This window comes from Mesoplodon mirus, assembly GCF_964341445.2.
Source record: "Mesoplodon mirus genome assembly, chromosome: 3".
NCBI lineage: Eukaryota > Metazoa > Chordata > Mammalia > Artiodactyla > Ziphiidae > Mesoplodon > Mesoplodon mirus.
In genome coordinates, this window is record NC_138978.1 from 108,785,921 (window position 1) to 108,930,099 (window position 144,179).

General features: G+C 43.8%; 3 protein-coding genes across 3 annotated transcripts; all 3 read right to left on the reverse strand.

The window, feature by feature from the left end:
* Positions 1 to 1,379: 1,379 nt before the first annotated feature.
* On the reverse strand, positions 1,380 to 64,302 carry CASQ2 (calsequestrin 2; the record flags this gene model as incomplete). Its single annotated transcript, XM_082615084.1, has 11 exons — positions 63,768 to 64,302; positions 41,836 to 41,920; positions 38,735 to 38,835; positions 37,153 to 37,264; positions 30,154 to 30,227; positions 23,610 to 23,740; positions 21,951 to 21,996; positions 15,395 to 15,449; positions 4,566 to 4,666; positions 2,565 to 2,639; positions 1,380 to 1,598 (listed from the first exon to the last, which is right to left on the reverse strand). The coding sequence occupies exons 1-11, from the start codon at positions 63,999 to 64,001 to the stop codon at positions 1,380 to 1,382; spliced, it is 1,233 nt and encodes a 410-aa protein (XP_082471210.1). The 5' UTR covers positions 64,002 to 64,302.
* Positions 64,303 to 81,518: 17,216 nt separating this feature from the next.
* LOC309800374 (NADH dehydrogenase [ubiquinone] 1 beta subcomplex subunit 3) lies at positions 81,519 to 82,025 on the reverse strand. Its single transcript, XM_082614458.1, has one exon. The coding sequence runs from the start codon at positions 81,913 to 81,915 to the stop codon at positions 81,619 to 81,621; it is 297 nt and encodes a 98-aa protein (XP_082470584.1). The 5' UTR covers positions 81,916 to 82,025; the 3' UTR covers positions 81,519 to 81,618.
* A 39,404-nt stretch (positions 82,026 to 121,429) lies between these two features.
* On the reverse strand, positions 121,430 to 121,837 carry NHLH2 (nescient helix-loop-helix 2; the record flags this gene model as incomplete). Its single annotated transcript, XM_082614585.1, has 1 exon — positions 121,430 to 121,837. The coding sequence occupies one exon, from the start codon at positions 121,835 to 121,837 to the stop codon at positions 121,430 to 121,432; it is 408 nt and encodes a 135-aa protein (XP_082470711.1).
* Positions 121,838 to 144,179: the final 22,342 nt, after the last annotated feature.

Below are 144,179 nucleotides of genomic sequence, written 5' to 3' on the forward strand. Positions count from 1 at the left end.
AGCTGATGGACATGGATGATAAACTGTCTTGGAAGAATGTTAGAGCTGAGTGATACTGTGGAAGACTAACATTTAAAGGACAGGCAGAGGAAGAGGGGCCAGAAAGGAAAACGAAGAAAGAATAGAGAGGAAGAACAGGAGTCCAGAGAGAATGAGCAGAAACAAAAAATCAGGAGAGGATGTTCAAGATAGTCTCAGTATTTTCAAAATATAACTTTAATGACAGAGTTAGGTAGCTACTATTCCATAAAGGATTGCCCTATTTTCAAAGAATTTGCAATGTCTTACACGTGTGTTAAAAGATTGAGAAAATAAATTAGAACATTATAATGCACACTTAACACTAAAACTACCGAGCACAATATAACTTTTAGATAGTTTGGAAGGCACTGAGGGATTTTTTTCAGTGCCTCAGGGTATCATTATGAACTCTAATTATTATTGTTCTGTTCAACTGTGGGAGCACTGATAGATGGAGAGTTAATTGCCCTCTGGATAAACCAACTTTGAATGGGAAGGCTGCCTAGGAGCAAAAGAGAGGGGGTATCAGGGTCCCAGCTCAGGCTAGGATGCCAGCTGACCCAATCAGAGACCTAAAGCCATCAGAAAGAATGAAAACAAACCCCTGTGTGTCTATGCGAGACACTCACCTAGAGGGAAGTTCAGAGAGCAAATCAACCTCCCATCCCAGTATCCTAATATACTAGAAATGATGGTGACATCAGTACACATGTTTTTCAAGACCTACCTCTCAATAGCCATCCAAAGGTTTGGATCTGAGTTCATAATGGTCAGACCTACACTTAAAATAAGTTTAATAGAACCATGAGAAGCTGATTTATAAACTTGTTTCCAAGCCTGAGCCTTCCCTAAGAGGGATCCTCTTGGCTTTAGGAGGGATCCTAACTGATGTTGTAGGCATGGGGGCTAAATGGATTGTGTGTCTTCCCCGGGCTCTGGTTATAAGGTCACACCATGCTTGTGAGTTAGCAAGCTGTGAATTCTGTTACTGCCATAGTCAAAGACAACAAGTAAATTTGAGTCAAGGTGTTAGGGGATTGCTCTCCCCAGACTGCCAGATTCGGGCACTGCCATGGCCACTGATGATCTGGCAAAGAACGAGAGTTTTTTCATGACAATCAAGACCGTCGACATGGGAAAAATTCCCCACTGTTCTTGCTGAGTGGGATTGCTGGATTTAGAAAGGCATTTGCTGAGTTGCACATCTCCTGATGAGAAGGAAGTGGGAAAAGAGATGTTGGAAAAGGGAAAGGAGCTGGCTGGACGTGGGCCAGGGCTGCTTGCTGCTACCTTGTGCTGTCTACATGGTGGTGGGTAGCTGTGCTTTTGTTTTCATGAAAATCATCTGGAGTTGGGGGCTAGTCATCATCGTCATTACTGTCATCATCATCCTCTTCGTCAGAATTGTCATTGTCATCATCATCATTGTCGTCGTCATCCTCTTCATCCTCTTCATCTTCGTTGTCATCATCCTCAGTGTTTATCTTCCCAGAAAGCACATCCTCAATCCAGTCTTCCAGCTCCTCAGCTGTGGGCAGGTCATCACCATCTGGAATCTCCATCCAGACACTGTCAGCCTGCAGCCAGAGACAGAATGAGTGAGTGCACGAAGGATCAGCAAGGCCAGGGGGTTCCAAGCAGCTGTGCTGAGTGGGCTCCAGGTCACTTACGCTTATCAGGAATATGTGCACACTGTTAAATGGAAATGCTTAGTTGCAGAATGGTGTGTGTAGTATCCTGTTTGTGCAACATAAAAGGAAAGGTGTATTCCATTGCATATATATATATTTTTTTCTATTGTATGTATATATAGCCAGTTAGCAATGTCCTTTTACCCTGTTGGTAGATGTTCAGTCACCTGGGAAATTCTACATTTCTTTATTTTGTAAACTACTTTTAAAATTAATAATAATAATAAAAAATAATAATTTAAAATTCTGCTTAAGTTAAAACATTTTAAAACAGAACAGTAGGATACAAGGTGAAAAGCAAAAGTATTTCTGGCTGCCCTAACCCCATCCCTAGTCTCATTGGTGGTAGTTTCATGGCTGTCCTACCAGAAGTTTCATATAGATCCTATATATCATATATATCCATATATTCATGAACACACACACACACACACACACACACAATGGTGATTGCCTCCATGGGCTTCTGGACCACAGCTGCCCCATCACCCATTGAGCAATAACAACTCCTGGTGTGGGTTCCCTTGTGTAAAGAGACCTTGTTGGGCTTTGGAAGAAAATACAGGATAGTTTACTTGTGTGGAAAGTTCTAAATAGTCAGTGAACCAGGTTAGGCTGGCTCCAAAAGCAAGGAAATGTGCCCATGGAAGAGAACCATGGAACAATAGTCTGGGACCGGCTCAGACTAGGACTGGGCCACACTAGCAAGTCTCCTGAGCTTTGGCAAGGCCAAGGGTCCTGCTCATTTCACACGGGGCCAGACTCCTATATGTGATCTCATAGTCTGGGCTGCATGGCAGAAACCAGCGCAGGCTGAGGGTATCCGAGCAAACTTTCATGAGGTATACTCACATCTGTAACATTCACCACTCCAATCTGTGGCTTGAATAGGTCAATCTTGAAAGTCTTTTCCCAATAAGCAACAAGCTGTAGCAACAAGAAATAAAATTAGACAGCAGGCAGAAGGCATTCCCTGTTAAAGCCACTTTTTGTGGCTGGACCCACCTGCCATCCCATCACAGTAATTAGGTCACCATTGGTTAAAGGTCTCCAAAACAGCTGTGGGCACTGAGGAAATTGAAGACTTGGCCCCAGCGTTCAGCACTTTAAATAAACATGAAAAAAAAAGTCATAACACAAACTGTGAAAGCATGTAATATAAAAGCTTCTACAGCTGTAAGGAAGAATATTACAGAGATAGTCCAAAGCTGATTCCCAAGTTACTTGTGGCTCTTTTACAGTTTATGTGTGGTGAAAGAGCCATTTCCCTCCACCTCTCTTGCAATGTCTCACTTAAAAGTCCCTTACTTTGCACCACTCTGCTCGTGAGATGCCCGGGAAAGCAGTGGTGTGCTGTAAGTGGGCACACGAGTAAGAAGAGGGCTTCTTCATTCAGCCAGACTTGGGTTCCATGAGGACTAATCTCTGACTAGGGCAGGACTAAAAATGTAAGGGGCCATGGGGCTAAGAAAATGGAGATATTCAGTGGTAGAAAGTCTCCCAAACATGGGACTTCCCTGGGGGTCCAGTGGTGAAGAATCCGCCTTCCAATGCAGGGGGCTCAGGTTCAATCCCTGGTCGGGGAACTAAGATCCCACATGCTGCAGGGCAACTGGGCCCTCGTGCCACAACTACTGAGCTCTCACGCCTCAACGAGAGAGCCCGCGTGCCGCAAAACTGCAGAGCCCTCGTGCTCTGGAGCCCGCGTGCCACAACTAGAGAGAGAAAAACCTGCACACCACAACTAGAGAGAAACTCGCTAGAGAAGAAGCCCGTGTGCCGCAACTGGAGAGAAGCCCGCACGCCGCAAGGAAAAGATCCTGCATGCCTCAGTGTAGATCCTGCGTGCCGCAACTAAGACCCAACACAGCCAAAAAAAAAAAAAAAAAAAAAGAAAGAAAGAAAGAAAAAAAAGTCTCCCAGACAATTATATGGTCTCATGGGGACTGGAAGAGTATATCTACCACTTACAGCTTTAACCTCTCCAGCTGTCATTCTTTTCACCTGTAAGATAGGGATTATAATAGTCTGTACTTCACAGGGTTGTTGAGAGGATGGGACGAGATGATGCATGGAAAGAATTTACCATCGTTCTAGGCAGATAGTATATTAGCTACCCTCACTATCATTACCACTGGGCTCATGTACTGTACAAATTCTGTTTATTCTCTTTAAAACAAAGCATAATCAAGGATTCCTGGCCATTGATCACTGACCCAGCAAGAGTTTGGGCTTTAAGGACCTGGGAGAACATGCTGAACAAGACAGGCAGGGTCTCTGCCCTCCCTGAGGGTTTTTTTTTCTTGGCTGCGAGGCTTGCAGGGTCTTAGTTCTCTCACCAGGGACTGAACCTGTGCACCCTGCAGAGGAAGTGCAGAGCCCTAACCGCTGGACTGCCAGGGAATTTCCAGCAGAGGTTGTTCTTAACTCTATGCAAAATGTTCATCTCTGAACATTTATTACTTAGTAACTCAGGTTGCCTCAGAGCGATGGTCCCCACCCAGAAAATGAAAGAGGTTATAGCAAGGGGTGGTGTGGTGGGGGGGTGATGGGGAGCTATGGAGCTGCTGGCAGAAGATTTTCACCCAACACCCTTGAGTGGGCCCTGCAGAAGGACTTCTGGCCTCTAGGGGGTGAGAATAATAAGTCTAACCATGTCAGGTAGGCACCAGGCCCTAAGTTTTATGTTGCCCCAGGGGCTAAGATCTCCCACAGTGTGTGGGGACAGCCACTGAGCTTCTGCAAGTGCCCCTCCTATTTCACATCCTCCTTCATGCATCCAGGTCTCACACTAAACACAAACATGAGGCTGTGAAGGTGGCCAAGGATGGGGCCCCAGTCTGAGCCACTCACCAGAGGAAAGTCATCTGGGTCGATCCATACAATGCTCAGGTCAGGGTTGTCCGTGTTGTCCCGAGCAACCTGCTTCAGGATCTCCAGGAACTCGTAGCCATCTGAAGCAGGATTCAAGAAGGTTGAGTAAGCCCTGTGCATATATGGCTTCTAATGTGGAGAGCAGAGTGCCGTTTTTCCACAAGTGTTTCTTAGACCATTTGGTGCATACCCTCAATTATAGGATTATTCTATAAAATGAGTCAGATGAGAACTCCAGCCACAAAGTAGTTTATTCAAAGGAAACAATAAACATTTTGAATAAAGAAATTGAAAGTTTCCCAGGGAAGTGTCTGGTTGTAACTGAAAGCTAAGTTCCATTTGCTAAATTGCATATGAAAATTGACCAGCCTTGCATCAGAAAGTGCAACCCCAGAACAGAGAAACTCCTGTCCGGTCCTCAGTACTCTGTGCCATCTCTTAAAACTGATAATTTATTGATACTATCCCTGAGGGTTCCCCATAGCATTTGCTCTATGGAGCAAGAACATTTAGCCTGGATCCTCAGTTTTCTACAAACTGGAGTTCCTATAACCTTCAGACTAAGTGGGCTTCTGACTGACAGTTGGTTTCAAAGCTTTGAGATAGTAAATAGGGTTCCCTCCCCTCGTCACCATTTCCCTGCATGCTCTGCCATCCCTTTATTCAATTCGAAGCATTCATTGCCCCCCAGGGGAGGGATGATTCATAAGAAAAGCAGAGACAAGCCTCAAAAGACCAACTCATAGCTTCAAGAGCACAGACAGCCTAAATCTTGAAGAAATGAGAAAGATGAACTTTATATCATAGACAAAAATTTTGGAAGAATGTTCAGTAAGAGAAAGGATAGCCTAAACCCTCAGCATCACTGCTCCACTCCCAGCTAGAAGCAAAGAGTTTGGATTCTGGCAAGTCCCTGAGAATAAGCTCTGTGCCTGTGTGTATGTGTTTGTGTGTACATGTGCACATGCTCGAAAGCAAGCCCATGTGTCCATGTAGAGAAACTCCACAGTTTCAGGGAGTCCCAGAGTATAGGGGATTCGTGCTTTGTTTTAAAACTCATGAAAATGGAAAGACCTCAGATTCTCTTGGCGAATCCTCTGGTGCAGGAGCACTAGGGCAGAGAAGAGTGTAAGGAGGCCCCACCGAGTTCTCTGTGGTTTTGAGGAACACGGACAAGGCTAGTGGAGGGGGCAGATCTGAAGATGTCCAGCGGTTGGGATGAAGGGGACCAGTGGTGACCCTGGCATAAAGCTAGAGTCCAGACAGAATGACGGACTTCTCTGCAGATGCCAGCATGGATAGGTGATGATGATAACTCTGACCAGATGCACACTTCACCCATCATACCTGAGAACCAGCAAGACACCAGATCCCGAGGGACGGTAGGTGGGGGAGGGGAGACCATTAATTGTCAGACCCAGTTTCCTCCATCCAGTAGTAAAATTTAGGTTCAGTTCTAGAAAATAAAGTTGTATCTCTTGCATAGATGGATTTGTGGCCTGAAATTTACCTTCTATATAAGCAACTAACTCACTCACTATTTAGAAATTCAGTACGACAACTGCTCTTTCTTTGTAAAAGTTTCCTTCTTTTGATGGGGGCCCCAGCCATTCTAAGCCCCTCTCTGTGGCCTCTGTTGGACACACCTCTCCTCTCTCCAGGCACCCTAGCCTTTGTTTGGCTACCTGGGGCCTCTTGGGAAAGGTTTTTCTCTGCACTTTCTCATACTTAACATATTCTAGGCAAAATGCACACTCTTCTTAGGAGCTCTGCTTTGAGTGGGTGTAGTCTCTTTAACTGTAGCTGAATCACACTAAAGATTCAGACTAGGCCCCCTCAGGCCTTGTTACCTGGAAGGCAGAGCTACCCTGCTAGTATAGAAGAGGGTCGTTATGGCCGGCAGCCCACTCCAGCAGAGATCCGGGTGACCTAGGTGATTTTTCCATCTATGCTCTGAACTATATGACAAATTTGATTGTAGGACAGACACTTGAGATGGATGGGGCCTTGTGTTTTAGTGCTCATTATCTATTACTGTAGGGGTTGGGGTGGAGATGGGGGTGGAGGTAGGGATATTCTTCTTGCTGCCTGATGTGTGGCTGAGAAAGTCAAGTCCCTCCAGAGTGCCACTGGCTGCTGCTACTTGGACACTATGGATCTTCCTTCTCTGGGTGTGTCGCCATGTCACAGGACAGGGACTATGGTGCCACCTGGGTTATCTGTGGATTTAAGTATCATTATACACAGACTGCAACAGGGGATTTCTCCTCAACAGCTTCAGTGACTGCTTTCAGCAGCCGAGAAGAGACGGATGGCAATAAATAAGGTGATGCTGCCAGTACTCTGGGAGAGGAGAATCACATGTGACAAATCGGAAATTCACAAAGAGGATGACATCCAACCACACAGACCCGAATTCAGGTAGAAAGTAAACGTGAAGTGCAAAAGACTAACTCACATAAAGGGAAGGCAGAAACTGTCTAGGCACAGTGTTGTAGAGGGAGAAGATCTGCACAGAAGCCAAACACACAAGATGGCGCTGTGGTTTTCTGACGGAAAAACCCACATAACGGGATTTGTGAATAAGAATGTACATACAGGGATCGTTTCTATGTTTTAGAGCAGGTTTGGAGATGAAAAGAGAAAGATTGAAGGAACAAAAACTGAGTCCTGCAAGAAACATCAAATGGATTGGAGTTTTCACATAAACAAGAGAAGTCAAAATTGTGGCTTAATGCCTGTTTTCAAGAATACAAAAAGTTTTTGTGAGGAGGATGCTCTTTGTGTCTATGGAGGAGCAAGGAAAGCTCAAAAAACGTGCCCAGAATAAATTAATAATTGAGTTGACAAAAGCTGGGGAAGTTTCTTCCGGAGTCAAGGGCAGCTTTTCGGTGCTCAGGATGATGGATTTTATAATGGGCATAATCCTTCTGCATCCCTGAATATTTCCAAGAACAGAACAGAACCTGTTCTTTAGGGAGGGAGCCCAGCATGATGTTCAAACACACGGGCACTTGGGGCAAACAGTCCAAATCCTGGGTCTGCCATTTAGAATGTGACTTAGGGCAAGTTATTTAATGTCTTGGTTTCTCAACTGTAAAATGGGGATGATAATAATAGTACCTATTTCATAGAATGACTGTTAGTTAAATGTGTTAGTGTCTCTATGGCACATAGTAAGGTTTAGCCATTATTCTTCTGAAATGCTCTGACATTCTTCTGCTTGAATACAAGGAACCTGGCCACTCATCTGTTCATTCAATGCATATGTCTTAAGTGCAATGATCTGGGCACAAGGGGGCGGTTAGACACAGTCGCGGCCCCGTGTGTCAGAGAAGACATACTCCCAGGCAGTTACGCCAGGAGGTGGTGTATCATGGAGCTATTCCTTCTGGCCCCTGTTGCTGACTCAGTGACTGAAATCTGCAGGGGTGGCTGTACCAGGTGGTATGACTATGAGAACCTCGCCTCAGTACATGGTTAAAGCACGGTTTAATTACTTTGTTTTAAAGTCATTAAGCTAATCTGGATTTTCCTGATCCAAGGCTCACAAGCCCCATACCGTTCCCCCCATTATTCCCCAGCCTTGAATATACACCTGTTGGAATGGATTCTCATTCATCTGGAAAAGCGGAATTAAGGCAGTCACACTGGCCTCACATGGATTCAGTCGCTAACATTTTAAGTTAGAAGTTCAGTTTCCTCTTAGGGACAGTAACTATTTCTTTGTAAAACAGGTGAGCTGGAAAAGGGACACATCTGCTGTGGACCCTCCCTTTTTGACCAGGAAGGCAGGTGTAGGAAGCCACATTTCGCTTTTGTAATTGAATGTGAAGCAGAAGACAGTTCACAGTTGCAATTATATGAATGAATGAATGAGTTTGAAATTAATGACTTTTATCAGTGATAAAAGTTTCCTTTATCAGTGATATACCCAGCTAAGAGGACTTTTAAGATTGTGGCCATGTAGCTCTCAAAAGGAATAGCCCATAATTTTTTTCAGAGGTAGGTTAAGAAAAAAGAGGAAATATTATTTTGAAATTTGTAGGCTAGCAGTTATTTCACCATTGAAACTAGAGGACGATTCTCTGCAGTCATTAGTTAGAGAAGCAGCCATTTTCAAAGCCAGAAGGGACTCCCAAACATCCCACAGATTCAGACAGCTGTATAGCCCCACCGAGAACATTTGTCTGTCTTCTCTCTTGAATGTTTCCAGGGCTGAGCCCCTTGGACCTCCCTAAAGGTCCACTATAGAGTCAATAACCCAGACAGACAAGAGTCGTTTTCTTGCATCCAGCTGAAATCTCCTTTTTTCTCAAGAAGTTCATCTCCCAACTTCTTCCTTTATGAACACAGGACATTGTTCTTTACATGCAGGAAGTCTGCGATCATGTAGCCCAACTTTGATTTTATGAGTATTTCTTGAGCATTTACTGGCTACTGGCTACTGAGTCCTTTTGTATTTAATCTTCACATCTAGTCCTGATGGAGGTTAGGAAGATGTTTTCATCTCCATTTTAAAGAGGATGAAGTTGAGACACAGGGAGAGTACTTGACTTGCCCAGCATCGCACGCCAGCAAGTGGCAGAGCTAGGATTCTAACTCAGGTCTTTGGTCTGCAGGTCGAGAGCCGTTTCCACAATCCATCTGTGGTCTCCACATGCCTACCAAAACTGCTGCATCTTCTTGCTCGAATTTGTGCTTGAGATCCCAGTGCCCAGTGTGAAAGCTTCAATGTGAAGGAAGCAAGGGCAGGGGCATGGGGAGACACCCGGGTGGAGAAGGGGGCTGGTGGCCGGCCCCTGCCCTCCCCCGGAGTAGTCAGGGTCCCTTCCCCTCCTTCTAACCTGCCGCTAAGCCACACACTCGCCAGCTACAGCCTGTTTGGTTGGCTGTCTCAGCGATTTCCCTGAGTGCGCCTGGAATCTCAGAGATGGCCCTAACTAAAGAAGAGGGGCCCGGTGATGTGAAAGCTGTGACTCTGTCCCTGCCACACGGGCCTGGACCCTGAGATCCCACGACCCAGGGTCGAGGGCTCAGGATGGGCCAGGTTTCCCACGGCAAGCCAGAGACCTCTGGGAATCACATCCTGTGGGAGGGGAAACCGGTGATTATGCTCTCCTCCTTCCCAGGCAGAGAGAGCCTGGTGGGAATGAGGCTGCACAAGCCCTGGGGGACCAGTTCCAGGCCAGTCGCAGCCATGTCAGGAGCCAAGGCCTGTCTGGCAGAGACACGTGTGTCTCAGACCAAGCAGTGGCCCCGAAGTAACAGGCCCAAGCCCTCAGCGTGCTGCCCACCAGGCTCTTACACCATCCTCTGGACCCAACCTCGGGGACTGGTGGTGTTCATTCCATAAAGGCACTGAAAGACCCTCCCTGCCGCCACACCATGTGCAGTTTTGGGAGTCGGGGTCTCACCCCTGGAGACAGGCCTAGGCTTGGGAAGCCGGGCTGTTTGGCCCGATCCTGTGGCTATTGCTTCTATAGCAGACGACACACATAAGCAGGCATCACGCAGCTTGGAAGTTGTGTCTGGGGTTTGAAGACCCTGCACGGGTCACTTAACCTCTCTGGGGCTTCCATCTCATCGTCTGAAGATGGAGAAAACAGCTCCCTTATTACCTTGGGGGCTCATTGATAATAATGATACCGCTGCGGGCTTCCCTGGTGGCACAGTGGTTGAGAGTCTGCCTGCCGATGCAGGGGACACGGGTTCGTGCCCCGGTCCGGGAGGATCCCACATGCCATGGAGCGGCTGGGCCCGTGAGCCATGGCCGCTGAGCCTGCGCGTCCGGAGCCTGTACTCCGCAACGGGAGAGGCCACAACAGTGAGAGGCCGGCGTACCACAAAAAAATAAATAAATAAATAAAAATGATACTGCTGTTACCATGTGTGGCATTTGCAGAAGAAACTGCAAAGATTTTCTGTCTTTCTTTCCCACTCCATCAACATTTAATTCATTTCAAATGTTAATGAGAGGGATTCATTTTTTCATCGGCAGGAATGTTCTGAGTGTCCACATGTATTAGACCCAGGGCCAGGTGCTGGGACACGAAGGTGTGGAGGGCAGTCACCTGAGAGGTCCCCTCACAGACAGGCCCACTCAGTAAGTGTGGAAGTCTCAGAAAGCTGCGGCATGGCATCTGAAGCTGGGCCGTTTGGGAGCCTAGGGAGGACAAGGTTGGGAGCACCTCCCAGACAAGGAGAGTCACCCAGGCACCTGTTAGGGTGAGACATCCACTTAGAACAGGGGGACATTGTGTGGGCCCCATGGTCCTGAGATGGCACCTGCGACATCAGAACACCCTGACACTCCTTACTACAGCCCTTCTTCTCTGCTGTGTCTCCTAGCTCTCAGGGCCCAGCATTGGTGGAAAAGTCCAGCGGTACAGCTTTGCAATACAGAGGAGCATAGGTGGTAGTTATAGAGCTTGGGCTTGGGGCTGGACTGCCTGGGCTGGGATCCCAGTTCTACCAGTGATTAGTCACATGACCTGGGGATGCTACTTAACTTCTCCATGCCTTTGTTTCCCTATCTGCATATCGGGGAAGATGATAGTGACAGTACCTACTGCATACAATAGGGCAGCTGTGAAGATTAAATGTGCTGATATTTAAGGGCCGGAACTACGTTTAGCATTTAGCAAGAACCAAATTTTAAATTTGACAAATCAAATTTAAATTTGGAAGCTCAGTTAAGCAGTTGCCTATTTGAGGCAACAGGTGTCAAAAACATTTTCCAAGAAACCGAGGCTGTTGAAACTCGGTTGGAACAAGGGCTTGGAGACTTTGATTCGGGGGCCCTCACTGGTTGTGTTCCACAGGCGCAGACGGCAGCCGGTTCGCGCATTTCCAGCTTGTTAGTGCTAATATTGCCAGTGCCCTTGGAGGATATCCATCCAGCATGCGCTCACGTAGAAACGCCACTTTGTGAACCGTTCCGACTGTTCTAAAGAAGACGTCAGCCTGATGCAGACACATCTGGGGGCGGCGGGGGAGACTAGTTCATTTTCAAACCTGTCAAACAGTAGCTCTGGCGGCATTCTGAGCGCAGGAGCTGAGAGGAGGCTGTGGAAGAGGAAGCCGGGCCGCACCACAGGGCACCGGGCAAGACCAGAGAGCTGGAAATGTCCTTCCCAGCCAGGCCCGCCTGCAGGGGCAACGGGGATGAGAGCTCACCGCAGAAGAGACCTAGCGATTACGCTCAGGGCCGGAGAGCAGACACTGCAATCCCTGAACACAGGCTCTCGGCTGCGAATGTCAGAACCGCTGTGAGAGTCCTTGGGAGACCCGAGTCACTCAGACCTTTGTTATTGCTGCTGCTGAAAAATCGTAGATTCCAAAATCGGAAACATCAGTGGGGAGGAAGTTTGACTTTTCTTCATTGATCGGGCGCTCAAGCTTCCAGATGGCTCCGCTCGCTCTCCTCACTCCCTCTTCTTTCTCCTGCTCTCTCGGCTCCCTCCGCCCCGATTCCTTGCAGCGGCTTTGCGCATGCCCAGAGCCTGCAGCTGGCTGGGGAGTCCTGGAGACGGTAGTGTGGTCAGATGGACAGTGACCAGAGGAGCCAACCAGAAATCTAAGCTCCTGTGTCCGCTGTGCCTCTAACCGTGTGATCTCAAGCGCGTCGTTGAACTTCTCTGGGTCTTTCAAATGTTGGAGGTGCAGGGGGTGGTAAAGGACAGCAGAGAGGAAGGAGGGCAGGCTAAATGGTCACCCAGACGTCCTCAGGGGTAGTACTCCGAAGGACCGGCAGACACAAGGCAGGGCCTTGTGGTTCAGGGTGCGGCTGGGGAGCCAGACAGCGCTGAGCTTAATTCCAGCTCCAGTGCTTCCCAGCCAGTCAGCTGCTCTGGGCCTCAGCTTCATCAGTTGTAAAGTGGGAATAAAAGTAGCACCTCCCACATGGGGTTGCTATGTCACCTAAGCATACAGCAAGTCACCATCATCATCACCTTCTTCCTCAGAATCATAATGAATTCAGAGGTCAAGAAAGCCTGATAGAATTTGAATCTTGGCTTGGATACATCGAGTGATTTGGGCAAGTCATTTAACCCTTAAGAATCACTTTTCTCATCTGATGCTGGGATGATAATTATTATGCATATATCACAGGGTGGCTTTAGGGACCAAATAGGACCACCTCCATAAAGCTCACAGCACAGTTCCTCCAGACTGTTAGCTCTTTAAGGAGAGCTGTATTATTTTCCTGGATGTATGACCCATTTTCTTTGGCGAGGGGTTTGGTTGGCGCAGTGGGCCACATGTAGCTTGTTAGCAAAAGCAAGGTATATGAGGAAGTACTGTCTGGGTAGGAATGAAATTCCTAGTCCTGCAGCCAGGCCCCTCTGGCTTGGTTACACATCAGTGACCTGAGAGTAATGACTGACTAGTCGCAGAGTCAGGGACTTTCACGGAAAAGCCTTTCCCTTTCCCAGCCCTGAGCAGGCCAGGCCCCCCGCCCCCGCTACCCCTCCCCCCCTCCCCCGCCACCCCCCCCAGGAAAGATGCTGTGAGCTCCTCCCCCTCCCCCCACCCCTAGCGCATTTCTTCCAGCTTCCCAGTAACAAGCCCCAGCTTGGGCTCCTTTGGGGCAAGACACAGCTTCGGGCCCAGGGGTGTTTGTGCAGGGAGGAGGTGGAAGTAGTTTCTGGAGCTTGATTCATTACAGCAGCAATCTCGGTCAAACAGGTTCTTGCAACCTCTCGGAGGCCTCTTTGTTCCATTGTTCCAGAAAGCCAGACAGGCCTCCCTGCAATCCTGGGAGGGGGAGGGGAGGGGGGAGAGAGGGCGGGGGAGGAAGCCCCCTGGAGTCTGGCCAGCAGGCTGCTGCTGATGGCGATCTCATCTCTGTTCACACAACACCAGGGATCCCATTCTGTTTGATTATAGCTTGTAAACCTTGGGCAACTGGCTTTCTTTGCTATTTTCTTCTCCAGGGGCTGAGGGGTGGCCAGAATCTGTGGAAAAAAGCTGGAAGCATACTGGTATTTTTTTTTTTTTGGATGCAGGCTAGATTTTCTTGAAGAGTTTTTCCAAATCTGCAAGTCAATGATAGGAAAGCTGGGATATCAATGGACATTCAAAAAATTAATGAAAAAAAGGGAGAAGGAAGCTTTCAGATAATTTCCAGCATACATTTGTTTTTCATACAATGGAATATTATTTGGCCCTAAAAAGGAATGAATTATTGATACATACTACATAGAGATGAATACTGAAAACATTATGCTGAGTGAAAGATGCCAAGCACAAAAGGCCACATATTACATGGTTCCATTTATATGAAATATCCAGAACAGTCAAATCCATAGAGACAGAAAGTACATTAAGTGGTTGCCAGGGGGCGGGGGAGAAGGGAATAGGAATGGCTGCTAATGGGTATGGGATTTTTCTGAGGTGATGAAAATGTTCTGGAATTAGAGAGTGGTGATGTTTGCACAATTTTCTGAACATACTGAAACTGCTGAATTGCACACTTTAAAAAGGTGAATCTTATGGTATGTGGATTATATCTCAATTTTAAAAATTGCATGATAAAACCTTTGGGTTTCAGCCTGTAAGAAACTATGGAGGCTGATAGTGTGTTACCAGAAAACAGAACAAAACCCAAAAAACTACTGGTCAGACAGTGAAGAATTGGGCTCAGTCTCAGTCAGTCATCTGCCTATCTAATCATCTGCCCGCAGGCATTTATTGAGCATTTACTATGTGTCAAGGCATGGGCAAGAACCAGGTATATATTGATGAATGAGACAATCTGTCCCTCCTTCATGGCCTCCCTCTAGCTCATTGTGCCCTCTTGGGCAGTTTGTTGAACTTCTCTGACCCTTTGTTTCCTCACCTGTCCCTATGAATGTATAAGAGGCTGAGGTCCTAGGAAAATACGACACAATTGTATCTTACCTGGAACAGTGGTTCCCAACCCCACGGTGCATCAGCACTTGCCTCAGAGCCCCGTGAACTGACAGGTGTCTGAAGGTCCTGTTTCAGTCAGCCCCAGGTGGCTTTGTGGCACTATCAGGTTGGGAATCCCTGCCCAGGCACCTCATAGTCCAAAGCCTGACTGCTTAGCCATCCTAAAGGAAGTTCCCTGCCTTCTCTGGTTGCATTCTGGATTGTCCCAGGTCTTCCAAAACACACTTCAGAATCACCACTTACACCTCCCTTTGGGGACCCTTTATTCACAGAGCACTGCTGAAGAGACCCGGCATTTTACCACCTGCAAAATTAATTTTTCCTGCACTTCACTTTCCACTGGCGTTAAAAAGAGTGAAACCAGGAAAAAGTTCCAAAATAAAACAAAATTACACATCCATTTATAGGGTCATTTTGTACTTTAGAAATAAGCTGCTAGTTCTGCCTAGTTCTCATTATTTGGGGGAATATTTTCTATGAAGTTTCCTAAGCACAGACAATATTTTTCAGACCAAAGGGTACATGATTGTTATTTTAAGGTAGGATTGTGATTCACATAGGCTAGGTCACAACATTGGTAAATGAACTTTAAATGTGAACAGATGTTTACACACACACACACATCCTTAAAGCTAGGACGTTTTAATATCCTCAACCTCAGTACTTGGTGCTTCTTCCTAGTTGGGCAGGTAGGCAGAATGAGGTTCAACGTTCTGTTAGCTGTGTGCACGTTGGAAAGTGGAGTCGTCCCTAACAGGTGACCACCAGGGGGCGCCCGATACCTTGTGGTTGCGGAAAAACTGGAAGTGACGGAAGACAGGGTGAGGGCTGACAAAGGTGAGAGGTCAGTCAGGCTTAAGGTGCACAGGAGCAGACAGGGGGCTTCCTACCTGGATCACTTCTCTCCGCAAAGGCCACAATGTGGATCCCGTTCAAATCATCTTCCTATGGGAGAAAAGAATCAAAGTTACTCCCCTGGGTAGAGAGGTACCAAGGACAGACTCAGAGGCTGGAATGGAAATGGGAGGTGGTGGAGGGGGGTGGACGCAGGGGCACAGAAGAGCCGAGCAGGGCATGCATTCAGGACAGGAATACTGATGAGCCCCTGGGAGGAATGTGTGGAGTTTGGTCAGTGGGTTTGCAAGACAGGAAAACACCAACTGCACACAGACATTAGCACTAAAGGGGCCTCACCCCGGTGGTCTGGTGGGTCCAGGAGAGCAGCAGTAAAAGGAAAAATGAGGAAGAATGTAAGTCTGGTTCATCAGGAGCTCTGAGGGCAACAAGCATTCTGGACACAGCTCAGTAAGTGCGCATGTCCGTCTGTGTTCTCAAGAATTCACCGCCAGCAAATATAATCGGCGATATACCAGATTATGGAAACTTCCGAATGCTGCTGACAGATCCTGAAGCTGTCCCCAAACAGGCAGCAGACAGGACTCTATGCGGTAAATTAGGATGTGGGTCTGTTTTGGTCACACGAGGATCATATGCAAGTGTAGTGCTTCCCTGCTAAGACATCTCTTATTGAAGAAGCAGAACCTGTGTGGTCAGTAGGGGATGCTTTGCTGACTGTGACCTCCAGGTTGTTTCCTTTGGGTCCTTTCTGCTCTGGACCCCAAGCTTGCCAAAGCAGGCTAGGCCTCTAAAACATGTCATGAAAGTGGGAGGCTACAGGGAGAGTCTGGAATTTGGAGTTAGGGAAGGTTGAGGGTGTGACAGTAAAAGTGTGTGTGGATGTGAAGGTTGGGACGAGGTAAAGAATCTAGAGAGAGTATTTCAAATCCATGGACAAGCAAGTGGCATTCCATGTTTCTATGTCCTGGGCAGAAAGGACCATATATATGTGCCTTGTGTCTCCTCTGCATTGATTATTCCTGCAGAAGGAGAAGCGGGAGCTTGGAGGGTCCCCTCTTTGGGAAATGTGATCCTCAGAAGACCTGGAGAGGAAGTTGTGTGAGAACGAGGCACCGGGGACAAATCCAAGTGGATATGATTATCACTGACACCAGCAGAGGGATTCACTGGATGCCCTGAATGTGTCATATCAGAATCATCCTAGGGAAAAAAAAAAAACTCCAGGCATCTCAACCCTCCCATGATCTCTGTTTCCATTTCAATTGATTTTAATGCTGGTGCAATCCTATCTAAATGCTAATTTTTTCCCCTTTGAGTTTGGAATGGACAAAAACCTCCAAATAGTCTAAGAGAGATTAAATGGAAAATATTATTATTAAAAACAAGAGAGTAGGCACTGCCATGGTCAGACTCTCTGGGGAATTGACTTTTACAGATAACGTGTGTGTGTGTGTGCATGCGTGTGCATGAGTGCAGGTTTATTACGCAAATCTGACAGCAACCAGAAGGAGAGTCTGAGTTTTCACTATTTTACATTTGCTATTATCTCCAGACAGAATATCCTGATCAGTTCTCATTAGGCTGCCCCGTGTCTCTGTCTCCTGCCATCAGTTGGAAGTAAGCAGTGTTAATTCTGTTCATTTCTGTGTGCCCTCCTTGAATGCATTTGGAAATTGGTTTTAGAATTAAGAATCCATATTCGTTTGCTAAGAGGCTGCTTATAATACGGCTGTCACTCCCCAGGCCTGAGGTTGTCCCTGGATGGAGAGCCATACGTAACCCAAAGAGAGAGCCTGTCTCTTTGTGGGTCTCAAAGATTCAGCCCACAAACCTGTATTGAACACCTGCAAAGAGGCAGGCGCTGCTCAGTGCCAGATGTTTTCAGTAATAAACTCACAGAGCAAGAATCCATGGACAAGCCCGTAAGTCAGGGTTACTCAATGAGAATCCAGTGTCCATGGGGGGAGGAAGAGCCGAGCTGACCATCCACGGGCCTGAGAACACCCCAGGGGCTTTCTCTGAACCCCACAGCCTTTGCTGCCCAGATCACCCATCCCGTTTAGTCATCGCCTTGCCTTGGAAATAAGCTTTTTTTTTTTTTTTTGCGGTACGCGGCCTCTCACTGTTTTGGCCTCTCCCGTTGCGGAGCACAGGCTCAGCGGCCATGGCTCATGGGCCCAGCCGCTCCGTGGCATGTGGGATCTTCCCGGACCGGGGCACGAACCCATGTCCCCTGCATCGGCAGGCGGACTCTCAACCACTGCGCCACCAGGGAAGCCCGGAAATAACCTTTTTAATTGCACAAATCTCTTCTCAACCAGATGGCAAGCTCTCTGAGGGAAGGCATTATGGCTTAAAATAATAATGATGATGAAAATGGAGACAATAATATTTGCCACCCTCTGTATCAGTACTTTGTAAATACATTGTTTCTAAATCTCAAATCAAAGTCTTATTCCTATTCAATGCTTCAAGAATTAAGTGACTTACCTTAAGGCATGAGATGGTACGTGACATAACTGGGATTCAAGCCAGTTCTGTCTGGCCCCAAAGCCCATGCTCTTTCTCACTGAAGGGGTCCAGAATAAGCCACTGTGGCATAAAAACTATTTTGGCTGAAGGCATTTGAATTCCTGAAATCTTTTATCTGCCTAAAAGTAGAGCCTCCCCAAAGAACTTGATATCACTCTAATTTTCTTTTCTCAGATAGACATTATCACAAAACTATCATATCTGCCATCTCTTCTCCTAAGGGCCCATTTATCTTTCCAAAAAGTCATTTCGTTCTCCCAGAAGTGCTCCTCTGCCCTTACCCCGCCCCATTCCCCATTAAGATGGTATATAAGCCCCTCCTTGAATCATGTTTGTGAACTCGCATGCATAAATAGCTAATTAAATCTGTTTTTTTTTTTTCTCTTGCCAATCTGTCTTTTGTCAGGTTAATTTGTAGGCCCTAAGAAATGAACCTAAGAGGGTAGAGGAAAGATTTTCCTTCCTGACGTTACAAACAACAGCAGAATGGGCTCCATAAATCTATTGTCTCTCCACAGGTTTTGCAGAAGATGTTGTGAACTCTGGTCAGTGGCTCTTACTTAAGTTGAAAGAGGCCAAGAAGGGGCTTTTATACAAAGTGTCTGAGCACTAGATCCCCCAAAGAAGTGGAAATTTGGGAGTTACTTTGGTGAATACCTTACTCTAGATTCCCTAGCACTTTGTATGTCCCTCTGTCATAGCAACAAGCATACTGGGCTGGTGTTGTATTATCGTGACTGTTTCATCTACTCAACCTTGGATTCCTAAGGACAGGACAGCAAGGCTTATTTTTATAACCTCTGTACTTAGCACAATGTAATAGGTTCTTCTTAATGTTTATTGACTTAAAAAAAAAGAATATAGTGATAAAAATCTTACATACCACTTGAAGAAAATTAGCAAATATTAGAGATACCAAGGAGAAATGAAACATCAATTACCCACCAATCAGATAAATTACCACTGTTCATATTTAACTCTGTTTCTTTCCAGTCTTGGTTGAATGTTTGCTCTCATGTTGAATGAAGAAATGCAAAGGAAAAAAAGAAGCAGTTAAAACTGTCAGACTCCCTAACTAAGGGGCAGTGAAGTGGTGCAGAGGCTCATCTGGAGGAGATCTCTGCCCCCCTCTGGGAACTACTTTCCTATTGCAACCAAGGGAAGATTCTTTTAGAAAGAACTGCTGACTCCCATTTCTGTGGGCTTTTGCTAAGGACTCTGGCTGACCACTTGCTAGGATGGAGAGCTGGTGGGAAGGTGGAGTCTCAAAGAGGAAGGACAGGTCAGCATTGGGTCTGGACCGCCCTGCTCTACCTTGACATTCTTTGAATATTCTAAATAAATAAATAAATAGCTGTCTGATTTTCACACAGCAAATATTACTAGGAATAATGTTTTTAGGAATAATAAGTTATGTGTCTTCTATGATTTGCTGCTTTAAAAACCTGTAGCGTTTGGGAGAGAAGAAGGTCAATAGTTGCTTTAGCTCTACTTAGTTTTACTATTTTATTTAAATATCTTGCAATGTCTAAGGAAGTGGGTATTGAAGATAAAGACTTTTAAGTTCATGAGCTGGTCACTTTCCCCAACATGTGGGGTTTAAGTTGCTATGGCCAAGTAGCCCTGGAAGATGCTGCTTTGGGGGTGGGCACATGTGGATGGGTTGGGGATAGGCAGAGGGGTTCCCCAAAGAGCCTTCTGACAGACTGATTTCTGTTCCTCCTTTTTCAGGATGTGAAGATAACCCTGGATGGCCTGTCTTGCCCTCCCTCCCTAGTTGGAGACTTGGATGAGGGGCTGACTAGGTCTGGCTAGGGCTTCTGGGGAATCATGTGGGTATTCCATGATGGGGTGTTGGAAAGGAGTAAACCAGTCTGGTTGCCCTTTTCTCTACCTGGTTAACTTCAATACACAGCCCTTTCCCAACTAGAAAACAATTGAGTATATAATAATGTGAGCCATCACTGTTATCTTATAGTATAGCAAAAGCTGTAACTTACTAAGTGAAAAGAAAGCAGAGAATGGGTTCCAGTGAAGCCAGGCAGTGAACTTTCTTTCTGAACATCTACCTCCGATATGGGAGAGAGAGCATTTCTTCAGGGCAGTGTGGAGGATTAGGGGTGTCTGTGATCAGAAGGAGGGGACAGGACATCTCCCGCTATGGTGTGGTGGTTTGGGGTGTGATACTGCTATGTCAGTGAGGAAAGGCGTGAGAGAAGGGTTCTACAATTTTGCAGTGTCTCCCTTCCAGGAGCCTAGAGACTTATCTTTTAAGAATGAACAAAATAAGAAGAAGAAGTAAAGATAAAGGCATAGCAGAACAGAACAGTAATAATCACTCTTGATTTAAAATGGTACCTTGTGTCATGAAAGAAAAAAACCATCACCCTCTTCCAGATTAAAGGCAACTGAAGAAACAACAACCAAACATAAGCCTGTGATCCAGGATTGGATCCTGGGCCAGGAAAAAACAAATGTTTTCTCTTGCTATGAAGGATATTAGTGACAACTGGTCAATTTAAACGTGGAATTGTATTAGTATTAATTTCCTGATTTTGATAAGCACACTATGATTATGTAAGAGAAAGTTCTTGTTTTTAGACAACTTCTGAAGTATATAGGAGCAAAGGGGAATTGGGTCTGCTACTTACTCTCAGACAGTTCAGGAAAAAATCTGTATATCTATCAAGAGAGTGTGTGATAAAGCAAAAGGAGTAAAATGTTAACATTTGGGGAATCTGGGTAAAGAGATCATGGAATTCTTTGCACTATTTTTTATAAGTCTGAAATTGTTTAAGGTGAAAAGTGAAACTTTTAAAAAGGAATATTATTTTCAAAGCACTGTTATATGCTTTTTTTTATTTTTAAATCTAATAATGAGACCTCCTAAAGGTTAAATTTTTGAAAGGTTTAAATGTTAGGAAAAAATGTTTCTATTGTGCTGTGTTGTTCTTCAATAGTCCACTCCTCTGGACCAGATCATTTGCCTTCGGTGTGAAATGTTTGTTCTACCTTCAGACATCCAAAGAAGTTACGTGCCAGTAAAACAGAAAGTGTCAAGTTACTCCACGGTTCTGTTCATCTGTCACTTTAGACTCTGAGTTAGAGAGTAAATATATGCCTCCATGTTAATCCCTTTCTGCTCCCTCCCCGCCAGAATGTTGCCTTATGGGGACATGGCCCACTCTAGGAGGTATACTGGAGAAATGAGATGTGGCTCCAGGTGGTCTAAATTTAAGTCCCAAGATCTAATGTTTATTAGCTATGTATCCATGAGTAATTAATTTAATCTGTATGATTGCCAGTTTCCCCAGGAAGCTAAAATAATACTTGTTCTATATCACTTTCTAGAACTGTTGAGAGATCCAAGTAAAAAGATGCATGAAATGCTTTGAAAAATGCTCCATAGACTTTGGTTGTTACTGTTTACAGAATTTTGTATAAAGCTGGGAGGTGGGGGGGGGAGTGTATCTCCAAGGCCCTCTTTCTAATGCAATTTGACCCACCTTACATCTTGTCCATGACACAGACCTAGGGGACAGTCTGACTCAGCATTTTCCAGTGCCTTGAGTTGACATTTACAAAAACAGCTACCATGCATTAATGGAGTACCCCCTATGTCTGGGTTCTTCACACCTTTCATCCTTATAAAAAGCCTGATTTTAGATATAGAAATTAAAGCTCAGAAAGGCCACGTGACTTGATCTAGGATGCAAAGCTACTAGGTGGCAGATTGTGGCTTGAGCTCAAGTCTGTATGTAACTCGTGGTCTGAGCTCCTCCTACCATGTGACCTTGGGTCTCTGGTGGCCAGTGAATGAAAGCCAGTAGAAACTCTAGGAAATGAACTCAGAGATAGAGTAATTTTGCCTACTGGCCAGCCCAGAAGAACTGGGTTGTAACTCAGTGTGATATTGTCCACATTTCAAATTCTCCACCATCCAGACATCCACTCCAGGCAAATAAGACTTGGTTTGAGTTTTGGAACTCAAAGGGGTATTCCTCCTGGGGAATATACCCATCTCTACAAAGCAGAATGAGTTTGCCACTTTCTTACCCATGTTTCAAACATATCTTCTGGGCGCAAGCGACGTAGAGTGGGTCTGAAAAAAAAAAAAGATGAGCTTTTTTGAGTAGGGACTACCTCGGCTGACACCAAAGCCTCAGCACAGTGAAACGTAGAATGAGATGTTGGTCCATTTTCAAGAGTGTCTACATACCTGTTTTCTCCCCTAAGGAGACAGAGCAGGTTGACCCTGTTGGGTCACACACAGAGCTGGGCCTAAAGCTCTCAGCCTTTTCATGGGCCCATTTGATCCAAGGATTATAAAATCTATTACAAATAATGGGTCAGAGGGCACGGAGTCAGCTCACTCCCAGGCCAAGAAGCCATTTCCCTCCTCACATACAGCTGCCACTCCTGAGAACCCAGAGCAGGCCCAGAATGAGGAGACCCAGGAGAGAAAACAGCCCAGAACTACAGTTGTTTTATCACCAGGGTCATCCATCAAAAGCCCTTTAGGGATGTTTGGAGGAGCAGGTTGGATCTATCTTTTGCTCATGGTTTCATTTCTTTTTGAATGTTGACAAATACTGTTAGACATGTTGATATTTGTTCCTCCAAGTGCTGCATCCCTGTAGGGACCAAGCTGACTGGGTGATGGAATCATGATGCTCCATGGTCAATGAACCTATGTGAGCATGTGGAGGGGAGGGCGGGTAGGTGAGAGGGTGAACCACCACCATATTCCATGTTCCAGTATTGTCCCTCCCTTAAGAGCTGGGGTCAGCAAACTACAGCTGGTGGGTCAAATCCAGACAATGGCTCCTGTTTTTTTTTTTTTTTTTTTTTTTTTTTTTTGCTGTACGCGGGCCTCTCACTGCTGTGGCCTCTCCCGTTGCGGAGCACAGGCTCCGGACGCACAGGCTCAGCGGCCATGGCTCACGGGCCCAGCCGCTCCGCGGCATATGGGATCCTCCCAGACCGGGGCACGAACCCGTATCCCCTGCATCGGCAGGCGGACTCTCAACCACTGCGCCACCAGGGAGGCCCCTGTTTTTATAAATAAATTTCTTTTGGGACAGAGCCACACCCATTTATTTACGTATGGCCTGTGACTGCTTGCACACTATAACGGCAGAATTGAGTATTTGCAACAGAGACCATCTGGCCCATAGAGCCTGAAATATTTATTATCTGGCCCTTTGTAGAAAAAGCTTGCTGATCCGTGCTAGAGCTGGTGGTATCAACTATTCCTCTCCCAGAAGTTCTATGCATAAAATGTTCATCCTTGACTAAGTTACTCAACTACCCTGAGCCTAATTCCTTGATCTGTAAAATTAGGATGATAATAATTACCCCATAATGTTGAAGAGTAGGTAAAATAGTTTCCAAAAGCACCTAGCATAGTACTTTAGGAGGCTGTCACTAAATCACTATCATTATCATTATCATTGTAGAATTTACTTACATTCCTCACTGCAGGGAGGTGGTCTAACCTTGTTTGCAAGTGTAGACCCATATTCAGAAAATATAGCAACATCCCTGCCACTGATCAATGACCAACAAAGCCACACTACTGAGTTCAGTTCTGCTTGGTTACTAACTCCAGGTTGTTGCCCTTGGGGGTCTGAAATTGTAGGACTGAGAGGCTTTTCTCCATCTCCCAGGCCCTGGATCCCCCCTGCCCCCACCCCTGCATGCCATCTGGGACACCTTTGGTGCTCCTTCACAAACTCCACAAGCTCCTCTTCTGTGTAGGGTTTGTCAGGGATGGCAATGGGCTCGTCCATAAATGGCTCATAGAAGTCAACCTCATTCATCTTCAAGGACAATTTCTTTGCAACCTGTAACAGTTAGAAGTAAGACAATAGTTTCCTTGAACACCAGTCTAGAGTAGCAATGGGTTGTCCAGCTACAAGTGTGTGTGTTCTCTGCAAAAGACATGAAAGTGTATGCATGGTTTTAACTTAAACATTGAAATGCTAGGAACTCATCACCTAACTCATCGATCCACCTGGCTGGACTGATCTACTTTTTTTTTTTTTTTTTTGCGGTACGCGGGCCTCTCACTCTTGTGGCCTCTCCCGCTGCAGAGCACAGGCTCTGGACGCGCAGGCTCAGCGGCCATGGCCCACGGGCCCAGCCGCTCCACGGCATGTGGAATCTTCCCAAACCGGGGCACGAACCCGTGTCCCCTGCATCAGCAGGCGGACTCTCAACCACTGCGCCACCAGGGAAGCCCTGAACCGATCTACTTTTGTGATCAAAGGACAGATAGACAAAAAACTTCTCTGGCAAATGAGATCCAATCAGGGCCAGAGAGCAGTCAGAATGAAAGGTGGGAAATTTAATTCCACCATCACCATCACTCTACTGTATTTGCCAGGGGCTGGAGGAGGAAGCAAATGTCAACAGATCATGTTCAGTGTCCTGGGATGTATGGATTTAATTGAATCCGTTTTGATAGAACAGGCAATTGACAAAAACCATTTAAAGCATACAGGTACTCAGATCAGAGGCCAACCCAGTAATCTGTCCTCGATCAGCTCATAAACCCTAATTGCTATTTTGGTTAAAGCATTGGCCCAAGGGTTGTCTCTCAGTCCTGGGCTTGTTTTATGGTTTCTCAGGCTCTGGGAACTGCCTGGTTAGTTACCTGTCAGAAGGTGACCCACCATCCTGGTTTGTCCAGAGTGGAGGGGTTTCCCAGGATTCAGACTTTCAGTGCTAACACTGGGATAGTACCCAGCCAGCTGGGATGAGTTGCTCATGCTGTACCAAATAAAAAGCATGGGGAGCCAGTCCATAGCCTGGGAGCCATCTGCGCTCTTCATTAACGTGGCTACGTGGTCTGGTCAGGGCAGAATGGTTGCTGTGTTCGCCTGCAGAGCTGCTGAACTCTCATCTCCTTTTGTGAAATGATTTGAGAGGCCTGGAATGTGCAATGCTCTGTAGAAAACCAAATGCCATTCTTTTCTAGTTCAAAGCCGTGGTCCAAGAAAGCACAGGGATGAACAGTGGTTCCCTTGAAAATAAAGAGGAATTGCCTAAGAGCTGACACCCTGTGGTGGTAACCAACAGTGTGGAGGCCCAGGGCAGCCGTGACTAATTGGTGAGGGGGAGGAACTGGGTGTTACATAAGCTATTACACAAGGAGGTCCATTCTGAGCACACACTGGTATCCCTATGGCTTTTGTCGTCAATTGCTATTCATCCAGGTCACTATATTCCAAAAGACATTTCTTAAGGACTTAAGGGAAAGAAATACCAACATCCTACTCAGAGCTAATGAAAACAAGCTGTGTTAAGAGCCGCAGTCAAAGAGATTTAATGGTCATGTTGATTTGGTTTTAAAGGACAAGAAGGTGTGGGGGTTTTTTCTTACTTTTTTCCCTCTTCAATGGGGTGGGGGTGAGGAGTGTGGTTGGAGGAAGGGAGGAAAGAGCAACTCTACAACCACCGTTTGGGTTTACACACAGTTCTTCACAAAGCTGGGCCCATCATAGAATGGGCTTGAAAATGACATTGGATTCTGGTTTTCTGAGTTCACTTACTACATATCTTAGGAACCAGGAAACTGTGTTTATATGAAGTAGGACGTGAGCAGATGAGCAAAAACAAATAATAGCAAACATATGGAGGGCTTACTATGTGCCAGGCACTGCTGCAAAGTGTTTTCAGTTGATTACTTTATGAATCCCCCCTTTGACTGTATGAGGTAAGAACTATTATTATACTTATTTTACAAATGACAGACCTGAGGCACAATTTGAGTATGCAATTTGTCAAGCAGAGTGTTCTCAACTAACAATTTGCCTCCGTTCCAACTTTCCTTTCATCTGAAAACTACCTTCTTCTTGACACTGTACAGAAAGGAATTTTTGTCCCTTTAAGTATTGCCTTGACACTGCGCATGTCACAGTGAGAGGTTTCCTTCTACCTCTTGTAACACGTTCTCATCAGTTCATCCCTAGCACAGTCTGCCAGAACGAAGGCTTCCTGAAGGTGAAAAGGAGCTCATCAGACCCTCCATTGAGGTAAGCAGTGGAGATGCACCTATGCACGTGAGTGTGCATGTGTATGTGTGTGTGTATGTTAGGGTCTGTAGTGTTAAGACCATGAATGTAAAGTTGGATTATGATGTTCGTAAATTTAAGTCTTTGGAACCCTGAGCAAAATTTTCCAGAGACCTGTTCACTATATCCCCATCACTACCATAGAATTTCCTCATTTCGAATCTCAGAGAATTCCTTTCTTCCATTCTTTTAATTGTATCTTGGATGGTAAAGACTGAAGGAGATTTGATTGATTGAGGCATTGATTCTTTCATTCCTTCAATAAATATTTAGTGGGGTCTACTATATCCAAGGTTCTGTTCTGGGAGGAGACCTGTTTCATGGATGGTAAGAATGGATTTTACTATTAAAAACTCAAGAGGTCCATATAATGAATTCTTTTGTACTTAAAAAAATAGTAGGAATGGAGTATGCCAAAGACAAGAAAGTTACAAAGTACAATTTTTTTGACAGTTTCATGTGTATGAATTTTGATAACAGATGTTTTTCTACAAGTTAGCAAGCCATTTTGGTTGTTGCAGATGAAAACAACTCAATGAATTTAGGTCTTCTCAACATCTGTCTCGCCCATCAACTTTGTTTAGAGAATCACAGCTTCTTTTGGACCAATATGGTTCAAAAAATGATTTTGCTTCTCACTGTTCACTCCAAGAAAAGAACAGGCCAGTGGGAGATAGCATGAGATGATTAGAACTGACATTTTTCAGGTTGTGAGGTGCCATAGAGTAGACACCATCCTTAGCCCTCTGACTCTTGCTCCACTTGCTTTAGGGAGGTTAGGCCCTTGTGTAGCTTGATGTAGGATCAAGATCCATAGATCAGTGCTGGTCCCAAACCTGTGTGCCAGGTAAAATCTCTCAGGGAGCTTTTAGAAATATGCATATTTCTGGGCCTGGTCACAATGCTAGAAAAATCAAAATTTCCAAGATGGGACTCAAGAATCCTTGCTTTTAAAAGCTCCTTGGGGCATACCAATATGGACAGTGGTTGGAAACTACTAAACTCCCAAATCTACATCAGCGACCCTGATATCTCATCCTCTTTGTAGTTCTCCAACTCATATAATATATTTATTGTATTATAATATATTTATTGGTTTAATATAATATATTTATAATTAATATAATATATTTATTTGTTTGTTTACTTACTTTCTGTCTTCCCATCTTTTCCTTTCCCAGACCTTCCCCACCAATCCCATACACTAAACTCTAAATTCTACAAAGATAGGAATCTGTTTTGCTCAACATTGTGTCCCTGGCATCTGGAAGAGTGCCTGGCACATAACAGGCACTCAATAAATGCTTGCTAAGTGAGTGAATGAATCAATAAATGAAAGATCCTTCCAGTTGAATGTCTTCCCAGCTTGTAGAGATTAGAGCTCGTCACCCCATCTTATGTTCCTATATATAGATTCTTCTTCCTAGATTTCCTAATGTTTTCAGTAGCTTTACAATCTTTGTTGTCTTGAAGCAGAGACTTGCGATCTTAAGTTATTTGTGTGTCTTCTCTCGTCTTTCTCTCCTTCGTGTCAACAGTGGCCAGGTCCTCTAGTCATCTCAACCTCTGCCAGTTAGTTTTTCATCTTTGGGACTGCATTAGGGCTTCCCGGGCCCTTGCCTCTCCTGACTTCAAACATCTATAAAGCACCTCCCCTTCCCCAGGTCCCTCTGGGATTCCCTAGGATGTGTCTCACAACCAGGTCCTTCCACCCACCTCTTCTCCTCTAGCACCCCCTGCTGGACACCACTGAGTCTTGGACTGGGGGCAGCCATGCCTTCTGGACCCCACCATTTCCCCCACTCCGCAACTGATGAGTGAAAGTTCTCAAGTCCCAAATGGCATGATTCGGTCCACTCAGTGAAACAGCTCTTCCTTCTGTGTTCTGTATAGAGGAAGAGAGTGCATCTTTCTCTTTACAAATGTTATAAAATCCCACGAGGCTATATGAACAAGGGCACTTATGGCTCTGTCTTACAGAGTTTTTAGCGAAGAGCCTTCTGAGTTTTTAATTATAGCCTGACCTCACCTTCTTCATGGGCCACAGATATGAAGCCATATGGTTGGGCTGGGAGGCACACCTAAAAACAGACACTACCCTGAACTCAGCATTGAACCACCCTTCTAAGAACTGAGGCTTTCTTGCTTGGCCTGGCTTGCCTGCCTGACTCTCTCTTTCCTCAGATGAGTTCTTACCCAGGAGCCACCTTATTCACTCCTGGCCCGTCATAACCAAACGCCAGCGATGAATTTACTTTAGGCTTCTCTGGACCTCCCCTTCTCTACTAATATCCCCTCCCAACCTCCATCCTCCTGGGCTTAGATGACTGCCTCTTCTTAACAATAGTACTGGCTAACATTTACTGAATGCTTACTATGTGCCAGCCGGCAGCTAATCATTTGACATGTAGTGTTTCTTTCTCTGGGGTGCAGTAGTACAGAGCAGTTGACTTTGAAGTCAGGCTGACCTACTCACTGTGTGATCCTGAGCAAATCACAAATCACTTCCTCTCTTGGTGCCTTGGTTTCAGCTTCTGTAGACTGAGAATCCTAATCCCTCTTATACAGGGGTGTTGAGAGGATTAAATGAGAAAACCTATGTAAAGCTCTTAGCACAAAGCCTGACACATAAAAAGTACTTAATAAATGATAGTTATTATTCCCTTTGATATTCTTGTTCAAGCTCTCTCCCAACTCTAATCCAAACAATTAGGGTAAACTTTCTTCAAGTTTAGATTACATTACTTAGATTATAGAGCTCTCTTCTGGATTATAGGCTTGTAGACTGGGGTCAGATCCATAGAAGTGGTTATGTCTGTATATTTAATGCAATCTCTTTTCACCATACTCCTTCCCTGCTCCAGCACCTACAGGCTTCCTCTTGTTTTTCACAGAAAACTTGAACTCCTCAAAGTATCAAGGCCCATGAGCACTGTTCATCCATGCCGTACTCCTCAGTAGGAGTAACTTTTACCTTTTTTACTTTCAACTTTTACCACTTGGATTTGATCAGGACTTAGTTTGTCCTAGATTTATTTGTTCTAGTAAACGTTGTGATTTAGGGCTTTAGTTGGGGTACGTATGTGTAGGAGGGTGTGGATGTAAGTTTGAATGTATGTGTACTGGGAGTGTTATATATGTGTGGGTGTGAGTGTGATTGTGTGAGGAGGTATGTGTTATGCTTGTATGTTGTGTGAGTGTGTGTACTGTGTGTGGTTATATGGGTGTTGTGTATGTGTGTTCTGTGTGTGTTGTGTGGATGTGAGTATGAATGTGGGTGTGTGGGTGTGCACCCTGAATCTCAAGGGCAGATACAGAGTCTTCTACTTAATGGTGTGGTACAGAAGAAATGGCATGAGTTTTAGGTAAAGATTGTCCTAAACTTTGATCTCAGCACTACTACTAATTCGCTGGAGACCCTGGATACTACTTAACCTTTCTCAATCTTTTTTCTCATCTGAGAAACAGGGTATTTTACTTTTCAGAGTTGTTTCGGAGTTGTTTAAAGGATTAGAAATAGTATAGATGCAATATATCAAATTGTGCCCAACACACAGAAAATACTCAATAAGTAGCCATTTTAGTAGTAACAGGAGCCAGAGTGGAGTACTCCAACCTTAGTAGACCCCAAATAAATTACCCATTGATTCAAGATCCCTCTATCTCTGCTGTTCTTTGGCTTAAAAAAGAACTTACCACATCCAGAAAATATAGATCCATTGAATTATAGACAAGTACATCAATAGCTTCTCCTGAGGATGAAAGTGCTTTCTGAAGCACCAGGGCTTCAGATGGTCAGTGCTCCTCCCCACTTCATCCCCCATCCTAACCCAGTAGAAGGGGAAGTATGCAACCCCAGGAAGGCAGAGGATGGCCCTAAACAAAAAGGAAGCAGTGATCAGTGCCCTGGCACACTCTGGGCTTACACACTTCCCATTCTTAGTGTTGAGGTAATAAAGAGTGGTTCATCTCTCTTTATTGGATGTTTTCAGAAATACCCTTATATAGCTTCTGAATTAATCATCTTCATACTCATCTTATTCACTGCCATATTTACTGCCATATTCCTAACACTTCTGGAGAAAGTGTTAATGGATAGAGGATGGTTAATGTGGCCAAAAGAAAAGTGGTGGGAAGTTCGATCTTTAAAGCGGTTAAAGTGGGGTTTCATAGGTACTTACCCCTTTGTCGAAAGTAGCAAAAAATTTGATGTACGGCTGGAAATGTTCAGCTGCCTCTTCAAAAGCCTTGTAATCTAAGAGGAAGAAGATAAAAGGGAGAGACATTTTCAAGATAAACACTGCATCAGAAATTTCTCTCTCTCTCTTTTTTTTTTTTTTTGCGGTACGGAGGCCTTTCACTGTTGTGGCCTCTCCCGTTGCGAAGCACAGGCTCCGGACGCGCAGGCTCAGCGGCCATGGCTCACGGGCCCAGCCACCCCGCAGCACGTGGGATCTTCCCGGACCGGGGCACGAACCCGTGTCCCCTGCATTGGCAGGCGGACTCCCAACCACTGCGCCACCAGGGAAGCCCTCTCTTTTTAACTAACGTAGAGAAAGTGGGAAACAAATTAATTCTGATTGGATAGTTATTTAGTAGCCATTATTTAGATAAACAATTACTTGATACTATTTTAAAACCCAAGGAATTTGGACTGACTGGCATTCTATCACCCAAAAGAGGAATTCTTTATCACACTTTTATGTGTTTTAGGAAATTGGGTGACAGAAAGGAGAAAACAGAGGAACCAAGAGAGGACGAGGGAGAGAAAAACCAAAAGAAATTTTTTCACTCAAACTCACTGCTAGTTACGTGTGCCCTCTAAAGAGTACTGCTGTATAAGTGAGCACAGAGTAAGAAGAAAACCCACTTAGTATGCAAAGCAACTTTATCAAAAAAAGCAACATCACAGAAGAATTTTAAACTTCTTAACAGGAGTACTTCTTTGGGTAACTCCTAGTTTTTCTTTCCCTCTTTTTAAGTTTTGTTTTTTCATTCTGATCTCCTGAGAGATGACTTAAAATTAACCAAGCCCAGGGACTTCCCTGGTGGTACAGTGGTAAAAACTCCATCTCGCAATGTAGGGGACATGGGTTCAATCCCTGGTCTGGGGACTAAGATCCCACATGACGCGGGGCAACTAAGCTCGCTCGCCACAACTACTGAGCTCACACACCTCAGCTAGAGACCTCATGCCCCAAACTACAGATCCCACGCGCTCTGGAACCCACACGCCGCAACTACAGAGCCCACACGACCTGGAGCCAGCGTGCCACAACTAGAGAAGAGAAAACCTGCACACCACAGCTAGAGAGAAGCCCGTGCACCACAACGAAGAGCCCGAGTGCCACAACAAAGAGCCCGAGTGCCACAACAAAGATCCTGCGTGCCGCAACTAAGATACGCTGCAGACAAAAAAAAAAAAAAAAAAAAAAATTAACCAAGCCCTTGCTTGATTCTGGCCCCAAACTTGAATCTAAACTGGTCAAGATAAGCATGAGACCACATGAGTGTGGCCATGCTGTGCCTCACTACACCTAGATAGTTATTGTTTGGTAAAGACATTCGTATTCCTGTCTGATATGTGAGGGTGATGGTAATGGTGTTGGTGGTGGTGGTGGTTCTACATAAAGGCTATAATCCTGAGAGTCAATGATCCTATGATTCATTCTTAACAAGATTTTTCCATTTCATGGAATTTCATATCTCTTAATCATCAGAGGCATAAGCTTTAGCTAGAATCCCAGGAGCAGGCAGAATTTTCTAATATTCAATGAAAAACATTCCAAGAATCATGCTGACTCAGGGGACACCAAGACGAGTAAGACAAGGACACTGATCTCAAAGCCTCACAGCCAAGGAGCGTTACGGGCCCTTAAAGAACCACAATGCAAGTGATAGCTGCTAGAATAGAGGAAAGCATAATAAGCACAGGCGAGACAGGGGTTGAAAAATTTACAAGAACACCTGTACAAACTGATACACGTTTACACAAACTCATTCCTCATAAAAGTAGTTGGGTCGTCAGAAAATATATCATAAAACCTGAGAGTTGGGATAGAGGATTAGGTGGAGGGGAAGAAGGTGGGTGAGAGATTTGGAGAATGAATAGAGAGAAAGTGGGAGAGTATAGAAAGTGGAGTGGTTATAGCCGTACCTAAGTTATTTACGTCTCTCTAAGGCAGCAGTGGGCTCCATCAGAATCCTCTGTCCCCTCTTCCCAGACCCCCTGTTCTGGGTGAACCTCTCCCCACCTCCATGAACCCCTATCCTCATAGAAAGAATGGCCCTGATCTGTGTCCAGAGATCTCTGTTCTTCACTTGAGGAGCCAATCTACATCCCTTTTAAGATGAAGAAGGGTAGAGAAAGGTAATTCGCCAAGTTGGTGCTTCAAACTGTGGTTGAGCCTTTAGCCTTGCCCAAACAACAGCTGTCTTCCAGGAAACCCAGTCCAGTCTTCTGCTCTATTTGATCTCCTGTGATTCCCTAGATTTTTCCTGCCCTCGCATCCTGTTTTTGTTTGTTTGTTAGTTTGTTTTTTGTTTTTGTTTTGTTTTGATTAATTTTTATTGGAGTATAGTTGCTTTACAATGTTGTGTTAGTTTCTGCTGTACAGCAAAATGAATCAGCTATACCTATACATATATCCCCTCTTTTTTGGATTTCCTTCCCATTTAGGTCACTACAGAGCATTGAATAGAGTGCCCTGTGCCATAGAGTAGGTTCTCGTCAGTTATCTATTTTATACATAGTAGTGTATATATGTCAGTTTCAATCTCCCAATTCATCCCACCACCCCACTTCCCTCCTGGTATTCATACGTCCATTCTCTACATCTGTGTCTCTATTTCTGCCTTGCAAATAAGTTCATCTGTATCATTTTTCTAGATTCCACATATAAGCGATATTATATGATATTTCCTCTTTCCCCTCTGGAATGGGCTCCTGAACATCCAGCCTTCAACCTCCAGCTTATTGCAGACGTGGCTTAGCATTTTCTCACCTTTCTTGCCCATCCCTCCGGGTTTTCCATACTAGGTATTGACCCTTTAGCTCCACATTTCCCCCAGTTTGGCATTCTTAACCATCAGCTGAGTTCCCCTAGGAAGTTCTTGTCATGCTCGCTCAATGTAGCATCCATAGCTACATACTCAAGATGGAGATGGACTTTCATGCCCAACCTCCCTGGAAGTTCTTCCAGGTCCTTTCTAATCTGGTACCAAATCTCTTAGGCATCCTTTTCTGCTAAGACTATTCCAGTCTACTTATGTTTTTAAATCCTTCCAGTTTCTCCACTGTCTCTCCATTGTTCTTGTTCTATAGAAAAGCTTGGGACCATTTGCAAAGCCAATGCCTTCTGTGCCATTAAACTTTCTTGACCAATCACCCTCAAACTACAGCAGAAATATAGGACTCTCAACAACTGCTTCCCTGGGTGTCTTATCCACTCCTAGCTTCCCCACCGACTGACCTTGGCCTCTTTTGAAAGGCAAGAAGAAACAGACAGAGAGAAGGGATGCCTAGTAGAACATCCTGATGCTTTCAGCCAGTGTGTGATGGCCACGGGTATGTTATAAGGAGCTTGATAGACATAAATTTTTTTGGTGATAAATCTTTCTAGATGTTTTCTACAGCCATTCAGATTTTACGGTAGTTAATATTATATTTGAAAACAATGGCTCCCTCTATAACTGTTCTGTTTCAGTAACAATTATTTTGTGCCTAAGACTAGCGAGCATCACAGCTAGAGAGAGGCTGCTCCCCTGTCTTCCCCACTGGATCTTCTCGGTGTGATTGTTACTTTAGTCCAAGTTTGTTTATCATCAGTGAAGTTTTTTTGGTTTGTGAGACTCTAAAATATTTAGTTTTTTTCTTTTGATTTAATTCACTGTAATGTTCATATTTTTCTACTAACACCAATGGAATGCATGATTGTTATCTGTTTATTAGGTTAGTAATCATCGTAATCAGTATTATCAACAAAATCTGGCACTAGGTATTCCTAAAGAGGACAAAACTGATTTTCTTAATTTTCTGAATTATTCAATTTATCCCTTCCTTCCTACCATCCTTTCTTCCTACCTTCCTTCTTTCTTTTTTCTAATGCCTGTAAATATTAACAATTAGCCAATCTAATTCTAGATGGAGTTTTCATAATGTATTATTGTTTGTCTTTGTAAATTAAAAATATTTCTTTCAAAAATAATAATTGGACATAATATAATTAACTGATTCATTAAAGAGGACTGTAGGCCTTTGGCTTCAGAACTGATGATGAGGCTATAATGACAAGAAGGTGTAAAGACTGTGTTGTCAAGTTCATTCTGAAAATCTTGAGATTCAAGCCATATTTATTCACAGAAATTCTTTGGTATATAAACTTTACCTATTGGTCTGAATTCCACATATCAGATTGTTATTAAAAAAGTGATCCCGATAACATCCAAATCTTGATAGCCCCTTCTCTTCTTAGCTCTAGGTGAAGAAATGGGTTCAGAAGACCTGTCTCTGCTGTTTCACACTAAAGCAGTCTAACTGTCCCAGGGGAATTTTACTAAGAGTTTATGAGCTAAGAGGTGAATTGAAAGAACTGAATTATGTTAAAAACTCTTCAAAGGATAAATTATTGTCTTCAAAACATGCCAGACCTTGCTGAGATCCTGAATGAAGTTAACTGAAAATTGCAAGGATCGTGTGAAATACACAGTGTACTGACAAAGTTTGTCAATTTAAAAGCAAAAATTTAACCTTAAAAAGGTTAAATCTTAAGAAAAAGGTGTAAGACCAGTAGAGCGATAATTGCATATTCCTAAGGAAATGCTTCATTATTATTTTGAAATATATAATATGAAAGAGCTCAGTTGGATTTGAAATCTATTCAAATGATCATAAGAAATATTAACACTACATTTGTCATTGAAAAGGAAAGTAATAGCTGTTAGATGGAAAGAATGCTCACATTCCTGAAGGACAATTTAGAGATTAGATTATCTAAATTCTGTTCAATGGCAAGAAAAGATGGTTCATCAATCAAAGAAAAAGCAGTGAATGTTGCCCTGTCATTTGCCACCATCCACATGTGCCAGCAAAGTCTCTGGTCAAGGGTGACTATCCAGAATTCAAAGAGATCATTTAAAACCTTGATCAGGAACTGTATGTTGCTATTTCAAGCATAAAACCTAATATCAAAAGCTATATTCTTAGAAACAAGCACAAGATTTTCATTCAAAATCTAAAAATATTTTACTTGGTAGTTTTATACAATGTAATATTTGATATCTTTCCTATTATTTTGTATATTATTATATTAAGAAGGTAAATTTTTTTTTTTTTTTTTTTTTTTTGCTAAGCCCAAGTAAATCTCTTCCAGTTTACCACTATGTGCCTTACAAATATGGTCACATTTCATGTGTGCCATGACCCGACAAAGCTGTGATGTCTTGAAAGTGCAGCCCAGTGGTTCAGTGTATGAGCATTAAAGTCAGATGTCTGGGGTGTAAACCTTGGCTCTACCATTTATTTGCTAGCTGTGTGATACTGGGTGAGTTCACTCAACCTTTCTGTTCCTTCATTTCCTCATCATTAAAATGCTGATAATGATGGTAACTGCCTTACAGGCTAGTTGTGAGAATGAAACTAAGGCGTCTACAGAAAGCTCCTTGCATGGGCCCTGGCGTAAGATATATGTTAGTTAAATGGAGCTATTATTGTTATTCATTTAGGGTGGGGGAAGGTATAAACTGGAAGATGTGTTTTGTTTTGTTTTGTGCCACACCGTGCGGCCTGTGGGATCTTAGTGCCCCCACCAGGGATCGAATCCTGGCCCTCGGCAGTGTGAACACAGAGTTCTAATCACTGAACCATCAGGGAATTCCCTGGAAGATGTGCTTCTTCTCCCAATCTTGGCCTTGTCTCCCTCCCTATATGCTATCCTGAGCTTAATGGAGGAAGAGAGAGAAACAGGATGGAAATGGATAGAAACAATTGAGGGGGTCGGGGAAGGCAGAAAAGGATTAAGGGAAATAGAAGGAAGTGAAATAAAAAGGAGAAAGTAGAAGGGGTCAGGAGAAGCACCCCGGAGTAGTCAGCATCTATATAGGAATGTGAAAATTGAAATAAAGTCACTTAAAGAACTTGGTTGAAACTCCCTGGCTAGGCTCCTTCCCGCAAACACACCCTTAAGGAGGGTGAATAGAGGCTTTTATGTAGCAAATGAGAAGACAGTTGGGTCATGAGAGAGAGAAAATAGGTGGGTTGTTGATGAGACGACTAAGGATGCCAGTTGGCCGATGGGGTACAGAAACGGCTTTACAAATAATTTCAAAATATTTTGAAGTTTCCAGAAATAGTCACGAGCAGCCCTTATTTGCACCTCCCACACGTACGAATGCTACCAGATTCTCTTTCATAGTTATGCCCACTCCTTCTAACACTGTCCCTCTCTCCAAGGCTCAGACACCAGAAAAAGCTTTAACTCATATAGGGCCCTTGTTGCAAAAGCAGTTTAAAAAAATGTCCTCAAGTAGTTGGCCTTCCTGGTTCCTTCTCTTCCTGACTCTTCCTGACTCCCACTCGCTACGCCACTCACCCCTGTGTGGGTTGTGGTGATGTCTGATATGTTCCTCTGCCCACCCCAAAGCTGGCCACAAAGCTTTCAAAGGGAGTGTACCACAGTGCGTGGCTGTGCTGTTGCAGGCAGCCTTGGTGGTCAGGGGGGTTGGCCAGCAGTCTTCCACATTGTGCTGTAGCTCCCAAGCCCATCCCTACCCAGATTTTCCTCTAATGCTGTCCAGGTAACTGAGAAGCTCTCCAACTGCTGACCACAGGAGCTGCCAATGTCAGAGAGACAGCCCACTCTCTGCCCCATCTGGGGAGAGAATCCCACGGGTTGGTGGGCAGGTGGAAAAGGTGGAGGAAGGGCTTTTCTCTCTCCTATCAAATACTCAGCCCCCTTCAAGGTCAGCGAACAAGGCCCAACTTTAATATTCTTTCAGCTCCCCTGCCTGTTTTGCATAATTTCTGCTCATTTGTCCCATTCCATAGGGTGCAGGGAAGATTCTGCCTTTATTCTACCCAGCACGTGATGTGCTAACGGCTCATCTTCTTTCTGGATAATCTAACACACCTTGTTGGGAAAAGAGCCTTTAGAGTGACAGGTTGGGGCTGACAGACAACTTACACTCTGAGTCCTCACTCTTGAAAAAGCCGATGAGTTTGATATGGTCCTCAATGCGCTCAAAGGCTTGGACTTCCAGTTTGCTGTTGATGATCTCCACTGGGTCTTCAATGAGCTGAAATGCCACACACATGACACAAAAGCTGTTCAAATAAGAGAACTTTTCCCTCCCCAGAGGGGAAATCAGGAACATGTATAGAGTGCTTTGGAGGGAAGTTGTGGACTAGGTCCTGGTGCTTCAATGTCCACCCCACCTTCCCCCGTGAGCACAGCTTTTTTCTTAGAGGAACTGACCTTACCTCAAGGGGTAGGCTGATCGGTCTGGGGGCAACTCCATTTCTCTTGCCGGTTATTGATTCAGGAATGGCATGTGACCCAATTCTGGCCAATGAATCTCCAGGGTAGATAAACCTGAAGGCCTGGGGAAAGTTCTACTTTCCTTTTAGGAGAGCAATGGGAGGCCGGATTTTTCCCCCCTCTCAGTGGATATGAATGAGGAAATGTGATATATCAGCTCCTGCTTCTGGCTATCTTATAACCAACTTGAGAACAGGCAGCCTGAGGACAAAGCCAACACACCGAAAAGAGCATTATCTGTGATTTACAGAGAAAAATGGAGCTACAGCCCTGACTGATCAAGCCTAAAATCTGCCCTCACCCTGGTCTTCCATTTGTGTGGGTCAATGACGCTGCTTATTCTTTAAGGTACTTGCATCTAAAAGCCCCCTCCTGGTTGACAGAGTCAGAGCAGGGCCATTGGGCCCACAGTTGTCCGGTTGCCTCCCTCAGCTTTTTTGAGGGCTTATAGGTATGGGTTAGCGAGAGGGCCAAGCAGAGCCTATGCGCACTTTTTTGTAGGAAGTAACCTTCAACTTACTTCCGACCCTCTCTCTGGGTTTCTGAGGCAGTGAGGAAAATGCAATAGGCCACTGTATTCTAGCTGGTAGATAAGGAATCACCATTATGGATGTTCTTTAACTGCACAGGCACCTGTATTCAAAAGAACTTGACTTCACAGCTGCTATTGAAAGTGTGAGTTTATCTATGGAAAAATATTTTTATAATGTTTGTTCCTCTGTTTGCCTGAGCACGTGGACCCCAGGGTGCTGGATCTCCATGGCTGAGAGGGAGTGTGATATTGGGTGTCTCATTAGCCTTGCCTATTTTCATCCTGCCTGAGGGGTCACTCAGCAGACTGTTACTCCTCTCCTGACCCCATCTCCCAGGGACTATCCAACTCTCTCTCCTACACTTTTCTTCAGAAGCCCTGAAACAAAGCCAAGGGGATTCTGGGGATGTTTGTGTATAATTGCTAAGAGAATTAACATCTTACTACTACACAGTCCCGATTTGTGACCCTCTGGTCGCTAATAAAATAGTTTCTGAGGTGAATGAAGGGCCAGCTTCCCAGTAGACATAGATATTGCCATGATATAGGCACGCTTTAGTTTTTTGTGAAGCTTGAGAAATCTTTCTTAGACCAGGTCATGTTATTCACCTTCTCTGTTCTTATTTTGGGCTTTTACTTCCCCCTGTATTTGAACCCAAACAGCGCCATGCAGGGCCACTGTGCATAAATGCTTACGTCCAAGAGAAACTCCACCAAGACATCAGCTGCAAACTCGCCATCAAACTCAATTGTGCGATCACCCTTAAGAACATACAGACTTCCTTCTTCATCAAAACCTAAAAAAAACAAAGAGTTCCCCAAATAAAGTCATTCCGATGTAGGAAGAGCCATCCTGTTGGCCACGGTCTGGCTCAGTGTCCCTGGGTGACATGGGGTCAGGCTCAGGGGAACTAGCATGAACCCTAGGATCAGTTCCCTTGCAGCCACACCTCTGAAGGGCTCCCAGAGTGGAAACTCAAAATGAAATAGTCAAGAACCGAAAATCTAATCTCCATTCCACCACTGCTTTAATTTTCCAAAAGTATTGCTGACCCCATTCTCCTTATCAAAAAGTTTTCATGCCCACTGCCTACCTGGCTTTTTAGTCTGGCATTCAAGCCCTTCCACAACCTAGTGCCAGCCCTATCCTTTACGTCCTCCCTTGGGTGGACCCATGCTCCCTTGAGAACTGCGCTCCTCATCCCTGTGCAACTCCCTTGGCTTTTTGCCCGAGAGCTGCTGTGAAAGGGGACATGAAGGAAAAATCACAGCGCATGATTCTCTGCACAGATGCTCTCCTTGGGCCTAGAGTGACCTTCACCACCACCACCCCTTGCCCCTCTCAGTCAACTCCTTTGGGTCTCAGCTTACGACCCATTTTTCCAGAGAAGGCCGCTCCGATCTCTCTTGCCATGATGGATCTGCTCTCAGCTCCATTTAGAGGTATTCACTATAACAGCGAGCCCTCTATAAGGGTAGGGCTGCTGTCCTCTTGGGATTCCAGCGTCTTGAATGGAGGCCTGACACACTGGGCTCCCCATAAATGTTTGCAGCCAGAATGAACAGCTTGCTTTTCTATTGTAGCTGAATTCTGCACCTCTTTTCCCAGTCTGCTGATAACGCTGCAAGGGCAGGTTCTGCATCTTCTTTCCTACCCTCCATCACTCTCAGCGTAATGCTGTGTACTTTCACAAATGCTTGCTGGAGAACTGCATTTCCCCCCAGGAATGCTAAATAGCTGAGGCTGGCCTTAAGTCCAACGGCATGGCATCCTTAATTCCTTAGATTAATTGTTTTCAAACTCTCGGATTAGCTGAAGGATGCCTTCTCCAGATGAACTCTTCTGCAGAATCTCTAGGAAAGGGAGGCTGGCCCACTGCCCACCGTGTCCCAGGGCACTTCTGAAGAACCCGTGGCACACCATGGAGCACCATTTGTAAATCTAAAGGAGCAATGGGCCAGGTATCCCTGAAGCAGGCAGTGACTGATCACAAAGGGTGCCATGGGGAACCTCAGCCAGTGTCCTGCTGTTAGATTTTTCTCTGAATGAAACCAGTTAGGAGGTTGTTGCACCAGTCCAGAGACAAAACTCAGGCACATGGAAATGGGGATGGAGATCAAGGAGCAGGTTCACAAAATACAACTGTCCTGTAAACTCTGAGGATCGAATAGTCAGAAAGAACCCGCCCCATTTCATTTAGAGGTTCATTTAGACATTTAAAGGTTCATTTAGACATTTAAACCCCCATCACATCCTCCATGGGGAGGATATGCACCAGTCCATTCTTATGAATATTTACCCAGCTTGTCCTCCCTAAATTTTTAGATTTCTGGAACTCTAGCATTTTCCTCTAACTAAATTTACTGGAAATTCTCCCAAATTCAACTTCTCATTAAAACAGTGGGAAGGGAGAAGACTAGGGTATCAAGAGGCGCTGGACAGAACTCATCAACTTGCTTTTGACTAGGGAAAGAGTTGAACATGCTTTGTTCCCCTGCTCAAGGGAAAAAAAACTTCTTAATTTGTCTCCAGGGAAAGAGATACCCCAGGCATTCTTAATAATTCATTATCATTTTACAGTCATGAGTTCTTCCTTGTAGTTAACCTAAATATTGTCTCTTACAATTTAAATCTTTCTTTAAAAAAAGCTATTCTTGAAAATAAAATAAAAAACAGTTGTTTGAAATTCTCTAAGATAATGCACTTTCGTGTGCCTGAAGGTATTTACTGAACCACCACTAATCTTTTTTATCCTGTGCTTACTACTCCAAATCCAATTAACCTTTCTTCAAAGGTCCTGTTTTATAACCTCCTGCTCTCTTTTAATAGCCACCCTTCACTGGTCATGCAGAAAAAGTGAAATGGGCAATACATGTCTGGGGGTGTTTGCAACCCAGCGGAGTAACCTATATTCTCTCTCCTTGGGATTAGAGGTGTAAGAATCTTAAAGCGCACTCGCACTTAACCATGACATATTGACACAAGAGATTACAACTTGCACTGTGCAGTCGCTTGCTTAACCATACCTCATCTAAATCCTCCCTTTCATCCTTGGTGACAATGCCCAGCTGGGCTTTGGACTTAAATTTAGAAACCACTGGGACCCTAGAGTCACTACTATTAATGACATTCTTTGTTGGCTGCCTCAGCCAAGAGGTCAGGAAATAATAGGTGTTGGAAAAAGAGATTTGATCTCCCTCAAAGAGATCACCATGTCAGTGAGATAGAGAGGTTAGCCTTTTTTTTTAAAATTGACATATAGTTGATTTACAATGTTGTGTTAGTTTCATATGTACAGCAAAGTGATTCAGTTATACATGCATATATATTTGTTTTTTTTAGATTCTTTTCCCATATAGGTTATTACAGAATATTGAGTATAGTTCCGTGTGCTATACAGTAGGTCCTTGTTGTTTATCTATTTTATGTATAGTAGTGTGTATATGTTACTTCCAAATTCCTAATTTATACTTCCCACCCGCCATCGAGAAGCTAGCTTTTTAACATGATCTAGAAGCTGGAAATAAAGGTTTGAATCTTTAGTGTCCATTTCTCCAGGAAGAAACCCTCTTCCTTGTACTGATACAAAGATATATTAGATGACTAATGTGAAATTATTTAATTCAGGCCTGTATTTACTTTTGTGAGGCTCTTCCCCAAGCCAAGACTAAGGTATGCAGGATCATCTTAAATTTACTTAAAAATAGTCTAGTGATCGTGCAAGAAAAAATGTACTTTTTTTTTTGCAAGACACATTTGTTTCTTCATGCTATATCTCAAAGAAAATCACACTTACCCAGTTTCTTGGCAAGCTTGGCTTCTTTCTTGGCATCCACCATCACAAAGCCTATATCTTTATGTTCCAGGACTTGGGCCACAAGCTGAAGGGAGAGGCAAGTAGGAGAGTAAATGAATCAAGATCAGAAAGACTGTAGAAAATACCACGGGATACTATTTTGATATGTTGACAAGAGGATTTTCCTCCATACTTCCTGTTACTCTGTGACCAGTTCAAGCAGCAATGTAAGGATGCTATGCTTATGCCCTCAGGAGAATGATGATTCAGTAGAATTCTGAGCAGGAAGGAGAGAAAAGTGTAAGGACCAGATCTAAGATATAAGATTTGGAAGACCTTGTCACACACCCTTCTCTGCCCTCAGGGTAGATAAAATTTGAATTGGGAGAGAGCAGGATCAGAAAGGAAGCAAAAAGTACTAGATACCCACAGATACCTAACATGGGGCCTGGAGCCCATCGCAGCTACCAAATGAACCTTGGATTCGGTGGGGTCATAAGAGATGCCAGATAGGCTGAGGGACCTTAGGAGAAAGGAGACCTGTGACCCCAGTACCCAAGATAATCCTCAAGTCCCTCCACCCCGTGGGCTTGAGGAGTAAGAATGCCCATTGAGTGTATCTGGTAAAAAGACCTGAGGCAGCCTCTGAAGTTTTCCTGCTTCCAGTTGAGAGGAAGAACTATCAGAGTACCTGGGTGGAAGTAGAGCCCCGAAGGTGAAGAGGATGCAACAGTGTCAGGTGGACAGATGACTGTAAACTACTCTGGGTGGACACCAGCCTAGATGATGACACCAAGCACAAGACTGGCATCATGTTAAGCTCCCTGAAACTTAGATATAAGGAAGTAGGGAGACCCGCAGTTGCCTGAGATCTAATTCCTGCCATCTGGCTGAATGGAAGCTTAAAATAGAATAGAGTGGAGAAGCTACCAAAAAGATCATGTAATACTAATATTACATTTCTTTATTTACAATTAAAAAAATAATTGTAGATTAACGTGCAGTTGTAAGAAATCATACAGAGAGATCCCTCCTACATTTTATCCAGTTTGCCCCAAAGTAACATCCTGGAAAACTATAAAACAATATCAAAACTGGAGATTGGCATTTATAAAGTAAAGATACAGAACATTTCCATAACCAAGAGGATCCCTCATGTTGTCCTTTTATAGTCACATCCACTTGCTTCCACCTTCATCCCTTCCCTAACCCTTAGCAACCACACCTTCATCTCTTCCCTCACCTTTGGCAACCACTAATCTGTTCCCCGTTTCTTTTCATTTCAAGAATGTTATATAAGTTGAATCATATAATATGTAACCTTTTGGGTTGGTCTTTTTTTACTCATCATATTTCTCTGGAGATTCATCCAGATTCTTGTGTATATTAATAGATCATTCTTTTGTATTACTGAGCAGTATTTCTGTGGTACAGAGGTACCACAGTTTCTTCAATTATTCACCCATTGGAGGACATCTGGGCTGTTTCAAGTTTTTGGCTATTATGAATAAAGCTGTTATAAACATTCATGTACAGGTTTTTGTGTGAAGGTTAGTATTAATTTCTTTACGATAAATACTCAGGAGTGAAGTTGCTGGGTTGTATCATAATTGCATAGTTTTTAAAGAAACTGCTGATTGTTTTCCTGAGTGGCTGTACCACTTTACATTCCCAACAGCAATGTAGTGATGAGAGATCCAGTTTTTCTGCATCCTTACCAACATTTGGTGTTGTCACTAATTTTTATTTTAGCTGTTCTAATAGATGTGTGGTGATATCTCATTACAGTTTTAATGCATTTCCCTAATGGCTAATGATGATGAACTTATTTACCATCGGTATGCTGTCTTCCATGAAATACCTGTTCACGTCTCTTGTCTATTTTCCAAATAGATTATTTTTGGTAGTTGAGTTTTGAGAGCTCTTTAAATATTAGTCCTTTGTTGGGTATGTGGTTTACAAATATTTTCTCCGACTCTGTAGCTTATCTTTCCATCCTCCTAATAGGGTCTTTCACAGAACAAAAGTTTTTAATTTCGATGAAGTCATATTTATCAGTTTTTCCATTTATGGATTGTGCTTTTGGTGTTAAGTCTAAGAACTCTTTGCCTAATCCTGTATCCTGAAATTTTTTTCTAATTTTTTCCTAAAAGTTTTAGAGTTGTTTTTTGTTTTTTTGTTTTGTTTTGTTTCCCATGGCTTTCAGGATCTTAGTTCCCTGACCAGGGATTGAACCTGGGCCATGGCAGTGAAAGTGCCAAGTCCTAACCACTAGCCTGCCAGGGAACTCCCTAAAAGTTTTAGAGTTTTAATTTTACATTTAAGTCCATGATCTACTTTGAGGGTTGTGTGTGTGCGTGCTTTTAACCAATGGATGTCCAACTATTCCAGCACCATTTGTTGAAAGGGCCATCTCCTGCTGTAACTTCTCTGAGGGTTTTCTTTGCCTATTCTTTCTTCCCTCCTTGACCTTCTCACATGCTCCCTGTCCTCTTTCTTCTTTCTTCCTCTCTAGCTCCTAATCACTCCTGTTCCTCTAAGGCTAAGGATATTGGGCGGAAGTGCAGACAGCTGCTCTGTGGAGTGCCTCTGGAGGAGCAGGGGGGGCGGGGTTCGGGACGACACAGATAACAAATGACCCCCTCAGGCGGTTTTCTCTTCTTTCTTAGATTTTGGCTGAGAGTAGGAAAGGCTTAGGATGAAAGATATCATCAGTGTTTAGATTATGACTCATCTTGAGCATCCCTGTAATGCTTAAACAGGTCTTTCTGCGAAGTCACTTGGCTTTAGTCTATTGCATTCAATTTATTAGACAAGGTTATTTTTGAATGAGTTTTCTGGTTTTCAGTGTAAGCCACTCTGTCCTATTTAGTGCTGTCAAAACATTAACTTAAATGCTCCCTTTCTATCATTAAAAATTAATGATGATGAGACCTGATGGCTTTGTGATATTAGTAAGTTTCCCAACTCCTAAAGCATGAGCCTCTAACAGTGGTTCTTAAACTTCTGTGTGCATAAGAATCACCTGGAGCACTGGTTAAAATGGGGCTTCCTGGGCTTCAGCACCAGAAAGTAGAGAATAGAGCTGGGGTGGAGCTCAAGTATCTACATTTTCATAAACCACATTACCAAGCCCCATGATTCTGACGCAGCAGATCCTGTACCACACTCTGGAAAACTGCTATAAATGCTTGTCAGTTCATCCAAAAGTGCTGTGGCATAATACTTTCCAGCTGTGACCCACGGGCCATGCTTAGCCCTGTTGGCCACTTCATCTTAAGTGTAGGAGAGAAATATTAATAATAGTAAGAATATTAGAGATTAACTGAGAATTAAACAGAGAATTTAACTCTGACCTCTCCTAGACATACATCACCACATTTTATTGGTTTCTTAGGTAGATGCCAATGTGTGCCTTTCCTAGGCTTGTAAAGCATGCCCTTCTCATTACCTTATTGATATTTATATGTGACATTTGAAGATATATGAGTGGAAGGTGCTAGCTCCGGCAAACTCAGTTCTGTTTTTCTGCTTTTCTGTTTAAGCACGGCCAATTATTGTCCTAGGCACAGATGGATAGACAGAGCTGGCAGTCACAGATGGTCCAGGAACCTGTGCTAGCTGAGACCTGCCCACCTTCTCCTTGGTACCCTTACACACAATCCCTGCAGTGCCCTGTCACTCTCACCTCCCACCGCGATTAGGCCCGAAGCCTGCCCACTTGAGCTCTGTCATCACTTCCATCAGCCCTAGCAAGCACCCTTCTTGGGCCTAGGCCAAGGGTGGCCAGGGCTGGCAGCCACCCAAGAGAGAGTAGTGAGATGGATGGGGGAGAAGGGCTGTGGCGAAAGACTGGGAACTTCTGGGCTGACTCCTAACATGACCATTCTCTCCAGGACCAAGAGCCCCTTCTGGGCTGATGGGGCTGGCCAGACACTGTCTGCCTCTCCCACTTGACTTCATCTCCACCTTTGCTCTGGTCCTAGATTTCCAGCTCATAGTTTCCATTCTCCATTCTCTTGCACCACAATCCCACTGGGCTCACTCCAGTTGCTGCCAGCCTGGCCTTGGCTGCAAAGCCCAGCTCCAGACTCATCTTTGACTCCAGCCTCCTTTTTGTGAATTCCAATAGCCCATTACAGGGATACAGCACTCTGGCACTTATTTTGCAATCATTAGGGTTCTGTATTGTGCATCTTTCCTCCCTAAGGAGAAAAAGCCCATTTTGTGCTTCTTTTGTATCTCATATAGTTCCTTAGAGACACTCAGCATACTTTGGATGAATGAATGGACTGGCCCAAGTACTTCAAAAGTTTAAGAGGCTTTTGAGCCAAAGGGCGAAGAGGAAATTGTCACCAATTACAGTGATTAAAATTTACAACCATGAGGAGGAGAAAAGATAGAGTCAATATGTTTCCTAAATTCCCAGAAAACTGGAATACTCTTTTCAGATTGGACTCGTTTTCTCCTGTTGACTTATAATCTTTCCCCTGCTGGTTTTGTCTGTTTGGTTGGTTGGTTGGTTGGTTGATTACTTCTTGGATGGTCTTGCCTCTTGTCCATCCTAGAGAATGGGGTTGTCTCATCAGTTGGTACATGCAGCCGCTGGGCATTGGTGCAGTGCTCATTCTTTCCAAGAACATTAGGATTTGCTTTGACCATTGCTGATTCTTTTGAGTACAAAAATAACTTTATATAAAAAAAGTTAAATAATATGCATAACTCAGTAGTAAAAATGTGGATATTCATAGTATGTCCTTTCTCTCTTTTTTTAATAAATTTATTTATTTTATTTATTTATTATTTTTTGGCTTCATTGGGTCTTCGTTGTTGTGCATGGGCTTTCTCTAGTTGCAGCGAGCAGGGACTACTCTCTGCTGCGGCTCATGGGCTTCTCATTGTGGTGGCTTCTCTTGTTGTGGAGCATGGGCTCTAGGCATGAGGGCTTCAGTAGTTGTGGCTTGTGGGCTCTAGGGTTCAGGCTTCAATAGTTGTGGAACCCAGACCTAGTTGCTCCGCGGCATGTGGGATCTTCCCAGACCAGGGCTCGAACCTGTGTCCCCTGTATTAGCAGGCGGATTCTTAACCACTGTGCCACCAGGGAAGTACCCTGTCCTTTCTCTTTTTAAATTTTGCATTGTATAGGTGTTTATTGTACCATTGTTACCTCTGTAATGATGTGATAGAAATAGATCTCAGCTTTAAATGAATACATGACCCAGGAATCCTAGTAGTTAAGAGTACACAGCTTGGCATTAGAGACCTGGATTCCTGACTTGGTCATAAGTGCTCACTCTGCTGTAAAATATGGACAATACCAATATCTATTTCATAAGGCTGTTTTGAAGAAGATTAAATGAGATCATGTGTAAAGTTCTTGACACAGTTTTTGGCATACAGTAAGTGCTTAATAAGTGTTATATTTTCTTCTTACTATTCTGACAGCTGGATAGGGTTCTGAACCTTGTACTAATTCAGAAATACCAAAGCCTAACATATTGGGATGGAAAAAGAACAATAATTATTAATTGAGGACCTACTGTGATCAAGGTTCCATGCTAAACAAAAGTGTAAGACACATTCCAGAGTCAAGGACCTTGTGATTTCATTAGGGAGGAAGCTAATGAAAACTTAGCTGATAAGTGTTAAAGGACTGAGGACAGAAAATAAGGGCTATGGAGACAGAGCAAGAGAGCTCATGGGCAGGAGGTCAAATCATACAGAGCTTCATAAGCTATGATAACGGGTATAGATTTAATTTCCATGCACTCAAGATGAAATCCAAAATCCCTAACATAGCCAACGAGGCCCTGCACGGTTTGGCCTGCCTGCCTCTCCAGCCTCATTTGGGGCCACTCTGCCTCTTCCTTAACACACTCATCTTCGGCTCCTCAAAACAGCAAATTCTTTCGTGAATCAGGAGATCTTTACACAGGATCATCTCGTTCAGCTCCCATTTCCTAGACCAAGACATGGGCCGCAGCTGCCCACAGGGATGCCTGGTTGTATTCACACAAAGACACTCAACAAGCTCTGCTTCTGTGCATGCCCTTCCCTCTTCCTAAAAGATCTTTCCCTCCACTCTTTGCCAACTCCTATTTCTCCTTGAAGCCTGCACATAAATGTCAGTTGCTCAAAAGGCATTTCCTGACTCCCAATCTAAATTGGGTGCCCTTTCTACACTTGTCCATAGTGCCCTGTGCTTTGCCTTCACAGCTCTTTCTCAGTTTGTAAGTACATGTTCACTTATACGATCATTTGTCTATCAGCTATCCACGTGCGAGCCTGTAAGCTCCATGTCCCTGTCTGCTTTTCTCCATACACTATCTCCAGCACCCAGTACAGTACCTGAGCAGAGGAGAGCTCAAAAATATTAGTTTATTAAATAAATGAATGGAAGAAAGAGGGGAGACCAGCTAGACCTTGAAAGAGGAGGAGTGCCTAGATAGGCAGAGGAGAGCAGCAAAGACATCCAAGGAAGAAAAAGCAGCATAAATAGGTGAAGGTTTGGAGGGGCAAATGCACAGTGTGAGTGTAAGAGAAGAGGCTTCTGTCCTCGAGCAGAGGGCTTCTCAGGGGAGCTGAAAGGCGTAGTGTATTTAAGGCATGTTAGAAAAAGAGCGCGTAGGACTTGGAATATTAGGACTAGCAGTTCTGATTTGGGAGATGTTTGAGTAGAAGAACAATATGGCTAATTTGAGTTCGGAGAGGGTTGATCTAAGGGCGTAGACCAGACAGATAGAAGCAAAGGTGACCAGTTGGGAGACTGAGTGGGAGAAGACTGGTCTCCAGCTAAGGCAGCACATGAAGTAACTTGTGAGGTAATGTTAGAGGTTGAGAATCATTCAGACCTGGTAACTATTTCATGACCTTGGAGAAGCTGGGGGGAACCAAGGAGAGAAGGAGGCAAGATGATTCCAGGGTCTCCAGCCAGGGAACAGAGTGAAGGGCAAACAGATGTCAGGAGGGCATGCCAGAACCACAAGCCAGCTTCTCAGCTTGGATTTAGATGCAATGAGTTCATGGCCATGGAAATCCAGCCAAGAGCTGGAGGTGCCAACCTGGAGCTTGGGGGAGAGGCCCTAAAGGCACTGTGCAAGTGAGGGGTGAAGGAGTGAGGAAAGTGTACGAGAAAACTACAGGGTCCAGGACTGGCCGCCTTGTAGGAGGTGAGAAAAGGAGGCTGTGCTGAGGCAGAGAGGTCTGTGGGAGAAGTAGGAGGCCAAGGAACACAGTCTCATGACTCCAAAGTCATGAGCAGCTTGAGAACGAGCAGGTGGTCAGATCAAGTGTTGCGGGGAGTCACAGAGTTGGGACCACTGTGAGGTCTCTCCTTTCAGGATAGTAAGACATGGGTGACCTTTAGCGAGGAGCTGGGACAGAAGCTAAAGCAGTGAGAGTGTGGCCGGAGAGTGGGTGGCAAGGACACATTAGAGCAGGTGTGGATCACTTGGTCAAAAAGTTTGCCACGAAGGGAAGGGGGTATGAACACAGCAGCGCCAGGGGACACATTCCCTTTGGCCTCAGAGGACAGGACATGCAAGATGCCCTCTCTGTCTATGTGTGTCCCTCCAAGTCCAGTCCCTTTGTGGGACATCTCAGCCCTAACCCAAGGACGGACAGGAAGAAAGATACATTTGTACCACTTCCCAAGAATGGTCTTCCTGGAGGAGAAAGACTGATTTGCTTCGTGGTCAGAGGAAGCTGGGGAGGCATGCGGTAGCAGAGACAAGGGAGTGTTTGCTTATTAAAGGGAGCTGAGGGAGGGTTACTTTCTGCAGGGTCAAGAATCTGAAAAAAATCAAGGGCTGAGAAATTTGGGGGAAAATGTCACAGACCTTTGCTCCAAGTGAATGTCCCTCAGGCCAGTCATTAAAAATACCCTGGCTGCAACCCTGCTCTTTCCATGTAAGCCAAGAGCCAAACGGCTCTTTTCACCCACTGTCCCTGATACCATCTGGCCACACGTCAAGCAATTCAACTACTGTTTGTGTCCTCCACTGAAACCGGAGAGCTGACGTTTATCTCCGGTAATCTGTCACTTTCCACCGCCCTCAGATGAGGCCCGGGCTATGTATAGCTGGGGGGTTGGCACATGATGTGTCCATGCAAGAGGCAGGCAAGGGAATGGAAGAGCTATTTTATGAGATTCAAGTGAACATTGGGGCCTCTTGGGGCTGGACTGGGAGGCTTCTAAAAGAGCCTTGAGGGAAAGGGAGGCTGTTGATTGTTTTTATTGGCACTTTTGGGCTATCACCTTGGCCAAGGCCAAGGAAAAGACCCAAAGGTCATTGCTATGTGTTCTTTCCACTCCACCACATTGAGAAGCAGTATAACAACAACAACAAAAATAGCGTCTAGGGCTTCCCTGGTGGCGCAGTGGTTGAGGGTCCGCCTGCCGATGCAGGGGACACGGGTTCGTGTCCCGGTCCAGGAAGATCCCACATGCCGCGGAGCGGCTGGGCCCGTGAGCCATGGCCGCTGAGCCTGCGCGTCCGGAGCCTGTGCTCCGCAACGGGAGAGGCCACAACAGTGAGAGGCCCGCGTACCGCAAAAAAAAAAAAAAAAAAAAAAATAGTGTCTATTGAGTGCTTGCTATATGCCAGATACTGCTCCAACACCTTACATGAATTATCTTATCGAATCTTCACAAAACCCACATGAAGTAGAAGTTTGAGATGAGGAAATAGAGGCACAGAGAGGTTAACCAGCTTGCCCAGAGCCACACAGCATTTAAGTGACACAGCTGGGATTCCAACCCTGACACTCTGGCTCCAGGGCCCAAGCTTTCATCCATTACATTACATTCCCTTCATCTGGGCCTCAGAGGGACCTGGGCCCAAATCCTGGCTCTGCCACTTATCAGGTATGAGACTCTGGGCAGGTCACAACTTCTCTGATTTCAATTTTCTAATCTGAAAATACAAGATCTAATTCTTGCAGGAGTAACATGTATGCAAGTGCTTATGAATGTTTGTTCCCTATAAATTCACTATAGGGCAACCTCATTACCCAAGCCGGTGATTCTTGAATCTGAGCCTGCGTCAGCATTACCTGGAGGGAAGCCTTGTAAAAACCCAGATTGCTGAGTCCAACCCAGAATTCCTAATTCGGCAGGCCTGGGATGGGACCTACAAGTGTGCATGTCTGACTAGGTCTCAGAAGATGCTCATGCTGCGGGTCCTGGGTCCACACACTGAGAACTACCACCTTACAACTGTCTCTAACATATAAACACAATCTCCCTGGGTAGCATTTTGTAATGTCCAAAATGACTGACTGAGGGAGGCTGTTCCTGGAGTCCAGGGTTTGCTTTTTTTGTTTTCTGTTGTTTGTACTAAAAATATTATAGCAATGGAATTTTGGGGGGAAAAATGGATTTGACTGACATGGGGGTGAGGCCATGCCCTTTTCCAATTTTTTCGCAGCAGAGTTCTGTTCCCAAGAGCCTGTGAAAATGCAGTCTGATAGCCCAAATGTCGACACCCCTTGGTAACCCCCTTCCTGGGAAGAGTCCCACACATTATCCACTGCATTCCTGCAGCCAGAGAGAGACTATCCCTTTTCTAACAAGACTTTCCATAGGTTGGTGCACTTCCTCAAAAAAAAGAAAATCAGGGCTTCCCTGGTGGCGCAGTGGTTGAGAGTCTGCCTGCCGATGCAGGGGACACGGGTTCGTGCCCCGGTCCGGGAAGATCCCACATGCCGCGGAGCGGCCGGGCCCGTGAGCCATGGCCTCTGAGCCTGCGCGTCCGGAGCCTGTGCTCCGCAATGGGAGAGGCCACAGCAGTGAGAGGCCCGCGTACCGCAAAAGAAAAAAAAAAAAAGAAAATCAGAGGGAAGGATGGAGGCTGCAGCTGGGAGAGCCTTTCTAACTGTAAAATGATGGCAGACAGGCCTCTTTGCTGCATCTCCCCCAAAGCGCACATTAAAAAGCAGAAGAGAAACCTGCTGCTGCTTGGCTGAACTTTACAAAATGTCTGACTAGTGTTTATTTTGATAACATCTGCTAATGATAACAAATGCCACGTATAACTAACCTGAGAGTTAGTTTTCAATGTACTTTCACATACACAATACATTCGAGAATAGTCCCTTCCTGAGCACCAGACATGGGCCGTTCACTTTACACACACCCCTCTTTTCTCTTCAGAAGAACCCTGGGACAAGGGGTTGGTGGTCTCTATTTTACAAAGGAAGGAGCTCAGCCTTGAGCAACTCAGTGACCTGCCAACTGTCTGGACAGTGTAAAGACTCAGACCCACGGGGTCTCCCTCCTAAGTGTGTGCTTCTTGCATTGCTGGGCATGGTGCTGGCTTCTGTTTATGGGTTGTATTCACTCTTTCCTTTGGGTTCAGGAAATGCTCTCAGTTCCTTCACAGGGAAGCTGGGTGTGTATGGCCAGGCTATGGAATGGCTTGGGGTGCTGAGCCAGGGCAGTGTAAGGTAGAGGCAGGTGAGCGTGTGAAAGAGTATCTGCTGGCCCGTCTCCCTGCCCAGCACACGGTAGATGGTGAGGAGAGCTCTGCCTGGCTTGGGGCACCGGGCAGCAGGCGGGCACTCCTGGAACAGGCTCTCTGGGCACTGAGAAGTGGCTCTGGCCTGCCCAGCCCATCGCACAGCAAGATGGTGCTCTGGCCATGTTCCTGCGTGTCTTTCCAGACAGAAATGGCTTATCTGGATCAAACCACATTCAGTCTACAGAAGAGGGAACCTCAGAGGCTTCATTGTACAGATGCAGTACTTTGTGGGGACTGGCTTTTTTAATGGAACAAGTCATTTTTTTTTTTTTTTTGCAATACATCCTATTTTCATTTTTTAAATTGAAATAGAATTGATTTACAGTGTTGTATTAGTTTCAGGTGTACAGTAAAGTGATTCAGTTGTACAGGTATATGATATATAATATATATAACATATATATATTATGTATATATATCCTTTTTCAGATTCTTTGGAACAAGTCATTTTAGATGCTAAGGCTGAGCTGATAATTATGCAAAAATACTCCACACCAACCAGTGAAGCTCAAACTGCAAGTGAATAGGGCTGTTGCTTTTTTTTTTTTTTTTGCGGTACGCGGAAAAAGGTACGCACAGTACCTCTCACTGTTGTGGCCTCTCCCGTTGCGGAGCACAGGCTCCGGACGCGCAGGCTCAGCGGCCCAGCTGATGTGGGATCTTCCCGGACCGGGGCACGAACCCGTGTCCCCTGCATCGGCAGGCAGACTCTCAACCACTGCGCCACCAGGGAAGCCCAGGGCTGCTGCTTTTAAAGAAAAATCTTGTGATTCTGAAACAGATTTTGTTTGTTTCTATTTTACTGCTTTACACTACAATTAGCCTTATAATACTTTTATCACAGTGACTTTTGCAGTCTCTCATATCTCCATTTAGAAATTTATAACTTTGGGAGGAGGTCTGCTTCAAGGATATGATGACTAGATATCCTATTTGGGCTTGAATATTATCGAGGGCTTTTGCGGGTGGGAGGAGTGAGAGAAGAAGGTTCCAATGGTCTAAAAGCTTCTGAATCAACACTGTATTTGCCATTTTGTAAAATCTCTATTTCCGTATTAATTTTGTGTATGGAAGAGAAAATTTAACTGTAATCAACTCAATCCACACTCTTACCATAGCACTTCTTGTCTTTTCACCATCTCACCCCAGGCTCTAGTTTTATTACTGAGAAGTGCAGAGCAAACACGCATCAAAAAGTTCAGTGGCACATGGGCTCTAAGGAGAAGTGCAACTTAAGAGTGAGCCTGGGCATTCATCTTCTGAGAGCACTGGCTCTACGCGAGGATTTAGTCTCAAAGCCAAACAAAAATAAGCCTGAGTTTTCCAAGTGCAGCAGGTGCGAGTTTGGAGAATCCCATCTTTGGGCAGTGAACAGTTGGAAGAAATACCTGAATCCTGTGTGTGTTGCGATTCTCTGCCCAGTGTTCCCACATCATCCCATCTGTGGATTCACTTGCCTCCAAAGATTTCATTTTGCCTTCCTCTCTTGAGGTTTGGAAATGCAACCACTGGGACATTTGCCAGTGCTAAATAGGTTTGAAGGCAGCATCAGCCTTAGAGAGCCCAGAGGTTTCTGCTCATACTGTGTATGTATTTTGGACTGAGAGTCCCACGGTTAAAAAAAAAAATCTGTTTTACCCATATTTCAGCAGGATTAAGCAGGGATGACAAACAGTTCCCTGAATCTGACAGATTCAGTTTAATTTTTCACATTTCCACTCAATTCTTTTTTAAAAACTGATTTAATTTTTAAAAGATATCAAGGAGGAATATATTTCCAATATAGGCAATGAATCTATAATTCCATGCTTTTTTCTTTTCTCTCCAGCCATCCTTCTACCCACCCACCCAACATTTATGAAATACCAAGTAGGTGGTGCTAAGCATTAGTCCCTCTACTCACACCAGTCACTTCAGCTCAACACATAGTCCAGTTGTGAAATTAAACACTGCTTAAGTGTGGGTGAAAATCCAGAATTCAAACTAGAGACACTTGTCCTTTTGTAAGTTGGCACTGCTTACAAACAGGAAGCGATCCAATTCAGCAATCCCAGCTCCTTGGTGTAGTGGAAGGAACATGATGTTTGGAAACAGGTAGATGTGGGTTCAAATCCTGCTTCATGCTGTGCCGTTTTATAGCTTTGTGACTTTGGGCAATTTCTACTCAACTCTATGGAATCATTTCTTTGTACATAATGTGAGAATACGTTGTAAGAATTCAACAGAATGACATATGCAAAGCACCCATATTGGACATGTTTTATGGTAAGTTCATAATAAGTGCCATTTCCATACCCCTCCATCCTCTTCTGTTCATTTAACATTCATTCAGCAAACACTGTTGAGAGCCCACTGAGACTCAGACACTGATCTAGGTGCTGGAGTACAGCAATGAAGAGAACAAAGTCCTTGTCTCTGTGGGTTTTACACTCTACAGCAGTGTAGAACAATATGCACTATGTCAGCCAAGGGCTATGGAGAAGAATAAAGTAAGGGTGAAGGGATAAGGGGGTGCTTGGAGAGTGTGATTTATATAGGTGGTCAAGATAACTTCTTTCATGAGATGACACTTAAGCATAGACCTAAAGGAAGTGAGTTCTCATCATCAACAAAAGAAGACCAACTCCTTAGTTACCAGGGACCATGTCATCTGCATTTTCTAAGTAAGCAGTGCATGAATATTTGACAAATAAATGAAAGAATGAATATTTCTATTTGGGTGTTCACAAGACCTAGTTCCAAGTTATAGAACACTCACCAGTTTTCTCTGAGCAGCTTTCCCATACTTTTCTGTTAAGCATGCTAACATGTTAGTATCTCATATTCATATAACCTCAGGGTTCTCAGATTTGTCATCTCTTTTGGAGAAAAGGGAAGTGTGCCATGGCAACCAAATAGTTGCTTTTCCTCCCCTTCTGAAGGTAAATCCTGGACCCTGACCTAAGATTCTTTAAGGCACCTTCTGATCTGGCCTTAGAAACCCCTGTAATTCCACTGAAAACCTCTCAAGGAGGGGGAGGCTTCCCATGGGCCCAGATCTTCCCTTTCTTAGGAGGTCCAAAGCATTAATCACGGACTGTGTGAGTGAGGGGACCATGGGAAAAGACTGGGAGACCTGGCAGAGTCCCTAGAGCAGACCTGAATCCCTGCAGCCCCCAAACCAACTTCACGTCTCAGCAGTTCTCCAAATCAGAGGAATGTTGACAGGTCCATTGTCATTCAGGAGAGTCAACAGACCAAAGGTCAAGCAGGTGCAACATGATTATGGTCATCTGGAAAATTTCTCCAACCCAACAGACCAGTATAGTGCTTTGCAAACTTTAACATGCCTATGAATCACCTGTGGATCCTGTTTAAATGTAACAAACACCTTGGTTATACCATTGCCACTGGTGTGGTTTGCCGTCCACATTTTGAGCATCAAGCCTCAAGTGGTCCACAAACTTGGCTGCACATTAGAATCACCCAAGGAGCTCTTAAAAACTGTAGCACCTGGATACCATCCCTTCCCCTATGACCAGTTAAACCAGTGCTGGTGGAGGGTGGGGTGGGAAAGACCCAGGCATAGGTGTTTCTTAAAACTCCATAGGTGAGTCCCACGTGCAGCCAAGGTTGAGAACTACTGCAACTGGCCAAGAACAGGGGCTACATTTCAAGTGACAGGTGAAGGGAATTAGCATTTGATAAGCACCAGCTGTATTTCAGGCACTCAGCAGTCTACATAGTTCCCAAATAGTAAACAATGTAACAAAGTAATAATACCTGACACTTGTACAGCTTCTTATAATCTTATGAGAAACTTTTATTCGCCTGTTTTCATTGAATTCTCTTAATTCACTGAGGTAGAAAGCACACAGTTGATTTTTTAGATGAGTAAACTGTGATGCATATTTGTGACATGCCCAGGACCAAATAGTAAATGAAAGAGAAATTCAGTTACTCTGACCCGCAGCTGTCTGTTTTGCCCAAGCACTGCGACCTCATCTGAAGTTGGATACACGAGGATGGCTGTGCACAAAAGTCATGTCGACGACCCTGGGCGTATGGCAGAGCCTAAAGTGGCTGCAGTCACCCCACCAAAGATTTCTCACTGATATATAGATTGATTAGGAAACTGAGACCTGAGTAGAGAAGGGAGCTCAGTCTGTTGTGGGCCTTGGCAGACTGAGAGCAGCAGCATTAGGACACTTAGCAGAACCCAGAAACCTGCATTGCACGGATTCAGATTCTTGGTTCTGCCATAGATGATGGAACCAGCCTCCTCCTCCCCTGTAGGGCCTAATGGATGATCTGTTCTGGAATCACCATCTAAAAAGTATTGGGAAATAACCTGCTTACCAGCCCTGGACAATCAGTCACAACAATAACCCTCCCTGCTGGTGGACAGGCCATTTCCAATAATTTTTAGGTAGTGATCTTGCCACTTGATACCCAAGAGGGCTTGGGAGAGAGCCCCTGGGCAGGTCATGTGTGGGGATGGCAGTGGCTTTTTTGTGGTGAGCGAAGTGGGACCTCCTTAAGCAGGAAGAGCAGAAGGCCCTGCAGAGGGGATCCTCTGGGGAAGCATCAGAGGGGATGCAGAGGGGAAGCAGCCTCGGACCTCCCGAGAAACAACAGGTGCAGCTGGTCAACCTGGCGGGCAACTACCGGGATGATGTGGCTATTTCTGTGCCAGGACCTCAGGTTGCCTGCCAGTCCCAGGGACCAGTCACCCTAAACAAATGAAGTGATATTTACTGTTCACAGTGTGGAAAGCATTGCTTGTTCACCATCTATTCAGTGACTCATTCATTCATGCTATGATTCCTGAGAGTCTCACTAAGAGCAAAAAATATTTGACGAATGAATATTTCTATTCAAGGATTCACAGTACGTATTTTCATGGTCTGAAACACTCACTAACTTGCCTGAGAAAAATTCCCTGTAGTTTTTCCTAATCCTGTAAATGTATATTGGTTACAGGTTGGTGTGTTTCGTTGCTCCCATAGGACATACATACACAGCGCACAGCCTCAGCTCTGGAGATGAATGTGATCAGAGTGCCCAGCGATACTGAGGCCTCCTTTCTCCTTTCCCTCTAGAGATGTTTAAGTGGCCATGAAATCATTTCTACGTAAGCATGAAGCTCACTAGGGAAAGTTTTCACCTTTTCCTTCCTTCTTTTTCAGGTTGGAATGCTGGTTTCCTAGAGGTGGAGTGGTGTAGAGGAAAGGAAATGGGCCTTGGACTGGGGGATAAGATCTGTGTGAAGGTAGGAGGGGAAGAGGAACAAGTAAATGGTTCCCCACACCTGGCCTAGGCATTTGGCAGGACCATGACACCGTTTCCAGCAAGCTCAGGAACTCACAATGTGGACACCATACTGCTGGGGTTCCTTCTGACATCAAGGCATCCTCTGTCACATGACCAGGTCATTCATTCAGTTGTGTTTTTGGCTCACAAGCAGTTTTTTTGTCCTTCTGCATAGGAACTTGATTCCATCTCTGGTTTTTTTTTCTTTTTTTTTTTTTAACATCACCCTTTACCAGGTTTGCTTTGAATTCAGTTGCCTTCAGGAAGCTTCCAATCTAGGGGGAGAACTCCAACATATGTCCCCAAGGAGAGAAAGAGTGAGTTAGAAGGAGCCTGAAGGAAATGGAAGAACTTCTTAAATGGAAGCAGGCTGCATTGTGACTGAAAATGTGGAAGGGGCCTAATTTAAGAACTGACGCTGATGATGTTGTTGAATCTATCAGACACAGGCTCCGTAAGCCCTGGTGATCAGAGGGAGAGGGTCTGTGATCAGGGAAAGTCACTCCACCTTTCTGGGCGTGGCTGGCTGTGAATAAGCAACATGGCATCACATCACCAATCCTGAGCTCTCTGAAAGTGGCCTGGGGTCCTCAGTCTCTAAAGTGATGGGTTAGGCTGGGCTGTATCTAAAATCCTGACTGAAAGGGGGTGAGGGCTGAAAGGAGTCAGCATTTATCCAGTACCTTCTGTGTGCCAGAAGCTGAGCTCTTGCCATCCTGCCTCACTGAATCCTCACGCCATCTCCAGCATCTCACATCATAAGTAAGGAGCCTGAACACAGACAGACTTCCTTGGGAATTAAACCCAGGTCTATCTGATTTGGAAGCTCATGTTAGAGCACACCACCTCTCAAGCATTCCAACCTGAGAGAGGTCAGTGATGTCGAATGTGGGAGGACTTTCTCTGGCAATATTTATAGAACATGATAGGCATAGCACTTGCACTGCAGTTTCAAGGCGAAGGTGGAAGCGAGCAACAAAGGAGCAAGGAAGAATTAGATTCAGTGCCCGTATCCTCCTCTTGTGTCTCTGAGTCCTGCAGTATTAACAGGATTCAGCCATTGTGGTATGACTACATTTGCTGACTTGGCCAAAGCTGAAGGAAATAGTATACAAAATTGCAACTCCCTTTATAATCTGAGTTGACACCTCAATAGAAAAAATGGGGAAAAGGCATAGAAAAATAAGAAAAAATGTAAATAGCAAATAATTTTATGAAAAATTCAGCCTAGGGCTTCCCTGGTGGCGCAGTGGTTGAGAGTCCGCCTGCCGATGCAGGGGACACGGGTTCGTGCCCCGGTCTGGGAAGATCCCACATGCCGCGGAGCGGCTGGGCCCGTGACCCATGGCCGCTGAGCCTGCGCATCCGGAGCCTGTGCTCCACGATGGGAGAGGCCACAACAGTGAGAGGCCCGCATACCGCAAAAAAAAAAAAAAAAAAAAAAAAAGAAAAGAATAATTCAGCCTAGCTAGAAATCAAAGAATGTCCATTAAAACAACAATAAAAATATAAATAGACAAAGGTTTTTAAAACCTGAAAATTGTGTCAGTATCCAAAAAGAGAGAAATTCTGTAATGGCCTATATGGGAAAAGAATCTAAAAAAGAGTGAATATATGTATATGTATAACTGATTCACTATGCTGTACACCTGAAACTAACACAACATTGTAAATCAACTATACTCCAATAAAAAAATTTTTTTTAATTAAAAGGAAAAAACCAGAGAAATTATCTTAAAAATATGTATGATCATACAATGGAATACTATGCCAGCATTAACATTATGTTTGTCAAGAATTTAAAGCTATTTAGTGACATAGGAACACTCACAATATACTGAAACGAAATAAGCAGGAAACAAAACTATAAAAATGGTATAACCCTAATTGGAAAACGTGATTTTATGCATAGAAAAAACTACTGGAAGGAACTCTATCAGAACATTAACCATGTTTAGCTCTGGGTGGCAGTTCTTATTGCCTGCTTTGTCTTTTCCACATAGTCTAACATATTCTTACACTAGTGTGTTGTTACTTTGTGGATGAAATGCCCAACCAAGAATCAGGATTACCAGCTGTGTAAGTCACAACACTGCAAGGCTGCATGTATGACATGAGAGGTTCAGAAAAATCTAGATGGTTCACAAGGTTCTTTTGAGCTCTAACACTTTGCTCATTTATTCAACAAGCATTTACAGAACATCTGTATAGAGCTACATACAATGCACCAACACTGCGGTCCCCCGGACTTAGACCCCAACCAAACGCAAAGCAAATTTTGAGTGTGATGCCTCCTGGTGCCATTTGACTTGTCCTTTTCCTGCCTAAGCTTTTAATGGCCTCATATTTTTCCCTTTCTCCTCTTCCCTTTATCAAACCCTGCTCTCAACACAAAACTCAAACTTGATCAGATGGAAGTGTAAATGGATAGCAATGTCTTAAATGACGGCTTCTCCCAGAGGGGCTTGACTAAGTAGGGATAAAAATTTTACCTAAAGGAACGAGGCCCTCGTGGCCAAATTTTAGGAAAAAGCTAGTGGGGTGGAAAAAGATTTGGGAGCTATCAGAACCTTAGCTCTTGCGGTTCCCTCCCCGACCCTCACTTATTTGTCTGGTAAATTCTACTCATTTTCACAAATCATCTCTTCCTTGTCATGCCTTCCACATCTCTCCCAGAGGGCAGGGTGCTTCCTCTTTCCTCTGCACTCCCAGAGGACCTTATGTTGCCCTACTATTACAGTGACCCCATTGCACTGTGGCTTTTCATTTGTATTGCACTGTAATTTCCACAGCAGGCTATGAGCCATCTGAGTGCCTCACGTTCCCGTGCACCCCGAGGCCCAACCTAGAGTAAGTGACAGATGTATGACCAAATGATCTGCATTTCAAGGCCCCAAGTCAGGCAGTGACCGCCTTACCCTGTGGATGGGGCTGTTTCTGGGTGTTTCAACGTCAGTCCTTACAGCAGCAGACAAAACACTGACCATAGTACCTTTGGATTTTTTTATCAGAATGGGATGGCCTTTATGTGACAAGTTATGAACTTCTAATTCCTAACCTTCTAACCCTTAGAAATTCCCCAGGGTTTTCAACCTGAGGATGGCAACTCATCACCGGAGAGGGAAATCATTTTAATAGGTTGGGATTAGTATTTTTTTAATGAAATACAATAGAAGAATAGAAAATAACCATAAAATAGAAGACAAAAGTATTTTAAATCCAAGTATTCCCCAAATAATAATGTGTTGTCCTATGAAACTTTTGTTTCACCTGTGTATGTGTCTGTACACATTAGGTCATAGTGAGTTATGATAAAAAAGATGGACAGCCACCTTCCCCGGGGGGGTGGTGGTGGAATGAATTGGGAGATTGGGATTGACATATATACACTAATATGTATAAAATAGATAACTAATAAGAACCAGCTGTATAAAAAGTAAATAAAATAAAATCCAAAAATACAAAAAGAAGAAAGAAAGCCACCTTCCCAAACTATTGGGAGGGAAGGAGCCCGCCCCTTCCTGTGCTGTCTGCCCAGGGCTGAGATTTCACTGTCTCCTTCCTTCCTTCTATCCCAAACAGACACAGCTCTGGGATGGGCAGGATATTTTCCTTAGTGTAGGTTTGGAGTCCAGGGAATTAAGAGGACAAAATAGGCTTTTCTGACCACAGAGAAAATTTAGAGGTTCACATCTCTTATCAGTCATGGGATTCCTGGAACCAGTTTTGTCCTGGATTCTGAGGAATAGTCTGCACCTGACAGGTATCTCAACAAAGGCCCACCCCTCCCCTCCCCGGCCCGCAGGGAGGGAGCCCTACCTCCCCCAGGGTTTGGATATTTGCATGAGCAGTGCCTCTGGGGCTCCGTGCCTCTCAGCTGATACAGATGATACAGCTGGCATCATCAGGCCCAGGCTCACAGGCTGAGTACTCTATTTAAGGAAGACTCTTGAAATAATACTGAACAGGGTATCCACCAACTCCTTGTACATTGTCTCATTTGATTCCAGTAGTAACGCAGTATAGGGGCTAAAACTGCCTTCACCTGCACGAGTAGAGTGATCTTGGGCAACTTAGCCTCTCTGTGCCTCAGTTTCCCCATCTGTAAAAGGGGGATAGTAACTGTATCTACATCAGAGAAGCACTGTAAAGATCAAACCAGCTACCACATACAATCCCTGCACACAGGAAGCATTCAATAAATGTTGATTATTATTATTTAATCATCTCATAAGCCTGTATGATAGTTATTTTTTTTCAGATTTATAGATAAGAAAATGAGGCTCAGAGAAATTAAGTAACCTGCCCTATGTCATATGTCCAGTAGAGGCAAAGCCAAAATATAAATCAGGAACTCCTGACTCCAAGTTCTGTGATCTCTTTCCCTTAGTGATTTAGGAGTCTGTGGGGCATCAGACTACCTCCTGTGCTGAATTTCCCCCTTGTCACTCTCTGCCGGGCACTCTTGAATCAAAGGTGGCTGGAAGGATGGTGAGTCCAGGGCAAAGCTCCTTCTCAGGATTTTCCTTGGCAGTACAGAATTCATCTTTGGGGGAGACAGATTCTTGGAGGAGTTTATGTGTGTGTGAGTGTGTGTGTGTGTGTGTGCATGTGTGTTAATATAACAGGGAATCAGAAATGGGGTCATTGCTTGCACTGGCATTCTTTTTGAGTTCTAGGCTAAGTGGACAGTGATGAGCATATATGGTAGAATCCTTATGCCTTCAATTCACTTTTCATAAATGTCTCTATAACCGAGTAGGGCAGTTTGAGATGGAGATAATCATGTGAGTGAGGATTTCATGGGCTGAGCAGCAGCTGTGCTGTATGTCCTGGTTTTCTGCAGCCTGTAATTTTCCCGTATATATAGTACAAAGACCTAATAACGGTCCCTGCTTTCTCCTCACTTGTAACCCACAGAGGTTTTTTGTCCACCAGAGCTCTCTGTAATGACCACACTGCCGTACATAAATCCTCTGAAAATAGATATGTGTATGATGATCGGGAGACACAGGATTCTGCAATACTTTTTTAATTATCAAAGATATTTTGATGTGTTTGGGGTGGTTTTCCTGGATTTTATTACAGCCAATTTTTCTTGAGAATTAAAATCCACGTGGGTTTTACATGGTAATTCTGTTCATCAGAGTCTTTGATTATAAAGTATGTCAGTTAGGTCTCAATAACACTGGAAAAAAAGAAAGAAAAAAAGGCATCTGATTGAGCTGAGCTTTCTGGATGGGCCGGTTAATAAACTGCTGTAGTTCTCCAGTAGTCCTTTTCACAGATTTGTGCCTGGGCTGAGCCGGACCTGGGGACTGATAAGGGATCTTGGTGCCTGTTAGAATTCTTGGCACTCACAGGTGTTCCTGAGTGTAAGCGATCTGAAACTGTCCAGGAGGAACTGTGGGACGAGTTCCTGGGGCACTCACACAGGATTAGAGAACGGGTCCCAGCGCCAGGTTTACGGACAGGCCATGTAATGCAGATTAAATAAGAACTGACTTCAGCATCTTCCCTGAACTCACACCAAGAACTTTCTGAGAAAAAGAAATATTCCCATTAATGAACGCGCAGCTAAAATCTTCCCACATCTACACTGTGCGATGCTGACTAAAACCGAGTCACAAGAGAGGCTCATCGTTTAGTGATATTCCCCGTCTGACCCACGAGGACAGGCAAGGTCAAATGACTCCTGCTTCATCAGGATCATGGGGAGACTTAACCGAACAAAGAGTAGGAAATTAGCATGCCGAATGAAACCTGCAAATAACCCTGAATTTCATTTCAGTCAGGCTTTTTAACAATAGCTTTAACATTCTCTGAGAAAAAGAGTAGCTGGAACTATTGCCCTTGAGAAATCAAGAGGACCATCAGATGACAGACTTTACAGACTATTATGCACCATGCAGCACATTCAATTGTCCCATCTTAAGAGTCTGGACCCACCCCTGTTTTTCACACATCCCAGCTTGGCAACAAGAATATCTTCAGATTTGCCCGAGACTGAAATGGGGCAAGACTTCAGGATATACTCTCAGCGCCCTCGGGTCCTCCCAGGCCGACCACTGGCCACCTCCCGCTCCCTTGGGCCACATGGCCTGGGGGCCCCCCACTCACCTCCAGCACGATTTCTTTCAGTTGGAACTGTTTCTGCGCGACTTTATCTGAAGACAAGGGCTCATGGTAGTAGAGGCAGAGCAAGTCGTATTTCTTCAAAACCTGCTTGAAGTTCTTCTCGGTTAGACTGACCACGCGGTCCCTGCCGTCATAGGTGGGGAAGTTCAGCCCCTCCTCTGCCCTGCAGGAGGACAGCAGGTAGACCGCCACCATAAACAGGTGGGTTCTCTTCATCTGGGCGAAGTTTTGTTTTTCTTTCCCAGAAACACCGTGTGTAGGAAAGAGGCTGGTGCCTTAGAGGACCTGCTGGGAGCAGTGGGGAGCAGAGAGGCCAATCTCGTCTCTCTCCTTGGCCCTTCCTGGGCCCGAGAACCCCCTCTTCACCTTCTCCGGCTGCTGACTGTAATCGTGGGCTTGGGGCGAAGCATGCAGAGGCTCACACCCATGCATGTGTAGAACCAGAGCCAGGCTAGGCGGCCCAGCCCCAGATACCTCGCATAGCTCTGCCCAGCCCCTGTCTCATCAGGAACTCCATTTTTAGGATGCAGTTGTTTCAGGCTAAAAATAAATCGTGCAATGAATTAAAAAGTTAGATATGGCGCTGTTGAGGGATTCGCTGATAGTTTGTCAGGCCGGTGGAGGGGGAGGTGGGAGGGAGACGGGGGAACGTGTGCACATGAAATAAGGAGGGCGGGAAGGTCAGAGGAGAGAAGTTCACTCAGAGGGAGGAGGGGAAAAGGAGAGGAGAGAGACGCGGCACTTGGATGTGCACAGGGCCACTCAGACGCCGTTGACTCGGTCTATTACCCCAGGGAACTATTTCAGTCTGTTCCTTCCAGGCAGGGTGCTCATCCCCTACCTACTCACTGCTGACCTGGGGACCAGCCGGACCCCCAGGTGGACTTGACGTTCTGCACCTGCCTTTCTCCTGGCTGGCCACTGCGCCATGTCCCCGTGGCTCTGTCAGTCACTGGGCGAGGGATGTAGGGTCACCCTTTCTCCACGGAAAGCGCTCCAGGAGCCCAGCCCACCCGGGGTCACAGTTCCTCTCCTGCCCCTGCTCACAGCCGAACGCTGCTGACACCAGGAGATCCTGCCCCATTATAAAATTAAATAAAATAAAAGTTCAACAGTCTTCCTCAGAAGCCCTCTTAGGCTTTTCGCTATCCTCCCCGTCATCTTTCTTTTTTAACATTAACCCCCAATGTATCGTTTTTGCCCTTTTCCTCTTCATTAGAGACAGACTGCTGTAGAGAGTGCAGGAGCCGGACAGATCCGAGTTCAAAGCCGTGCTCTGCTTCTTAATGGCTGAATAGACTTTGGAGGGTCACTCACCCTCTCTGATTCTCAATCTCCCCCCCACCGTCACGCCCACCATGTAAAATGGGGATAATTACGACTATATTGTAAGGCTTGGAACACAGAGATGGAAAGGCATGGTACAAAACAGTTACCCAAACACGGCAGCTACTATAGTTACTTCATTCTTCCTGGAGATGGTGGAACGTAGGTTATTATAATAATTACTTCTCAGTTTCTAATAGTAATGGTTTGTGAACCCTTTTCTCTCTGCCTTCTTGAATCCAGCAGGCAACTGGGGCAGACGTGATTAGGGCTCATTGCACAGGGGAGCTAACTGAGCTTCAGGGAGCTCAGCACCCTGTCAGAGATCGCATTATCAGCTGCTTGAGTGAGGGTTCAGCTCTGCCTTGGAGCCTGGTGCTCCTGGGTGCTTTCACTCTGATGGGGCAATTCCCCCACAGACACTTCTTTTCTTAAGTGGCTCCATCTTTTCTGGTCAAACAACAGTCCACACCTGTCTTTCCACTCTTTAGAGTAGTCTAATGGCTCTCATGATTTAGGCCAAATTTTTTTCTTCTTCTGGTAGGAAAATCAGCTTTGGAAATAGCAAGGACTCTGTCCCATACAAACTTTGCAGGGAACAGAAGGAAAAAAGAAGTTCAGTGGCCTACATGAGTGAAAGCAAGCCCCTCTACTGCAGCCAGAGGTCCTGGTGCTGACAGTCAGGCTGACGGGAGTTGTCTTCAGGACAGGTTCATGTCCAGGAAACCAGGACCTTGGGGAACCCCTCGCTGAAACCCATGACAGCATTCAGTTCTTTCTGATGGTGAATTCTCTAGGCTTTTAAAGATAGAGCCAAGAATAGCCATTCTAAGATGTGGTTAGCTTTTCAGGTCACTTGCAAGCGTGCAAGATCTCTGCTTTCTTTAGAAAATTTAAGGGGAAAATGATTTTTGAGTGAAACAATGTATGTCTTGTCTTTTCAAGGTCAGCTTCCCAAAACTGTTCCCAGTTGTCTCAATCTCATTGGCTTATCTTTATTTAGAATTTGCTCCACTTCTCTTAATATATGCTTTTTTTTTAAAATGTTACCAAAAAGCTGAGAGATGTTTAAAGTCAGTCTTTAAATTTCCCACTGACTTGCAACTGATGAAAAGTACCAGGGTAAAGGGATAATTTTTAAAAATTCAGTTTAGCCCTCAAGTCTGGCTTATGGCCAACTGTGTATTAACAGAAAAAAAGCTCCAGTGTGGAAAGTTCCTGTCCCTAAATCCTAGCTCAATTTGGGGCCTCAAAGCCCAGCCCTAAGGACGGCATGGCCACTCACACGTGTTGTGGTGATCAGGTTTCCCACACTGAGACGGGGGGCTGAAATGCGTGTCCCCCTCTTACTAAGGTTAGGTTTGCATGATCGACTTTTTATGTCCCAGCCATTTTTTTCTGACTGCTTTTTATTGTTTTTGTTTTTCTTTTGCCTTCTTGCTCACCAATCTTAATGTATTTATTTTGTAAACAAGGGATGCTTCTGACATGTCTGAGTCAAGTTGGCAGCTAGCAAATCAGCTTTTCATTCCAGTTTTAGCAGCTACCCAGGTCAAGGTGTCACCTACACATGCCTAGTTTATGTGACTGTGCTGAATTGTACGTGTGTCTTTATGTGCCATTAGCAGGTATTTTTTGTCTTTGTTTTTAAACAAGAAAGGATAAAACAAAGGAAACAAATCAATATAAATGTATGTTAACTATTGTCATGATATATGACATAGGCCCCTTGTTTTTGCTAACAATTTCCAGTCTCTCACTCCAAGTGGCCACTCCCTAGAATCCCATATTCTAACCTTCCCCTTTCATTTGTTTACCCTTGACGGGTGGCAGGACCATTTTGCATATATTATTTAACTGGATCTTCACAATAACTCGTTTTACAGATGAATCAGGATTTGAAGCCACGATCTTTCATTTATTTGTTAATTAAATACATTTTTATGGGACACCTTCTATGTACCAGACACTCTACTGGGTACTGGGGTTGGACACATTATTCATCTGAAGTCACTGAGTTTACATCCGAGAGGGGAGATGAGCAGTAAATAATCAATGTACTTAAGCAGTATATGTGTGTGCACCCGTGTAAAATAGGACTTCAAATAGAGGCACGTGATCTAAAGAGCAGTTGAGAAGGACAAGGGAGAGCCTGCGACAGTGGGTGGGAGGTGGCCCTTTTGGACCGGGGATGAAGGAAGGCATCTTCAGGGAGGGAACCTAGGAGCAGCAGGGAGGGCAGGTGTGAGGCAGAGAGCATGCTTCTTCCAGGGAGAAGAGGTAGGTGCCTCCGCACTGAGACCTACGGGGATTCCACCACTAGGGGGCGTTGCATCCACCTCCGATGGAAGCATCAGTTTTCTCCCTCAGACTTTTTTGTCTGTTAATAAGACATATGGGCTCACACCTACATGGGTGGGTCCACAGGGTAGGGAACCTATCTGAACGACTCGGAGGCAGCTCAGAGAGAGCTGTGACCCGGAAGCCAGGACACCTGGATCCTGGGCTGGTCTGACACAGCTCAAGCCAGCTGTGTGACCTTGGTGAGTCTCCTCACCTCTCGGCCCTCACATTTCTAATTGGTGGAAAAGAGGGTCAGATTCACTGGTCTCCCATGGCCGCTTTCTGGCTCTAAACTTCTAGAGTTTGTTCTGCCCATAGAATATTTTCTTTCCCAGGACAGGCCCTGGCACAGGCCACAGGTTTGAGGAAGTTCGTTGACTGTTACCTGCGGAAGAGGGTTTCATGGGCGTGACTCTCACAAGTCCAAGCTTGCCTCCTCCAAGGCAGAGGTCTAGGACTTCACTGCCTCCAAAAGCCCCTTCTTTGGCTAAAATACTCCACCCAGTGGACAAAGCGGAGTATGGCATCTTTCTTTCTTTGAGCCCATGCCTCCCATTCCGCTGCGCAATGGGCCAGGGGAGTCAGCATGCTGGCCTGGAAGAGAAAGTCCCAGAAATGCCTGGGTCTACAGCCAGATGCTCGAGGCTTCCTCTGGTCAAATCAGAACAGTCCTGTCAGCAACCCCAAGGCCTTCCTTTTCCTCTTGACTCTATCAGGCAGCCCCAGGAGCCTTCCCTGGTCCCCAGCACCAGAAAACTCCTAAATAGAGCCGAGCAGAGAAAGATCAATGCTAGGTTTAAAAAGAGCTAGGTTGTAAAACCGTCCAGATCTTAACGAATGTCACTTCTCCCTCAGGGAGGCCCTCAGGGTAGACTAGGAGCTGACATTCACTCCCCTTAGGTACCAACCATACTTCTCCTTGGGAACATCCCTCCCATTGGGGATTCTTTTTTCCCCAGCTAGACTGAGCCTTATAGGAGCTGGGACAGCATCTGTGCAAAGTATTCCTTGAACCGGCCTTGCCAATAGTAGTTCTCATTAAATATTTGTTCAATAAATGTGAAGCACTAACTTTGTACCAGGTCTTATTTTAAGTACTTTACAAAATTTAACTTATTCTTCTTAAAAACCCAGGAGGTTGACAGTTTTAGTATTCCCAGATGGGTAAGCAGAGGTACAGAGAGGTTAACTAACTTGCACAGGGCCACGTGGCTAGTAATAGCAGAGCTGGGGTTTAAACCCAGAAGGTGGACTCTGTGCTTTGTTTCTGTTTTCTCTACCACTTGCAACCACAGCTAGATGCCTCTCACAGGGGGCTCATGAAGTCACTTGGACAAGCCAGAAATTGCTTCAGAACAATAGATGGCTGCCCACAATGTGAGACTGCTCATTTGTGGACATGTTCTGGGTTTTGGCCCTGTACTGAGTCACCTTCTGTGCTTTCTGCGTGTATAAGAGGAAAAGCAAGAAGGGAACTAATGTTTTCAGTGCTTGCTATGAGCCGGTCATTGGGCTCATTACATTTTATACATCATCTCATTTAAAATTCTATCAAGCTAAGTATTATTCCTTCCATTTGACAGATGAGGAGACTGGAATTCAAGATCAAGTACTCTACCAAATTAATACAGCTGATAAGTAACAGAGACTGGATTTGGACCCTGTTCTGTCTGGCTTGTCATGATCCCAGGCTATTCTGCATAAGGAGGGGGACCCTTCTCTGTCTCCTTCAGGGAAAAACAAACATAGAAAAACGTAGAGAAAATTTAAAGGACAAGAAAATAAAAAGAAACCAGCTTTTTTTTTTTTTACAAGAGAGAAAAGAGAAACAATTGGAAAAAAGAGAAGAAAGAAAGAAAATGAGAAATTTAGTTCAGAAAAAAATGTACATGAGAGCAGATAAAAGGAAAGCTTAAGGTTTATTTGTCCTGGAACTACAAGGAAATATAGACTTCTCAGGGAAAGCAGTAAAAGAACAGAAAACCAAAACCAAAACCCAAAATCACCTGGTTATAGAGGTTACTTCAGTGTCCAAATGAAGATTGTGATGGGCAGAATACTGCCCCCTCGATCCACTCCCCAAGATGTCCAGGTCCTCACATTTCCATGTGAACTTCAGAATCAGGTCATCAAGTTAAAAAAAAAAAAGCCCATTGAGATTTTGGTCGTGTTTAATATGTAAACCAATTTGGGGAGAATTGACATCTTTACAAAATTGAGCTTTCTCAAGCATCAAACGGCATACCTCTCCATAGATTTATGTCTTTTTTGATTTCTTCTGGCAGTGTTTTGTAGTTTTCAGTATCCAGATCTCATAATATCTTTTGTCAGATTTATCTGATACCATTTCATTTTTTAAATTAATTAATTAATTAATTTGTTTGTTTGTTTATTTTTGGCTGTGTTGGGTCTTCGTTTCTGTGCGAGGGCTTTCTCCAGTTGCAGTGAGCGAGGGCCACTCCTCATCGCAGTGCACGGGCCTCTCACTGTCGCGGCCTCTACCGTTGCGGAGCACAGGCTCCAGACGCGCAGGCTCAGTAGTTGTGGCTCACGGGCTTAGTTGTTCCGCGGCATGTGGGATCTTCCCAGACCAGGGCTCGAACCCATGTCCCCTGCATTGGCAGGCGGCTTCTTAACCACTGCGCCACCAGGGAAGCACCATTTCATATTTTTGATGGTACTAAAATGATAGGTTTTTTAGTTTTTGATTTCCATTTGTTTGTTAATAGTGGATAGAGATACAACTGATTGTTATATGTTGATCTTATATCCTGTAAACTTCCTAAATGCACTTATTCTAGAAGATTTTTGGAGATTCCACTGGATTTTCTACATAGGTACTTATGTCATCTGCAAACAAAGATCAAAGATTTTCTTTCTTCATTTGAAATTAGGACACCTTTTGTTTCTTTCGCTTGCCTTACTGCACTGACTAGGACCTCCTGCACATTGTTGATGGTCGTGGGAAGGGTGGACATCCTTGCCTTGTCTCTGATCTTAGGAGAGAAGGATTCAGGCTTTCACTACTAAGTATGATAGTAGCTGTAGGTTTTTTATGGATGCCCTTTATGAGGTTGAGGAAAGTTCACTTCCTTTCCTAGTTGGCTGAGAATTTTGATCAGAAATGGGTATTGAATTTACTTTTTTTTTTTTTTTTTTTTTTTGGTACGTGGGCCTCTCACTGCTGTGGCCTCTCCCGTTGTGGAGCACAGGCTCTGGACGCGCAAGCTCAGCGGCCATGGCTCACGGGCCCAGCCGCTCCGCGGCATGTGGGATCCTCCTGGATCGGGGCACGAACCCGTATCCCCTGCATCGGCAGGTGGACTCTCAACCACTGTGCCACCAGGGAAGCCCTTTTTTTTTTGAATTTACTTTTGAGAATGGGTGTTGAAAATACTTTTTCTACATCTATTGAGATGACCATATGGTTTCTCTTTTTACTTTGTTGATTTGGTGAATTACCAGATTGAGTGACTTATTAACTTTTGAAAGGTTATTCAACTTTGGATTTCTAAGATAAAGTGCATTTGGTCATGATATGTTATCCTTTTCATAAATTTTGGATTAAATTTACTAAAATTTTGTTTAAAATTTTTGTACCTTTGTTCATGAAAGATATTGGTCTGTAGTGCCTTGTGAAGCTCCAGATTGCCATCCGGTATTTTCTTCCACCCAGAGGACTTGCTTTAACATTGCTTGTGGTGCAGGTCTGTTGACGATTCTTGTAGCTTTTGTTTGTCTTAAAATGTTTTCATTTTGCTTTTGTTTTTGAAAAATATTTTCACTGGATAAAAGTTCCAGGCTAACAGTTTTTTTTTTTTTTCTCTTAAAGTCGTAGTTCTACTGTCATCTTGCTTGCATTGTTCCTTACAAGCAATTGCTGTCATCCTTATCTTTGTTCCATTGTATATAAATATTCTTTTTCCCTGTGGTTGAATAAAAAATATTTTCTTTTTATTCATAAATTTTTTAGCAATCTGATTTTTAGCCTTGGTTTAGTGTCTTGGTTTTCTTCATGTTTCTTGTGCTTGGGGTTTGTTGTGCTCCTTGGAACTACGGGTTTATAGTTTTCATTAAATTTGTTAAATGTTTGACCATTATTTTTTCAAATGTTTTTTCTGTCTCCTCTCCCTCTTAAGAACTCCAACTACACATATAATGAGTCACTTGGGGTTGCCTCACAGCTCACTGATGCTCTTTTCATTTTCTAAAATTCTTTTTCCCTCTCTGTGTTTCATTTTGGATAGGTTCTATTGCTAAGTTTTCAGGTTCACTAGTTTTTTCTTCTTCAACATACAATCTTTTGTTAATCCCAGCCAGTGTATTTTTCATCTCAGACATTATAGTTTTTATCTCTAAAAGCCTGATTAGGTCTTTCTATATCTTCCTTGAATTAAGTTTTTGAAGATATGGAATATAATTATAATAACTATCTTAAGATCCTTGTCTGCTAATTCTAACATCTGTGTCGATTCTGGGTCAGCTTCAATTATTATTATTCTTGTCATTATGGGTCATATTTTCTTGTTTCTTTGAATGCTTGATAATATTTGATTGGCTGCCAGACTTTGTGAATTATTTTTAAAATTTTTATAAATCTTCATTTATAAATAAAGTGCTTTATTTTTAAATTTCGTATAAGTCTTCTTCAACTTTGTTCTGTGATGAAGTTAATTTTTTGGAAACAGTTTAATCCATTCTGGTCTTAATTTTAAGATTTTTTTTTTTTTTTTTTTTTGGCAGGACCAGAGCAGCAACTAGCCTAAGACTAATTATTCTCCATTGCTGAGACAAGACTCTTCTGAGCAGTCCACCCAGTGTCCCATGAATTATGAGGTTTTTCAGGCCAGCTGGTGGAAACAGGCCCTCTTAGTGGCTCTATATGAGCAAAGAATACCCTTGTGCAGCTCTCTACTCTGGTTCTATGGCCTGTGAACTTTAGCTCTTTGGTCTCCCTAGACCCTCAGCTCCTTCTGCTCAACACAGGGACTCTGTCTTGGTTACCACTTTCTGTTCTACTACCTAGAGGCTCTCTCCAGGCAGTATGCTGGGGCAACTGTAGGGCTTAAATCATTTGTTTTCTCTCTCTCAGGGATCATGCTCTTTTGCTGCCTAATGTGCAGTGTCTTAAAAACTGTTATTTCAAATGTTTTTCTGAGATTTTTTTGGTTGTTTCAGATGGGAGAGTATTGGCTAGAAGCAGAAATCTTTGAAAATTGAAATTTAGCTATTTATCTACAAGCAAAACTAGACAACAACTGCTTTTATGATAATGATGTGGGTCATTCTTGTAGATTGCACTTATCTCAACAAATTAATTTTTATAATTTTTTAGTTTATTTCTAAAGAATTATAAAAGCTAAAGTTATAGCAGTGAGATTATGCTAGGATGCAAGTAACAAAAAGCCCATGCGAGCTGGCTTAGCTTGTATTACTGGAGGCAGGGAAGCCTGTAGGGTTGGTTTGATTCATCTGCTTGACAGTGTCATGAGGATCTTTTCTGGTTTCATCTCTCTGCTCTGCCGTCTCTTGTCTTAAATCCTCATCATATAATTGGCTGTGCCTGGTTGTTGATAGCTGACTGCAAACCACTCTTGGGCTTCATGCTTTCTCTTCCACTTCCAGGACGACAGTGTGGGTATTTTTCCCAGAAACCACCAGCAACCTTCTTTAGTCTCCTGAGCTAAAAGTAGGTCACATGCCCACCTCTGAAAACTAGAGCCCAGGGGGTTCACTTACAGTGAATCACTGGGACACTGGTGGGGTCAGCTTCCCTCAAAGCCCTGGGCTGCCAGGAAGGGGTGGGATACCCAAACAACACTCAATGTCAGAAGAATGAGGGGAAGCAATCACAGTGTCCACCTGGGTGGGCAACAGGCTATTTGTAAGTACTTTGGAACAAATAATACAGCATAGGTATGAGTAGTCTATTCCTAATAAATAAAAACCCTAATTCCTTATAATTATGATAGTATTTTTTGGATTCCAACTTTAGAAATTTTGGATATGTCTGGATATGTAAATTAGGATTTGGGTCAGGTAAATTATTGGGGAGTTATATATATAGATCACCTCCAGATGCATTCACAGAATTAATGAATACTTATATGCTTCCTCTTAATGTGTTTCAGAACCAATGTCCCTTGTATTTCTTGTCTTTGTACAATAGTGCATTATAGGCACAAATTTGAAGGCGATGACTAAGAATAAAGATTATTGAAAGCTCTGCAATAGCCAAGACCACGGTGGCAGCTGAGGGATACTCTGAGTGCCTGAGTCAGGAGCTGGTTTATCTGACCCCGCTAAGGGGCATGTACACTGATATTTAATTGGAGGCTCCCAAGCAGTTTTATTTTAGGTGGCAAGATTTTAAGTTAGTATTTTAGGTACTTAAAAGAGCAAAATTGAAAAAGCAGTCTTAATGCCATCATATCATGAACACTTCGAAGAGTGTCATAGCCCCCAGCTGAGAAATGCTAGCATAGGTCATCTCTAGGGCTCACCACATGCCAAGTGCTGTGGGAGCACTTTACACGTAACTGCAAATATATAGTCTCAGATACCCTGTGAGGTTGTCCCTGTGGTTATCCACAGTTTACAGATAAAGAAACTGAGGCACAAAGCGATGAAAGTCCCTTGCCCAATGTCACCCAACAATAAGTGGTGAAGCTGGGAGCGGAGCAGCTGCAGTTCTTGCTGTAGAGTATGTATAATTAACCACTACACTGTAAGCCTCTGTGAAGTGCTTGGGGCAAATTTTTATACAAATAATGGCTATTGGCTTCACAGCTATAAGTAAACCAACATAAGAGGTCCCTGTATTTCACACCAAGCTCTTGTCTCAGGAAATAGTATTGCAAGCGCTAGCAGTTCTTCTGAGGCTTAAGTCCAGACGGCCTGATCAGTGATTCTCAGCCAAAGATGATTTGAAGACCCAGGAGACATTTGGCAATGCCAGGGAACATTTTCAGTTGTCACTACTCTGGCGGAGGGGTTTGGGGTCTTACTGGTACCTAGTGGCTAGAAGCCAGTGGTGCACTAAACTTTCAATGCACAAGACATCTCCTCACAACAAGGAATTGTCTGATCCCCAAATGCCACTAGTGTTGAGGTGGAACCTGACACAGAGACCACGATGGGCTGGTTGACAGTCTCCTCTGCGGACCCTCCCTAGCGTTTTGATCTTTGTGACTTGAGCAGCAATGAACTTAACCCTGCGCACAGGACCTGAAGAGGATGTGACACCCTCATTCCTTGTTTGTGCAAGAGCACTGGCTTTGCCTGCATCTCTAGCCCCGGCTGTAGAGTTTGTTGCTCTTTACAGCTCTGTCTCTTTGCCTCATGGGCCACAGGATAGGTTTCGATTGGGAAGGACATTCTATTCTTAGCTGTTCCAAGATGAGTCATCACAGCCTACGTGATTCTTTTACTCTTCCCGGGGTTATCCTTTAATATGGTCCTCTGATTACTCTTTCTGCCTGTCCTGTTTGCTGAGTCCTGTGATGGTAGCTACCCACTGCCTGCAACACCCTGATCATCCATCCTCAACACATGACCAGCCTGATGGAGTGGAGGTACTCAAGGTCCTGTGGGATTGTGTCCTGGGGCAGAGTTCTCAGGCTTAACGAGGCATGGACACATGACCAGACTGGGGCAGGGGTAGATCAGTGACACCCTGAGACGTGGGGGCTTTACAGCAGGGATGACCCCCTCTAGACCATCATGTCAGCAATGTTCCAGGAATAGCTACCCTATCTGGCAATGGGTGGTCTGGGTTTGTGACATCCAGAAACATTCCTTTGCCACTCCTTCCAAGGGCAGAAGGACGACTAATCCTCCCTCTGACTCATACCTAAAACCAGCTTCCAAACTGGTGAGGTTGTACAGCTTGACAGGGGCCCCCTGGCCACAAATAATCTCCTCCACCTGTTTGCTGCCCCAACTAAGTCCTACACATTCATTTATTATTATCGCTTACTCCAATTTTACAGATGAGGATCCTTAAACTCGGAGAAATTAAGTGACTTTCCTGAGGTGACACAACTAATGAGCTAGATGATCCATAGGTATATATGTCAGACTCCCTACTCTTCGCTAGGTTATTCCAAGGGGCATTCTGGCTGGAGTGAAGGTTGTATGCAGCCTTCATGAGCAATAATGCTGTCAACAGACATGGGACCCAGACTGAGCAAAGCTGTGAATGTCAAGTGCAGTGGACGTCTGCTCTTTTTCTTGTCCCTTCCTCTTTCCCCCTTCTTCTCATAACAGCCTTCCATTGGACCCAGCCACGTGGCTACAGCGGATTCTGCCCACCACAAAGCATACTCTACTCTTCTGTCCACAGAAATAGGTCCCAAGGAGCACTGGTAAACTTCACTTGCCTGGCTGGGCATGAAGACATGCCTGAAACCTGGTGCATAGAGCCCTGCCTTGGTGGTCAGAATGACTAGTGATACTTATGGAGGCTTGCCTTGCTGATGGCAAGTCAACTGGAAGCATTTTGGTCCAGAATGGAAACACACTGTATCCAGCATGCTGGAGTCTGACACATCATGCACACTGCAAGGATCTGTTTTCTTATAAAATCAAACCATAGAACCCTCCAAGGGGTAAGCAGAGAAGAAGGCTGAGGGGAGGGGCTGTGAACAAGAATTGTCAGAAACAGTTCCCCTGAGTTTCACCTCCCGCTTGGGATTTTCACCACAGGGGACATCAGTTTCCATTTAAACTCAGGCTCGAGGGTGGACAAAATTGTTTCCCCTGGTTCTTCACAGCACAGCTGAGACAATCTGACATTTTCAAAAAGAATTTAACTAAATACTAAGGGAGAACAAAAAGGAAATAATAGCAGATAATACAAATAGAGAGCTTCCAGAGCACAAGTTTTCTAATCCTAATATAACCAAACACTGGCCTTAAGGATGGGGTAATAATTTGGATTATTGTTCAGAAAATATTCATTCCCTACACCCTCTCACTGTGGATGGAATATACATCCTGTCCCATTGATATTGACCTTGGCCACGTGGCTTTCTTTGACCACTGAAATGTTAACAGATGCAACATGAGCAGAGGCCTTAAATGTGCTGGCATGGCTGATTTTTGCATCCAGTGATCAGCCACAAGAAGAACATGCCTTGGGTAGCATTGCCTCTTCAGCCTGGACCCTAGAATGACACATGGAATAGACCTGAACCCCTCCTGAAGCCAGGAGCCTTGCCTAGCTGACCCACAGCAGAGCCTCTCAGGCAGCCCATTCTAGATCAGCCGAACTGCAGAAAAACTGCAGACCATGAGCACAAGCATAAATTTGGGTGTGGTGACTCACTGAGTGCTGGACTGACTTGTTTTTCAGCAGCATCGTGACGAATGCTGACTGATACAGACGATCCAATGTCACAGGTCCTGTTGAAATCCCTCCCTTAGAGCAAGTCCTGCCCATTGTACTGTCTGCTACCCAAGAGCTGTATCAGGACATCTTGACCTTGTTCCTGTTAGACAGACACCTGAGTGAAACACAGGACCTGCCTTCCAGCCCCTGCAGAGGGGGAAGTTTACCACCTTACTCAGGAAGAACCCCTGCCTCATCACCTCACTTCTCAGTGGAAAGCAGCCTTCCTTGCCTTGCAGACAGCCTTGGTTGTATACTGTAGACCTATAGCATAAAATGTGTGAACCAGACAATAACTGATGCAGTGAATACCTGCGACTGAAGAAGCTTTTTTGGCCCGTGCTGCTCCAGCAGGAATGCTCACCCTTCCCTCCCTCAGGGAGTTAATGTCACTTGTCCTTCAGCTCTTAACTCAGTTGCCACTTTCTCAGTGGCCTTCACCAATGAGTCAAGTCCCCCACTAGCCACTCCCATAGTTCTTTGCTCCTTCAGAGCACTTAGAGGTGCAGTTTCACATTTGATTTGTTTAATGTCTATTTGTCCCCCAGACTGTAAGCTTCATGAAGCCAATGGTAGGTTTCTGGTTGTTTTCTTTTCACCACTGCATGCTCTGTGCCCAGCATGTACCTGGCACGCAGAGCCTTAGTAAATATCAGTTGAATAGAGCAGGCTCTTGTTTCTCCCAACCCTCAGAAGTGCCCCTTTCCTAGGTAATTATTTGATTTCCTGGGCTTTTTTTCCTTTCTCTTGCACTTTTTTTTTTTTTTTTTGCGGTACGCGGGCCTCTCACTACCGTGGCCTCTCCCGTTGCAGAGCACAGGCTCCGGACGCGCAGGCTTAGCGGCCATGGCTCACGGGCCCAGCCGCTCCACGGCACGTGGGATCCTCCCAGACCGGGGCACGAACCCATGTCCCCTGCATCGGCAGGCAGACTCTCAACCACTGGGCCACCAGGGAAGCCCTCTCTCGCACTTTTTAATCCCACAGCTCATGAACTCGTATGGTTCTGACCGTAATTACAAGGTCCCTTCCGGTCCCTCAAGGTCACACATGCAGGAACAGAAATGGAATCTTCTCTCACAAAAAGTTCTCATCATCTGCATGGAAGTGAGGGCACCTGCCTCTCAGTTTATAAAGAGGGAAACTGAGGCACATTGTCCCAGTGAGTTTACTTGGCCAACATTGGCAAGTGTTAGAGCTGTTGACAGGAAATTGGTTCTGCCCTTTTGTTGTCACCGTGGTCATACATTGTTTTCCTCATCTAATGATGACTTTGGCACCAAATACCTTTGATCTGAAACTCCTGATCCTCGTTAAGCAGCCCCGGCTTTAGAGGGTCTGCAGGCGAGTAGGGACGGATTGGGAGCCGTCCACTGGCCAGGTGTTTGGTAACAGCTGCCACTTCCCTTCCTTTGTTTTTCCACCATCGCTGGTTTTAACCCTCATCAAGAAGGCCACTTTGTCTGGGACAGGGAGGTAACTTCGTCTCGCGTCTGTTTGGCAGCTCCTTGATTACCAGCTGAGCCTGATTACACAGTCTGTGTGCCTGTCCCAGGACAGACATGCCACGGCCGCGCTGGAGGATGGAGGCAGCTCCAACTGTGAAATTGCATCTTGGAGTCTCACTTCCAACACTTCTCTGGGGCTAACCCAGATCCCGTTCCAGGGGACAAAGGGCTCTCTGGTTCCACAGTTAATTTCAAAGCTACCTGCGCTGGCTTTCTCTCTCCAGCAGGAGGTCCTAGTGGCTTAGACCAGGCTATCCTCTCTCTGCAGACCTCAGATCTGCCCCTTTCCTAGGCAATCCCTGGACTTCCGGTGGGGGGGTGGGGCAGGGTGTGTGTGTGTGTGTGTGTGTGTGTGTGTGTGTGTGTCTTACGTACTTTCGTGAGAACAGCCTCCCATTCGTGAATTTAACAAGCTTGACCACACTCATAAACGATGATTGAGGACTTCTGTGCCAGGAAGTGAAGGTGTAGGTTGAGTAAGACACGGTTCTGACCCCAGGATCTTTCACAGTGGTGATGCAGACAGATATGTAGTGTGGGGAGTTGTAGTCGTGGGAGCCCAGGAGAAGAGATTCCTTTTCTCAGAGAACGACAGAACAGAGTAGATCTGGGAAGCCTTCATGGAAGATGTGCCATCTTGATTGGGCCTTAAAGAGTAACTGAGATTTTTTTTCCAAATAAGGAAGTGATGGAAGGACAGAGGGAACATTGTGAGTAACACAGAGGCATGAAAACTCGAGGTGTGTGAGGTGGGGAAACAGCATGGGTAGGTAACCCGACCGTGGTGAGTGGAGAAAGGGCAGCAATCAGATGTGCCTGGAAGACACACTAGGAGGGGACTGGGGAAGGAGAAGGGTGAAAATAAGGCTGGAAAATAGGGCTGGGATCAGAGGTGAAGGATGTTATATGATAAGCTAGTCCACTGTGAGGAAGGCAGTCACCAACGTCAGCACCCTTTGGAACATGGAGCAGATCATCAAGCTTCTATAAGAAAATATCACTTTTATATGATAGATCAAATATTTCTCCTGGATATATCAATTTCTGATAGATAAAGTACATGTCATAGATAAACCAAAGAAGATAACTTTTAATTTTTTTATAATTTTATTGAAGTATAGTTGATATAGATAAACCAAGGAAGATAAGTTTTAACTTTTTTATAATTTTTTTTTTTTTTTTTTTTTGCAGTACGTGGGCGTCACACTGTTGTGGCCTCTCCCATTGCGGAGCACAGGCTCCAGACGCGCAGGCTTAGCGGCCATGGCTCACGGGCCCAGCCGCTCTGCGGCATGTGGGATCTTCCTGGACCGGGGCATGAACCCGTGTCCCCTGCATTGGCAGGCGGACTCTCAACCACTGCGCCACCAGGGAAGCCCAATTTTTGAAATAATTTTATTGAAGTATAGTTGATTTACAACGTTGTGTTTAATTTCTGTTGTATAGCGAAGTGACTCAGTTATACATATATATATTCTTTTTCATATTCTTTTCCATTATGGTTGATCACAGGATACTCAATATAGTTCCCTGTGCTACACAGTAGGACCTTGTTGTTTATCCATCTTATATATAATAGTTTGCATCTGCCAATCCCAAACTCCCAATCCTCCCCTCCCCCACCTCCCTCCCCCTTGGCAACCACAATTGTGTTCCCTGTATCTGCGAGTCTGTTTTTGTTTTGTAGATATGTTCATTTGTGTTTTATTTTAGATTCCACATATAAGTGATATCATATGGTGTTTGACTTTCTCTGTCTGGCTTACTTCACTCAGTATGACAATCTCTAGGTCCATCCATGTGGCTGCACATGGCATTATTTTGTTCTTTTTAATGGCTGAATAATATTCCATTGTATATATGTACCACATCTTTTATCCAAGGAAGATAACTTTTAAAAGATCCTTTTATAAAATGGGATTAAGGCTGGATTGAGAATAATTGTCAAATGGAAATTTGGGCCTGGCATCACTGAGCACATATGACGCACCAGGTACGATGTACGCACTTGATATACGTTTACCTCACTTAACCCTCAGAACAACACTACAAGGCAGATGTTATTACCATCCCCATTTGGTAGCTGAAAGTGCCTAAAACAATGGGCATTTCTGAATCATGTAATTTGAAGCCAATCGGTCTGATTCCTGGGGTTGTGTGGTAACCTATACACTATTTGGGAGATAGTCAGAATCCTAGGCCAATGAATGCTAATTTTCTCCAGGCAGTGGGGAGCCACAGAGGGTTCGAAGCAATAGGGAAGTCGTATCAGTGAATGATGACTTCTCTGTTGAGTGAATAAGGAAGGCCAAATAAATACTTGCAGAAGTTTCAGGGGCAGCTGTTCAAACTATGAGTGGGCCATTGGAAAGGGGAGCCAGACTGGTGGGTAAGGCTCTTCCTAAGAAAGACTTTGTGCTATGCTAGCTGTGCCCCTAAGGAGCCAAGCTGCACAGAGTGACAGGCTCTGAGGACAAGGGGCTGTCTCTGCACATCAAAGAATGGCACGGACTTGATGGCATACTGATCTTTTCGATCATCCATATGCCTTAAAACACCCCTCAGCAGGAGCACCTGCAATTAAGAAGGCAGAGATCCTAACTTAAATTCCCTTTGTCTTCTTATGATTAAATTCAGCACTCTAAAGACAATCTCATAGACCTTTGCCTTGCCCGTCCAAACTCCTAAAATGATGGATATGTTCCCTGACAAGCAGGGATGGCTTGTGTTAACGACCGTTGCCAGGACGCTTTCAGGATTCCTGCAGCCTGAGATGCCTTTCACCTACTGCATTGGAGTTCCTGCCCTCGGATTCACCATTTCACTGCTTTCCAGCCTTCTTTGTCCTTTTCTAACCACCTTTCCAAATGAACCTCTGAATTGCATCCCTGCTCTTCCTGGGGTCTGCAAATCCTCCGTAATGAGTAGCCATCTGTGGATTTCATTTTTATGCAGTCTCCCCTCCCCCTTCAGGTTGGTAATAAAAATATTAAACAGGACTAAACCCAGTGCTGACCCCTGCAGTGCCCTGCTAGACAACCCCCCTTGGGATTGGCTGCCTTTTATCACTGGCCTTTTTTTCCTGCAGTTGTTTGGCCAATTTATTTATTTATTTATTTATTTTTTTACTGGTACATGTTCTCTTTATTAAATCTTACTAGTATTCTTTAAGGAACAAACACACAGATGAGTAGGCTACGGTGAAGAAATCTTCTTTTTATAAGAGAGTTAAGAAGACATTAAAAGATAATTCCAGGTATTATCTTCAGTGATGCTTCTTATCTTTTTTCTGGGACTCCAGGTAATATTCAGCCCCTACAGCTACCACAAATGCAGCAAATCCCCATTTGAATCCTTTTAATAATGCACCAACAAAGGAAACATTATTTGCAAAGCCACCCGTGTATCTCCAAGCTTCATTGCGGCACCACGGATCCCTTAGCCCTCGTGCAGCCAGCTTCTTCTGGACAGTTTCTAATGGTGTCCCTTCTATACTCCATTGTTTATAATCTGGAAGTTCCATTTTACTATGACCATGTTCATGTCCATGTCCATGGGCCATGTTGCTTTGTTACGTGCTTTCTTCAGATGATTCTTTAAAAATGCGGTGTTACTGTGGTTAATACATATGGATCACGTGAACTTTTTCTGACAGCAATCTGACCTCTCAGGACACTCTGTTTGGCCAATTTATAGTCATCTACCTCAGTCCTCAGCCTAGTCAATTTAAACCGATTTTGAAAATAAAAATGTTGAAAGATATCCCAAAATTTTCTAAAGTCCAAATCTGTGTTTTTTTCCTGTACAGCAGGAAATAATTATGGTATATAACAGAGTCCTTTTTTTCCTAACAAGATATTAAATATCAACATATTTTGATGTGATCTAGAGAGTTGATTAAATGTTTTATTTTCAACAGGTTCTTTGCAATCCTGTGTTCATGAGCTAACAATTGCTAATAAAGAGTAAAAGTTTCACTCAGTTTCTCACTCAGGCTTGGACCATTTTATGCTCCAGTTTTTTCTGATATTAAAAAAAAAAGAAAACTGACAAATTTGTGTTTATAACAAACTCCAAGGAAGTATTTAATAGACCTACAAAGGATTGTTTACCGCCTAGAAATGCTTTTGTCTTTTGACACAAATATTCCTCTATGTTTGGGGATCCCACCTAGAGAGATGCCATAGTGATCTTTTTTTTTTTTAAGTGATGGCTTTTATGTATTTTTTTCTTTTTTAACATCTTTATTAGAGTATAATTGCTTTACAATGGTGTATCAGTTTCTGCTTTATAACAAAGTGAATCAGTTATACATATACATATGTCCCCATATCTCTTCCCTCTTGCATCTCCCCCCCTCCCCCCCTCCCTATCCCACCCCTCTAGGTGGTCACAAAGCACCGAGCTGATCTCCCTGTGCTGTGCGGCTGCTTCCCACTAGCTATCTATTTTACGTTTGGTAGTGTATATATGTCCATGCCCCTCTCTCACTTCGTCCCAGCTTAAGATCTATTTTTTTAAATAGATTTTTAAAATCCTTTTAAAAATAGACTTTAGGGCTTCCCTGGTGGCGCAGTGGTTGAGAATCTGCCTGCCAATGCAGGGGACACGGGTTTGAGCCCTGGTCTGGGAAGATCCCACATACCACGGAGCAACTAGGCCCGTGCGCCACAGCTACTGAGCCTGCGCGTCTGGAGCCTGTGCGTCTAGAGCCTGTGCTCCGCAACAAGAGAAGGCCACGACAGTGAGAGGCCCGCGCACCGCGATGAAGAGTGGCCCCCACTCGCCGCAACTAGAGAAAGCCCTAGCACAGAAACGAAGACCCAACACAGCCAAAAATAAATAAATAAATAAATAAATTTATATATAAAAGAAAATAGACTTTATTTTTTAGAGCAGTTTGACGTTCACATCAAAATAGAGTGGAAGGTCCAGAGATTTCCCATGTATCCTCTGCCCCCCCATAACCTCCCCCCCGCATCAACATCCCCCACCAGAGAGGTACATTTCTTATAATCCATGAATCTACATTGACACATCATTACCACCCAAACTCCGTAGTTTACATTAGGGTTCACTCTTGGTGGTGTGCCTTCTATGGGTTTTGACAAATGTATAATGACATGTATCCACCATTATGATATCACACAGAATAGTTTCACTGCCCTAAAAATCCTCTGTGCTCTGCCTATTCATCTATCCTTCCCCCAATGCCCCAGCACCCACTTATCCTTTTACAGTCTCCATAGTTTTATCCATTGCATTTTTATTCTGCATATACCATGCTTTTAGAAGTCCTAGAAGAATAAAAGTAGCATCTCACTGCTCTGGGACTGCATTCTGAGTGTATGAATGTGTTATGAAATTTGAATTCATCTGTTCCTGGACAGATTTTTTTTTCCTTGCCCTCCCGAGATGTGGCGCTTATGGAGTCAAAAGCTCAGGTGGTAGCATCTGGCCATGAGAAGACATCTTTTCAGGCTCTGTTTATCTTTGCCTCAGTACCCTCATCATAGTAATGAGGATGGACAGAGATTTAAAAGTAAATATGATCTAACAAATAGGCCAGACCGCTTCCTCATCCAGCATCCAGAACAAAAGATAGCACTTCTCAGAATTTGCTCACCAAGGGGGAAACAACCTCATCTAGTTCTGTAATACCTTTCACTTTCCCTCTCTCTCTCTCTCTCTCTCTCTCTCTCTCTCTCTCTATATATATATATATATATATATATATGTGTGTGTGTGTGTGTGTGTGTAAAATGTATATATATATATATATATATATATATATATATATGTCTTATGTTTTTATAAGGACTCAAAGGGAAAGCCTTCAATATTTGGACCATATTTTTAAATTTTTTGTGACACTTTTCTTGGCCAGGAGTGCTTTAACAAACAAAACCATCCAAACTGGAAACCTTAATAATATTTTTTTACATTACAACTGAACAAACAGCATGAAATAGTAAGAATCCCCCTATTCTCAATATATTTTAACTCTATTGTATAAAGAGAAGATATGACAAAAGGGAAAAGAATTTTATAGTTCACAGAATACCTTTATCTATCATCACAAATGTTATTTCTATTCTTAAGATGTCATTATACATGATAAAGGAATTTATGAAAATAATATATTCTATATAGCATATATAGTAAATTGATTTATTCTGTACACGTAATATTTGCTTGTGTTGTATATTACATAGGCGCATATTTTTGCAAATGTATTTAGAAAAACATATATAAATATAATTTCACTGGTGAGCTGTCTCATTGAAATGGTGATGTGGTCCTGGCCTGGCTTTCTTTGTATTACACTACATCAGGTCTCAATGGCAATGGAGTGGGAGCTGTCCTGTTTCTGACTCCCAGAAGGCCAGGTTTGTGTTTGTGTATGGGGAGAGTTAATGAGAACAGAATGGCTTTCTTTCCCTCGCTTCCCCAATCCCATCTGTTCAAACAAAAGGCTGAAAGGGAAAGAGAACTGAGACCCTGCTGGTCAAGGGGGGAGGAATAATAACACATATCCTTGGGCAACATTTCAGCACATGCAACCCTTTTATACTGGGCTAGAGCTTTTATTCAGACAAAAGGAAGGCCAATGTAGGTTCCATTAAAAAAATCATTATTAAAAAAAATACATTAGGCCCAAAGACTAGTGTTTTGTTTTTTTCCAATGACTGCATTTGTAAGTCTAGATTAAAAAATGGAAAACATGTAAGGGGCTAAAAGCAATTTGGCTGTAGTGAAATCTGCTGAGTAACCCACCTGTGTAGGGAGTTGTAGAAGAACAGTTTTCACTTACTTTGCATCAAGTTCAAGGTCCTAGTAATTAATATGATCATAAAAGGAGTAAAAGAAGGCACTTCCCACTCTTCCTAAAGAGAGTCTATGAAAATATTGGAATTTCCAGTGGTGGACAAGAAAACAGATTGCCCTCTGCCCTTCAGATCAATAGCTTGTCAACAGAAGCCTGGAAAGCATCTCTCCGGAAGGTCTAAGAACTTTCCCCAGAACAGTTCATTGAGGTTGACTGGCTCCTAGAGATGGCTCCTTGAATACCAATGGGACATCCTCAAGGGATTATTCTACAAGGTTTCCTGATGCTCTGATACATCAGAAAGACTTACTGGATATTGCTCCACTAACTCCAGGCCTGAGCTATTGGATGTTCTTAACCACAGTGGGGAAAGTGAATTTGCTATCAAACAATTAATTTCCTTTTATCGGTATTACTAATCTTATGTCTTAATAAATGATTCATCACAATAGCCGTGTTGCCATCATGTACAGACAGCCTGATCATTCTTTTGAAATTGTGTAAAATGAAGTCTGTCTTCTCCTCTTGAGTGAACTCTGATGCTTTCACTCCTGTGACAAGGAAAATAAGAAAGGGAAGGAGAGAGTCACAGAGATCACCAAGGCTGTTTAGGTCACTATATATTTAAGAAAGAAAGGAGACCACATCTTCAAACTATTTTCCAAAGGATGAAAAAGAGAAAGGAAGTGGAAATTAAAAAGAAAATGTGAGTGTTAAGAAATGTCATTTTAGAATCTCCTGGGAATTGTGAATGTCTGAGGAAACTTCATAAGGAAATGCTATTAGAGATCCCTAGGACACACAGAGGTGTGGAGAGCTAATTCACCCCCTTGAAGGTCCATCAGCGTGAAAGGCAAATCAGACCTAAAATCTAAGGAGGCACAGACTCTGAAAACAAGAGACATTTCCTGAGAGGGGAGCCTTGAAGTTTAGTAAGGCACAAGTTTTACAAATCTTGATCATCTTGGTAGCAATATTTTCTCATAAGTGTTCCTTTTCATCACGTAGTCAACATTCAATTATTCATGTAAATAGAAAGGAAAGCAGGGAAAAGACAGTCCAGAGTGGTGATTGATCAAAACTGTATTATCTGGCTTTCACCTACATCATATTGTTCTTTTTTACAATGCATTTTCTTTCCTCATTATTTATTTTCACTTGGGCTAATTTTAAAATGAGTTTTTATTCCCTAGGTACCTCGGTCAGTGTTGGCCCAGAATAAAAAACACACCTCTGATAATCCACAGAGAATGTAATCCACAGCATTAATAACTGGTGAGCTGAATGCATTTGCCTACTCCATCTCCCTCCTCTATCCCTAAAGGAAAAGAGGAATATAATTATACCTACTTTACAGAACAGATGAGTTCTTAAAGGCTTGGCTACAAATGTAAATTTTTGGTGAACAGAATTCTGTTTTGCCATGGTTTTCTATCTGAAAACTAAAGTTCTGCACCAGATGAAAAGCCTTGCTCTGGGGGATAATAGAAACCATACTTAAAAGATAATAAAGCTGTTGAAGATCATGCATTTAAAGGAAAGTTGATCAAGGCTGATTGTTGGGTGACTATCATTATACTGTCCCTACTAAGTCACAAGAGACAAGTATACTGTGGTAGTTATGACAAGAGATCCCCTGCCCCATCTCCCAACCATAAAATTTCAGACACCTTTAAGGAATGTTTTGTTGGTTTTTGCCATTGTTTTGTGTAAGAAGGTAGTCATATAAGTAAATTGGATCCCTTCTCTCTGCCGTCATTGGCAAGATGTATATATGTTTGAAAGAGTTGCTGTCTTCTGACCATTTGACTTAAATGCCCGTGTATCAGTACATTCCATAATCGTTCATTGTGAGAGACTGAACAGAGGCTGCAGGTGATTTGGAAAGGCTGGTACCCAGTTGCATGTACGGGAGTGGAGGCTGTGGTCTGCCAGGTTTGGGGCTTGGGTATTTATCCTGAGGGTGACGAGGAGGTGCTGGAGGTGGGAAACAGGGAGGACCCGAGTGGATCACTGCGACAGTAGTGCTTATAGTCTGTATCTGATTTAACCAAACTCTTCGTCACTAGATGAATGAGTGGCATTAAGAGATTCCTGCATAGAAACAGCAGACCAAAGCAGACAGGAGAAGGGCAAGGTCACTCCTCTAGTCTTGAACTTTCTGTCAGCCACATTATGGGGTAAAAGCAAAAACAACATAATTAGCTCTGACAAAAAGCCCCCAAATTAGAAATTATCAAGACTCTTGAAAGAGCAAATTTGTAACACTAACCACAGGGTACAATTATGGTGTATATTGTCTGTTCAAAAAATGAGGTGTCATTTCAGCCATGTCTGCCATGAAAATCTAGAGGGAAGTCAAAAGGTATGAACTTCCAGTTATAGAATAAGTCAGTCCTGGGGATGTGATGTACTGCATGGTGACTATGGTTAATAATACTGTATTGTATGCTTGAAAGTTGCTAAGAGAATAGATCTTAAAATGTCTCATCACAAGAGAAAAAATATTGTAACTGTGTGTGGTGATGGATGTTAACTAGACTTATTGTGGTGATCATTTTGCAGTATATACAAATATCAAATTATTATGTTGTACACCTGTACACCTGATTTTTATTTGTATTTTTATGTATGTGGAAGTTTCATTCATTTCTTGGTCTTGGAGAACTGGCCCTCTATAGGGGATGTCCTATGTATCCCAGCAGTATGCTTCCCTCTTGTCACTCACAGCCCAGAGACCAGCCAGCCCCAGGGTAGGTTTGACCTACGTTTGCAGACTGTTCTACAGGCTGCAGGACTGTAGTTTTCTTGCTTCTGGTGTCTGCCCCCTGGTGGGTGAGGTTGGTCTAGAGGCCTGTACAGGCTTCTTGGTGGGAGGGACTGGTGCCTGCCTACTTGTGGGTGGGGCTGGGTCTTGGCCCTCTGGTGGGCAAGGCCATGTCAAGGGGCAAGTCTAGAGGTGGCTGTAGGCTCAGGAAGTCTTTAAGCAGCCTGTCTACTGATGGGTGGGGCTGTGTTCCCGCCCTGTTGGTAGTTTGGCCTGAGGCACCTCAGCGCTGGACCCCACTGGCTGTTGGGTGGGGTCAGATCTCGGTGCAAAGGACCCAAGCAAGATGTCTGCTCCAACCAGAGTTCAAGTACATGAACACTCCCCTATATTTCTGCCACCAGCATTTATGACCCCAGAGAGAACCACAGCTGCCCCCTGCCTCCTCAGAAGACCCTCCAAGACCAGCAATAGGTCTGCCCCAGGCTCCTTTTGTTGCTTTTGTCCTGGGTCTTCGTGTGCAGGACAACCTGTGTGTGTTCTCCAAGAATGGAGTCTCTGTTTTCCCCAGTCCTGTGGGGCTCCTGCAATCAAGCCCCACTGGCCTTCAAAGCCAAATGCTCTGGGGCTCCTCCTCCCGAAGCCAAACTGCCAGGCTGGGTAGTCTGACGTGGGGCTCAGAACTCTCCTGTGGGAGAACTTCTGTGATATAAATCTTCTCCAGGTTATGGGTCACCCACCCCAGAGGCTATGGGATTTGATTATATTGCGAGTGCTCCCTTCCTACCCTCTCTTGGTGGTTTCTTCTTTGTCTTTGGATGTAGAATCTGCATAATCAAAATTGTTTGAAAACCTCTAATTTAGGAGATTGAAGGTAAATAAAACAACCTGTGTTTGCATATCATGGCAGGCACTCAACATATTTTAGTTTCTTGATCCTTCCTCATTTGCTTTCAGATTAGCAGATGGGTAAATACCTTGTAAAAGCAGTGTTACACTAGGACTACTCACCTTAATTCATCTTGTTCCTCTATATTTCGATAGTATATTATGCCTCTGGTACCATATTTCCCACATTTTTTTTCGCATTCAAGTTATGTATGTAGATGTCATATAAGACCTACTCAGCTCTGTATACGCAGCAGCTAGCAGGATGCTTTGTACCTAGTGGGTACCCCCTTCCCCAAATATTGAATGGAATGGACTTGCCAAAGTATTAGGACCTTTCCTCCAGGGGTAGAAGGTGGTAGTAGGAGAGCTGACTGAGGAGGAGGGGAAGGGAGAAAGAGCATGCTATTCCTCACACCAACAGCTCTCCCTAGCTTGTTCTGCTCATCTTCCAAGCCAACTGGGAGGGCCATAATAGTAAGTGAGGAAGTTGACTAGGCCCTTAATCCAAAGGACAGTAAATATCTACCTCCCACCTTTGACACAGGTACCAGTGTGTCTGATCCCATGGCTCATGGTGAATGGAAATAGCTCCAGACTGGCAGTCATGATGTGGTCAGTCACTGGTGAATATAATCTTTGGCCAACTAACTCTTGGTTTCCTCATCTAAAAGGGGTAGAGTTGTTCAAGTAAGGTCTTAGGTGCCCTGCAGCTCAGAAAGGTTGTGATTCTCAAAACCCCTGAGGTATGGTTCTGTGTGGGTGGTCATGATGGAGAAGCAAAGGTAGTGGTCCTGATTAATGGTCTGGATATGGCACTGTCTTCCAGGCTTGTGGTTTAATGAAAACCATTGAATATATAGATTATTCCCCAGTGCCTAGCATAGTATCTGGCCCAACATAAGTGCTCAGAATATTTGTTGAGTACAGTATAATAAAGAATACAGCTGGCCTTTATTTTTGGTTCCTGCCACAGAGTTGCAAAACTTCTTGGAATTTTCTGAGTGATAGTAATGTATTTTTTTAGCATAAGAGCCCCTTTTGACCATAACTGAATTTATGCTAATGAGGTGACTTTTGATGGGACCTTAAATAGTTTAAAGGCAGAGACTGGTCATGTAAGAAAGACCAACCATGTGATTATAATGAGAGGGTTAGAACTTTCAGCCCCACCCCTGATCTCTGGGAAGGGGAGGGGAGCTGTAGATTGAGTTCAGTCATGTGGCCAATGATTCTTTTAAAATTTTATTGAAGTATAGTTGATTTACCATGTTGTGTTTAATTTCTGCTGTACAGCAAAGTGACTCAGTCATATATATATATATATATATATATATATATATATATATATATATGACTTTTCCATTATGGTTTATTACAGGATACTGAATACAGTTCCCTGTGCTATACAGTAGGACCTTGTTGTTTATCCTATATATAATAGTTTGAATCTGCTAATCCCCAATTTCCAGTTCTTCCCTCCCCCAACCCCTCCCTTGGCAAAAAAAGTCTGTTCTCTATGTCTGTGAGTCTGTTTTTGTTTTGTAAATATGTTCAGTTGTGTCATATTTTAGATTCCACACATAAGTGATATCATATGGTATTTGTCTTTCTCTTCCTGACTTACTTGGCTTAGTACGATAATTTCTAATTCCATCCATGCTGCTGCAAATGGCATTATTTCATTCTTTTTAATGGCTGAGTAATATCCCATTGTATATATATTGTATGTACCACATCTTCTTTATCCACATGGCCAATGATTTAATCAGTCATGCCCATATAATGAAACCCAGCAATCAGGAGAGCTTCCTGGTTGGTGAAGAGCTTGATGTGCTGGGAGGGTGACACACCAGAGAAGGCAAGGAATCTCTGTGCCTTTCTCCCCAAGACTTTGCCCTATGTGTCTCTTCTATTAGGCAGTTCCTGAGTTGTAGCCTTTAGTCACTCTAGTGAATTATCAAACCTGAAGGAGGGTCATGGAAACGCCCTAATTTGTAGCCAAGTCAGACAGAAATGCAGGTATCCTGAGAAAACCACTTGCAACTGGTGTCTGAAGTAAGGGCAGTCTTGGGAACCTTGCCCCTTATCTTGTGGGATCTGACACTAACTTCAGGGTCCTTAACTTGTGGGGTCTGTGCTTACTCTGGGTAGTTAGTATCAGAATTGAATTGAACTATAGGACACCTAGTTGGTGTCAGAGAATTGGTGTTGGAACATAAGTACTTGCGTAGGTAAAAATAAATAACATTAATGAACCCTTGCTCTGTTCCAGGCACTGTTCTGAGAGCTCATCTAATCCTCACAAAAAAACTGTGAGGTAGAAGTCATTATCATCCCCACTTTCTATGCAGGAAACTGAGGCATAGAGAGGCTAAGTAATTTCAACATTACACAGCTGGTAGATAGCAAAATTGAGATTTAAACCCAAGCAATGTGGCTTCAGAACCCCCATCCTAAACCACTACCTCCATGCAGTCCCGCTGTTCAGCTCTGTCTTCCTGACCCCAGCGCAGCTGAAGCAACGCTAAAAGAGTCAGACTTGAAGATGCTGGGCGAACCTGATGGCAAACATTCAGAAATATGGGAAGGATTTCTTTTAAGACACTTCATAAAAGAAGCTGTGATACGGTTGCCAGTTCTTGGAGAACTGAAAGGATGCCACGTGCCTCATCTCAACTTGGATATGAAGTGTGAAATTCCTCAGACCCTATTAACCAAAGCAATCTCCAGAATCAATATTCATTAAACAGCCATGTGCATGAACAAAAGTTAATCACAAAGAAGACATAGATGCTGCTCCCAAGTTGACTCTGTCCAAAAGGATAGATAACACTAATGGAGATAAACCTTTCTTCCTGTCTTGGGAAAAGAGAGGGTAGAAGAGAGTCCCACTTATCTGAATGGATTTGAAGCACTCCACAGCTGCCCCTGTGCCCTCCTCATATCTCTTCATATGTAAAGTATTTTCTATTTGAAGGACAGAGCAAGACTAGATTAATAGCTGGACTGGTGACCCTTATCTGTAAAGGGCCTTGGCCTCTCATAAAAATACTTAATAGAGTTCTTTCCCTTTAATTGCATGCCACAATCTTTGGGGGCCCATCCATCTCTATGGATGCTCCAGGCAGTAGCCTCCTTTTATAATGTGACTCTGCCTGAGTGTGGAATCAGCTGATGAGGCCAGGGGTCTCAAGGCAGTACACCATCTGGTCAAGGTCATGGGTGGCACATTACCAATTAGAAAGCATGGCAGGGAGGATGTTGTGTGGCTGGGGGCCAGGAATAGATGGTGGATCAGCCATTAGTAAAGGAACCAGTGTAGGTGTTGCAGCAGATTAATACACAAATCTTTGCTCTCAGGGGATCCTGCATGAAATCTTATATTTGGTCACTCGGAGCCTTCAGAGTGGATAATGAAGCAACTTCATTAAAAAATGAGCATGCACTTAGAGCAGTGGGTCTCAAACTTTAACATTCATTTGAGTCACCTGGGGATCTTGTTAAAAGGCTCTTTCTGATTCAGTGGGTCGGAAGTGGGTCTGAGATTCCGCATTTACAATAACCCAGAAGATGCTAATGCCGCTGGGTAATGGACCACTCTTTCAATAGCAAGGTCTCAGAACATATCCTACCTGAATTCTCTGCTTCCCCTCCAGAAGACTTCCCTGCAATTTTCTACATCGTTGGAATCTGGTTCCAATAGTCAGGCCTTCTACTCAACACCTTAATTAAATGAGGTTTCTCTTGTATGTTAATAGTGAACAAGAAAGACCTGTCTCTAAACTTTCTTTTTTCTTTTTCTTTTCACTTACCTTTTAATTGTGCAAGTAATTCTATTTTGGACAACTCAGATCTGTGAGCTCCTCCTTGTCTATCTCTAACATAAGGACTCTTAAGATTAACATAACCACAATACCATTATTATTCTCAAAAAATTTAATAATTCTTTAATATCATATAATATCTAGTTCATGTTCAATTTCATATAATTATCCCCAAGATGTCTTTTCATAGTTGGTTTGTTTGAATCAAGATCTAAGTCAGGGGTTTCCCTGGTGGCACAGTGGTTGAGAGTCTGCCTGCCAATGCAGGGGACACAGGTTTGTGCCCCGGTCCGGGAGGATCCCACATGCCGCGGAGACGCTGGGCCTGTGAGCCATGGCCGCTGAGCCTGCGCGTCCGGAGCCTGTGCTCCGCAACAGGAGAGGCCACAACAGTGAGAGGCCCACGTACCGCAAGAAAAAAAAAAGATCTAGATCTAAGTCAGGTCTACAAATTATATTTGGTTGGTTTGTGTCTTAATGTGTTAAATCTCTTTTTATCTCTAACAGCTCCTCTTTTTTTGTTTTGTTTTGTTTTGTTTTTTGCTATTTCATTCCAATTATTTGTTTAAGAAACTAGGTTATTTGTTCTGTAGAATTTCCCTCATTCTGAATTTGTCTGATTGCATCCTCTTGGTGTCATTTACCATGTTCCTGTAACCTCTATATTTCCTGTAAATAGGTAGTTATATCCAGAGACTTGACTAGATTCAGTACCCTTTTTTTGTTTGTTTGTTAAGTAATAATCCTTAAGTGGTGCTATGTACTTCCTAGTCTCTCACATTGGGAGGAACATAGGACTGGATGTTCCACTTTTAGAGATGTTAGGATTCATCCTTGTGTTCAGATGTTAACCTGAGCCACCTATTACAAAGCCCTTCATCATCCTTTGGTTTCCAGTTTTAGCCATCATTGATAATCCCTGTTGGCACTCTTGAAAGTGTTCCTGTAGCACTCTGTGCTTCCCTATCCCACCACTTTGTTCATCAATTTTCCCTACTTTATGGTGAATTTCCTCAAGGCAGGATCACACCTCTCTTTGGCACCTAAGCCAGTACCCGGCATAGAGTTAATACCCAGTAAATAGTTATTGAATGAGTGAATTCTGCTGCTAACATCTCTTGAGATCAGTGGATGCCCACCAGGGATTGGTTCTTCGGTCACGTTCTTCGTGGAGGTGTCCAGGACTTTTAAAGGCCTGGCAATATAGAAGGAATTCCTTCTAGAAATTCAACCACTATTAGGCTTGGCGCCACCTCAGAGACAGGTATTTAAGACACGACTGGGGTTCCCAGGCCCCATGGTGCCATGGAGGAGGTAAGGAGAGAAAAAGGAAGAGCCTTTCTCAGTCTCTGAGTCAAGGAACAGATCTCTCGGGGTCAGATACATGGTCACAGGCAGAGAATGACTGAGGGGACAGAAGTTCCTGCTTTGGAGGGAAGCAAGGAATACTCCAGGCAACAATTTCCTATATGCCTCTTTGCCTCCTTTGAACCCCAATAACCTATTTCTGAGTGGAGGGATCACTAACGTTTGCACTGAACTTTGTTCCCCTTCTTCCAGGATGTCTTTGAATTTAACAGCCCTCGAGTGGAACAGTGCTTCCAAACTGCTCCACTTGTGGGATGGTACATGACCTTTGAGCTTCTTCAGTGTATTTGTGACAGGAAATAGAATGTGGTGGGTTGCTTCAATATCCTAGCACAAGGGGCAAGATCTTAGTTTGGGGAGACTGAAGGATTAATAACAACATGTCCAGTAGGGGGAGCCCTTACCAATGAAGATGCCGATGGTATTTTGGAATAAGGAGGAAAGGCTAAAGGGAGGTACTTGCTGAGGTTCTGAAGACACCCCTTAAAAGAAATATGTAAAATTAAAAGGGAACTGCTAACTTTCCAGGTTCCAAATGGTAACAACCTCATTCTCTCCCCTACTCCCTCTGCTAATGTGAGTTTACACACGGACACGCAGTGTTCGTTAAAACACTGGTTCAACTGGGGATGATTTTGTGCCCCAGGAGACATTTATCAATGTCTGGAGATATTTTTGGTGATCAAGACTGTGGAATTGCTACTTGTATCTAACGACTCCAGGCTAGGGATGCCACTAACCATTCTACACTGCACAGGACAGTCCCCACATCAAAGAATTGTCTGGCCGAAAATGTCAATAGGGCTGAGGTTAAAAAACCCTACCTTCCCATTGTAAAGCAATTATACTCCAATAAAGATGTAAGAAAAAAAAAACCTTACCTTCAAACAATCTTTTGTCCCTTCACCAGTTATAGTCACATTCAATTGCACAAACTCTGAGACACTACAGTTTAATGTCTTCCACCTGAATTCCTAAAATCCACTCTCACGTTACTTGGACTCTCCCTTCAGATTTATCCAAGGAACAGTTCTGTAATATTCTTCAAAATCAGAGGTCCCAAATTCATTTCTCTTTTACTAGCCAAATCTCTGCCATTTCCCCATTCAAGTACCCTATTCCATTTATGTGTGTGTTGTTTTTTAAGCTTTGCTTTTCATACCTCATATTGTTTTAGGAAAGATAATACAGAAATATATAGAACAACCAATGAAACAAACGAAAACATCTCTAGTTAAAATATTTATTTTTCCTGAATACTTCCCTACACTCCCTATTTCGGAGTTAAGGAAGGTTCCCCCCCACCCACCCACCGCCAAGATCCAATTAACCAGAGCACTTTTGGGGGCACACTGCAATCAAAATTAAGAGATTGATGCTTGACAGAAAAGGCTAGGAGGTTTTAACCTTTGCTGAGTTTGAAAATGGAAAGCTATGGCATCTCTGTCATCAATGAGTTTCCTTAAATATTTTGATGAAGGTGGTAGAAAACCCAAATGATAGAGTTGGAGAGTTACAGAAACTCTCAAGTCCTAGCTCTTTTCCTGCAAAATAAAGGGTTGTCTCCAGGACCCCTTCCAGCTACAGACTTAGAGTCAGTGCCCACTCTTAGGAACAAGGGGCTAGATTGAAAGTCTTTCTGGAACTAGTCAGAGGAGCTAGAAGTTAAGTGGGCAAGGCAAGTTGGGCTGCAAAGAGGAAGATGTTTCAGTGAAGCTGTCTCATCCCCTCATACCTTTCACTGGGAGTATTATGATCTCCTTAAATCATCCTCCTCCTCAGCATCCTCACCATCACCATAAGCCAAGTGCTAATGCTTTACCTGCTAATCTGCAATCCTCAAAATAATTTTCTAAAGACCATAGAATATAAGCAATTTTCTCAAGGATGGGAAGGATGTATACATATTTGTATCTGAGGAAGGGAGTTTGGGATGAGAGTAAAATGGAGAGAGGACTTCTGAAGGAGCAAAACCTGGTCTCAAGTTCTTGAGTGCCCAACGAGACAGACCAGCCATCACTCACCGAAGACGGACAAGCTCAGCCTCACCATCTGATGAGGTCCATATTAGTAAATGCAACGTGGTAAGATCCCAACCTTTTGTATTTTTTCCCTGTCCCCCCTTAGAACTGTAAGCTGTCTAGATGGCCAGCTTTCTCAATCTGTGGATGAAAGTAAAATTATATTACTAACAACCAGTAGAAGCTTTTATTTTTGTCCCCACTAACACCCACCTGCCTCACCTCTTCAATTCCTTCTCTCTCCTACCCCCATAATTTGGATAGTCCCAGAAGAGGTGTCACTCATGAGCTCACAAACCACTACATGGTACCTGTCATCTTCTTCCTCTTGAGGAATCATGAAGCTTCAAGGAATGGCAATATTGACACTTCAGATGATGTCCTCCCTTTTTTAGGAAGGCAGGATCCATTCCAGGATGCTCCTAGTCACCACCAGTCCTTAAAGTGGCAGAGCTGTGCTGAATTTTATGGAAAAGTTGGGGGGAAGTCTTTTCCTCATCTCTGTGCGGATCTGTGCAGCTGCCCCTCAAAGCTTTGCCCAGAACTCTACAAAAGACATTCAGGAAAACAGCCTCTGCTTCAGAGGCTACTAATTGGCCAAGAACACACATGCGCACACCCGTGCACACACACAGGCTCACATAAACAAGCAACAGAAGAGTTGAAATCTCTGTTTAGAAAATTTTTTTTCCCAAAATAAGTAGGGTCTGCAGAGAGGCAACTTTGCCTAAAACCGAGATAACTTTCGTCCAATGGCTTACAATTGTTTTCTCCCAGCTATGGTGTCTCAAGCATCCCACTTCACAACTATGGGCCCTGCTTTTTACTTACATATTTAAATTTCTATTCCAAGAGTTTTCCCAGATTAAAAGAATAGTACCTCTACCTCTTACAAGACGTAAATATCTTGCAACTTTTGAATCATAGTTTTAAAAGCTATGTATCCTTCCCGTGAAGGTCCCCAAATGATTAGGGCAAAGCTTCAGTCAGAATTCAGGTTCAAATGTCTTTGGGTTTCTTCTTGCTTCAGCACATGACCTGGAAATCACTTCTTCCCAAGGAAATGGCAGTGGGAGGGGAGGTGGTAGCAGAAGGCATAGTTCCCTCTTCTATATTCTTCTCTAGAGATACAGATCCCTTCCCTGCTCAGGGATCCTGGTCATATGTGGAATGTTAGACTTGAAGGGACTTCAACAGCCTGCAGTAGATGCAGCAAATTGCCTGACTCAGCTTCCATCCTCACCTCCTAGTATGCTTCCTGTAGGTGCTGGAAAGTTCAGCATTTCATTTCCCAAGCTTTCCTTGCAACTAGGGTCTTGCATGTAATTTAGGTTCTGCCACTTACCTGCATAAGCAGGATTCACATCATGGAAGTGAGGCCGGGGCTGTCTTCTTGCTCCACTGGCTGTTACTGCTGCGGAGCAAGGTCAAGGACATAGGCATGTCCTGCAGCAGTGTCAGTTTCTAGTTTCCTGGTGCCTAGAGGCAGTTGTGGTGGAGGTGGCAGAGGCCATGGATGCTTGGTTAGCAGGCACGGCAGTGTGGACTTGAGCTCAACGGTTCCAGGGCTGACTTTCTGGAGCCCAGCCTAGAATCCACTCCTCTGGCTCTTCCAATAACTTTGCCCTATCTCATTTCCTGTATTAAGTTCCTTTCTGCTTAAAACACCAGATTTCTGTTTCCTGCTTTGAACCCTGCCTCATACAAAGTCATAAACAGATGAAGAACCTCTGTCTTGCTTTCCACTGATCTAAGCACAGAAGTGAGGGCCCCAGTGTAACAGAGAGTGGGAAATAATAAACAGGAAACGAAGCCAGGGTGTGTCAGGGCCTGGGGAGACCTCAGGGCTGCTTTACAAAGATGTACTAGAATATGTTCTTAAAGCTCATTAGTTTAACTGAAATATTACAAAAAGTTTCTAGTTCCTAGGCTTGGAGTTGAAAACAAGGATGAGCTTGAACTGCAAATTAAGCAGAAATACCTGTTCATCTAAAAGTCCTTTTCCAGATAAATGTGAAGAGGAGGTGGGTACTGTTCATTAATTCTCTCTCGTGTTCTATAAATAAACTGACGAAGTGGTAAAAGTTGTGCACAAAAAGCTTGTATTCACACAAAATCACACCTCACATTTCCTGGGTGTAGCTCATATACCCATTGCTGAGAAGTTTGATTTCCCTGTTGTGTTACAGCATGTTGTTTGAATAACCTATACATTTACAGCCAGCCCAGCGATGCATTGAGTTTCTAGGGCATACTGTAGATGCTCACATCTGTTGTTCAGGGTAAATAATGTTTTACAGGATCTGGAAATTGCCTACAGTTATGGGTACAATTTTGCTACAACTATCTGGCAAAAGAAACAAGCTGGAAGGGTGGAGGGAGGACATTAGGCTTTTTGGAAAAGCTGAAAACGAAAAGGTAACGTTCTCTGTTGGATAATAGAGGTCAGAATCAAAGCAGGACCAAGAGGCCACTGGGAGAACAGCAGAGTAACCTTGGATTTAGGATAAACTGGAAAATAGCCTCTGGTGTTCTGGGCATTCCTGCCCACCTGTTCTGTGTAGCACACACAGTGTCCCACTTAGGTCGTTTGCACAGGACTTGACCCTCATGATGCCTTACTCTGGGCTGAAATTCCACGTTTGGGCTGCGTGCTTTCCCAGCTGTCCCAGCTGCTGTCCCCCTAGGGTGGAGTGCGTCAGAGGTCCCCCAAGACCACCCTCAGGCTGGATGATTCATTAGAGGAACTCGCAGGACTCAGGAAAGCTTTTATACCCATGGTTAGAGTTTATGACAGCAAAAGGATACAGATTAAAATCAGCAAAGGGAAAAAGCACATGGGGCAAAGTCCAGGAGAAACCAGATGCAAGCTTCCAGCTGTCCCCTCCCAGCAGAGCGATGGGGACATGCTGAATTCTCCTGGTAGCAGTATGTGAGAACACATACAACGTATTGCCAACAGAGGAAGCTCACCCAAGCCTTGATGTCCAGGGGTTTTTGGGGGTTTTTTTGTTTTTTTTTTTTTGTGATACGCGGGCCTCTCACTGTTGTGGCCTCTCCCATTGCAGAGCACAGGCTCCGGACGTGCAGGCTCAGCGGCCATGGCTCACAGGCCCAGCCGCTCTGCGGCAAGTGGGATCTTCCCAGACCGGGGCATGAACCCGTGTCCCTTGCATCGGCAGGCGGACTCTCAACCACTGCACCACCAGGGAAACCCGATGTCCAGGGTTTTTACTGAGGGGTCTGTCATGTAGTCATGCCGTGCTGTGTGGCTGACCTTAGCTACCCGGACTCCAGCCCCCAGAGCAAAACAGGTGTTCACCAGGAATTATACTGTTTGCATAAACTATCTGATCAAACTGGTAACACCTGGCCCAAGGCCTCAGCCCTACAAAAACACGTTTATTAGGCAGACTATTCCAGGCACTCAGAGCTCATCACCCAGGGGCTGGCCAAGGGCCATTCCTGAAATCAGGTTTTTTTCTTGGAAATGTGCAGGGTTTGAGAAACCCAGACCTTCTGAGCTACCCCTTTCCTGCATGGGGAGGGCACACCCTTCTTGGTCAGTGGCTGCAGGACTGAAGCCTTGTTCCATGGAGTCTCAGCGCCCCCAGTAGCTGTGCTTGGTAACCACAGGCATCCAATCAGGCCGCCTGCACTGGGCATAAGGATGGATCAGCATGCAAATGACCCGTGCAGAGCTGGGGAGTGTGGGAAGCCTGCTGAAGGATGGAGCTGAGGCCATGAGTCATCCTCAGGGAGGCTCGGCCCTTTGTTTCCGCCTAGCACCTGCCCATTTTACCCTTAAACATTTCTCGGATCTCCCCTCTCCTCTGCATCTCTGTCCTCCCTCACCTGGACCATCGCAACAGCTTTCTCCCTCATCTCCTGGCCTCCTGTCTCTTCCCCACTGTAGCCCGAATGAGCTTTATTGAAAGTAATTTGGCCCTTCAGTAGCTCCGTATGGCCTGCAGGGTGAAATTCAGACTCAGGGACTCTGAATGGAACATCCTCTTGCCCCTCGTCCAGCCTCCTGCCTCCTCTGCCTTTCATCCTTGCCTTTGGTTCTCAGCACAGAGCTCATTGTTGTTTCTCATCTGGTCTGTGCATTTGCACCAGCACCGCTTTCTGGTTCACGGATCTCTTCTCACTTCCCCACCTCAGCGTGACCACCCCCTACTCCTTCTGGATTGAGCCCAGGTATCACCTCGAAAAGTCTTCTCCAGTTTCCTCTTCACCCAGCAAGCCAGGTTAGCTGCCTGCTCTCCTCTGTGTGTTATAATTAGCTGTTCACTTGTCTGCCTCCATGCTGAAACTGTACCTAAGATGGGACTCAAACCCACAGTCTTCCAACTGAAACAGCACAACTCATCTCGGGACTTAATGAAGCTTCGGTTCTTTATATCTCAGTGCAGAAGGAATTAAGCGAGAGGCAAAATGATAGGTAAGAAGCAGATTTATTAATAACCTTTGTAAGAGGTTGCAGGAAAATGGGGCGCCAGAGGACAGTCATGTCCCAGGTCTTGAATGAGTCCCTGGGACGGGCTGCCAAGTGAGGGTCCTTGGCTTCATGCAGGAGAGAATGCAAGGGTCAGCCATAGGAAAGTGAAAGTAGACATACTCATTCCATGGACAGAATGCAACCCACCTCAGAAGGCAAGAGCTGCCCTGAAATATGGGGGTGGTTAGCTTTTATAGGCTGGGTAATTCCATAGGCTAATGAGTGGGAGGATTATTGCAACTATTTCCGGCGAAAGGGAGGGGATTTCCAGGAACTGGGCCACCGCCCACCTTTTGGCCTTTTATGGTCCCCTCAAAACTGTCATGGCACCTGTGGGTGTGTCATGTAGCATGTGCTAATTTATTGCAGTGAGTGTTATAATGACGCTCAAGGTCTACTGGAAGTTGAATCTTCCGCTACCTCGGGCCTAATCAGTTCTAACTAGTTTATGTCATATCCTCAATGGCCATGTCGTTCTTTCAAAGGTTGTCCTTTGCCCCCTTCCCTCCTGTCTCCACGTCTAGACTGTTCTCATTAAGGGCAGAGATGATCTCTTATTAGTTTTTTATCTTAAATACCTAGTGCAGTGCCAACCATATTATATTGTAGGTGCTCAGTAATTGCTTAGGGTTTGAATAAATTAATGAATTAATGAACTCATTTGTTAATGAATAAATTAATCCATGTATGAATAGACATGAGAATGAGCCCAACTTGAGGCAGACTTGTCTTGCTTTCTTTTTGAGAAGTCTATCTTCCCCTCGGCAGTTTCATGCACCAGTCAGAAGCACAGACTCTGAGTGTGTGTCTTAGTTCTTCCCCTTAGTAGCTATGTGAGCTCAGACGAGTTACCTGATGTCTCTGAATCTCAGGTTCCTTATAGTAAATCAGGGACCATCACAGGGTTGATATTAACATTAAATGACATGAGGTCCATGAAGTGCCTGGCACAGGGCCTGCCACATAGTGCTTCGTGTAGGGAAGTGCTTTCATTACTCCTGATCTATTTGCCTCTGCATCCTACCTGGTCTTCCAGCTGGACAGCTGGAAAAACCCTCATGGCTGTAACTCCCCTGAATCTCCAATTCTTACAGTCAGCGGATGGCAGAATGCCCCATCCTCCTGAGACTGGCATTCGGGTGGGAGGGAGGGGACCTAAATGCCAAGCCAGGGGTCTGCTGATTACTTGGAGGCTTTCCTTCTCCATCTCCTAGGCACTTGCCCTCCTTGATTCCAGGAGCAAATTGGCCACCAGGTCCTCTGGTTCTACCCTCTCAGAATTCTAACTCCAGTTGTTATGTTGCTGCTAGCAGACTCTAGATTCCAGGCCCTTATCCCTGGACCCTAAGCCGCTGAAGTCACGTCCTCTCCTACTCTCTCTCCCCTAACCATCTGCCTCTGGTCCATCCTCAAACTACTGTGTGAGTTCACCATGCTCAGGGGTCATTATGAAGGTTAAGTGAGTGAATGCCTGTGAAGCGCTTAGCACGATGCCTGGATCACAGTGAGGACTCACTCCATAAATGGTCCATGCTGTCAGATTTGATAATGTCATTCCTCTACTTAGAAACTTTCACTTGGTTCCCCACGGTTTACAGAATGAAGTTCAAATTTCTGAGCACAGCATTCAAGACCCTCAATGGTCAGAACTCCATGGACCCTGAACTTTTTCAGCTTTGTCCTTGTCCTATGGCATTCCTCCTCCTTGGAATGCATTTTTCCATTCTGCCTGTTGCAACCTGCCCACTGAGGCCCAGTGTATATACAATGTCCATGAAGCATTTCCTGATTCACTTAGTTGTAATTAATCACCTTTTCTCTTGGGCTCCCATAGGATTTAATTTATATTTCCACCCTACCCACTTTTGCCCTATGTTTGTGTTAGTAAATTCTGTTATCAGACTTCTTTCAACTAGAGAACGAACCTGAAGTCCAAAAAAATGTTTGAATTGTTGAATACAGGGGATGTTGGCAACCAGTGATAGAAACTATGTGGGTGAGGCAGACCCAGCCTGCACAACAGAACTGCAAGAAAGGCTGTTGGAGTTGAATTTGATGGCGAAGGCGTGCGAGGACAGTAGGCCGAGGGAAGCTCATCCGTGTCAGGGCAGCCAAGCTGGGCTTCCAGGCACCAGAGAGATCTGGTATCAGTGGGCCAGGGAAGATGTCTGCTCTCCAGAGAGGAGGTGGACTTTATCTGAGTGGAGACTGATTGAAGATTAACTGTCTCCACAGCCTCAGGGGCCAAGCTGCCTGAGAGACACCAGCAAAACGGAGGTAGTTTATAACCGCAGCTCCACCCCTCACCAGTAATGAGCTGAGCACAGGCTCCAACTCTATGCATTGTCCCAAGTCAGGTGAAGGAGAGGGTTAGAGAGAGGAGACCCCTAACTATGCACCCAGTGTGAGAGGGAATGTGATCCCTCCTGCACGTGGCTTTGAGGGGAGCCCAGTCCTTTGAGCCTGTGATGGACAAGAGAGGGTGGGCCTTGGGGCAAAGGAAAACATGTTCCCCAACTCATGTTCTGTCACAACTCCTTCCCAGACACAAAACTGCCCTACTGTTCCTTCACTCCTGGCCTTTTCCCTCCCTTTCTCTTGTCAATTCTTTTTCTCTTCTTCATTCCTGCCCATATCGGAGTCACCTTGGGTCACCTTGTCCTTAGTAACTGTGTCAATGCCCAGACCATCAGCTTCCTTGTTTCAGGCTAATGTTTACAAACAATTTATTTTCCTAGCGTAAGTATGTGATAATCCCCAATGAAAAGTATCAGGAAAGTCACGTAACATGGGATGTTTTCCATCACACAGGATTTGGGAATGAAGGATTTGGGACTTGACTGTCCTTGTGCTGACCCTTTCTATACTCTCCCACCATGGTTGGGCTGGACATGCAAAATGTACCATCATATAACTTTGGCTTTGAACAAACTCCATAGGAAATTATCATTCTGATTTATTTAATTAGGCTTTGGTGGACAACTTTCTTGGAAAGCTTACACCTAAGGTGCTCCGTGAGGCCCAGAGGTAAGAGGCTGGAGACTACAAGGGGGCTTGTCATTGCCAAATTTTTCTCTGTTCTTGGTAGAGGGTTGTCCTGCAGCGCTCTCCAGGTTTCATTGCTTTTATTCCATGATTACCAAGGACTCTTTCAGATCATAATTCCCTTGGCCTTGTAGGCTCACCACAGAAAGATGATGTGGTGGGCAGCAGCCTTGAGAATACAGTCTGCTAATAATCATACTTCTCATGGTAAAGTTAACACTTGGGATGTGACCTGGGAAAGAAGGGGGGAAATGATATAAGACTGGAGACAGCACTACATACTCTGTCTTGTGTTCCCTGGCTCCGACTCTCTCCCCACCAGTCCATGTATTTTTATCTAATAAATGAATAAATGGACAGCACTAAAAGGTAAAAATAAAAGACATAAAAGAGTAACCCTTGGCCAGACGGGAGCAGCTGAGAGAGGGGAGAAGCTTGGCTGCAGAGTCATGGAAGGATGTAGGGGCTGGTTGTGTGGTTGAGCCTGAGGCTTTTCAAAGCCCTCACTGAGGGAGCCTTGTCCTTTTACTCCATCATTTACTTTCCCAAATTACTGCCTGTGACTGTAGACTGAACTCAGCAAACTCACTTCAGTAATTTACAGCCTACTTACTTTTCCCTAGTATGCATGAGGAATCAAATCAACTCCTGGAACTTAATAAAAAGAAAAGAAGTCGCTCTTGGGGCACAGGGATCAGATGCGAAAGACAGAAAGATAGCTATCATCTAGTTCTTATTTCCCCACCCCTGGTCCTGGCGTGCTCCCCCTAGGGTTGGGGATTATCTCACATGAACTGGTGAGCAACTTCCCATCTCTGCTGGTCAGGGAGAAAACCTCCAAAATAAGGTGGGATCTATAGGTGTCCAACTGATGAAAAGAAGGCAACGTAAGTGTTACCAACCCAAGTTTGAGAACAGGGCCCAAAGCTGTAAGGGTGTTCTACTTTCCGAACCGTCCATTACATAACCACATTCCCATGGTCTGACTCCCCAAAGGCTATTATATCAGAAGTGTGAGGCTGATCTTTAATTGGCTATTGTCTGCTAATATCCAGGCAGAAATCTAATTACTATTGACTCAACTACTTTCTCCTACTTAGGGAAATGTTCATAAATCACAATATTTTATTTACAGTCGATCAATATAAAGCCATCTTTTAATCTGTGTTACATTAAAATTAGTCTTAAAAATTTACCTAAGCAAATAGTTACGGAAGTAAATGATCCAAAAATGAAATGCCACAAGCCCTTACCCCTCTGCGCAAGTCTGCTTTCCAGAAGCAACCTCTTTTAATGGTAATTGTTTTTTCTCTCTCTCTTTTTTTTTTTTTTTTTTTGTGGTACGCAGGCCTCTCACTGTTGTGGCCTCTCCCGTTGCGGAGCACAGGCTCCAGATGCGCAGGCTCAGCGGCCATGGCTCACGGGCCCAGCTGCTCCGCGGCACGTGGGATCCTCCCAGACCAGGGCATGAAGCCGTGTCCCCTGCATCGGCAGGCGGACTCTCAACCACTGCGCCACCAGGGAAGCCCATGGTAATTGTTTTTAATTCTTATGGTGGTTCCTTCCATACCTCTAAATCATCGGATTATCAGTTAGACATTCCCTGTTAACTCCATTTAAGGTGAGCAACACTTTATACACCTTTCTCCACCCTTCTTCATTCCCACAACATAGTAAAATAACTATTTTTTAATTTCTATAACTTCAGCAAAAATATGTAAACCCCTCTTTCTTGTTTTATCAACCTTGATTTCTTAATCTGTAAGTTAAGGATAGTAAAAGCCCTACACTTCTTTCCACCTCCCCTTCTCTCCTACAAGTACAATCAGCTATGCTTTTTCTTTTACATTTCCAAGGTTGATAACATCTGTTTTGTAAGTATCATTAAGCCTGCCATAATTTGTCTATAGCTTTATTCTATAAGTTAAAGATCAATAAACAAAAGAGATTTGAATCAATGAAAAAATACACTTTTTAAAAAAATTCCATCTGCTTTTTTATTTTTTTGTGGTACGCGGGCCTCTCACTGCTGTGGCCTCTCCCGTCGCGGAGCACAGGCTCCGGACGCGCAGGCTCAGCGGCCATGGCTCACGGGCCCAGCCGCTCCGTGGCATGTGGGATCTTCTCGGACCGGGGCACAAACCCGTGTCCCCTGCATCGGCAGGCGGACTCTCAACCACTGCGCCACCAGGGAAGCCCTATTTTTATATTTTTTAATATGGCTACTAGAGAATTTTAAATTACATATGTAGCTCATATTTGTGGTCTGTGTTATATTTATTTTTTTTTGAATTTTTGAACTTTATTTTATTTATTTTTCTATACAGCAGGTTCTTATTAGTTATCTATTTTATACACATCAGTGTATACATGTCAGTCCCAATCTCCCAATTCATCCCACCACCACCACCACCCCCTTTCCCTTCTTGGTGTCCATACGCTGGTTCTTTACATCTGTGTCTCTATTTCTGCCCTGCAAACCTGTTCATCTGTACCATTTTTCTAGGTTCCACGTACATACATTAATATACGATATTTGTTTTTCTCTTTCTGACTTACTTCACTCTGTATAACAGTCTCTAGATCCATCCACGTCTCTACAAATGACCCAATTTTGTTCCTTTTTATGGCTGAGTAATATTCCATTGTATATATGTACCACATCTTCTTCATCCATTCGTCTGTCGATGGGCACTTAGGTTGCTTCCATGACCTGGCTATTGTAAATAGTGCTGCAATGAACACTGGGGTGTGTGTGTCTTTTTGAATCATGGTTTTCTCTGGGTATATGCCCAGTAGTGGGATTGCTGGGTCATATGGTAATTCTAAAATACGCTTTCCTGAATAGGAAGATTCAACATAAAAAAAGGTCTTCTCTTCCTAAATTAGTTTATAAATTTAATGTAATACAATAAAAATACTATCGGACCTTTTTTTTTTCTGGGCTAGATAAGTTGATTATAAAGCCCATTTGGAAAACAAAAAACAAGCAAGAATAGCTAGAAAAACTCTGAGAAGAAGAGCAGTGGGGCTGGGTTGAGGGCCAAGATCTACCAGGTATTAAAAGAACCTTACAAAGCTTTGTAAACCATAATGAAAACAAGATGGTATTTGTCCATGAATAGACAGAACAATGGAAAAAGATCTTATAAAATCCAGAAATATTCAACTGCATATGGAAATTTAGTATATGATTAAGGAGAAATTCTGTTATTAGGAGGATGCACATTTAGGATCATGTCTTCTTGGTGAATTGACCTTATTATATGAATTACCCTCTTTACCTCTGGTAATACTTCTTGTCTTAAATTCTACTCTGTCTGTTAATAATATAGCCACATCAGATTTCTTATTATTACTATTTGCATAGTATACCTTTTTCCATCCTTGTGCTTTTAACCTATTGGAACTTTGAATTTAAAGTGAATCTCTCTTTGATCTTGTCATTATTTGCCCTAGGAGAATGTTGGAATGGACTGTAATTTCAGGTACTTTTGGTTCACGTTTGGATTCTACTCTGATAAGTTTCCAGAATCCAATCACTCTCAGAATGCATATAACTAAATGATATCTCTGCTTACTAGCCCCTCCTCCACTGGAAAAACTTGGGTAAAAATCCCACTTCCAGGCATCTGCCCTTCACATACACTGGCAAAAATATCAAGGACAGATGCTCAAGATTATATATTGCAGTGCTATTTATAATAGTAAAAGACTAAAAACAACCCTAATGTTCATCAATAGGGAACTGGTACCTCTACACAACAGAGTATAGTGTGGCTACAAAAAAGGAAATACCTAGGAGTGGAATGATTAGGTTGTAATATAAGTGTATGTTTAACTTTTGAAGAAATCCACAAAATATGTTCACACAAATACTGGCACATGAATGTTCATAGCAGCTTTATGTGGAATAGCTCCAACCTGAAGATAACCCAAATATCCACAAGTAGGTGAATGAGTAAATATTGTGGTTTATCCATTTAATGGAACACTACTCAGCAATAAAAAGGAACAAACTACTGATACATGCAACAACATGGATGAATCTTAAAATTATTGTGCAGAGTGAAGGAAGCCAGTGAAAAAGGAATACAGATGATATGATTACATTTATGTAAAATTCTGGAAGATGAAATCGAATCTATAGTGACAGAAAAATTGGAAATTGGCTGAGGACAAGGGTGGATGGAGGAATGAATTATAAAGAGGCACAAGGAAACTTCTGGGAGTAGTAGATGTGTTTGTTGTCTTGGTTGTGGTGTATACACATGTCAAAATGGATAAAATTTTACACTTTAAACATTTGTAGTTTATTATCTTTATATTACACCCTTAAAGTATTTTTTAAAGACATGTGACTATGTCTACATGTTCTTATGGAGTGATTTCTAGGATATATTAAATGAAAACACAATATGAAAAGAAGTACATATAACATGCCACTATTTAAGAAATTGAAAGATATGATATCTCTCTATCCATATTTTGCTTATATGTATATTTTTTTCTTATATAAAAAAGAGAAGGATAAACCATAAAAACAAGTTTTCTGTAGGGAGAGGGAGGAAATATAGTGGAGGCAATGATGGGAATATAAAGTTGATTCTTTAAATATACCTAATTCTGGGCTTCCCTGGTGGCACAGTGGTTAAGAATCCACCTGCCAATGCAGGAGATGTGGGTTCGATCCCTGGTCCGGGAAGATCCCATATGCCGCAGAGCAACTGGGCCCATTGTGCCACAACTACTGAGCTTGCACTCTACAGCCCTCAAGCCACAACTACTGAGCCCACATGCCACAGCTACTGAAGCCCGCGTGCCTAGAGCCTGTGCTCAGCAACAACAGAAGCCACTGAAATGAGGACCCATGCACCACAATGAAGAGTAGCCCCTGCTCTCCACAGCTAGAGAAAACCCGCGTACAGCAACGAAGACCCAACGCAGCCCAAAATAAATAAATAAAATAAATAAATTTACTTTAAAAAATATATATATATATATACACCTAATTCTATAGATATGGTTTTTGAAACATGTACATAGCCTGCATAATTCTAAAACAAAATTAAATTTAAAGAAGCAATTCTGGAAAATTGAAAGCAAAATGAAATAAATGATTCCCAACTATAAATCCAGTTGGGGGTGTTACCATACAGAGAGAAACTATTTCAAGTAATTTTAAAATACAATAAATATGACTATGTATCTCTAGTGGTATATAACCTAAGAGAAAAAGAATTACCAGAGGGGAGTCTTTGAAACCATCTTTGCAGTTATCTATTCACTTTCTGAATCCTTCTCTTTACCCATTTAATGACTTTCAAATGTAAGAGGCTAAAGCATCACCTGTGCCCCGATCCCTTTAATTTTATGCAGGAACTCCACGTATATTGGGGACACATTTTGGTTTCTTCTGGCTGCACCATTCACTCTGGCATGGGCCAGAAAGATGAGCGGCAGGTTTGGAAGCCTGATGGATCCCCACTCAAATCTCACTTCCTGCTCTGGGAAGAGAGTAGAACTCCAGGCAGCATTGTTAGATCTACAGTTCAGATCAGCATACTTTGCCTCTTAATCTTCTTCTTGAAACTGATTTTCTTTAACCTTTCTTTAATCTTTCCCGATTTGGATCCCAGGATGTGGCTTCCTCCTTTTTTTTGTTCACACTGTGGGCTTGGCCAGGCTGCACTTCTCTTCATGTTTATCAACAGCTGAGAATATCATTACCTGTGCTGATACAGTCGATACCGGTACTAATGGGCAAGACTTCTGGATTAGTGTTTGTATTGCAGGGGGAGGGGAGGGGAGAGGGCCACGAAGACACTAAGTTGCTGCACACTGCTGCGTTTGGGTGATAAGCCTGGGTGGGGTGGGGCAAGTGGTGGAAGAGAAGGGTTTCCAAACAGCAGCCTTTTACATACACCACCTTGAGATTATTTCCTCCTTTTATAATCATAATTATTATGTGAATGTTTTCACGTGTTAACTGTGCCTTTCCTCCAAGGAGCTGGAGACTGGCCCCTTCTGCAAAACCCATGGTGCTTTGCTTCCAGAGGCCATCTCCTAGTGTCACCATCTCTTTGAGGGGCACACCTCCAAGAGATACAGATCATCCAATAGAAGAGAAAACCTGATAAAAATTCCCCTGTCCTTTGTACTAGAAAATAATTTTAGCATCACACTCTGTCCATCTGGACATCATTAATATTGTCAACCACTCCCTTCAGTAGCTTTTAATGTCTAAATAATTACTCCCTGTGGCCAGAATCCGACATGATGTCACTCCCCTCCTGATTTGCATTTCATAGATAACAGACAGCTTGGGAATTACAGGAGGCTTTGTGAGCTGTTCTGAAAGCCTAACACTCCCACCATCACCTCAATCACATCACGTCCCCTCCTCTAAATCTGTCACCCAACCACGCAACCTTCCCCCAGTCAATTACCCTTTTCCTGCCGTTACACCATCACTGGTTCTCTCTATACCAAGCTCATCATCCTGATTGATAACTGGAAACAGAGTTGACTAATCGGGACATTTCAACGCTTTGCTTGATGCGGGCATCCTTGCCTTTTCATTCCTGTGTGTGAGAACACCTCCTCCCAATACATTCATCACTTTTTCACTTGGTAGTTGCCCCTCTTTTCAGACACACAGCCACCCACCCAGGGAGAGCCTAATGTCTGGGCACAGGCTCCTCTAGTCTCCTCCTGGGTGTCTTCCAGGTCATCCTTTTGTCCCCTTTTCCCTCACCCAGACGTGGACAAGCAGAAATGCTTCTCAGGAAGCCAGGTAAGAGTGAAGCCAGGAGGTGGGCTATCAGGAAACAGAAAGTTGTTCTCTTTTTGAATATTTACTTGTTTTCCTTTTTACCTCTTTTCACATTTTTTTCTCTTTAATTTCTCCTTTTCTTCCCCCATCTCTTGGCCTCCCTCTTCCCAGTTAGTTATTTTCCTTCTCCACGTCTAGGTTCGGCCTTTGTCTACACAATAGCAAGCATCTGGATGTACGGTGCAAATATGCTGTCAAATACGCAGATGTTTCCAAACATCTGGGCAGTTTGGCACCCCGCAGCAACAACAGCTGGATAATGGAATTAATTTTTTACTTTTCAGTCATCACCTGACATCGGATGGACAGGATCTTACCAGCCACAACCTGAGCACAGCCCATTATCTGCGAGCACTTCTTTTCTCCTCTCAGGGAATTATCTCTGTCAATCATTTCATTGTTGAAGAAAAGGGGAAGAAATGTGTCTCTTCTTGGGCCTGCAGTACATCATCACTCTATGCCTCAGTTCTTTTCTTATTGAAAGAGCTAGTGGGAGCTGACAATTGCTTTGACCTTTCCCACCCCAGAGGCAGGGAGAAGAAAGGGTAAGACATGTGAAACATGGTTTTCTCCACACAAGTCTGGAGAATTTGACAAGAACTTGTTTCTTATTAGAACCACTCTATCTGGTTTGAGATTTACCCCACTCCCCCCATTCTCTCTTATATTCTTGGTACCACTCTATGAGAGAAAGCAAAATGATGGCACTTTATTATTACTGTCCATGGTGTTTCATGAAAGGCCCACATTATCTGTTTGCATTTTTCTCAGGTAGCTTAGAAAAACATTGCTCTGCCACACTGGGGCCTTCAGGAGAAGGCCCTAGAGGCTCTAGAGGCTGCCCCAGACAGCAAAGTGTTCACATTATCTCTGCTTATCTCTGGCGGCCTCAAAGTAACTTCTAAATGTTAATGAAGCTGCAGGACATCACCAGGGTAGAATCAGCATTATCTCTCTCTACCACCCCCCCCCTCGCTCTCTCACTGAAGGACAAATCCCTGCAGAGGTGCAGTAGCTGTGCCCACCCAGGGCTACAATCACAGAGGTGCATCTGTGTCTACACGTGCAAATCGGTGTGGCTTAATTAGAGAGAGAGAGAGAGTGTGTGTGTGTCTCTTTTCAGGAGATTTGGTGGAATAGAGACTCAGCCCCCAAATCAGTGCAGTCAGAAAATATATCAGTCAATTTAGTGAAAACCAGTTCCAGCCCGAGTGTTGGCCGGAGCCGCGTAGACGCGGCCAAAGTGGCCGCAGAGCGCGGCGGATCAGTGAAGAGCCTGGGGTCGCAGGCCCACGCCGCGTCCCCAGGGTGGCAGTGTCACCCTGCTCCACATCCCCGGCGCTGGCCGGGCTCCTCAGGAGGCAAGCAGAGTGTCCTCTCCCCTCCCCCGCCTCCCCCTTCCTCCCTCCCTCCCATCACCCGTCCTCTCCCTCCCTCCACCTTCTCCCAGAGGAGGTGACAGACGGGCCTGTAATTTGGTTCCATTCGCTCGACTGGAGCAACACCTGCCCCCCTCCCCTGGGATGCGAGGGTCTCATCCCAAACCATGCAAGCAGCCAAAGACAAATCCGGGCCCACATGCAAATACGACAGCACAGGGGGAGCAGCGCGGCCTGCAGCTCAGCCACTCGCCGCGTTCTGCCCACAGACCAAGAACATCAAAGCCCGCTGGAGGTTCCAACCACTAAAAATCATTAGTTTTAAAAAATTAATCATTAGCTATTGTAGTAAGTAATATCTCCTCCCGCTGACACCACAAGACACTAAAACAAAGTGGCTGCTACTGGAGGTCCTGATGGCTAAGTGCCGAAATAGAGGGACAGGGGAGCTGAGATACGTAGATGTGACAGCCCGAGATCACTGGCGTCTGTCACACCCACGACACAGTAGATGTTCCATTCCTGGATGCGCTCACTTTCTTTGTGTAAGTGTTCAGTGCCCACACACAGCCTCCCTAGTAAGAACACTCATTTCTTTTTCCCAGTTATTTAAAATTGGACCAGGACACTAACCACTAGGCTTTTCTGAACATTTTCCAAAGTCTAAAGTGTTGTCAGGATGGTCCCGCTAGAGTGACTCATTCTGGCTTGTCCTGAGGCTTGATGCAGACCCATAAGATGTGGCGCTGTCAGTCCCCAATCCTCTACAGCCACACTCAGAACGCACCCTGCCTTTATGCCTTGTCACCTGCTCCTCTTCTCTGTGACACTGAAGTCTCTCAACAGGAGAGGACAAGTCCAGGGGCCCAGGCCAATGTCTAGTCCAGGGCCAAGGCTGCTTAAAAGAGAAAATTTGCTCTTTCAATTGCTGTAGTTTTTTATTTTATGATTTTCACAAAAGAGAAACTTTTGTATTTTTTCCTTCTTTTCAAAGTATAAGCTTTTGAATTTTACTGCCCTTCAGCCTTATTTTCCACTAGCAGCATGACCTTGGGCATGTTACTTGACTTCTCTGTGTCCTGGTGTCTTGTCTGTAACTTAGGAATAATAAGAGTCCCTGTCTCACTGAGCTGTCGGAGGATTAAGTGAGTTAATGGGAAGTGCCTGGCGTAGGGTGAGTGCTAAGTGTTTGCAGTTGTTTTTGCTGATATTGTTATTAGTCACCGGGCTACTAACCACACGCCAGGGCAGACAGCGTGAGGTCGGTGTGTAGAACGAGCACGGGATTGGTGTCAAAGGCTTCTAGGTGGTTCTGCCGCTCAGAGGGTGTGAGACTGGGTGAGTCACTTAACCCCTCAGAGTGTTGGTCGTACCCCGGTGCCAGGCCTGAGCGACTCACAGAGATAGCATGTGTGACAGGTTTGTGACCTAAAAGGACGTGCTAGGGGAGCTTGTTACTGTTGTTAGTGGTCCTCAGGCCTTCATAGGTGCTGCTGTCCAGGGGGTCTGGCAGGTCCTCACTCCCGAGTCCCCGGAATGCTTTCTATGCCACGTCACCCCCTCACCCCAGTTCTTCATCCACAGCTAAAAGAATCCATCTGACTTTTCGTTTTTACATCTTTAAAATCGGTCTAAGTTGTGCTCTGGCCATGTGTCCACTCCGTTGTGTTCCAGTGATCCCTTCTCCGTCACCCTGAGCTATAGCTAGCCAGCCAACAGCCACCAGCCACCAGCTACCCCAGCACGGCCCACATAGCAGCCGTGAGTGTGGAATGGGCTTCTGTGCCGAAGTGGCCAGTTAAGTCCATCCATGATGGGGCAGGGGGAGGGTGGCCAGAGGGGCACTCTTGTCCGATATGTGAGTAAGAGAACATGCCAAAGTTAAGGAGGACAGGGGATGGATTTTTTAAATAGAAGGAAGACTACCAGAGAGACAATCCAACTGGCTGGCGGAAAAAGATAATCAGGAAACATGGGTTAGAACAGCTGTGAAATTCCCCTCAAAAATGTAGGTGCTCACGGACAGTATTCAGGAAATACTATTAATTTGTTTCACTGTAATAATGGCATTTCAGTTTTGTTAAAATAATAAAAGAAAAAGAGTCCCTTAACTTTTAGAGAAACTTACTGGTGTATTTATGAATGAAATGGTGTGATATTTGGGGTTTGCTTCAAATCCCCCAAAGTGGTAATGAGGAAGCGTGTGTAAGTGTACAAAGAAATGTCAGTTACATTAGAAACCAGTGTACTATCCCCTTAGCTTTGGTAGATGTTCTTAAATCATCCATAAGAGTGTTTTTTGTTTGTTTGTTTATTTTGGTTTTGTTTTAACGTAGTTGCTCAGAAAGTTCATGCAGATTGATTTTTACTCATCAGGCCCCACTTGACTCACACCTGAACTAAGGTAACCTCCCCCATCGTCCTCACCTCCCCCTCGAATGCAGCTCACCTCCCGCTGCTCAGGGGATAATCCCCAGCCCTCATACTGCTCCACAGAATCACTTCTCGAGGATTTTCTTTCCTCTCTTGCCCTTCCATCAGTCTGACCCTCTCAGGCAGGCAGACCCCAATGTCCTTTTCCTCCTACTTCTCCCATCCTGATTCCAGGTGATCCTAGGGAGGCTGTCCCTTCTCCTCCATCCACCAAATCTTACCACTTTTCCTGTGATTCAAGAAGCTCATGAAATCTTCCCTACACTTTCTTTCTTTTTTTTTAATTGAAGTATAGTTGATTTACAATGTTGTGTTAGTTCCAGGTGTACAGCAAAATGATTCAGATTTATATATTTTTTTATTCTTTTTCATTCTTTTCCATTTCATAAGATATTGAATATAGTTCTCTGTGCTATACAGTAGGTCCTTGTTTATTTTATATATAGTAGTGTGTATCTGCTAATCCCAAACTTCTAATTTATCCCTCCCTCCCCAACCCCCTTTCCCCTTTGGTAACCATGAGTTTGTTTTCTGTCTGTGAGTCTATTTCTCTTGTGTAAGTAAGTTCATTTGTATCATTTCTTTAGATTCCACATATAAGTGATGTCATATGGTATTTGTCTTTCTCTGTCTGACTTCACTTAGTATGATAATCTCTAGGTCCATCCACGATGCTACAAATGGCATTATGAACTCTTCCCTTTTCTTGGTATCTTTCTGGAATGATTAGCAAGGAGATGAGGAACCTCCCTCCTGACCCAGAAATACTTAGCAAAATTCATTAGGAAATTTCAACAATTTCTCTCTTCATTACCTCAAAAATAATTTAACTATTTAACTTTTGAAAAAGTTATCTGCTGTAAGAGCCATTACAGAAAATGCTATTGAGATCTGAAGGTGCACTGGATATGTTCTAAGTGCTTTATGTGAATTAACTTAATTAATCCTCCTAATAAAGCTACAGGGTAGGTACTACAATCACACACCCCCATTTTACAGGTGAGAAAACTGAGGCACAGAATTAAGTAATTTTTCAAGGCCACAGCTAGTTAGTAGGAGATCCGGAGTTCACAGCATTCAATGCAATGGGAAAAAGCAAGATGATAAAAGAAAAGGCATTGGCCAGGCCTCCCACATGGAGTGGAGTGGGATTCTCAGACCTGTACATAACTTTAGATGTGTATGTTTATGGTTTATTCCATGGATTACTCTTTACTTACCTATGATGTTTTCTGTTTTATAGGACAGGGATTATTACTGTCTGACTTTCTGTAGAGTTAATAATGTGTCATATGCAGATGAATACAGTTGGTAGAGACCACACATCATGAATACATAAATGAATTATTAATGTATTATTATTTTTAGCTTCCCTCATACAGCTTCCTATGCATACTATAAATACAAAGTTAATAATAATCGTTCACATTTATCAAACACTTACTATGTTCTTCCTACTCTGGAAACACTCTGCCTTATCCCATGGAAGCCTCACAGCAGCATTTGAGAAAGGTGCAGGCATTGTCCCATCCCACACATTTGAAAAGGAAGGAAAGTCACATGTTCAACATCATACATTTAGAGTAAGCTGGACCCAGGGTCTGAACCTGGCCCCAGAGTTTTAGGTCTCAGACACAGGGGTGGGAGAAATAAATTCTGACATAATGACGATTGTACCTGAGATTCAGAGAGCAGAGCAGCTCACGCTGCCCAAAGAAACTGAGGAAAGTTTTGTAAAGTGGTTACACTTGAGTTGGGTGACAATGGCATCATTGGAATTTTTCTGGGCAAAAATAAAGTTGGAGGAGAGCATTCTAGGCAGAGGGAAATCAAGTGGAGGTTATGAAAGACGGGCATCTCCAGGGTAGTGAGGAAATCTGAATTTGGCAGGAACATTTAACTTCAGGAAGAGTGGCTGAAGGTGATGCTAGAGAGGATCTGAAACAAGGTTGTGAAAGATTTCTGTGCCCAGAGAAAGAATTGGAGTTTTATTTTTTTATAGGCATTGAAGAGTCAAGAAAAATGTCCAGGCAAGGGATGATGTGCAGTGTGAGGATGGGCCTTGATGTGCAGAGGCGTGTGGATGGGGGAGGCTGAGGAGTCAGGCTCACCCGTGTGGTGGTGAAGAGTAGTACCATGGACAGTGTCAGCGCCAGACTCCTGCAGGAGGGGCTGATTCAGGACTGCCACTAGCCTGCAGTGTCTTCCCAAGAGTTTAGCCCCAAGTCAGGGCACACGCTTGACCTGGCAAGCAGAACAGAGGCTCGGTCTTAGCCTCCACATGGCCCCTTGGTTTGGTGGCTGGTGCGTGCACTGCAGATCCGGCACTCCTTTGGTATGTCTGATCTGAAGCTTCCCCTGATCACATGGGTGGAGACATGGGGTGCAGGAGCTAAGGGTGGGGTATGTGCATGGCCCCGCCGTCCCTCTGGCAAAGGAAAGCCATGGGGTATGATGGGTAAGAGCAGGGGTTTTGATGAACTGACAGACATGACTTTGTGACCCTGGGCAAGTTATTTTATTTCTCGAAGCCTCAAGTTCCTCATATGTTAAATGGAGACAAAAGTACCTACTGCATTGGGTTGTTGTGAGTTAAATGAGATCATGCCTGCAAAGCACTTAACTCGGTAAGCACATAGTATACACTCAATACACGTTAGCTATTAATATTTCTACCACTACCAGTACTAAATGAGGTAGCCCTTCTAAGCCCAGAAAAAGCGTATCAGCTGTGCACACGTTCACATTAGCTGTCCCCACTCCCCTAACTCCTGCTGCCCTGAACCTCCATGGGAGCAAGACAGGCATCTAGAAACAGACAGCAGCGATGGGAACTGGATAAATTCCAGTGTTACAGAGGTCGGCTCTGTCTACTAACCTCATCGTAGCATCAGGTGATGCTTGTTCAAGAGGCAGGGCCACTGGAGGAAGCCTCAAGAACAGGGTTCATATGGGAAGCAGGCATTCCCAGCCCCAGTCCTCCACCTCCGCCCAGCCTCATTTCTTTCTGTACCCATTTCCCCTGACCTCAGGCTGCTCTTCCTTTCCCGTTGCATCCCATCACCCACGCCCTCTGCTGCTGCTCCTCCCGTTCTCTTCCCCATGCAAGGGAAGGGTTTTTTTGTGGGTTTTTTGTTTGGGTTTTTTTTGCCCAGAGCTTTTCTTTCTTTTTTTTTTTTTTTTTTTGCGGTACGCGGGCCTCTCACTGTTGTGGCCTCTCCCGTTGCGGAGCACAGGCTCCGGACCCGGACGCGCAGGCTCAGCGGCCATGGCTCACGGGCCCAGCCACTCCGCAGCATGTGGGATCTTCCTGGACCGGGGCACGAACCCACGTCCCCTGCATCGGCAGGCGGACTCTCAACCGCTGCGCCACCAGGGAAGCCCTTGCCCAGAGCTTTTGCCCCTTTTCTCTGGATGTCTCCAAACAGTGGCAGATGTGAGGGGACACTGGGGCATAGAAATATGCAGCCCAGGTGTCCTCGTCAGCTGGGCCAGGTGGGGCTGAGTTTTCTGGGGAGCAGCAATGCCCTGGTGAGTTGCTGGGCAGTGGGGACAGAGAGCAGAAGGGGAGAGGAGCAGTTGGAGGAACGGTGGTCCCAGGTCTGCCTACAGAGGGAGCAAGCTGGGGGTGAAGGGTGAGGCTGCTGCCAGTGGGGAACGGTGAGTGATCCCCAAGAGCTGTGTTGGGGGCCTGAGCACAGGTCAACAGGATGCTAGAAGAAAGGGCACGAGGGGCAGCAATTGTGGAGGCTGCTGGTTAGGCAGAGCTAGGTGGCTACTCAGAGGTTTCCTCCTCAGAGAGGCCTTTCCTGACAGCTCTATCTAAAATAATACCCTCCACCAGCACCCTCAGCTGCCATTCTCTATTTCCTTACCTTGGTTTATTTTTCTTCATAGCCTTGAGCAATGCCTGAAGTTAACTATTATTTATTGTCCTCAGTGTATGGCTCTTCTCCAGTAGACTTTGTCTCATTTGTTGCTCTATTTTTAGCACCTAGAGCAATGCCTGGTACACAGTAGGTCCTCAATAAATATTTGTTGAATGTCAGACTGAGTGATCACCATCATCGTTATTCGGAGAAGACTCTATTCCTTTATGTATGGCTGAGTACTCAGAGTCCCTGCCACATGCTAGGGAGCAGCCAGTCACCCTCTGGTCCAGCAGAGTGCCACAGTGTTGCCCTTCTTTTTGGGGGGTGCTCACAAGCCTCGGATTTGAAGTGACATTGCAGAGATCCTCTCCTGAGATCACGTGGGCTGTGTACCTGGGAAGGGATGTTGCCCTTTGTCCATGTCTTCCCTACGTCCAACTCCAAGGGCAAAGGACTTAGTCTAGAGAGGGGAGTTAATAGGCTCCTCCTAGGTGTCAGGGGGAGGACTGTGTTGGTCAGGAAGTTGGGCTCATAAACCAGAAAAGGGAGGCTAGAAGTTGACTTCGTTTCCTTGGCAAAGGAGCAGGGCCAATTTCTCTGTCCTACAACAGAGAAGTGCTATTAGGACGGGGAGTAGCTACGTCACCACACTCCTTGAGGTGGGAAGGGAGACCTACAAACACTCAGTCCAAAGGTAGTGTGTGTGCAGGCCGAGCAACTAACCACTGCTGCAGGGACCACAACTTGGTCCAGATACAAGGCCAAAGAAGCCACCATTATTTTTCATGTCCTAGGAAGTGCTCTCCTCAGCTGAAGAAGAAAACGAAGTCTCCCTGATCAGGTATCTGTGAACCTGACTACAATAAAAAGTGAAAAATGCTCAGAATCCCGGATATTTTATAGCTATAAAACCAAGCATCCACATAATTGCATTTTTTACTTTGCAACCAGAGATTTGGTGTGATATAGACCCATAGTTGATAATATTCTATATATGTGTGTGTACATATACACATATATATAGTCTTTAAGTTATTCATGTCTTCTGCTTATAGACAGAGTATTCCACGTTTTTATATTAAGTATAGGCTTTTGTAGATAACATTCTTCATATCTCCAGGTTGGTCCAGGGTTTCGTTATTTTTTTCTTGCTTGCAGATGTCATGTCCTAAATCTATGTCCTGATTAGATGTCTGAGTGCTATAGTACAATAGTGAAATGCACCTTGTTCTTAATAAAGTGCTTAATAAGGACTTAGAGTCATCATCTTGGGGTCTTCTCACTTTCATTAAGTAGCCATGTGACTTAGTGCAGGGCATATAAACTCTTTGGACACCAGTTTCCCAACTCTAATTTGAAGAGATTGGGTTAGTTACTAAATTTGCTTTTAAAGCAAAAGAATCTATGATTCAAGCAATGTTTTTATATAAACACTGATAATCTTTTTTCTTCATTGAGAGAAACATGATTTATGTCACCATCATATGTGGGGCATCTATTTATAGACTGATCAGTGTCCAACTTTAGGAAGAGCATCAAATATCTCAATACATGTTAAGATTTGGTTTTGTTGTTGTTTTTAAATTTTAGCTCCTTTCTGAGGAATTGAGTCCATTAAGATATTTCATGCTCAGCCAGTACATTCATTATTTTTAGACAGTATGCTTAAAATAAAGGAGATGACTTTGTTTGATACCTTTATTTATATGCAAAACAGCGCACCATTCATGAGATATGAAAAACTCGTCAGATAGAAACCAGATTATATCTATTTTCACTACAAAATATTGCATTATATAAAGCAACAGAGACACAAAAAAACCCTGAAAAAGACTAAATTCTTTGGATAGCAGATGTGTTTTTTTTTTCCCTTGTCTCTAAAATACACTCCTTGTTTTAAGAGTTTCACAGCTGAGAACATGAAACATTTTCAGGTTATAGACTTTTCTTTTTGGTTGTCACAGAGGAAAGTAGTTCTGAATTCTTTTTTTTTTTTTTTAGGAAAATAACTTAATTTCCTAAAATCATCCCACACACAAACATCACACACACACAAAGAAGCTACTCTCCTTATCAACGGTTTGCAAAGTACTTTTCAGACATAACTACAGATAAGGATAACAACACTTACTTTTTAAAAAAAAAAACTATAACAGTGAAGTGCTAGTGTTGCCGATCTCACAACAAAAGAACCTTTGAGGAACAAACATCTTAATATATAAAATATGTTTAGAAACAGGGAGATGTGGGAAATTTGTTATACAAGTGCAATATAATTAGAGCAAAAAGAAAGACCACAGTATAATCTCAACAAACACGTAAAACGTTAGACATAATTATTCCACAGGAGGAAGTGTAAACACTTGACTATAAATAAATCGGCACAGAGTGTCCAAAGTAAAATTATCACCACTCTGAAAAATAAGTGTCTTGAAAAAAATACGCTACTCCTTCTAACATAAATAAAAATAGGTTGTCTTTTCTAACTGCACCTATGGGTCCACATGTTTAAGGTCACAAATAGATGTTTTTGGATATATAAAGGGGCACTTCGCCTGAAAAAGCAATCAGATATTAAATTTTCCATTTAAATATGGATTTTCCTGTCTACATTAGCGTCAGACCTTGGGGTTAAAAATCTCACCAAACTCAAATCTTCCCACAATATCTGTTTGTTCTCAATGTATCTTTTTAACCTTACCATATGTTCTAGGCTTGCCTGTTTTACTTGGATTCTAATATAATCTTTCTTTTCACAACGGATCAGAAAGTTTCCTGTTCCACCCTCTGTGTCTTGAATCTCTGCCCTGGAGGAGATTCCCTCCCCTCCCCTCCCCTCATGATGTTTGGTGATTTGTCAGTTAGAAAAAATCCAGATAGTCTAAAGTTAGAAGCCCAGACTCTGAGCTTCTGCACTCATTCTTTCAAAACATGAAGATCTGTGGGAGATGAATGTAGGAGAACTCAGTCTCCAGTGAGCTAAAGCAACAACCCCTAAAGGGATCCTAACACGTGGAGGGGAGGCCTGGAGGCCACTCGTCTGGGTGCTCCAGGAGGTTCGCCTTGCCTGGAAAATACTCCCTACAAGCCCCAGGGCTCGCCAGACAACCCCACCCTTCTGGAGTCGGAAACCTTCCAGAGTCGCCCTGCAGACAGGAGAGAACACGGTGCGAGCCTCCTACCCGGTCCAAGGCCGTGGCGGCGGCCGTCCCGCTGGGCCACCGCTTCCTCCTCCATCGCCGCGGCGGCCGCCCGGGTTGGCCGCGTTTCACCCACTCCCGGCCAGGCGGCCCCGCGCCGCGACCCCGGCCCTACACATCCAGGACGTGGTTGAGATAGGAGATGTAGCAGATGGCCAGGCGCAGGATCTCGATCTTGGACAGCTTCTTGTCCGGGGGCAGCGTGGGCAGCAGTTTGCGGAGCTCGGCGAAGGCCAGGTTGAAGGCCTCCACGCGGATGCGCTCGCGGGTGGCGTGGGCCGAGCGGTACTTGGCCGTGGCGCGCCTGCGGCGGCGCTTCTCCTCGCGGCTCAGCTGCTGCGGGTGCGGGTAGAGCGCGGCCCGGCTGCCGCCCTTGCCGTCGCCTTCGGCCTCCTCCACCGGCTCCAGGTCCGACACGCTGCCCAACACCTTGGCGTCCGCGCCACCCAGCGACTCCGGGTCCGAGGGCGCCGAACTGGGGTGGTCCGAGTCGGCGGCTTGGTCTGGACTCAGCATCATTTTGGAGGCTGAGGGGGAGTCAGAAAAGCGATCAATAAAAGGAATGGGGGTCTTCTTTGGATAGGAGCGAGAGCGGGCGAGGGCCTAGCCTGCCGGGCCTCCGCGCGGCCCGGGCCGCCTCCCCACGGCAGGCCGGCGAGCTCCGAGGAGCTGACCCCGCGGGGAGGGAGAGCGCCGAGGCGGGCAGGCCCGAGAGCCGAGCCCTGCGCCACCGCCCGGCTCAGGAGCCAGCGAGGCCTCGCCTTGGCCCAGGCCGCATCCTGGACCTGACACCGAGGCCTGCAGGAGACCCACACCGGCCTGCGGGCCTGCTCCGGGGAACGACCGCAGGCCTGCGAGGCCGCTCCTGGGTTTTGTGCCTCTTTCGGCTAAATACAACTCGGCCATTCCGCCTCCCTTACTTCTTCTCCGACCCTGACAAACGAATGAATCCGAACGACGAATCCATCTGGGGTTTGCTGGGGGGCGGGGAGACGCGGAGCGCGCTTCCCGCCCCGAGCGCCTGGGGCGAAGCCGCCGGAGAACTGGGCGCCTGCGGGCCGCGCGCGGGTCTGGGGCGCGGGGCGGCCGGGACTCCAGAGGAACCCAGCCCTGAGCGCGGACGGAGAGCAGGCGTCCCGGAGCGGGAAGGCTTCCCCGTACGCCCTCGCGCTTCTCCGAAATAATAGATGACTAAACAAACGTGGAGGCTCCTTTCAACAGCAAATGGACTCTCATGCCCTCGCAGGCTCCCGAAGCACCATCTGTCACGCAGACAGCCACACACATCGGGGACCTAGGGAGACGGCGACGTGGGATAAGACAATGCTCCCGCAGTCTGCCGACCACCTCCCGGGAATAGGTCGGCGGCCGGGTGGCTGCGGAAGGAGAGGCTGGGGAGGGAAGGGAAGGGCCGGGGGGAGGCGGGCGCCGCGCCTGCTGCCCCGGCCCGAGCTGCATCCCCGCCCGCAAAGTTTGGTGCTCGGGGGCCCGGAGTCGGGAGCCCTCAGCTGTCCCCGGGCGGCCTGGCCGAAGCCGAGCTAGCCCGTCCTCAGCCTTCCTCTAAGGATGCGATCCTAGATAGGCCTCCTTGCCCGGCTCCTCCCGGGCGCCTGGAGGACCAGCCCCGATCGCGCCCCTCCGGGGAGGGGGCCGCTCCCAGCCGTGGGGCTTCGAGGAAATTCGGGCTTCGAGAAAGGGTCCGGCAGGCGGGGAGGCACCTGCGGGGGCTAAGCGCAACGATCGCGGGCACCGGGAGGGAGGACCAGGCTGCGAGCCCCGGGCCCCTAGTGCGCCGCTGGAGGGATGCTCGCTGGAAGAGAGATCGAGTCGGCGACGTGCGGCAGCGTTTGCTCCTAGACAAAAGCGGGGGCTGTGCTATCCGCTCCCAGCCCCGCACTTGCTGAGGAGCGAATTTGGCTCCAAGGCCGCTTTCATTTCCCTGCGAGGAAAACAAGTCCTCTCAGGCAAAATAAAAACAAATGCTCCAAGTGAAATACATGTGACTCCCTGTGGGCTTTTTACGGATACGTTTATAAGTAGAACACCTTCGCCTTGAAAGGGTATAAATAAATAGGCGAGTAATGGAAAATCACAATAAACCACAACATAGTTGTAGTTCGGATAAAAAGTTCCTGGGTTGCCCTCGAAGCATGTTACATTCTTCTCCAGATATCTTTTTAAAATATTCGTAAATAGCATGTCGTGTGTGCATTTTGTTTTTTTCAGCCATTCACTGAAATACATCTATAAATGCGATATGAATCATCTAACTTAGTTCCAAGCTGGAAAAAAATCATTTAAAGGAGGCTTACCTTGTAAAAGCCTTTTCGATAATCTTTTCTCCAATCTTTTAGAGTTAAAATCCCAGGGAATAGCAGGGAGAAATTCCAAAATATATTAGAAGCAGCAAATATTTATTACATTCAAAAATGAAAAAGCAGCTGTCATCTCGCTGGTGTCCACAGCGAGGGACGATAATATCTCAGGATGTGGACGATATGAATGATTGTTCACTTAGTTGATAGATCAAAAACGGCTTTTCCTTTTAATTGTTCTCAAACATTTCGGGAAATTCGTTGTTGATTTTTTTTTAATCGATGTGTTGAAAAGTCTCGTGCCTCTTTTCCTCTTCTAGGTCTCTATAAATAACAAAAGAGATGCAGAGATAAACACAATCACATCAAAGGGCTGATTCCTCCACTTTCTAATAGCGGAAGAATCAATAAGAGAGATGGTTAAGATAAGATTCCGCTCCTGTAGAACGCCTTTCCTTCCCTTAATACGACTGAGCAGAAACTGGGAAGTGCAAGGCAGAGATTCGATCTTGCTCAGAAGTAATTTTTTTTTTTTTTTTTTGAGATAAGGCTTTGTTCAGCTGATGTCTCCCCAGTTCCCAGGAACACAATACTGTAACTCGGGGCTTAGCTTGCCTCTTCCTCTTCCCTCATTTACTTGTATGTTGTATAAACAGACACATATTTCCAGTTTCAAAGTCTTTCAAGGCTTGGTTACATCTCCCACCCCCACCCCCTCCTTTCTTTACCTTGTAGCAAAATATATATAGTCAGTGGCTTGGAGATGTTTGGAGAAAGGTTGGTGAAAAGTGAACGTCTCCCGGAGTAACAGTGACAGGGAAGCGGAGAAAGACGAGAGAGGGTGGGAGAGCCAGAGCAAAGAGGCAGAGATGAGTGTGTGGCTTCTTGGCTCTCCTGGTACCAATTGATTCAGCCTGGAGATGGTGGAAGAGATAAAGGCTTAAGAAGGGGGATGGAATTTTTTTCCCTAAATTGATATTTAATGGGAAATCCTATTGGACAGAAACCTGGACATGAGTCACTTAATTGGACTTGACATCTGTCACAGTGTGGGAGTTTTCACAGCCCAAATATTTTAGCAGATCAGATTCCCACTGAATCTGTGCCATAAAATATAACAGTTGAAAGCAGTCCATGATAGAAACCTTAGCCTCTAATCAGAATCTCAAGCCATAATCAGGTTATTTCTCTTTTTCAGATTATTGATGCAATATTTAAGTGCAAATAAACAACATATTGACTATGGAAAAATTCTCCTGGCACATTATAAAACCAATATCTTCCCTTAATGTTTAGGATAATGCTTGTGTCCAGAACATGGAAATATATACTATATATGGTGCTACAATAAATATATTCAGATATGCAACAGCTAACATTTATTTGTAATCATTTACATTTTGAAAGACACTTCAACAAGGCTTGATTAAGCATATTCATGTTTTTGAGAGGTATCCTACACTGGACTAATTTTCCCATATATGATAAAAACCTTTCAATAGATTAAGTCATTGCTGAAGTTGAGAACAGAATCCAGGTATTGTAATTTCAAGGATCAATATATGAGACCATTCTACTTTTCTGATATGTTTGTTTTTCTCTTCACACACTCATTCATTAAACTTAAAATATGGCATACTACATGTGTTGATTATTGCAGTTCATTCTTGCTTATTTTAACATGGGAATATTTAGCTGTGTGGCAGTGCATTGGGCCAGTACATAAACACTCACAAATCATCAGTGTATTCCAGCACATAATACCTTTGCCTTACATGACCCCACAGCCCTGAATTTATGTGCCTCATGACAATAGGGAAAATCTAGTTCAACTATTTGGCCACTTTATGGAGATACTGTTAGTCACCATCAATTGCATATTATCTGTAATCATTTTAGCTTTTTTGATTGTGCAAGTTTAAAAGAAATAAAGAGTATTGCAGCCTTACCTCCCGACCTCCCCAGTCCCTGAGGTAGCACTTGTGGCGAGAAAAGTCCTCGCTTTCCCTCCTAGATCAATTTTGCCTTAAAAACAGGTTTTATCATCAGGGGAGGGGGTTGACCAGCTCGCCCCTAGGAGTGACCCTCTGGGTTCCTCACGGCTGTCACCATTCCTGTTTGCCTTTGCACACATTTTTCATTCTGTGGGAGATTCCTGGACCAGAATGGGGGAGAGCATGGAGTGCCTCCACAGATAATGGGCACCAGCATTTCCCAGCCTTGCCTCTGTCCAGTCCTGGCACAGAAGTATATTTACATATCCCAGGACATTTAAGTGAAGGCAGAAGCCAGCCACATTTGGATGGCAATGGAAACAGGTGAGTGTATGAACTCCCAAGATAGTGAAGATGAAGGGAGAGGGGAGGTTTTCCCAGTCTGTCTAGGAGTAGTCAACGCTAAGCATTCATACACAGCCAGAAGTATACAAACAGATATACACCCACAGATACTTGTACTCTTCACCCCCAATTACACAAGCTGATGGGCTCTATTAGACCACTACACATTCAGACTGACAGTTTGAAAACCTGGTGGGTCTAATCACCATAGCTCACGAGGCAACTGGTAGAGTGGCAAGCAACTGGTTACCCCGGTGTTGGGGGGAGGAAGGAGAAATGGGGAAACCATCCAGGGCAGGGCAGATTCCGCTATGGCGTGTGTGAATCCAAGCACACTTTCTTTTACGTTCAGGCTTTCTGCTTTCACACTTAACAGCCTGCATGTGCATAAATTAACCCATGAGTAAGCCCATGTAAACAGGTACACACTCAGATCCACCTAGACACACGGTCATGGTCACAAACATGGATTCACACTCGCACACACGCATTCTTTCTTCCAGGAGAGGCCCCACCCTTGCCTTTTCTAAGACCTCCCCGGCACAGATGGTCCCTCCTTCTGTGCTCCATAAGCACTCTTTTCATGTCTCCCTTAGAGACTACATTGTGTGCTGTGATTCTTGGTTTCCATACCTTGGTCTCCCACTAGGCTGTGATGCTTCTGGGGAGGACTGTGGCTCATATCGCTAACACCCCTGTCCGAGTTTGACATGTTATAAGGACTCAGTACATTTATGATAAATGACTCCCTGGGTACAGAGGCACCCAGGATGTTTGTAACACAGAAACACTTCCTCCAAAAGACACCCATGGTTTCAGTTGTACCAGTTTTCTCTCCTATAGTAATGAGGACAATAATCCTGCCCAACTCACTTCAGAGGGTGGTTATGAATCTCAATGTATATGAAAGTATTTTATAAAATACTAAGCACCAGGCAAATAAAGATATTATGAACTATTACTCCTAATAGTAAATAATATTATTAAATCAGTGGGGAGGTAGAAAAGCCAGACTTCCTGACTCTATTATATGCCAGCTGTGTGAACTTAAGTGAGTTACTTAACCTTTCTGGACCTCAGTTTTCTATCTGTAAAATGGGAATAACAAAAGTATGTTATGTTATATACTTTTCCAAAGATGAGCAAGATAATCCATGTAAAGTGCTTAAACAAATGCCTAGTTTATTTAGTCTTTAGTTTATATATATATATTTATGTATAATATATTTAAATATATAATATTTAGTCATGCTAAATAAGTGTGGGTTATTAATATTGTTAATAACATGATTCTTACTATTCACTATAAATATATATAAATAAATACATACTGAGAACAGGAAATATAAATGAAATTACACAAAATATACACATATCCAGTGTGTGTGTGTGTATCTGTGTGTGTATGTATATAGATAGATAGATAGATATGTATATATCTGGCAAGTAGCCTAGAGTGAGCACTTTCCATATGTCAAACATAGGTCAAGGGACTTCACACATATTAACTCATTTATCTTCACCACAAAGCCATGAGGTAGTCCCTGTTGCATACAAGGAAACTGGGACACAGAGAAGTAGTCTACTCAAGGTCACATAGTTAATAAATTATAAGGCCAAGGTTTAGACTCAGGTGGTCCAAATTCAGAAACTGCAACCACTATGCACTACTGCTTCTATGGTCATGGTTTTCTATGCAAATATACTCAGGCAGACGAATTACTCACCAAATGAAATGCATATTTTGAGGGAGAAGTATATATACACACAAAACATATAAATTACCACATTTTTCATTCAGAGGTGGTCAGAGAGTCACAGTAAGTTTTGAATACTTCCTGTGAGTCTCGTATTGTGCCAGACACTGTCGGACTACAGAGGCTTTATAATCATTTGTTAATTCAACTAGACAGCTATTTCTAATCTATTTTCTTAAATTTTGCACCCCATCAGTAAAAATGTTCAGCATACATATCCAGTGTATGTATGTTCATTATTAACAAACTTTATACATGTACTATTGTAGTAGCATATTCTGTAATTATAAAGCATGCGCAAAAAGACATTTTAAAAGGGCGATAAACATAAAATTAGCGGTATTTATAAAATAATTTTATTTATTATCATACAAAAACCTCTTAGCAGCACAAGATATTATTGGTAATATATAGTTTTTTTAAAGAGCAGTAAGCTTTACTTTACTACAGTTATTGGTTAATCCTTTGAGATAACATGACTTGATGGTCTGGTTTTAAGCTCAGTTTATTTATTAATGGCTAATATGGCAGAAGAAGATGTAATACAAAGATTCAAAGATCCAAATAGAAGATCATCATTGATTGTACTAAATTATGATTCTCATTTTTCTATCTTATCTATCAAATATGCCAAAATTTTTTTGAAATTTGGTTAGCAATTTTCTTTCTAATGTGAATTATTCTTTTTAACAAATGGGCTCAAAGCCCTGAAACTCTTTATTTGAAAACGTTTTTAACAGTTTGGAAATTTCTATTTCCAAGTGTTTTAAGTGTACAGGTACAAGATATTTTAATATGTGGCATATTTCCGTTATTTCAGTGGCAAAAAAATAACGTAACGATAGAAAAATGTCCAAATATTTCTTTTCAAAATGCATTCTCCACAGCACAAACTTCTTTTTTTTTTAAGTTATCATTTAACTCCTTTAAAAATATATATCTTACTTAAAGAGACACATTGAGCGTGAGTTTATTTTTAATCTGCTGGTATGCTATTACAGCCCTTTATCATCAAAGAAAAATAAATTTGGAACGTTAATCTTTCTTTTTAATATTGATTGATTGATTGATTGATTGGCCGCCTGGGTCTTAGTTACAGCACGTGGGATCTTTCGTTGCCGGGCACGGGCTTTTCTCTAGTTGCCATGTGCTGGCTCCAGAGCACGCGGCTCTGTAGTTGCGGTGTGCAGGTCTCTAACTGGTGCTAGCCAGCATACCTCCTTGTGGGGCAGCAGAATATATGCTCTCTTCTAGTTTCATATATTGCAAAGATGCACCCATACTTTAAAGGACTCATATTTCTAAAACTAACTACATGGATACATCCTGTACCCTTCTGTTCCAACCTCCTTATGGAAAATTCTTGCAGTGGAATTATTTAGTGAATCAATTTTGTTTGTGATAGAATCTTTGGCCCCAGACCCTATATGTATTTGAATTAAAGCAGCCATTTTTCTCAGTGGTTACACCTCCACAGTTTTTCCATAAATCATTTTTTTATTAAAGATCATTTCAGTGGTAAGTGTATCTTCTCCCATATACTTTACCTTTAGTGCCCTCTTAAAAAGAGAAATTTTTCATGTATTTCATTATTGAAACAGAATCTGTAAAATACCATGAGCTGAAGCATGTTAGAAATAGCTGCTGTTCTTTCATCCAACTAAATAGCAAACTTCCAACACCATATAAATTGGTCTAATACTTGTCTGTTCACATCTTCAGCAATGTTTCTCAAGCTTCTGTCAGCAGGATTTGCTGACATGGGAATGCACTTTAGTTTGCCATCTTATTCGTTTTGCCATTTCCAGCAGTGTTTGGCTTTTGCTATAAAGTAAGAAACCTCAAAAGAGGCTTCTAAACATTTATCATTATATTTAGTGAAATGTTCAAAAGCACTAGACCTTGAGTATGGCATGCTTTTAAACACCACTGGAAAACTCAAGAGATTTGCATTCAGCTTTTAGATGCTTAATTTTTAAAATCCGTTCGTTTAAGTATAGTTTTTAGAGAGTAAACTTCACCCTCCCCAGATGTTCACTTCTATGAATTTGACAAATGTATACATTCATATAACCATCACAATAAAAATATAGGGCATTTCCATCACCCCCAAAAGTTCCCTGTACCCCTTAGTAGCCAATCCCTTTTTCCACACCTAGCCTCAGACAAACTGCTAATCTGATTTCTGCTCCTGTAGTTTTGCCTTTTCCAGAATGTCATAAAAATGGAATCATACAGCATGTAAACTTTTGAGCCTGACATCTTTTGCTTAGCATAATATTTTTGAGATTCATCCATATTGTTGTATCAGTTGTTCCTTCCTCTTTCATACTGTCCACGGTATGGATATAATACAGTTTGTTTATCCATTCACAAGTTAATAGACATCTGAATTGTTTCCACTTAGATACTAAGAATATAGCTAATAAATCTGGTATAACTATGTACATACAGGTATATATGAGGGCATAAGTATACAGTTCTCCTGGGTAAATAACTAGAGGTAAGATTTTTGGCATGTATGGTATTTGCTTAACTTTATAAGAAACTGACAAACTGTTTTACAAAGTAGTTGTGTCATCTGCATTTTCACCAGCAACACTGCAGTTGTTCTGCATCTTCGCTAGTATTTATTATTGTAACTCCGTGCTTCCACTGTAGGGGGCAAGGGTTTGATCCCATCTGGGAACTAAGATCCTGTAAGCCCCCCAGCTGCCATTGAAATTTTCTCTTGATTTTAGGTTTTCAGCAGGTTGATTATGATGTATCTAGGTGTGTGTAAGGTGTTTCTGTTTGTTTGTTTGGCATATATCCTCTGTGAGGTTGTCTGGGCTCCTTGGATCAGTGATTTACTGTCATTCATTATTTTCGGAAAATTTTTGGCCATTAGTTTTTCAAATAACTTTTCTGCCCCATTGTCTTTCTCTTATCCTCCTGGGACTCCAATTACAAGTATGTTATAATGTTTAATACTGTTCTAGCTCTCTTGGATGCTCTGTTCTCTTGTTGTTACTGTCATTGTTTTATTCTTCTTTCTCTTTGGATTGTTGTTTGGATAATTTCTATTGACAGATCTTCGAGTTAATTGATTCTCTCAGCTGGTTCAGTCTACTGATGAACATGTTGAAGACATTCTTCATCTCCAGTATTGGGTTTTTCATTTCAAGCAGTTCCATCTTTCCTGAAATTCCCCATCCATTTATGCATGTTGTTTACCTTTTCCACTATATCTTTTTACATATTAATCATAGTTGCTGTAAAGTCACTGTCTGGTAGGTCCAACATTTTGGTGTTACCTGAGTTTTCTCCTGTTGATTGCATTGTCTCTTGACAGCAGGGTGTATGTGCATGTGTGTGTGTGCGTGATATTTTTGAGTAAATACCAGACATTACATGTAGCACAGGAGAGAATAAAATAAATACAATTTATGCCAGGAAATGAGCATTACTCTTCTTCTCTTAGGCATGTGGAGGGTTGAGTCAGGAAAGTCAGTCTAGTCAAGAGTTGAGCTGGGTTTGGGTTTTATTGATGCTATGCTTCCCATCAGTACCCCACAGACTTCAAATTCTCCTAGTGGTGTGCTGTCTTTGCCTTGTGCTTAGGGTGGGAATTGTTACGCCAGCGGCTTTTCTCAGGATTTTTGCTCCACCATGCCTTTCCTGCATGCCTGCATCACAGAGAAGATCTCTCACCATGTGCTTGCCCCATCCCCAGCTTTAGACAGATGGTGCTTTGTTACTTCCATTGGGGATAAAAGAATTTCCCTGTTGTTCTACCCCAGTCTAAGGGGGGAACCTATGTACTTGAGCCTCAGGTGCAAGGTCCCTCTCTGCGTTCCTGCTCCTCCTGCCTATGGCAACCAAGTTCTTCCTTGTATTTACGGTCGATGTTGGGCAGGAGTTTGCTTCCCCTCTCCCAGTGGTAGGAAACCTCTACGTGATATTAGTTTAGGATTTTGGGCTCAACATGGCTTTGTGCTTCTCCCCTAGAGAGAGTCTTTTCTTATGCCCTTCCTTCCTCCCACAACGTATCTTCTTCTGTGCCTTGGGCAACAATCTTTGCTGCTCCTCCCCCAGAAGCTTACAGCTTTTTCTTCACATGCAAGAAGAGCCTGGGGAAGTGCATGGTGTTTTGTGTCTGACCCTCACACCTGTCACACACCTGACCTCACACCTGTATACATGTTCTATCTCTAGTCTTTTTATGAGCACTCAATAGAGGTCCAAAAATAAGAGTCTGTGAACAGTATGAACTCCCTTGGGTTGGGGCTCTCACTATTCTGGACTGACACACTAGCCCGCACTTGGCCTTTGGCAGTTGCCTAGAATTATAGCTATTTCTTCTTCCCTACTTGTGTCATAGACTGTACCTTATTCTCATGTTCTCTGCCATAGGTGAGAGAGTTTGTGTCTCCTGTCTCTCCTTAGAAGGGTTTGTCTCTCTTTGGAACTCAAGTTGTTCTATTGTCTTGTGACCTCAGCTTTCTGATAGGTTCAATAAAACTTTTTTTTTTTTTTTGGCTGTGTTGGGTCTTCGTTGCTGAATGTGGGGTTTCTGTAGTTGCGGCGAGCGGGGTCAACTCTTGTTGCGGTGCGCGTGCTTCTCATTCCGGTGGCTTCTCTTGATGTGGAGCACGGGCTCTAGGCACACAGGCTTCAGTAGTTGCAGCATGTAGGCTCGGTAGTTGTGGCTCGCGGGCTCTAGAGCACAGGCTCAGTAGCTGAGGTGCATGGGCTTAGCTGCTCCACGGCATGTGGTATGTCTTCCCAGACCAGGGATCGAACCTGTGTCCCTTGCCTTGGCAGGCAGATTCTCAACCACTGCACCACCAGGGAAGCCCTCAATAAAGCTTAAGATTTTGTTTTTTATCTGGATTTTTCTCATTGTTAGGATGGGAACAGCATTCTCTGCAACTTTTTACGTCTTAAGCAGAAGTGAAACTTCAGGCTCAATATTTTTAAATCTTGGTTATTATGATAGCATTGAACTATCGTTAGCTATATCTCAAGGTAAAAGATACACATAGGTTGAATTTCATTGTGAATTAATTAACATTCTTGATAATTTAGAATTTGGGGACATGTTCTTATTGGATCTGTTTAGACCAACATTGTTTTTTATTAAAATGTGGTTGATGAAGTGTTCATTGTAGCAGTGGACAGAGTGACAGCTGCCATTTTCTTGTTTGTTCGTGCCTGCATTACTAGTATTATGTTTCATTTATGACGTCTTTAAATGAATTATTTTTAAGCTGCTTGTCTCTTTGTGAGGCTTAATTTTCTTAAAGCTAGATAATATAATTGCAAATCCTCTTAACCAAGCATATCAAACTACAATACATCACAGTACACTGAAAGTGATTAAATGACAGAGGTCTCCACTGTCAATCCCTGTAAGTTTGAGACCTCCCACTCTTCCCTGAGGATCCTCTTACACCATGCATGACATATGATTATAAGACATAAATATCAATTGAGGGAACCAGGATCAATCCTCATATTACATATTAGTAAAGCTTAATTTCTTTTTTAGATAAAAAGTTTGTTAGAACATTAGAAAGAGAAATTAGAACTGTTAGAAATTATAATATTTTCTCCCTAAATTTTAACAGATCTTCTTGTTCTTCTCCCCAGCTTGCATACACCCTTACTTAAAAGACACTGCACTAGACTCTGAGTCCACTGAGGATGGAACTTGTACCTCAGTTGCTACTCCTCCCAACTCCTGGTATAGGCCTGATATCTTGTACTTAGGCAAATTTTGTACTTGTTGAATAAGTACCATGAACACATGGTCCCCTACTTTCAAGAAGCCTTATCTTTCACCAAAGGAACTGGGTCAATTATGACAGCCATGTGAAAAAAAATAGAATTCTATCCAAGATACTGTAGATTAACTAAATTGTATCATGTTGATGATAACATCCACTTGATTTTAGAGAAAGGGAGTTAAATACAAATTGAGGGAGTCTTGGAAAGAGGTACATGGAGACGTTCCACTTGGGCTGAGCCTTGGCGCTGGGGAGCATTGCAGTCAACAGAGACAAAAGTGGCCTTTTGCATCAAAGAAAACAGCACAAGCAAAGTGGAGCAGGGGCAGGGTCTGGGTGGGTAGGTGGTCATAAGGGATAATGACCAGACCAGCGGCCTGAGAGTCGGGGGAGGGCTGAGGAACTTTTTCAGGCAGAGGTACACTCACTGGCACTAACTGGTGGTCATTTCTGCTCTCCAGTGCCTTCCAGCTGATTCAGCAGAAGCCAATGCACTGGGGCAGCCACAGAACCACAGAAGCCACAGCAGGATGTGTATCACCATGGCCTCTTCTCCCTCCATATCATCCCTCTAATGCATAAATTTATCCTTGTTTGGCTTATTTATGTTCAAAAACAAATATTTATTTAGTGATAAAATGAGGCAAATACTATACAAGGCATCAGAGTTAAAGACAAATAAGATATAACTCCTGCCTTTAAGGAACTTAGTCTTATGAGAGAGACAGCCATGTAAAAGGAATATTTATATATAATGCACCAAGTTCCAAGATAGAGTTTGCACAATACATTATGGGAGATCAGAAGAGAGAGAACTAATCCAGTTCTGGGGGAAGGGGAAAAGGAATGAAGAGGAATGGTACACAGCAGAGAGAGCTTCTTAGAGAGATGAACAATAAATCTGAGTCTTAAAGGTTGAGTAGGAGTTACTTAGGTAATGAAGGAATAAGGGAGCTATTCTAAGCAGAGGAAAAACAAATGCTACTCATTTGAAAAGTATAAGGCAGGTGGTAGAGGGAGATTAATCTAGAGAGTTAAGTAAGGACCTGTTCATCGAGGGTCTTAAACAACATGTTACATAACTTATAAGAGATTAAACAGGAGACAAGATCTGAATTATATTACCTTTGTGTCGGCAGCACGAAAGCAGGCTGGAGGAAGAAGACCTGCTGGGAAATTGCTGAACTGATCTAACTGAGAGATGATAGAGGCTTGAGTTAGGATAGAGAAGAGGGGATGGCTACAAGGAATATGTCCATGGTGATAGCAGGACTTGACTAATTGGATGTAAGACCATGGATGGAGCTCAAACCTCTACCTTGAAACAGGTTGGAGACAATCAAAAGGAGAAAAGATTTACAGCCAGATAACGAGTTTGGGGCAGGGGGTGTTTGTATTTTATTTTATTTTTTTAATTGAAGTATAGTTGATTTTTAATATGTTAGTTTCAGGCATGCAGCACACGATTCAGATAGATAGATATATTATTTCTTTCTTCAGATTCTCTTCCTATAACTTATAGGTTGTTACAAACTATTGAGTAGAGTTCCCTGTGTTATACAGTTGGTCCTTGTTGGTTAGCTATTTTATGTATAGTAGTGTGTATATGTTAATCCCAACCTCTTAATTTATCCCTCCCCCCCCCACCCCCCCTTTCCCCTTTGGTAACCATAAGTTTGTTTTCGATGTCTATGAGTCTCTTTCTGGTTTTAAAATAAGTTCATTTGTGTCTTTTTTTTTTTAGATTCCACATATAAGTGATATCATATGGTATTTGCCTTTCTCTTTCTGACTTACTTCATTTAGTATGATAATCTCTAGGTCCATCCATGTTCCTGCAAATGGCATTATTTCATTCTTTTTTCTTTTTTTTTTTTTTTTTGTGGTACGCGGGCCTCTCACTGTTGTGGCCTCTCCCGTTGCGGAGCACAGGCTCCGGACGCGCAGGCTCAGCGGCCATAGCTCATGGGCCCAGCCACTCCGCAGCATGTGGGATCTTCCCGGACCGGGGCACGAACCCATGTTCCCTGCATCGGCAGGTGGACTCTCAACCACTGAGCCACCAGGCAAGCCCAAGCAGGTGGATTCTTAACCACTGTGCCACCAGGGAAGCCCTTCATTCTTTTTTGTGGCTGAGAAATATTCCATTGTATATATGCACCACATCATCTTTATCCATTCATCTGTCAATGGACACTTAGGTTGTTTCCATGTCTTTGCTATTGTGAATAATGCTGCTCTGGAAATTGGGGTGCGTGTATCTTCAGTGACGAGTTTCATTTTGAGCATAATGAGTTTGAGGGACCAATGGAAAATCCAGGTGAAAATTTCCGTAGGGCAGTTGGGTCACAAAACCTGGATTTTAGAGAGCAGCTTGGGCTGGAAATAATCTTCAGTTCATGTGTGATAGCTGAAACCATGAGATGTGAATGACATGACCCAGAGAAGTGTGCATGGTTAAAGAGTAGGGGGCAAGTACAGGGCCCTGTGGAATATCAGCATTTGTGCAGCTGGTATGGAAAGGAGCAGTCACTGTGCTTCACACACGATGAGTGTGCAATCAGGGAATTGGACACCTAAGTAAACAAACCCTGCTCTGTGAACAGCCCACTGCTCCTGTCAAGAGCCAAGGGCAGTCCCTGAAGCATCAGCAACATTTACAACAGGGGCAGGAAAGAGAAGTCCATAGAGAACAGCAAAGAATTGTTCCAAGAGGTACAAAAACAAGCAGGAGAGGGTGAGATTCCAAAGCCAAAGGGTTAAGTATTTCAAGACGGAGGGAGTGACTCTGGTGTCATGTGTAGCAGAGAATTCTGGAAAAGAAAGAATGAACATTGTCCCTTGGATCTGGCAATGTCAAGGGCACTGGCCATCTTAGCTACAGCAGTTTCAGTGGTGAAAGCTGGACCCAGATTCTCCTGGGTCCAGGTTGAAAGAAAGAAAGGGAAGTGGGTCCCAACAGACTGAGAGAAACCAGAGGAACCTCAGAATGGAAGTTGCCCTGGGATTGAAGAGAAGGCTTAGCAGGAAAATGGGAAGGAGTGCACTGTGGCCAGAGAGCAGAACTCCAGGAAATACTCTGGGTTCCATGGGAGAAGTGGCCAGAGAAGACTGGTGGTGACCTTGAGGAGGTCAATGAAGAGTTAGGCTGGGAGCTGGCCTGGCTGTCCACATGGAAACTGAAGTCACCAGGGCATGAACAGGGAGACTGTGAGTCTGATCAGTTTCAGTGCATTTGGGGAAATGGAAAAAGGTTGCTAAGCGATAGAGATGAGAGGGGCAGAAGATGGTAAAGCACAGTGATGTCAGACTCAACAGAGTAGGGATATTTACCTGAGGGTAGAAGAGAGTGGTGCAGAAGCAGCCTTGGCAAATGAGGGTGACTTGAAGGTCTAGAAGGTGTGGAGAATCAGCCACCTTCCTGAGAGAGGGTCCTGGGGGAAGCAATGTCCTTAGGTTTCGCTTAAGGCCAAGACAGGTGGGAAATGTGGCTTGCATATGCCTAACCCAGAGCAGGAGTTTCTGAAGACTCACTGAAAAAGTCTGGGAGGTGGTTGGGGGGAGCAATGGGAGGTCAAATTAGAGAAGAGGAAGCACAGAGCAGTTTGGGCTGAGAGTAGGGGAGGCTTGAACACAAAGCAGGCTTGGAGCTAGAGCAGAGGGCAAGGATGACAGGGCTGGAGGCCCAGAGGCCTCAGCTGCACAAAGAGCTGCCTGGTGAGAAAGCATCTGAGGCACCTGGGTGGAGGCTGGAGGCCCAGTCAAGCTAGGAAGTGGAGCCTGTGGGCTGGGGTGGGTCTGTGCCCCAGAGCAGAGGCTTCAACAGCAGCCCCAGGGGCCTCACAGACATTTTCCAGGGCTGAGGTGGGCCAAGAGAGCTGTCCTAGCTCCTACGTTCTCAGTCTCCACCTTACCACCGCAGTTTTCCTTTTACTCTGCTTTCCCTAGATGCCTTACCTCCCTCCCCGAGCACCCTTCCCCTCTCCTTGCATCTCCCCTGACCAGCAGCCATGGCAGCCTGCAACATTGGTAGTACCACAGGAAAAAAGAGTTTCTGTTCATTTTCCAGAATGACAGAAGCTTTGCCCTTCCAGAGGCAATTTTATATTTAAAAATTTCATAATAGAGATTGGCCAAGTTTTTGATTTTACCAATTTTGATAAAAGTTTTTGATGGAAATTTGTTTGCTTAATGAACCGTATGAAGTATGATTTAATTTTTCTTAATGACTAAGAGGCCTCATGTCTGTTTTCAAAGGAGGGAGCATATAGACAATAAATAAGTGAATGTGATGACGAGGGTGATCGCTACAGACACAGTTATGCATCACATTATACTACAGCTGATGCTCAAGGGACTCCTGGAATAGACCAATGTCAGCATCCATGCTGCATTACCAGGGAGTCTCTAACAGCCCCACTTGATGCCTCTTGGTCCGCTTTGTCGTTGTTGTCACTGATGGTTCTGTCTCTTGCCTTTACTCCACCTATTACTTCCCTGGGCCTGGCATGTCCTGCATCTTCTAATCAGTTGCTTCATTCTTCACATCACTGTTTAGGCGAAGTCATGAAGGTCACTCTGCTGCCCTAAAGAGATCACCCACTTAGTCTTTGTGACTGCTATTTGCTGCTCAGAGACCTTTGTGTCTTCTTTCAGAGTTGGGACTGTATTCTGGCTGCTCGATATTGCCTGATTTTATTTATAGATTAAAAAAGTATTTATTGACTACTTACTACCTGCCTGGCTCTGAGCTAGGAACTGGGGACAAACAAGAAAACAGAGTCTCTGCCATCATATCCTGGAAGTCACTCTAGTTCCATTCATAGAGATCTTCTGCATTCTCTTTCATAATCGCATGGTACTGTATTGTGTAACGTCCTGTACTCTCCTATGTATGGCCATTTAGATTGTTTCCAATATCTTACAATTATAGTCAATATTTATGCTTATATCTTAATTAGCATCAATTTTGGAAAATAAAATGATGTTCCATTTCACACTTTTCTGGGTAGATCTGTAAGTCTTGAGGTCCAGAGAGGGAAAGCACTGAAATACATGGAAGACATTAGGGAATGGACAGCTGTGTGCAGTTCAAACTTAATGACGGAAAAGCAACACTATGGGGAAATGATGCTACATTATGGTGGATACAGCACTGACTGAAAGGAAGAAAAGATGAATTGAAATATATTCTTTAAGTCAGTGGTCCCTAAAGAGGAGTTATGTGTACCCCAGGGGAAGTGCAAGTTAATCCTTTGGGGTACATGAATAAAATATTAGAACCATATATTTAAGTTTTAGCTAAATTGAAATAAATAAGTGTTACTATTTCTTAACACACAGACCAACAGTGATGAGCTCACTATACTGGTGTCTGGTGGCCACAAGCCACTTGTATACTCTGTGCAAGGAGGGGCTAGCAGAGGAAACCTCACTTGATATTTTGCTCTCAGTGAACTGCAATGCATTGTACTCCAAGTGCTATAAGACATCACTGGTGTGGCTGGTATCATTAAAGCAAGAACAGTAAAACATTGAAGAATCTTTACAGGACATTTTTTTTTTTTTTTGGCTGCACCGTGCGGCATGCAGGATCTTAGTTCCCTGACCAGGAATGGAACCCGTACCCCCTGCAGTGGAAGTGCAGAGTCTTAACCACTGGACCACCAGAGAAGTCCTACAGTATGTTTTATGAGATGAGGAGTGACCAGGAAAATTGTTTATATCTCATAGAAATGTACTGGTGAGCTCATGAAAAATTACTTTGAAGAGTTGTGAACTTCGAGATGGAATTTAACATTTTTCTTTTACCAAAAGAGAAGTGCTTCAAATTTACTGACTTTCTATGACAATTGATGACAGTAAGTAGCTTATATCCAAGCATATATTTTCAAAAAAATAAACAGACTTAATCTGCTCATTCAAAGTAACAAAAAGTGAGAAGTAACAATGTTTCAAAAGCAACAGGTGCTTTTGAGTAGTTATTTTGAAGGATGAACATGTGACTTTGTCACCAGAAAAAAATGTGTGTCACCTATTAAAAAACTCATATCTGTACTTTTAAAAATAATTTAGAAACTATTTCTCTTAAAATTTTTCCAAAACAAGGGTTTTCAATGGGTTTTAAATCCAGAAGTTGTAAATAATAAAATTCAATGCCTTCTGATTAGTGTGCAAGAAGAAGTGGTTTATAGCAGAGATGAATGGAATTTCACTAGCCAAATTTCAGTGAAAGCCAGTATGTGCAGGCAATGATACACCTCTCCTATTTGGATCTACACATGTTGTGAGATATCTTTTTCACTGTGATCGTCTTTAAAATGAAGAATCAGGGTAGACTAAGCTTGGAACCAGCACTTTGAATTGCTGAATCACAATGTGTGAAGCCAAGATTTAAAAAGTAAATAAACATCTTCAATAACATTGCTCTCTCCATTTATCATTTGTTAATTTCAGTGGGATTAAAAAGACCTGTCAGAATGGCTATCATCAAAAAGACCACAAATAACAAATGTTGGCGAAGATGTGGAGAAAAGGGAACCCCTGAACACTGTTGGTGGGAGTGTAAATTGGTGCAGCCACTATGGAAAATAGTATGAAGGTTTCTCAAAAAACTAGAACTACCATATGATCCAGCAATTCCACTCCTTAGTATGTATCTGAAAAAAATGAAAACGCTAATTTGAAAAGATACATGCACCCCAATGTTCATAGCAGTGTTATTTACAGTAGCCAAGATATGGAAGCAATCATCAATAGATGATGGATAAAGAAGATGTGGTATAGGGCTTCCCTGGTGGCGCAGTGGTTGAGAGTCCACCTGCCGATGCAGGGGACACGGGTTCGTGCCCCGGTCTGGGAGGATCCCACATGCCACGGAGCGGCTGGGCCTGTGAGCCATGGCCGCTGAGCCTGCGCGTCCGGAGCCTGTGCCTCGCAACGGGAGAGGCCACAACAGTGAGAGGCCCGCGTACCACAAAAAATAATAATAATAAAATTAAAAAAAAAAAAGAAGATGTGGTATAGGTATACATACAGTGGAATACTTCTCAGCCATAAAAAAGAAAGAAATTCTGCCATTTGCAGCAACATGGTTGGACTTGGAGGGCATTATGCTAAGTGAAATAAGTCATAGAGAGGAAGACAAACACTGTATGATGTCACTTATATGTGGAATCTAAAAAATACCACAAACTATTGAATATAACAAAAAAGAAGCAGAGACACGAATAAAGAGGACAAACTAGAGGTTATCAGTGGAGGGGTAGGGGCAATTAAGGGGTAGGGGAGTAAAAGGTACAAACTATCAGGTATAAAATAAACTACAAGGGGGCTACCCTGGTGGCACAGTGGTTGAGAATCCGCCTGCCGATGCAGGGGACATGGGTTCGTGCCCCGGTCCGGGAGGATCCCACATGCCGCGGAGCGGCTGGGCCTGTGATCCATGGCCGCTGAGCCTGCGCGTCCGGAGCCTGTGCCTCGCAACAGGAGAGGCCACAACAGTGAGAGGCCCGCGTACCGCAAAAAAATAAAATAAAATAAAATAAACTACTAAGATATATTGTACAACACAAGGAGTATAGCCAATATTTTATAATAACTATAAATGGAGTATAACCTTTAAAACTTGTGAATCACTGTATTGTACACCTGTAACTTATATAAATAATGCTGTACAGCAACTATACTTCAATAATAATTAATTAATTAATTAACTAATCAATTAATTTTAAAAAAGAAAAAAGGGCTTTTCTCTTCTCAATAAACAAAATGTGTATTATTTAAAAATATGATTTATTTACTATTCATGCATTCCCTATCAGTACATTAGTACTGTATGTTATTTGTAAATAAACCAACAAACACGTAGGGGAATGTGTTTAAACAATTTTTTACTATGAACCCCTATGTTCATTGCAGTATTATTTACAGTAGCCAAGATATGGAAACAACCTAAGTGTCTATCAACAGATGAATGGTTAAAGGCGAACTGGTATAAATATACAATGGAATACTACTCAGTCATAAAAAAATAATGAAATTTTGCAATTTGCAACTACACGGATGGACCTAGAGGGCATTTTGCTAAGTGAAATAAGGCAGACAGACAAAGACAAATACTGTATGATTTCACTTATATGTGGAATCTAAAAAACAAAACAAATGAACAAATATAACAGAACAGAAATAGAGTCATAGATGCAGAGAACAAACAGGTGGTTGCCAGAGAAGAAGGTGTTAGGGGATGAGTGAAATAGATAGAGATTAAGAGGTACAAAATTCCAGTTACAAAATAAATGAGTCACAGGTGAAATGTACAGAGTGAGGAATGTAGTCAATAATAATGGAATATCTTTATATGGTGACAGATGGTAACTAGATTTATCAAGGTGATCATTTTGTAATGTATAGAAATATCAAATCACTATGTCGTGCACCAGGAATTAACAGTGTTGTAGGTCAATTATACCTTAAAAACAAATAAACTCATAGAAAGAGAGATCAGATTTGCAGTTACCAGAGGTGGGATGGTAAATGGCTAATGGTGGTCAAAAGGTATAAACTTCCAGTTATAAGAAAACTAAGTATTAGGGATGTAAATTACAGCATGATTAATATATATATATATATATTTTTTTTAATGATATGCGGGCCTCTCACTGTTGTGGCCTCTCCTGTTGCGGAGCACAGGCTCCGGACGCGCAGGCCCAGCGGCCATGGCCCACGGGCCCAGCCGCTCCGCGGCATGTGGGATCTTCCCGGACCGGGGCACGAACCCGTGTCCCCTGCATCGGCAGGCGGACTCTCAACCACTGCGCCACCAGGGAAGCCCTTATTAATATAATTAACACTGCTCTATGTTATATGTGAAAGTTAAGAGAGTAAATCCTAAGAGCTCTCATCACAAGGAAACAAATTTTTTTCTTTTTCTTTTATTTTGTATCTAAATGAGATGACGGATGTTTGCTAAACTTATTGTAGTAATCATTTCATGAAGTATGTAAGTCAAATCTAATCATGCTGTACACCTTAAACTTATATAGTGCTGGTTTCAATTACATCTCAATAAAACTAGAAGAAAAAAATCAATTTTTTACTGATTGTGATGTGTGAGCAAATTCCTGGAGAGTACCTTCTAAAGAAAATATTCAACAAATGACCTTTGCATCATTAATATAAGACTAGTAGAAATTTTTACATTTTTTATTTTTATTTCCCAATTTTCAGATAGGGTTGCTAATAGAGTAGTGTCCTATCTACCTGTAAAGGTGACCAATAGAACTTTGTTTGCACTCTCTCTCTACATATATGATAGATAGATATGGATATATAGATGATACGTAGGTGTATATAGGTATATACATATATATATACACACTCACGTAATGGTTCTTTTTTTAAACAATTGAGAATGAGTAACAGATTGTGTTCCTTTATTCCTAAATACTTTGGTGTATATTTTGTAAGAACAGGACATAATTATACTGTAGATATCAAAATCAAGAGATTAATGTTGATATTGACAGTGGAACCTAAAAATGTTGATTTAATCTCATCAGTCAATAAATGTAAGACTGATGAAGTCAAACAGTGAGAATAAATCAGATGTCTTTCCTGGGTTGTCTCATCTATAATAGGAAAACTAATACATGCCTTACAGGTGTCACAAAATGCTATGAACATTTTTAAAGTGTTGAAAGCACTTTGAAAAATGAAAAATGTCACATAAATTAAAGATTGTTATGATCATTTTCTTCAAATTTATTATTTGTATTTGTGTATGTGTGTAGTTGTTCTTAAGTCTAATTACTGTAAGCACTGTTTTAAAGTGCTAGGCTACCTTAATTAAAAATAAAAATCCAATAGTTAAGCTTACTATTAGATTGAGAAGGGAAGTCTTAACATAGCCATAATATAATCTACAATTACAATGTGGAGCCCAGCAGCAAAACAGTGTGCATGGCAAGAGGTAGGAAGATCGGCATGAAGTATCTCCATCATGGGTCCGTGTGGATGGAGCGCAGTATCTCTGCCTCACCGTGTTTACTGAGAGGAACTGGGCTTGATTCATAGCTAGTGCAATTTACTGCTAATTACCAATAACTTGCAGATTATCAGAGGTTAGGTGAGAGGGGGAGGAAAACAGCCATGTCAACTTAATGGCACTGTTACCAAGGATCCCCAAGAGACCAGGAACTCGGAAGCAAACTGGAGCAGAAATTTATAGGAGGTTGTTTTTCAACTTGACTCTTAGGTGGTAGGAACATCAAATGAACTATTTCAGTCTGCTTACTTGGTCCCTCTCTCTTTGTCTCTCTCTCACCGCCCCCCCACCCCGCCACAGTCTCTCTCTCTCACACTATAAATGCCTCTAGTCTCCCTTGAGAAGGTAAAAAGCTGCAAGAAAAGTCTTACCTAGAGGACAAAGTGTTCTAAGACTGGGTGGAAGAAATAATACAGAATGTATTAAAAATGGGCTGACATTTCTGAGAAGACAGAGGGGAATTCCAGCAAGCGTAAAGTTTGAAGGAGAAAGAGAAAGAACAGAAACTTTCCATCCCTGGAGCTCTCTTTCCCCGAGCCCTGAAGACCTTCCTGCTCAGGATGAATACAGATCTGAGGGAAAAGCAGCATCTTGTGCCCTTAAAAATAATCAACAGAACTCCCAGACCTGAAGT

Bases quoted from the DNA above. Each gene is read 5' to 3' on its own strand.
- LOC309800374 (XM_082614458.1), bottom strand. From the start codon at position 81,915: ATGGCCCATGGACATGGACATGAACATGGTCATAGTAAAATGGAACTT.